This window comes from Canis lupus, chromosome 4 (assembly GCF_011100685.1).
Source record: "Canis lupus familiaris isolate Mischka breed German Shepherd chromosome 4, alternate assembly UU_Cfam_GSD_1.0, whole genome shotgun sequence".
Taxonomy (NCBI): Eukaryota; Metazoa; Chordata; class Mammalia; order Carnivora; family Canidae; genus Canis; species Canis lupus.
Window position 1 is genome coordinate 40,069,928 of NC_049225.1, and position 124,237 is coordinate 40,194,164.

The 124,237-nt window shown below is 46.0% G+C and overlaps 2 protein-coding genes and 1 long non-coding RNA gene across 6 annotated transcripts; 1 reads left to right on the top strand and 2 right to left on the bottom strand.

Moving 5' to 3' along the window:
* Positions 1-60,567: 60,567 nt before the first annotated feature.
* NKX2-5 (NK2 homeobox 5) lies at positions 60,568-63,882 on the top strand. The gene is given in 2 exon segments (NM_001010959.3): positions 60,568-61,075; positions 62,816-63,882. Coding segments are annotated over 2 exon segments (969 nt in total). The 5' UTR covers positions 60,568-60,744; the 3' UTR covers positions 63,454-63,882.
* LOC119871506 lies at positions 61,445-69,014 on the bottom strand. Of its 2 annotated transcripts, XR_005358169.1 has the most exons (5): positions 68,238-69,014; positions 66,515-66,581; positions 65,303-65,403; positions 63,861-64,013; positions 61,445-63,050 (listed from the first exon to the last, which is right to left on the bottom strand). It is a non-coding gene; the product is annotated as an uncharacterized LOC119871506 (long non-coding RNA). The 2 variants fall into 2 exon arrangements; XR_005358168.1 differs by having other exon boundaries at positions 66,515-69,014.
* A 2,898-nt stretch (positions 69,015-71,912) lies between these two features.
* Positions 71,913-120,084, bottom strand: BNIP1 (BCL2 interacting protein 1). Of its 3 annotated transcripts, XM_038534737.1 has the most exons (7): positions 119,932-120,084; positions 117,373-117,465; positions 113,892-113,983; positions 110,991-111,092; positions 110,090-110,208; positions 109,779-109,878; positions 106,809-106,948 (listed from the first exon to the last, which is right to left on the bottom strand). In XM_038534737.1, the coding sequence occupies exons 1-6, from the start codon at positions 120,013-120,015 to the stop codon at positions 109,808-109,810; spliced, it is 561 nt and encodes a 186-aa protein (XP_038390665.1). In that variant the 5' UTR covers positions 120,016-120,084; the 3' UTR covers positions 106,809-106,948; positions 109,779-109,807. The 3 variants fall into 3 exon arrangements, with proteins under 3 accessions (XP_038390664.1, XP_038390663.1, XP_038390665.1); XM_038534736.1 differs by lacking the exons at positions 106,809-106,948; positions 109,779-109,878 and adding an exon at positions 71,913-72,243; XM_038534735.1 differs by lacking the exon at positions 109,779-109,878 and having other exon boundaries at positions 103,645-106,948.
* Positions 120,085-124,237: the final 4,153 nt, after the last annotated feature.

Here is a 124,237-nt window from a genome sequence, read left to right on the forward strand (position 1 = left end):
GGGCTCCTGGTGCTTGGAGCCTGCTTCTCCCTCTGCCTGTGTCTCTGCCTCTCTCTCTCTCTCTCTCTCTCTCTCTCTGTGACTATCATAAATAATAAATAAAAGAAAAAAAATTAAAAAAAAAAAAGGTGACTGAGAGGCAGGGAGAGGGAAGAGGATGGAAGGAACAAAGAGGAGAGATGGGGAATACAATCCACCTAGTGTCCCCAACCATCCCAAATCCATGCCCCGTGTCCACAGCTGCAGATAGCATGCATGGCTTTATCAGGTCCTACAGAATGTGCCCATTAGGCTCTAGGGGGCCCCTAAATGCCATGATCTATGCAAGTAGCAGCCCCTTAGATTGTGCAGTGAACAGCCTAGGCAGCCTTACACCACGGCCCTGGGATGCATCCATCCCTGCTGGGTGCTCTCCTCCAACCTGTCTCTTTCACCCTGGCAGCCTCCACCCAATCTTTGCCCCTGACAATGAGACAAAGATATAGAGTGATCAGAAGAGCAAGTGGCAAAGCCCAAGGAAGGGTGAGCAGAGTCTGAAACACCAAGTTCAAGCCTGCTCTCTCCCCCATTAAAGGGGCTGTGGCCCCATATCCAAAAAAAAAAACCATAACTTTATTGAATCCACTGCAAGACAAAGGCCAATACACTGGCCCTCCCATCTGTGCTATCCTGCTGGCAGCCGAGTTAGGAGCCAGCCCGGCCTTCACTCATGAGTGGGCCCACCGTATTGAGGTCCTTGCCAGGCAGCCCTCTCCCCTTCCCAACCAGAACCCCCAAGTCCCACACAATCAAGGGAGACACTGTGGTCTCCTACCCAGCAAACATTCCTCTATATCACCCCCCAAACTGCCTGCCCCTTCCTCCTGGATAACAAAAATAGACATTGTTCAGACATCTTGCTAAGTAAAGCCACTCTCTCTCCCAGACCCTGCAGATAAATTCTGCTTTGTGTAAGCCAATGTTGGCCATCCTGCTCCTCTTTGCCAGTGAGAGTCCAGGAATGGTCATGTGACCCAGCTCTAGTCAGTGAGACTTAAAAAGTCTACCAAGATTTTCTGAGATTGCTGACCAAAAAAATGAGCACTGGGGGCAGTGCCCTCTTTGGCATCCTATTCTGTGTGAGGATGTGTGGCCTGGAGCAGCAGCAACCATCTAGTGACCTAGAGGACATGTGGAAGGCCCACATGCCAAAGATGGTGGAGTGAAAAGAAAGAGAGGGCCTTGATCTTCAAGGCCATGGTGGGGCTACTGAGCCAACTTGCAACTGCCTTCTCCAGACTCTTTATCCATGAGATAATTAAATTTTCTGTAACTCAAGCCACTGTTGGTGGGGTTTCCTGTCACCGCCAAAGGCAGCCTTAATGATACAACAGTAGGCAAGTTCCTTTCCCTTCACCGCAGGCCAGAATCCTGCCCTCAGTGTCTTCCAGGACCCAGGCTTGTGGTGCTCTTGCCTACCAGCCAGAGCATGCACACACCCTTCCTGAGAACTCCAGACCATGCCAGGCTTCCAGCGGGAGCAGGAACCGTGGCCTGCCCCTGCCGGTCATCATAGGATGGCCATTAACCAACCTGGGGTCCGTGGACTGGGGCTCATTCTCTTCCCTCTCACTAGCCAGCCGCCTCCTAGGCCAGCCACAACTTCCCTGTGCCTCTATTTCCTTATGTGTAAAACGGGGGTGATGATTTTTTTTTAAGTGCCTTATTTGCTCACAGCATATCATAGGATTAAAATGATTAATTTTAATCATTCCAGAGAGAGAATGAGCAAAAGCATTTGGTGCATTTTAAAGTGCTAGGTAAGTGTCAGAGCTGTTACTAAAATAACATCTAGATGGGGAAGCACTTTCGGAAGAACAATATTATGCAAATATAAATCGTCATGGAAGAGGGACTCCTGGGTGGCTCAGAGGTTTTAGCACCTGCCTTCAGCCCAGGACGTGATCCTGGGGTCCTGGGATCAAGTCCCACATAGGGCACCCTGTGAGGAGCCTGCTTCTCCCTCTGCCTGTGTCTCTGCCTCTCTCTGTGTGTGTCTCTCATGAATAAGTAAATAAAATCTTTTTTAAAAATTGTCATAGAAGAACTGTATACATTAAATGGCTGAATTATATGGTATATGAATTATATCTCAAAAAACGGTATTAGAAGATCACTGTGTGTGTGTGTGTGTGTGTGTGTGTGTGTGTGTTTACCAAAATCATTATTGTAATGATAGAAGAAGTCTTCAGAACAGGCAGGCCTGGGTCACTGCCACTTACTAGCTGTGTGATTTAAGGCAAGTCATTTTATCCTCCGAGCCCCATATCAGCAAAAAAATGAGGTGAATAATACCTAATTCACAAGGTTTGAAATGAGTTAAACAAGATAATGTATGTATTCCTGGCACAAAATAGGTACACACTAAATTTGCTTCCCCTTCTCAAGAGGTCCTACCAAGTCAATCACACATTTTCTTCCAAGTAAAGTCCACAGGCCACTTGCATCAGAAGCACTGAGGTCCTTAAAACAAAGCCCTGGATTTCACACATCCTCGGCCAGGGTCTGGGAGCTGCCTGTTAACAAGCACAAAGCACACATCTATCCTCTGGCTCATTCCTGGTCCCAGAGCTCTGCAGTTTACACAGGCCTATTTAGCACTCACCGGGTCTGGGCCCCTGGGCCTGATGTCTGTCTGGTCCTTGCCCCACACGCCACAAGGAGGAGGACTGTCTGTCATAGTCATTGCCATTTCCCCGGAAGCCATCCAATGGAAGAGAGTATGTCGGTCTACTCAGAACAGCCCCCTGACCTCTCCTCCCCGCTCCTTGCAGATGAGGGAGAGAAGGAAGCCTTGAACCTCAACTGGACATCCATGCCACCTGTCAGCACTGACACCCTTCAGAGCTGGTAGGTGCTTATACAGACAGCAGCCCCTGTAGGCCCTAAGCCTCTTGGCAAGGCAAGAGTATCTGGAACCAACACAGGCTTGATTTGGTGACTAGCCCAGAGACCTGGACCTGACTGTCCAATGGCCTGCCTGCACCTGCCAAGCCAAATCCAAGCACTTCACAGGTGGGCTCTTAGGGCTTCCACATGGCATCCCTCCATCCTAGCTGCTCCAGCTCCTCACTCTTCTCCCAGCACCAGCAAGGCAGCTTCCTCCTGCATTGCATCCATTCCCCCACTCCCACCTCAGGACCTTTGCTCATGCTGCCCCCCTAGCCGCAAATGCTGGGATTCTCATCTCCCTATTCAATCCATCCCTGTTTCTAAGCCTCACATGCTCCAGGAAACCTTTCTAGGCCCCTTTGTCTGATGATCGGGATCCACTATCCATCTCACAACTTGAAACCCACGGTCATGTACTGTAGCATACATTCACTGAACTGATTCAATATAATACACAAGGTGCTGGGCACTTTCTACGTGCAAGGCAGCAGGTCAGGCATTGTGCAAGAACGACAGCCTCCTAGCTCCAGTGGGCACACTGAAAACTGAGATGCCATGGCGAGCCTTGAGCTAATCCCACCTTCCCAACAGGCAATGGTAGCCATCCCGACAAGAGCCCCCTTCCACCTTTTCTCACCTGCCCTGTAGCCCAGAGGTAGGCTCACATACCTTTTACAGATGGAGAAACTCAGGCTCAGAAACAGTGACTTGCTACGATGATACCAGTAAGTGCCTGAAGGTGGATCCGCCCGCACCCAGTCTGCGGGACCCCACAACCCACAGGAATGCCCTGTCTACATCAGCTCCCCGTCATTCCAATGACATGTTCTCACTCCCGCTGTACCTTCCTTCCCCGGTGTGTCCCCACTGCTGTCTGGGACCTCACCTTCCCTCCTCACCCTGCCTGGTGCACCCTCGGTAGCTGGTAGCTGGACGCGGTCAGCCTGCTCCCTTCCTGGCTCCGAAGACCCCATCTGGCTCTGCCGGGTTCCCTCTCCCGTAGCGGGAGCCGCGAGGTCGTTCCCTATTCCATAGCGCCACCTGGCGGCCGCAGGGGCGCACAGCGCGTGTTCGATCGAGGGGGCAAAGGGGCGCCTGCAGGGCTCCGGGCGTCACACCCAGCCCGCGGCCCGCCGCGCCCCCGCGAGGGACGCCTGTCGGCTCTGACCCCGCAGCACCCCCTGCAGCACCCCCTGCCCGCGGAGGAAGCACAAACGGGAGCCTTCCCCTCCTCCGCCCTGGGGTCCCCCGCGGTGCTGGCAGCGGACGCGGCCCCTCAGTGCCCGCCCTCCGCACCCGACCCCCCCCCCGACACCCCCTCCCCCGACACCCCCTCCCGGGGGCCCAGACCGCGGGCTGGGAAGGGCCCCGCCGCCCCCGGGCGCAGAGGTGCCACGCAGGGCTCTACGCAGGCTCTACCCCAAAGCCGTAGCCCGCTGCCTCTTCCCTCTGACCCAGGAGGAAGCACGGAAAGCTGTCTTCAGTCTTACACGACATCATTTTTTTTTTTTTTTTTTTACTTTTTATTTATTTATGATAGTCACAGAGAGAGAGAGACAGGCAGAGGGAGAAGCAGGCTCCATGCACCGGGAGCCCGACGTGGGATTCGATCCCGGGTCTCCAGGATCGCGCCCTGGGCCAAAGGCAGGCCCCAAACCGCTGCGCCACCCAGGAACACTCTGGTTTCTCTTCAGATCGCATAAATCTTTCGCCTTTTATTAAATGATAAAGGCAGAATAGGAGATTGCACGTACCAGCTGATCTTTTATTCTTTCTCCATAATCTTTCATATTTTACAAAAGTGTGCTTTAAAAACCTGGACACATTATATACATTAAAATGTTCGTAAGGGTTATTTGTGTGTGGTAGAATTTTTCATATACTTTCTATATGCTCCAACTTTTCTACCACTTATCGTGGGGGCAGAAAATATGTTTAAGCTCTTTGAAAAATGACAAGTGTTTCCGGTGATGCACTGGGGAGCTGTGGTGTAGGAACGAGCTTCCAACATGAGGTTAAAAGCCCAGGTCACCCACTCACAGTCTGAATATCTCTGGGTAAGCCACCCCCCTAACCCTCCCATCCTGTCCTCCGTAGATGAGAAATAATTGCAGCTACCTACCTCACAGAGTTTCCACATACACGATCTCATGATATGGAATGAGCGCTCGATAAATGTTCTCTGAGTGAACAGTGTTTCATACACTTAGGATGGAGCAGTTCAATGCGAGTGCAAGAAACCTAGCTCAATCTAATTTAAGGGGGAAAAAAAGGGAGAGGCAAAATAGATCAAGTTGTAACCCTGAAAACTGAAACGATTAGGGTTTCAGGCACAGCTGTATCAGGGTGTTCAAATGTTACTGAGGATCTGCTTTCTCCATCTCTCAGTTCTTGTTTCCCTACGCTGGCTCAAGTCTCAGGCAGGCTTCTTCTATATGGTGCTGAGATATCCCTCGGCAGAACTCCACTCACATCTCACCATCTCAGGACCTTTACTTGGGAAAGAACTTCCCTTTTCCAGTAATCCAACAAAGGTCCCTTAGCCCTGATCCAAACACTATGACAAGAATCTGACTGTCAGGCTTAGGAGTTACAAGCACTCCCCTAACACGGGGGTGCTAAGGGCCTTCCCCACCAGAACCATGGGATTATTTGGGGGTGTTTCCCCAAAGCAAGCTTGCAGAACAGTTACCAGAGGAAGGTAGAAATGGCAGTTATCCCCAGCACACACATTCATCGAATAATGCGGCATAAAGGCTGTCACAAACATACGGTCACACCCCCCTTAAGATAGAGATTCTGACAATTAGCTTCAACACCTGTGGAAAGAGTCATGCAGTAGCAGGAGAGGTGTGGGGGCTGGGAGTTGGAAGGCCTGCGTTCTACGCGCAGCTCATCTCACATGACCTTGAGTAAGCAGCCTGGCCTGGCTGGGTCTTGGCTTCTTCACCTGTCCAGGCAGGGCATTGGACAGGCTCACACACTCACATGCCTCGAGGACCAGGCTGTGAGCAAATGAGTGAAGTGGCTGATTCCACACAACAGGGAGTGAGCACAAGTCACATCTCGAGGGCTGGGCTCCAGTCTTGTGCCATGACTGGGGGCCCAAAGTCACTACATGTTCTGATTTTCCTAGGCACTCTGTGAAACTCCTGATGATTCCATGTTAAACATTAACTTAAGGGGTGCCTGAGTGGCACAGATGGTTAAGTGTCTGCCTCTGGCTCAAGTCCTGATCCCAGGGTCCTGGGATCCAGTCCCACGTCAGGCTCTCTGCTCAGCAAGCAGTCGGCCTTTCCCTCTTCCTCTCCCTCTGCCTCTCCTCCTGCTCAAGCCCTCTCTCTATTCCTCTAATAAGTAAAATTTTGGGACGCCTGGGTGGCTCGGCGGTTGCATATCTGCCTTTGGCTCAGGTCGTGATCCCAGGTTCAGAGAGATTGAGTCCCACATCAGGCTCCCCACAGGGAGCCAGCTTCTCCCTCTGCCTATGTCTCTGCCTCTGTGTGTGTGTCTCTCATGAATAAATAAATGCAATCTTTAAAATAATAATAATTATAAATAAATTATTTTTTAAAAAGTTAATTTCATTGTGATGGCTGACACCTCTGCGAATTGTGCCCACTGTCTTGAAATGCATGGAGTTGTGTGCTTTGGTAGGTGACCTTCTCAATAAGGCTGTTATAAACTAATGCAAATCTCTCTAAAATTATTCAGCCTCAAAACGAATAAAGAACTGATACACACCACAGCACGGATTGACCTCAAAAACATGATGAAAAAAAAAAACATGATGCAAAGTGCAAGAAGCCAGCCTCAAAAGACCATCTATTATTTGGTCGCATTTATGTGAAATATCCAGAATAGCAGGTAAAAAGCGGGCAGGTAGGAAGGGGGGAATGGGGAGTGGCTGGGGTTTCCTTCTGGGGTCAGGAACATGGTTGGGAACCAGGTAGAGGCTGTACAACATTGTGAATGTACTAAATGCCACCGAATGGTACACTTCAAAATGGTTGATTTTATGTAATGTGAATGTTACCTCAATTTTTTAAGTTTTTGTTTGTTTCTTTGTTTTTAGTTTTTTAAACACTCTGCCAGGGATCCCTGGGTGGCGCAGCGGTTTGGCGCCTGCCTTTGGCCCAGGGCGCGATCCTGGAGACCCGGGATCGAATCCCACATCGGGCTCCCGGTGCATGGAGCCTGCTTCTCCCTCTGCCTATGTCTCTGCCTCTCTCTCTGTGACTATCATAAATAAATTTAAAAAAATAAATTTAAAAATAAAATAAAATAAAATAAACACTCTGCCAGCCAAATAAAACATATCCGTGGGCTGAACTGGGCCCGGTTCTCTCTGAATTTTGATCTTGCTCCTTCTCTGATGCCTTATTTCCTGGGACCAAATTGTCACCTCCTGTCAGAGGAGCAGTGACCGGATGACCACAGCTTATGACCGAGAGAAAGAGGCATCCTGTCTCCTCGAAGCAGAACCTCCCAGAGATAATTTGAGGCCAGAAAATAAAAGTCTGCTGGTGCTGGAACCAGGCCAGGGGCTGGGAGGGTTTTTTCTAACTGCCCTTTGCCCCAATGAAGGGCAACGAATTGCATCTGGGTGACAGCGGATGGACTTTGTTGACATGGCCCAACTTTAATTTTTATGAAGTGAATAATTAGGCTGTCATCCCTTAGCTCCAGAGCAATTAGTGGCCTGCAGGGGGATGAATGTGTCCTATTATCAAGGGGAATTATAAATAGAAGAAAGCACAGGGGCAGGAGACCTGCACAGCATCACCTGCCCTTCCGCGCCCGCCGCGTCTCTGCAGCCCGACTGTGTCGACTCGCCTCCGGATGACAGCTTGAATCCCAGCTGCCATCCAAAAAGGGCTCTAAATTCTGCCTCTGTCATCTGAGCCTGTCCAGAGCAGGGCCGAGCAGCCCAGCTGAGCAGCAGGAGAGCGGGGCCAGATAAACGCCTTTGGTGCAGTTGACTCCCCGACTCCAGGGTCTGAAGGTGTCTGGTGCTGAGCAGAAGGGGCTGGGCTCCGCCTGACAGGCCAGGGCGTCGGGGACGCTGAGTGACAGCCCGCTCAGCGGCTCCCGGGTCACAGCAGGTTCCTGGCCCGAGCGGAGCGGTGGCCCCCTGAAGGCACAGCCACGATGGGACCTTCACATTGGCACGCTCTCTCCCGCTGCCTGGTCCAGCCAACACCTCGGCCAAAGCCATAAGCCTCCCTGCAAACCATCCTATCAGATCGGATCGAGATGGTTTCACAGTTTAAGAAGGAAAAGATGTTTGTGTAAGGGGAAAGCCACAGTCCAGTGGCGCCTGGGTGGCTCAGTGGTTGAGTGTCAGTCTTTGGCTCAGGTTGTGGTCCCGGGGTCCTGGGATCAAGTCCCGCATCGGGCTCCCCGCAGGGAGCCCACTTCTCCCTCTGCCTGTGTCTCTGCTTCTCATGAATAAATAAACAAAATCTTAAAAGAAAGCCACAGTCCAAAAAATGCAAATACCAGAAAACAATTATAATGAAAGTCAACACATATAAAATGTCAAGGCACCAGGCACATTTTATATATTAACTCATTTAGGCCTCTCCAAACAGCTTTGTGAGATAGGTGCTATTCTTGTCCCTATTTCACAGGTTCACAGGGTATCCCTGTACCTTAATTTATAAACTAAGGCAGCAAACAGTTAGCTAACCGATCTAAGTTGCACAGCCAGTAAGCAAAATTCAAACCCAGACACCCTGGCTCAAGTCCATGCTATTAACTACTATTTCTATGGCTTTTACTTCAGTCAGTGAATGAGGCAGACCAGGTATAGGACACACAAAGGAGCGGTGGGGACCGCCATGTACTGGAGACAGCCCATCCAGACCAGAGGGGGCAGCCGCCAGCCAATGTGCCGCCTAACAGGGATGCAGGCTCCAATCTTTTTCAAAAGGAGCTGGAAATATGACTGTAACATGAAATCTGATTTTCAAATGTTGGCAACTAACTCAAAGCTTTTTAAAAACACTGTGCAAAACAAATTTTAAGACTTTAAAATAAATAAGTAAATAAAAACACTGTGCCAACCCCTCTCTGGGCCACCACTTTGGAGTCTCGATGCAGACTGACTCACTGGTCCCAGCTCTGGCTTCACTGCAGTTCAGTCTGAGTCGAAGTCCAGCCTCTTCTCTCTCTAAGGAAGCTTTCCACAGAAAGAAATTGAGGCACGCTGAAGACAGTCTTGCCACCATGTGGAAAGAGCCCACCTGAGGTCTGAGCCAGGGCAGGGAAAAGAGAAAGTGAGAGATGAAGATGGCAGATCTCTAGTAAAACCATCTTAGCACCCGAAGACAGCTGTACCTGAAACCCTAATCTCTGTAGTTTTCAGTGTCCATAACTCACTATATTCTGCACCTCTTTCTTTCCTAAAGTAGATCGGGCTGGGTTTCTGGCACTTGCACTGAACTGTTCAGTCCTAAATGTAGAAAACACTATTGACTCAAAGAAAATTTACTGAGATAGAGAGAGAGAGATTGGAGAGACAACCCCATGGTCCAAGGACCTGGACTCCTGTCTGGGCTCTACCAGCAGCCGTGTGACTTTCAACAAGTCACTTAAACACCTTGGGCCCTTGTTTTCTCATCTATTAGAGATGATAATAATTTCTGTGTTGCAGGGTTGTGCCTGGATGAAAAGGATGCAGGAACCAAGCCTGGTAGACGATAAGGCACCTCACAGACGTGGAAGCCACCTTGCGCAGGTGTTCCCAGCCTGCAGTCGGCCAGGATAGGTAGAAGAGAGGCGGCCCCAACACCATGCAGCCAGCAGCCCATCTCACAGCTTCTCCCTCCACCTTCCACCTTTCCATGCACACAGCCAGGGATGCCAAGACAAACACATGCCCTGGAACCAGTATACCCCAAGGCCCCACTCACTGCGTCTCCATACCTCCCAGGATGGATGGGAGTAGATGGCCAGTAGATGCTGCAGGCTGGCTTCTCACATGACACAGAGAAATATTTAAAATATAGAAGAGGAACACAATGCCCCACATGCCCGTAAATAATTTGGTGTATATCAACCAAGTAATTATTTCTACAAATAAAACCAGAAATTATGCAGAGCATATTGCTTATAAAACTGGAATCAGATGTATCTTACAGCTACCTTTTTTACTTTACCTTGGAGGTCCTTCCTTGTTAGCATATGCAACTGCATTCTTATTAATGTTGCCACAGAGTTTCGTTATATTTATTTTTTTTTAAGATTTTATTTATTTATTCATGAGAGGCACACACAGAGAGAGAGGCAGAGACACAGGCAGAGGGAGAAGCAGGCTCCATGCAGGGAGCCAGACGTGGGACTCGATCCCAGGTCTCTAGGACCAGGCCCTGGGCTGAAGGCGGCGCTAAACCGCTGAGCCACCAGGGCTGCCCTGAGTTTTGTTATATTTAAAGCAGTCCCTGGGTGGCTCAGCGGTTTGGCGCCTGCCTTCAGCCCAGGGTGTGATCCTGGAGACCCAGGATCAAGTCCCACGTTGGGCTCCCTTTGTGGAGCCTGCTTCTCCCTCTGCCTGTGTCTGTGCCTCTCTGTGTCTCTCTCATGAATAAATAAGGAAAATCTTTTTTATAAATAAATAAATAAATAAATAAATAAATAAATAAATAAATAAATAAAGCAGTCCCTTGTAGATAGATGTGGCTTCCAACTTGCTTTGCTAACACAAGCAGAGCCACCAGGAGTATCCCTGTACCTGTAATTCTGGTCACTGACCAGGGAGCAGGGCAGGGTCAGGGGATGTTTCTATATGGCTGGTTCTTAGAGTTGGAAGGACTGGTGAAATTATGAGTCTTTTAGTTTCCTTTGCTTTTTTTAATGTTATTTTAATTTTTTAAAATGTATTTACCTAAAAAAGTGAAGAAACCTAAGGCAAACATCACAAACTAATAAAAACATCGCTGCGACCCACAAAGGTATGACTTACCACAATACTGTGTGTGCAGTTATTTAAAAGACTCTAGGATTGAAATTCAGAGCTTAATGCTTAGAGTTACCGTTTCAAGACAGGGAAGCCCCTGGGTATTTCCTGAGTCCCATCCAATCATTCTGGATAGGGTGAGGCCATTTATGTCCTCCCCGGGGTGGGAGGGAGACTCAGGCCAACAACACAGAAGACCCAATTTGTACCTAGAGCTAAATTCCAGAAGAGAGTCTGGGAGGACAGGGGAAATAGAGGGGGAAACCAATGAGGCTTCTGTTAGAATCTTGACTCTACATTTAGTAGGTGTGTGGTTCTGGGCAAGTCATTTATCCTCTCTGACCCTCAGTCTCTTCCTCTGAAAATGAGTGTAATAGTTCTAACAAAGTCTGTCTGGATTCCCAGAGGGTGGGAGAGGGGGGCTACTGAGACAATGCTGCTGTTTGCATTTAGTGACCAACTGACTGATCTGGGTGATAAGAAACGGCTGTAACTGACCCTGAGCTTGGAATAGGGTGGCTGCTTCACTGCCCCCCAGGGAAACATGTTGTCCTGACAGGCCCACCATCGTTCTAGGGGCAGATGCTGTGGTTACTGGACTGGAGATGCAGTAAAACCATGGCAGGGCACTTCCGTGGAAGAAAGTAGTTTTGTTGGTGCGATCCCTTCTCCCTGGCACACACTCTCTAGCAACCTCCAGCCTTCAAAGCCTGACCAAAGAGTTGTCCAGGAAGCCCACCCCAGTCCACCCGCAGCTTTGCAGTGCTTCAGTCCACAGGCCTACCTACAGTTTGGACACACACACACACACACACACACACACCCATGCAATGCTCTTAACAGTATTTTGCACTTGCTACAAGTCCCTGACTGCTTTATGTACCGATACCAGGTCTCCCTGACTCAAGTGTAAGCTTCTGGAAGGTGAGGCATCTCCTAATCCTCAGATCCACTAAATATCAGTGACTGAGTCCATACTATACTCCAGGTGTGTCACCTACATTATGTCATTTAATCTTCCCAACATGATTTAAATGTCAGTATGCTCAAGTTCGTGCCTGGCTGGCTCCGTCAGAAAAGCATGAGACTCCTGATCTCGGGGTCATGAGTTGGAGCCCCACATTGAGGATAGAGATTGCTTAAAAATAAAACCTTTAGGGAAGGCTGGGTTGCTCAGCAGTTAGGCATCTGCCTTTGGCTCAGGGCATGATCCTGAGGTCCTGGGATCGAGTCCCACATTGGGCTCCCTGCAGGGGAGGGAGCCTGTGTCTCTGCCTCTCTCTCTCAGTGTCTCTCATGAATAAATAAATAAAATCTTTAAAAATCAATCAATAAATACAACTTTTAAAAGAAATACAAACCAAAAAAATGTGTCAGTATGTTCAATGTATAGATGTGGAAACTAAAGTTCAGAGAGGTGAAGTAACTGGTCTAAGGCCCTGGAGCTTAGCCCTCAAGACAGTGGCCTCCATAAATAATGAATGACTGAAAGGATGGATGGATGCATGCATGCATGCATGGAATAAACAGCAAGTCAGTCGCAGACCCAGGTTTACCTGATTCCAAGAAGACCCTTCCATTTGAGCATAAAGGAGATCCTGTTTTTTAGCACCCAAAGTAGGCACACTGCCGGCACCCAATCACTGTCAAATATTCCTGCCCATGCACAGTAGCAGCTGAGCATCCTTGTTCCAAGACAGGGTGCTAGATTCAGCCACACGTATGGGTGAGTCATGAGAGGTAAGGACCAAAGATTCTCCTCCTCCCTCCCTCACACGGAGAACCGAGAACCGGTTGATGGAATGAGGTTCCACGCAGAGGATTTAGGTGGGATTCGGTTTTACCGGGACGCATCCGGTTAGCAAGAGGCTCCCCCTTGCCGGGCCACAAGGGGGCAGCAGTTCAGCATCTCCTGGTCTCCACCCACCTCAGGCGGGCAGGGCCGGGTCAGGACCGGCTGCTGCTGGGGGAGCAGATTCCACCAGGTGCTCCCGCAACCCCGCCTGGCTCCTCCCAGCAGGTCATCCCAGCACCGGCTGATGAGGTGGGGTAACCATACTGGGCTTGCAGAAAGTCCCAAAAGAAGGCAAAGTGTTCAACACGTGCACAGTGTGACCTCACTTGTGTAAATTTTATATACACATAAATAAGCATGTGTATTATTTATCAGCTAGACCATACAGAAGAAAATTCTTAAAGGAAGTCCAAGTAGCTGTTTTAAGGCTACCTCTGGAAGAAGAAGCTTTACTTTTTTTTTTTTTTTTCTGCCTGTCGGTGCTGTATGAATTATTTTTTGGCCATTGGAATGTATTGATTTTTTTTTTTTTAATTAACAAGAGTGGTCTGGAAATTAGGATTTGTGGAAACTTATTTGCTTGCTTTTCCTTTTTCACCTGTTCTTATTTTTTTACCTAATCAGTACTGTTTATAAAGGAGGAGGAGAGCGCAGTGCGGGTCTTGCTGCTGGCCCTGCCTTCTTAGCCCCCAGGGTAGGGGTGAGCAGCCAGCAAAGGTGAGCTCCAGGATGCCCCTTCCTCTCCAGAGCAGGATGGCAAGCTGCACCCGGGAGCACAGGACCCAGGACACCCTGAGCTGCTGGGAAGCCGGCACCATTTGATTTTTGATAGCCACCTTTGATGAACCAGGACAGGGCCACTGGGTACTGAGGGCTTGGTGCTCGGTGTTACAGTCCTAACTAGGAAGGACCTCTGGCCTGCTGACAAAGAAAATGGGGCTTCCAGGGCACCTGGGTGGCTCAGCCGGTGAACATCTTCCTTCTGCTCAGGGCATGATTCCCAGACCAGGGATCGAGTCCCACATCAGGCTTCCTGTGGGGCGCCTGCTTCTCCCTTTGCCTGTGTCTCTGCCTCTCTCTCTCTGTCTCTCATGAATAAATAAATAAAATCTTAAAAAAAAAAGAAAGAAAGAAAGAAAGAAGAGAAAAAAAAAGAAAAGAAAAAAGGGAAGGAAGGGAAGGGAAGGGAAGGGAAGGGAAGGGAAGGGAAGGGAAGGGAAGGGAAGGGAAGGGAAGGGAAGGGAAGGGAAGGGAAGGGAAGGGAAGAAAATGGAGCCTCCCAGCAGGGCCTGTGAAACAGAACTGTGGGAGAATAACCAGACCATGGAGTTGTGAAGGCAACAGGTATGACCTTGGGATCTGCCAGTCCAACCTGGGCTTGGGTCAGTGTTGCCCTAACAGGCTCACCAGCAGATGGCCCGCTCTAATAAAATGGGCAGGGTTTTAGAATCCAACAGATTTGACTTTGAACCTGGCTTCTGCATCTGACAGCTCAGTGACTCTAGGTAAAAGACTTGAACTCTCTGAGCCTCAGTCTTCTCATTTGCAAAATAGCAGTTATAAGACCTTTGTTATGAAACTTAGCATTGGTGTACACAAACCACCTAACAAAAAGATTGGCATGTAATAGGCACTTAATTGTGACCATACTCATTACCATCATTATCTTCTTCTAGAAAGGAAATCAATCATAAAACTGAATGGAATGAAAACTGAATGCAGAAAGTCTCTAGTCTGGCAATTGTCATCTAATTGCCCCAGGCCCATCTTTGAACCAGATCAGTGTCTCCTCAAAATTGGAGAGGACACTCTGTTCCTCTCAACTCTGTATCTGAAACCAGAGCGTCCCCCATTCAAGGCGCGGACCCCGGCTCCCAAACCTGCAGTTCCGCATATGCTCGCTTGGAGGCAACATTGAGCTTCGGATTTCAACCTGCCGGGGCGCGCTCCCCAGTCTCTTCTCCAGCCTCACAGCCAAATCACAGACTCAAGCCCGAGCTACTCTTTGCTCTCTGAGAGCGATTCTAGAGGCAAAGTAGAAACATACTACTTGGGGTGCCTGAGTGGCTCAGTCAGTTAAGCGTCTTCCTTCAGCTCATGGTCATGACCCCGGGGTCGTAGGATCAAGCCTTGCATCAGGCTCCCTGCCTGGTGCAGAGCCTGCCTCTCCCTCTCCCCTGCTTGTGCAGTCTCTCTTTCTCTCTGTTTCTCTCTCCCTCTAATAAGTAAATAAGATTTTTTTTTTAAGGGAAAGAGAAAGAAAAGAAAGAAACATGCTACTTGCTACCTGTGAATAAAACTATGAAATGTCCTAACCCTAAAAGTAGTACCAGCTAGTGTCAGAAGATAAGGAGACAAAAAGTAAGGCCAGATCCCGGGGACCTATGTGCACCTTCACATACCTAGCAATGGATAATAAAGAAAATTGCAAGCAGTGCAAATAACTACGGTCACTAAGTCAATTACAGCACACCCATTTAAATGGACACGTTGAATCCTAATGATAAATATTATCCAGCAACTTGGGGCAATTACATAAACAGAGAGAAGATGCAAATTTTGGTCTATATATGGTAGCCATCTGAAAATTATATATGCTTGTAGGAAATAAGCAAAGGAAATGGAATTGCTGAGGTAACAGGACTAGAAGTTACTTTTTCATATATTCGGTTTGGCATTCATATTGTTCAGTCCCTTCTTGAATACTCGGGACTGTTAGTGGGTGTTGGCGCAGCACAGTGGGGCAGAACACAGGCAGATTCTGTGATGCCACAGTCCTGGCGCATCTGGCCACTGACGTCATTGGACGTCCACCGTGGAGGTTCTCCTGTGGGTTAAGATACAAATGGGCTCTAGAGAGTAGCTAAGAAAATGTTCAGCCAGGAGAAGGGGACAAGCACTGTTCCATGGCTCATTAGGCACGCCGGAAAAAAAGAACTGTGTGTTTCATAGGTTAGCTCTTTTTACTATGGAAAAGCAGAATTTCAACACAAGGGGAAGAGAATGGAAGACAACAGAAGGAGATAGTGTTCAGGAATAGTACCCCCTTATTTGAGCAGAGCCAGGTTATCTCCTGCTTGTGTCATCATCATAAGAATTTGCCATTTATGAAGCATTCCCACTTCCTAGGTGCCAAGCAGTACACCAGCACTTCATGTATGTTCTTCCGCTTAGTGCATTAAACAACTTCATGAGATAGTAGGTGTTACTTTCCTCCTATTATAGATGAAAAATAGAGGCTGAGAGAGACCATTTGCACCAACTCACATAGCCTATTGGTGTCCAGGATTTGAACCTGGATGTGTCACTTCCCAAAGCCCATGCTCCTTCTACCACACACACATAGCCAGAGGACACCCAGCAGGGCTCTATGGGGGGCAGGACCTGGGTTTGGCCTTAAACACCAAGCAAGGGGCAAAAAGTTCCACCAGAGACCCTTGTCTTCATCCCAATGGCAACATGAATGACATCTGGTTGCCAGCAGCTTCTGGGTACTTTTGCTGCTGGGATTAAAGCAAAGCATTTGGTTGGCAGGCGGCTGTGCAGGGGAGGGTCTTCAGAAGATGCTCGTGGATCCTGGTTTCCACTCGGCTTTTTCAGCTGCTCCTTCTGTCTGGGTTTCCTGCCTCTTAGCATCAACAGTTGAGAGTACACAGCCCACTGGCACCTAAAGCCAGAGTCCTGCCTGTATGTGAAAGTTCCAAGGTCAAACAGTTCAGTTCAAACCACATTTCCCTAGAACTCACCTGACCAGAGCCCATGAAGACAGTGTCAGCTGATCTGAAAATATGCCAAAAGAAAGGATTTCTCACAGGACATACTTTGGGCTGGGGTGGACTTGGTCTTAGCTAAGGTCTATATGTTAGATAGAGTCCTGGCAAGGGAAGCCCTATTTTCATACCTATTTCACAGGTGAGAAAAGCAAAGCTCAAAGACAGGAAGGAACTTTCCCAAGGCCACTTAGCTAGGAAAGTGTGACAGACTCCGGAGTCCAAGCCCATGGAGCCTAAGATCTCAACTACTATAGCATAGTGTCTTACACTGTGCCACACCACTTAGATGGTAAAGAGAACAAAGACAAAAACACAGCAATCTCTGTGAGCCTCTGTGAGCCTTACAGTCTTCATCTGTAAAATGGGCTAAAAATAATGAAACGTATGTCAAGTTGTTGTGAGAGTTAAATAAGTTGATGTATGGAAAGCGACACACGGTCTGCACTCAGATCCTAGTTCCACTGTTGAGACCACAGAGCCCAGACTTGGAAAGATCAGAGTGACCTGGTCCGACATCCTGTAATGACTCCCAATCTCTGCTTCAATTTTGAAGGAGCCATCTTTGCTCCATGAGACCGTTTGTTCTTTCATGAAGACATTAATGATCAGAAATGTCTTCCTAAGATATTTGGCTAAATCTGGCTCGCACAACATACATCCTCCCCCACGTCTATTTCTGCCCTGGAAGAGAGACAGAATGAAGCCGGTCCCTCTCTCCCCTGGCAGGGCCTCCAAGCTGAGCACCTGCGCCCTTGGAGCCCTCTGCCTGCCCCCCAGAGGCCCCCCCATGCTCAGCATCCAGTCCCTAGGAGCCCAGAACAGAGAGTCGGTGGCCAGCCGGGCCCCGCCACTTGCCTGACCTGGGCCAGTATTAATGCAAAAGGATTGCTTTTATAACACTGACGAAATGGGGGATAAGGAGGAAAGACAGGAAAGGTACCATATTGAAGAAAAGAAGGACAGCTGTGTTTGGAGTCCTTAGAAAAGTGGCAAATCCCAGTTTGAGATGCTTGTTGTTCATTTCTTAGCTTCTGACCCCCCGACTCATTCTCACTGACCGCGAAAGCCTTTCCACAGTGGGGCCTTTTGTCCTGGTGTCCGTTCCAGAGCCTCTACACCATCTTGTTCTGGCACACTCAGGCACTGAAAATAAATGGGGCAAATAGGGCTGGGTTCAAAACACATTTCTGTCTGCGTGTCCAGCATGTACCACGTGAGCCAGGCCTGCCTAGGAGCTCCGACACCCCTCTGCCAACAATCATCACTCTCACTGAGTCCTCATGGCATCCAGGGGAGGACCTGGCCCCGGGCCAACTTCCCACAGAAGCAGAGTTGGCGTTTTAAGTATCTTTATCTCCCCAGAGGCTGCAGGGAGCTGGAACCATAGGGAGCTCTCTCCACACCACAGGAAGATGCTATTGGATGGCAGCAGGACATAGGGTTGCTTTCTCATCTCTGAACTTAACTGGGATTCTTCTGAATGTGTGAAAATGTTCTGGAAAGTTAGAGCTTTATTCCAAGCTGGGGCTGGGTGCTTCCCCCGCGTGGTAAGGTCGTTCTCCGACCTTACCATCTGAGTACTTAGCACTGTGCGGCAATTGTCTATTTCCTTGTCTAGTATTCTTATTAACACGTGCTCTCACGGAGGATAAGGACACATCTCTCTTATTGTCCCCAGTTTCCCAGGACCTGGATCACTGCCCAAATGTAATAGGTGATCAATAAATATTTGTTGAAAGAATTGATTAAATGAATGACTCTTTAGCACTACAATCTGATCCACACTATACTTTAAATGAAGCTGCACCTTAAATGAAAGGTGCATCAATGGACTTCCAGTTTCAAAATGTTGAAACAAAAATTTCCCTCTTTAGAAACACAAGGAGGGGCGCCTGGGTGGCTCAGTTGGTTAAGCGTCTGCCTTCGGCTCAGGTCATTAATTCCGGGGTCCTGGGACCAAGTGCCATGTCAGGCTCCCTGCTTAGCCTGGAGTCTGCTTCTCTCTCTCCCTCTGACCCTCCCCCAGCTCATGCTGTAGTTCACACTCTTTCTCTAGCTCGATCTCATCTCCCTCTCTCTCTCTCTCTCTCTCTCTCAAATGAATAAATAAAAAATCTTTTTAAAAAATGCATAAGGGGCAGCCCCGGTGGTGCAGCTGTTTAGTGCCGCCTGCAGCCCAGGGCGTGATCCTGGAGACCCTGGATTGAGTCCCACATCGGGCTCCCTGCATGGAGCCTGCTTCTCCCTTTGCCTGTGTCTCTGCCTCTCTTGCTCTGTGTCTCTATGAATAAATAAATAAAATCTTTAAAAAATAAAAAAATAAAAATAAAGAATAAAAAATGCACAAGGATAAGAAGAAACGTGCTCAAACTGCATCTTCAATGAAACCAGAAAACATCTATAACCCTTAAGCCCAGTATATAAAACCACAGCTACCTAGAGAAATGTAAATGACCTAAGAGTGAAGAAACATGTCAGACTCAAGGGCTTGCAGGGTCTGGTGGAGGAACCCATAACTTTTCTATGGAACTGCCAAAAAGGCTTGGGAGTAGGAAGCATCAAGTTCTCACACAACATAGAGGTAGAAAAGAGAGTAAAAATAGAAATTGTTTGAAAAATATGTTTAAAGAGCACACAGAGCCCATCAACTGATGAATAAACAAAATGTGATATAGCCATGTGGTGGAATATTATGCAGCCATCAAAAAGAATGAAGTCCATATTCAAGCTGCAATATGTATAAAATTTGAAAATAATGTTAAGTGAAAGAAGCCAGACACAAGATATCACATATTGAATGATTCTATTTGTACAAAATTCCAGAATAGGCAAATCTATAGAGACAAAGCATACTAGTGGTTGCCCAAAGGCTGGAGGAGGGGAAAGTGGGGACAAGGTTTCTCTCCTTGGGGCGATGATAATATTCTGGAATTAGTGGTGCTGATTGTGCAGCCTTATAAATATACTAAAAGCAACTGAATTGTACTGTAAAGGGATAAATTTTGTGTATGTGAATTATATCTTTTTTTTTTTTTCAAAAAAAAAAGTACACAGGGCTTACACTCAGCTTCTGAGTTAAACATGAACTGAGGGGATCCCTGGTGGCTCAGCGGTTTGGCACCTGCCTTTGGCCCAGGGCACGATCCTGGAGTCCCGGGATCGAGTCCCGCATCGGGCTCCCAACATGGAGCCTGCTTCTCCCTCCTCCTGTATCTCTGCCTCTCTTTCTTATCTATCATAAATAAATAAATAAACCTTAAAAAATAAATAAATAAATAAATAAATAAATAAATAAATAAATAAATAATAAACAAACAAACATGAACTGAGAGGCAGGGATTACCAGAACCTTGAAGAACAACTTGACCATGAAAGACACAGACCAAGACATATGAAGGCAGTGAAGAAACTCAGAGCAAACAGAAATGATTCAAAGCCCAAGAAAACTTCAAAGATTGATAATTAGGGCAGCCCCAGTGGCTCAGCAGTTTGGTGCCGCCTGCAGCCCAGGGTGTGATCCTGGAGACTCTGGATCGAGTCCCACATCAGGCTCCTTGCATGGAGCCTGCTTCTCCCTCTGCCTGTGTCTCTGCCTCTCTCTCTCTCTCTCTGTGTCTCTCATGAATAAATAAATAAAATCTTTAAAAAAAATAAAAAAGATTGATAATTAATATCCTCTGCTCCCATGAAAGTGATGAAACAAGAGCAGCATACCATACAAAAGGAAAAGCCAAAGAACAAGAAATTTCTCAGAATAATTTTTTTTGTTTAGTTATTGCTGAAAAAACCTCTTCAGTAAAAGCATTGGAGAATCAAGTTAGGTGTACTCCTCTGAAGTATCCTCCCCCAGTAGAAAATCAAAGAATTGCAAAAAGGTGAGAAAAAACTAAAAAGAAATCAGAGAATCAACTCAGGAAAATCCAAATAATAAGAGTTCTGAAAGATGAGAGCAAATACAATGGCGAGGTGGAAATTATCACCAAAAAAATTACAAGAAAACTTCAGAAAACTGTAAGACATGAGTCTCTAGGTTTTAAAAGCCCCCAAAGTTCCCAGAACAATAAATGATAAAATAACTGTACCAAGGAACATCATTCTGGAATTTCAGAGCAGCCGAGCATAAAGAAAAGATACTACATGCATCCACAGAGAAAAAAAACCAAGTCACATACAAAGAAATCAAGAAATAAAATGGTAGTCAATTTCTCAACAGCTAGAGAGAAATGGAGAAATGACTTCAAATTTTTAAGAAAAATAAATTTCAGCCTCTAAATCCAACCAGACTATAAATCCAATGAAAAGATTAAAACTTCAAACATTTTAGGCCTGCAAGATCTCAAGAATTCACCTCTTAAACATTTTTTCTAAGAATATTGCTGAAGGACCTTCTCCAAGAAAACAAGGAAGACAGAGGATCAAGGGGAAAAGGAACCAACATGAGAGGCAAATGGATATCCAAGTAGCAGTGAAAGGAAATGCCAGGACAGCCAACAGCTGTGCAGAAGGAGGGAGGGCTTTGAGAAAACTACTGAATTGATGAACTACCTGATAGATATGACCACACAGAAAATTATATGGAGAAGTTTACAGAGCTATTCAAGAGCAGGGCATGGCTGGTCAGATACCGGAAGAAAACTAAGAAGACAAAAAAATTGTACAAGAAAGGAAATTTAATCACAGTAGACTATCAGATTCAACAGTAAGTAATGTTTACAATGTCATAATAATGTAAGTACTGAATAAAGCTTTTGTAAAAGTTTGAGATAAATTATATAGGGGGTAAGGGACAAGAAGATATAAGTAGACTAAAATCTTCCATAACTGGCAGTCAAGCAATAATAGTCAAATTGATGAATCAAGAGATACATATTATTTGGAAACAAATGCAATAATAAACAAGTTAAGTGGGTTGAAAAAATGTCATTTCTGGGAGAAAGTGGGTCAGCATCAGTTGGGCAGGCTGTGGGATATAGGGCAAGATAATTTTGACAAAACTTTTAAAATTGTTTTAAGTGCATTGGTTTTGAAATCAAGACATTGGTTTTACCTGGCTTTGCCATTACCTGGCTCTGCCATTTCCAAGCTTGAAGGGTGACCTTGGGTGAATTCTTTCTCCTCTTTGGCCTCAGTTTCTTCTGTGTTAATAAGCCCTACCTAGTACATAAGAAGGACATAATGTCTTTGTAGATAGTAAATAAACGGGAGGTCCCTTCTCATTCCCCCTATTTGGCATGAATGTCATCTTGGAAGCCAGGGAGGGGCAGAGGCTGGGTCCTTTGCTCCTTTTGTAACCCACCCAGCATCCAGCAAAGTATGTGAAAAAGATATCATTTTACAAAGCTACCAAACTGAATCATTGGTGGTTACAACTTCCATTATGGCTGCTCATGTGAAAGAAGGTATTTTACTGAGGGATCATTACAGGAAAATAGAGATAATACCATTGAATAATACCATTACTGTGACATCCTTTTCATTGCTTCCACAGTAATAGAGTTTTATGGGTTTGGTTAAAGTAAAAGACTGCAGAATCATCTTGTACAGCCAATAATTTCTAGTCATTCTTTTTAAATAAACCCCCCATGGGCTGAAGCCACTATTTATCTACCAATCTCATTTTCCCCTTCTTTAATCACAGAACCCCTGCCCTCACCTTGGCTCCCCAAGCAGAGGCCACATTTCCCAGCCTCCTTTGCAGCCCGGGGTGGCTGCTGACCAAGTGCTTACCAATGACAGTGAGAAGATATGATGTGTGCAATTTCCACATCACCACCCCAAAAGAAAACTGCCTGCCTCCTGCTTTCTTTCTCTTCCCCCCATCACACAAGCTGGGGCACGGACATGATGACCAACAAGACAGAAGGAACCCATGACCCCAGATGACCTAGTAGAGCTCAGCAGCCTCCCGTCCCATGGCCCAGCTACCGAGAGTCCCCAGCCCATAAAATCCAACTGTTGACTGTGAGCACGTGGCACAGAATGTGATAGGAAAACACGGGAGCAAGTTATAGAGGGACTCTGGCTTCAGTTCCACAATCAAGTAGCTATTAGGCTTCGTTCCTGATTAGTTTTTATGGGTAATGTGTATACATGCTTCAAAACTCAAGATATGCAAAAATGTATACCCTGAGAAGTCTTCCTTGATTCTAAGTTTACCAGGCCAGATCCCACCCCTCTCTCAGCCCCCAGCTTACTATTGTTACTCATTTATTATTGATAATGTCTCAATGTCTTCATGCACACAAAAATATAGACACTTAAATTTGCATCTTATTTACACAAAACATAGATTTCTACATTTTACATCCAGTGCTCCATATTAGTACCACTTCTGGGAATCTGTTCTTCAAAAGTACCTAGAGATTTTGCTGTACGGCCAAAGATATCAACTGCAGCATTATTTATAATAGTTTAAAAGGAGGAGGGGACCCTTGACACACAAAAAAACAGGAAACAGCTATCAAGACTATTTGTAAATAGAATTTGTCTTTGTAGATAGCATTCAACAGCATGGGAAAATGCTTATAATTTTATATTAAGTAGAAGAATCAGATCAGAAATAGCATACAGTAGTGTGTCTTTGGCCATGTAAAACATGTATAGGGCAGTCCGGGTGGCTCAGCGGTTTAGCGCCGCCTTTGGCCCAGGGCGTGATCCTGGAGACCCGGGATGGAGTCCCACGTCAGGCTCCCTGCATGGAGCCTGCTTCTCCTGCCTGTGTCTCTGCCTCTCTCTCTGTCTCTCATGAATAAATAAATAAAATCTTAAAAAAAAAAAAGTAAAACAGGTATAGAAAGTGAATGGAAAACACAACTAAATACTGGTAGTGTTTTTTGTCAACTGACAAAATTATTTTTTCTTCTTTTCTGCTTCTCGAAATGACAACAGTGAGCTAGTTTTGTTTGTTTTTTTTAAGTCTAGTTAGTTGACATACAGTTTTGTATCAGTTTCAGAAGTAGTTCAATGACTCATCATTTATATATGACACTCAGTGCTTTGGAAATAGGAAGCCCTCAGCTCCAGGCCCTGAGGCTGCTGTTTCTTTTCTTCTGTTCAGCTTGCTCCCCTGATGATCTTAGTCTAGTATAGCTGGCGCTGGGAAATCACCATTCAGGTTTAGGTAGCCGCATCAGAGCCTTTGTATCACTGGGTTGGAGCTTTCATTTTCTCCTTCCTTCCACCCTAAGGAATGGGTCAGTATTCCTCAAACAAGATACTCTTCTACCTTCTCTGGTTCATCAAGAAGTGTCTGCTTTGCCACCTCCACCTCTCCTTCCCCCCACAGCCCATGCCCACCAATAAGCCCCATCTAGATCTGTCCCTCTCCCCTTCCACCTCACACAAGATGTCCCAGAATTCTCCCCCATTTTTCCATTTTTCTTTTAGTCAGATGAGAATTTTCCAAAGCATGGTAGTACCTGGCTTTTTAAAAATTACTAAATACTGACTTTTACAAAATATATTAAGATAAAATACGAAATTGATTTTCTGGTGTCTCAAGATAAAATACAACTAGGGTTTCCAAACCCTGATTTATTGGATATTATTACTTGGGTCACAGCTAAAATAAATGTTCACATAAAAACCAAGTACATCGGGATCCCTGGGTGGCGCAGCGGTTTGGCGCCTGCCTTTGGCCCAGGGCGCGATCCTGGAGACCCGGGATCAAATCCCACATCGGGCTCCAGGTACATGGAGCCTGCTTCTCCCTCTGCCTGTGTCTCTGCCTCTCTCTCTCTCTCTTTCTGTGACTATAATAAATAAATAAAAATTAAAAAGAAACAAGTACATCTATTTCAAAAAATATTATTTCAATAAATATATTATGTACTTGATATGTTCATTTATCATTATTTGTATGTGTCTACACATTATGTATCTTACTAGCTATTGCAAACAACTGACATTTAGGAAACTCTACATCGGGGTATTAATTTTTTTGATGCTTTAGTACATATCTGGGAAAGATATTCATTGCCACCCTTGAGTGTCCTATCCTGACAGGTAGGCCTGAGCAGAGAAACACAGACAGAGGTGAGACACCACACGGGCTTATGGAAGACCAGCGGGCATCTAACCAGAAGACCACACTCAATGTACTGCTTTCCCCAGTGAATTCTGTGGGGGCAGAATTCCACCTGCCTCTAACCGAGACATCTTTCTGACCCTGGTTGGGAGCTCCCAAGGTTGAGGATTGGCATAGTCCACTCTTACCCAGAAAAGGGAATGAGTCCGCAACAATCTTCTCAGGCATGGTGAAAGAAGCCCCACTCACCATGCAGTAGGGCCGGGAGCAAACCCAATCACTAAATAACAGGTTGCACTTTTAAGTCACTTGCTGAGGTCATCTGGCCCAATCCTAGGGAGACATAACATATCTTCCAGAAACCTCTTCATTCCCTGAAAGAGGACCTGACAAGCTAGGACCTCCCCACCCCCTCCAAGGGGGAGAAAGAGAGAGAGGGAAAAGGGATTGAAACAAAGATGGACCAAGTTAAACAGAGCAGGGCCTTTTAATCCCCCTGCACTTAAGTTTGGGAGGCTTGGGCACTTGGTGCTTTTCTGGGCAGCCTAAAATGAGGGCCCTTCAGCACTCCTCACGTGCAAGCTGGAAAGCCACACATGGGGTGGGAGTGGAGCAGGGGTGGGGGCAGGCAAGAGGGCTCCTAGACTCCAAGACTTCAGGGGATTAGGGAAGTGACAGGCGTCTTGTGCAGAGACCGCTGCCAGCCCCCGCCCCCTCCCCCTCGCCCGGGTCCAGCCTTCCCTGCACTGTCCAGCCTGCCGAACCTAGCCTCTCCCTAGGTCTCAGTTCTCCACTGGGGACATTTGGGGAGGAGGCGGAGGCCTTGGCAGGTCTGGTCCCCACCAACTGCCACCTTGCCGGGTGTGAGCAGAACAGCAGGTGGGTCCAGAAGGAAGGCACAGTTTGCCTGTGTTGGCATCTGGCAGCATCACGCTGCAGCTTCCATGATATAAATACAGGGAGCGAAAATAGCTAATCCCAGATAACAGCGGTGTAATCACCCAGCGCCCGGCCTGGAATCCCGGAGAATTTGGAGGCAGCAGCTGCTGGGCTGCCCCCATCAGCAACCCACTGCCCCTGGGTGGCCTGGGCCCAGAGTGTAAGCCAGAACAAAGCTGGGGAGCACAGAGCAACTGGAGGAGAGAGACCTGATGAAAAACACCTCGAATCGCTGCCCTGCCTTGGAAGAAATGAGTTTTCTAGAAGCACCATGGAAATTCTGAGCTTGCAGCAATATGAAATTGGTTTCCCTGATTTCAGCTGAGATATGATGATATACATGGAATCATCTAGTTTGAGGGTTTGTTTTGTTTGACTTCCAGGCATTATGATCATTGTTGGTCTTATTACTATCCTACAGCCTGGGAGGACTGGGGCCTCTCCCACGCTTCTTCCACATTCTGGCTCCGAGCACCAAGGTGGTGGCCCTGTGGCCACTGGCTCCAGGCTCCTGACCTCAGTTGTGACATGCTTCCATGAGATGGCCTGCAGCCACCAGTCTTCCAGGAGAATCTGCTGGGCTTGCTGTCTTCAGCCATTTTGTTCAAACGAGACATTTAATTAGAGCTTGTTGAGATGGTGCAAAGAGCTCAGGCCTCCTCTGTCCTACTTAGTGGATTCCTTGATTCTCTAGCTGCCAGTTGACGGACAAGCAATCTCCAGCCTTCACTCGTGTCTTTCCTCACACTCTGCTTTGTCCTGGCTCCTCATTTGAGCCTCTGAAGGGTCCTGAACACTCCAATCCCTCCTGACGGGTCACGAGGCATGCTCTCTCTCACACAACTCAGACACAGGCTGGCAGCCATGAGGTCAGCTCAGGCTGGGCCACCTGTGGAAGGACAGTGATGGGACCAGGACACAGAGGGACTCAGAAGCAAGGGTGGGGGCTCAGAAATATGTCCTCAGTGAGCACCTGAGACAACTGATTCCCTACAGAGCTGCCATTACTGTTCTTTGTATACAGAGAAAAAGGGGAGAGGAACATTCCAGAGCAAACCAGAAAGAATGGGAGGTGGAATCATTTGTCATCTCCACACATTCTAGGAGTGGCAGTGAACAAGACTCCTCTGACTGGTTTCTGAGAGGCTGTTCTCTGATTCTCTAGATTGGAGAACCCAACTCATTATGAATGTTATTTTGTTTGGAGTTTCATGTCACTCTGTCACACAAGAGCTCCATATAGTCAACCACAGATGAAAGTCACAGTGTTCTCCACCCCTAACAAGGTCATAGGGATCAGCCACAAATATTTCAGTGAAAAGCAAACCATGAGCTGCATGAATCTCTGAGCCTCAAGCTGAAGGTGGCAAATGGAGTTAATGGAGGGTTTGCCCACCTCAGAGTCCCCTCAACCCACCATGTCAAAAGAGGAGCATGTGAGGTTGAAATGCCACCCTGGGCCACCACAGGAGCTTCAGCCACCAAGATCAAATCTGACAAGAGTATTCGATGACAGGGGGAAATGCTTTTAATGCTATATTAAGTACAAATCTGGACAGGAATTGCATACGATGTCATCTCAGTCATGTAAAGTATACATATAGAAAGATAATGGAAAGCCACACACCTCAACACAGTCTATGCTTTTCATTGCTTAGTAAGATTATAATTTTTCTTCTTTCTTATGAAAGAAAATTGGGTTTCTCCCCCAATTTCTTACTCTTCTAAAGAAGGGGCATGGGACCTGACAGTCACCTGTGCATTAGAGAAACCCATGACTTCTTAGATAAGATTGCTTAAGTCAAGGCTGAAAATAAGTTTTCAAGTTAAAAAGAAAAAAGTGAGTCAATTTAAATTAAAATGTTAAATAAAAAATAATAAATATTGAGTTTGCCTAAATATGACAAACACTGAAGCTTAGGAAACTCTAAATCAGTGTATTAATTTTTTTAAGTGAAAAATATGTGCACATGTCTGATCTGGTAGGGGAGAACCCATTTCCACTCTTAAGATTCCTAACACACAGGAGATCCACACAAAGAATCAGAGAGAAGGACAGACCTCACAACAAGCACATGGCAGCCCAGCAGGCCCCTTGCAGAGGGCAACTCTGAGGTCACTATTCATCCCCAGGTAAATCCATGGGTTCCATCTGGAGTCTCCTGATCCTGTGAACTTCAGCCCTGGTCCAGACACTGCTCATGCCCCTATCAATCCTTGGGAATGGTTCCCCGAATTGAGACCAAAGATAACAGTTGGCACAGTAATTATGATGCATCCTAACTATAGCCAAATCTCCTACTCCCCATCGAAAAGTTTTTCCTTATATATATTTAACAAAAAAATGAACCCAAAAACTGAAAGAATGAAAAAAGAAGGGAGACAGCATTCATTGAACACACACTGTGTGCCAAAAATTATATTAGAAATAGGATGGGGATGCCTGGGTGGCCCAGTGGTTGAGCATCTGCCTTTACCTCAGATCATGATCCTGGGCTCCCTGCAGGGAGCCTGCTTCTCCCTCTGCCTGTGTCTCTGCCTCTCTCTGTGGGTCTCTCATGAATAAGTAAGTAAAATCTTAAAAAAAGAAGAAAGAAAGAGAAAGAAAGGAAGAAAAGAAAGAAAGAAAGAAAGAAAGAAAGAAAGAAAGAAAGAAAGAAAGAAAGAACGAACATGTATTTCATGTAATGCCACCCCCACAACAACTGAAACATCATACTCTCCACTTCACAGATGGGAAAACTGAGATCCAGAGAGGTTAACTAACTCATAAAAGGTCACCCAGATAGAAGCAGCTGAGCGAAGATCCAAATCTGGTGAATCTGAAGCCAAAGCCCAAAGTCTTTGGATCAAACCACACTGCTCCCTGCCTCTGAAAGGGCGCTTGTGTATGCAAAGAAAGCCAGGAGGGGACAAGAAGATGAGCTGAGATTGACAAGATTTCAGGTAATTGACAATCTTTCTCACCAGACATTTTAGCAGTGGGGAGAAACACATCAGCTTAGATAAACAAAGCCAGATAAGGAAACGAAGTGCAGGATAAAAAGCAAATGTACAGGGCAGCACTGTGGAATTAGCTTCTTGGCTCTGTGCTTGTTGGGTTGGTGCCTCCTGCTCCAGAAATGAACCCCTCTGGCGAGTGTGTAAATACGGGTTCCACCGCATGCGGAATGAACAGGACCAGGTCTTCCATGTCTGCCAGACAGGCAACTCCAGCTGTAATCTAATCGCACCCCTTGAAGCCCCAGCCAGCAATCTCTTTCCCTCACCCTGTCACAAATGCCATCACGTTGCATCGCAGACTCCCCTCACACGCACAGCCCCGGCAGGGACACTGGGACCTGTCTCGGCCACACATCCACAGATCGGCAGGGTCAGCCCTGGCTCTGCACAGTTCACAAAGGCCAAAATAAAAAGTGAGACCCAGAGGGGCCCTAGGCGGTGGCTGGCCAAGGGAGGTCAAGGTTTGGGGCTCTCCATTAGCTGGGTCCAGGTCCCTGGCTGCTGCACACTGTGGGTCTGCTCAGGGAAACCTATGAGGAACAAAACAAGAGAAAGATGCTCCCTGAAAAGCAAGGAATTAGAAAAAAGAGTGAGAAAAGGTATAAAAATTTACCCAATAATCCAGATTTAAGGTTTCCCTGCTGTAATGAACAGTCAGTGTACCATTAACCGGCCTGAGGTTTAGAAAGCCACAGAGGGACTGCCTGATGCAAACTGCCTTGGGCACCACCCCCCAGGGCTGGGGGTCAGCAGGGCCCTCCTTCCCAAGGAGTTCAGATGCCTCTGGAAATCCTGGGATGAGGATCAAGGGGAAATGGTTGTTAACACTTTGCATTTGTACTGGGTCCCAGGTCTCCGTGTAGCTTATCTTGTTTGGTCCCACAGTAATCTGCAAGGCAAGTAAGCCCGGGGTTATTGTCCCCTTCTAACTAATGAGGAAGCCGAAGTACACAGGACTCACAGTCCTGCAAATAATTCATGACCAAGCGGAGACCAGAACCAAAACCTGGAAGAGTGAACTCCTGTCACCAGTAGTATAGCAGGCTAGGTAATAGTTATAGAACAGGCTGGGTAATTTGGACCGTACCCCATTCTGCTGAGGACAAATATAAAAGTTGCAGAAACAGCAAATCCTTAACTGCACAAATGGAAATTCACACGTTTTCTTGGAACATATAAAGAAGAGGGATGTTGCTAAGTCCTGTTACATTCCCCAGCACATTTTAAACCAGGAGATTATCAAGAGATTCACAGGCAGGAATGACATTACCAAGCCACTCTTCTAAGTAAATACAATAGTAAGTATTTAGTAGTAGTAGTAGTAGTAGTTGTAGTAGTAGTCCTAAATAGTGATCATTTTGCCTTAGAGGTGGAGATTTATCACTAAGGCATGCAAAGGTAAAATAAACAGAAAGAAAATCTATATGTGCTTTTTTGGGAAGTGGCTTCTTCGTGAGAATTTTGTTTGCCAGAATACCTTTTGAGGAAGAAAAGTGATAAATCCAGTGAAATATACTGTCATCTGACTTTGTTGTTTAGCAACATTTGTTTTATGCTTTTAATAGAACTAATGAAAAAAATAGAACTAATGATTATTCAGAGTAAAACAAAAACCTGCTTGAAGACAACAGAGAGCTAACAAAATAATGGAGAATTAGCAACCAGGATCCAAAGGAAGAAAGAGGCCCAGAAGAAGTTAGTCCATTCTTTGAGCTGCTTGAAGACATGGGGGAATTTGCTAATTCTACCAAGGGTGGCTGAGAGGCTGAGTGGCACTTTGGACAGCTTCACAGGGATAAAGGGGCAGAGATCGTATCTAAGGCCTACCAAGAGTTTGGGACTTGAAAGGATTGGAACTCCGAAAGGATGCTCTCTCTACAAGGAAGTGTGAACCAGAAGAAGACAGGCGCTTGCAGGGACTGCAGCTCTGCTTCAAGTATTCTAAAGCCCTAAAATTAGATGTAAGTAATCCTGGATCCTCAGTGCTCCCAGAGCCTGGTAGAGGCAAACACCTATCTTGGGAAGAAAATATCACCAGAGGCTTCAAATTAATCCTGCGTGCAACTTTCAAATACAATGCCCAAAACACAGGAAGAAATAATAAGGTACAAAGGATTTTTTAAAAAGGAAAAATAGAAAAATCAACAAAAAATAGAAACAGATCCACAGAGGCTCTGGATTTTAAAGTGATCAGATGCTTCCAAGAAACTATGCATATCACATTCTAGGAAATAAAAGATAAGACGGACAAGCTCCCCACCTCAGGAACTAATACAAGTCACCTAAGCCAGGTACTTAGTACTGACGTGTTAGCCTCAGGTCTTCTTCCTTTCTCCCTCCAAACCAATCTATCAGCACATCAGTGGGCTCTACTGCCAAAAAAATGATCTTATCTATCTATTTGAATCTGTTTGTTCATTTTCTTCCACTAGAATGTTATCTTTTTAAATGCAGGAACTCTGTTGTTCTTTTGGGGGTTTGTTTATTTTTACTGGTGCATCCCCAGCCTGTGGACCAGTGGCTATCACTTAACAGGCCTTCAAGAAATATGTGTCACTAGCTATGAATGTCAGGGAACGTGTCACAGGGGAGGTGATATTTGAGCTGGGTCTTGAAATATAAGTAAGTGTTCATCTGCTAAAGAGGGAGGAAGGGAACACCCAGAAGAGGAAACCAACTACATGAGCAAAGACAGAGAAGCAAAGACAAAAAGTATAGGGTGTCTGAGTAGCTCAGACCCTAAAGGCAGGCATGCTCAGTTCAAACTCTAGCTTAGCCCCTAGCTCTGTAATCTTTTGAAAAGTAGTTTCCTGAGCTGAGTAAACGGAAGTAATACTAGTATATCCTTCTTAGGGCTGTCCTCTGAGAGTTGAATGAGAACAGGCATAGCACACTGCAAGTATGCAACAAATGGTAGTTTTATTGATATTAATACACGTATAATTGGGGTGCCTGGGTAACTCAGTTGGTTAAGTATCCGACTCCTGATCTCAGCTCAGGTCTTGATCTCAGGGTCATGAGTTCAAGCCCCATGTTGGGCTCCAAGCTGGACATAGAGCCTACTTCAAATAAATATATATAATATATATAATTTTATATATACAAATTTTATAGTATTAGAATATTTTATATTATCTATAATTTTTATATTTTATTAATAATAAAAATTATATAAGTACATGTTTAAATATATAATTATATCTAAATATGTATTATTTATTTACATATTGTATAAATATATTTGTATATTTATATTGTATGAATGTATTTTATGTTTATTATATATGATATATAAATATATTTAAGTATAAATATATATTTAAATATGTACATATATTACATATGTTGTGTAATATATATGTAACTAATCTATTTATAGAATACTTTAAAAAATATATTTATATATAATCATATGTATAAAATATATATTTATATATAATTAACAACAGTTTTAATCAATTGGCTTGGCTACAATATGGGTTGCATGAGAAGTTTCTGGAAGATGGAACTAGATGGTCAGGTTGGAGTCAGATTGTGAGGTCAGAGGATCCTCAAAATTATAGCAGTAGTGGCCAAGTGATCACAGCTTTGCTAATTAGCCTGTCACTCAAAGCATTAGGTGATCAGCAAACTCTCACCTGAGAGCCAGCTTCTATTCTTACACAAGCTAAACAGCAATCAGCTAAAATAGGGCAACTTGTTACAGTTGGTATATTAGTTATCTATTGCGGCATTGCAAATTACCCCAAATCTTGTCAGCTTAAAAACCAATGAACATTTACTATCTCATACAGTTTTTGGGTCAGGAATACAGGAGCAGCTTAGCTGGGTTGTTCTGGCTTAGGGTATCTCCTGAGATTGAAGGCAGTTGCAGTTATCTGCAGGCTTAACTGAGGCTGGAAGATTCACTCTCAAGATTGCTCACATGGTCACCAAGTTCAAGCTAGCTGTTAACAAGAGGTCTCAATTACTTGCCACATAGACCACGGGGCTGAGTGTCCTCACAACAGGGTAGCTGGTTTCCCCCAAAACAAGTGCTCTCAAAAAAAAGGCAAGGAGAGAGTCACAATGTCTTTCAAGTCCAATCATCAGAGGTCATATACAGTCATTTCTACATTATCCTCTTGGCCACCAGATCAGCCCTAGCTATTGTGGGAGGGGAGGTGGGGCTCAAGTCTTCTCTGCACAGCCTCATATCCTTCCAGAATACCAGGAAGCAAGGATGCCTGGGGGCCAGCTTGGGAGCTGGCTACCACAGTTGGCCAGAATAGAACTGAATTTCTCCTCACATCCCAATAGATGGAACCAATTAACAATGCTGAAAGAGAAAGCACAAAAATGGAAAGCAGAAGAACAAGACTGCTGAAGAACAAAGTGATAATAAAGTACAAAAATAAATAATAAAAGGGAAGCCCATAGAATATAATAGTAATAATAGTCATCATCTATTTTTTTATTTTTTTTATTAAAAGATTTATTTATTTATTTATGATAGAGAGAGAAAGAGAGAGGCAGAGACACAGGAGGAGGGAGAAGCAGGCTCCATGCCGGGAGCCCGACGTGGGACCCAATCCCAGGACTCCAGGATCGTGCCCTGGGCCAAAGGCAGGCGCTAAACCGCTGAGCCACCCAGGGATCCCCAATAGTCATCATTTATTGAATGCTTTACTTATACTGGACAGAGGCTAAGATCTTTCCATGCTCTCTTTCAGTGGTCCATAAGCTAGGATCCATGGGCCCAACCTGGCCCACACCCTGACAGTAGGAATACAGTCTTCATGGAGCACAGCCATGCCCATTTAAATGTGTACCATCTATAGCTACTTTCACCTACAGCAGAAATTGAGGAGTTGTAGCAGAAACCATATGGTCTGCAAAGTTGAAAATATTAACTATCTGGTACTTTACAGAAAAGCTGTACCAACCTGCTACGTTCTATCTCATTAAGACCTCATAAAAACCACATGGTGGGGGCACCTGGGTGGCTCAGTAGTTGAGCATCTGCCTCTGGCTCAGGTTGTGATCTAGGGTACTGGGATCGAGTCCCACATTGGGCTCCTTGCGGGGAGCTTCCTTCTCCCTCTGCCTGTGTCTCTGCCTCTCTCTCAGTGTGTGTCTCCCATGAATAAAATCTTAAAAAGAAAAAACACAAGAGGGGAAAATAGAAAGTTTTCAATTAAAAAATTTTAAGAACCTGTGAGGTAAGTGATATTACTTACCTCGTTTTATAGGTGAAAAAAAAAAAAAAAAAAACAAGGATCAGATAAGTTGAGTGACTTGCCCAAGACTGTGTTTGTCTCAAGTAACAAAGTAAGGTTTGTACCAGCCTGACCTTGGGGGCTGGCTTATACTAGACCAAGAATCAGAAAGGCTGGCTTTTCCCAGGAGCTCTATGACCTTCAGTATTTACTACATAAGATCCTGCTTTTCATTTCATCCCTCTACTAGGGACAGATTTTTCAATGTCTGACAAACTACTTTCAATAAAGTCAAATGATAAATACAATAGCAGAGTGAAAAAGTAGCAAACACTTCAACAAAAAGAATTATTATTTTTAGGATATGGTGCCACAAGCTCTGGAAGAAATGACCAGAAAACAAGGATCTCAGTTATCCCTGCAAAATAGACCACCCAAAACTTACCAGTTTAAAGCAACAATTTATTATTTGTCATGATGTTGTGGGTTGGCTGGATGGTTCCTCTGTTGGTTCCCCCTAAACTCACTTAGGTGGCTGCGTTCAATTAGAACAAGGTTTTTCAACCAGGGGTGAACTTTCCCCAGAGAACATTTGGAATGTCTGGAGACATCACTGGTGGTACTCTTCATTTAATGGGTAGAGGACAGGGATGCTGCAAAAACATCCTATGGTATATAGGACAGCTCCCCCTCCCCAACAACAAAGAATTATCTGGAACCAAATGTCAATAGTGCCAAGGTTGAGAAACCCAAGCTAGAGGGTCAGCAGAGCTGGAAAAGTCAAGATGCCCTCACTCACACATCTGGCATTGGTGCTGGCCATTGACTAGGGGTGTCAGTTCTCCATGTGGCTTCTAGTCCTCCATCCAGCAGGCCAGACCAGCTTCCTTACATCATGGTCTCAGGACAGAGTCCCGAGGGAGTGAAGGTAGAAGCTGCAAGCCTCTTGAGATCTGGGCTCTGGAATTCACCCGAGGTGGCCTCCATCACATTCTATTGGCCAAAGCAAGTCAGAAGTTTAGCCCAGATACTGTAGGCAGTATGGAATAGACTCCACCTCTGCTGGGGAGGAGCGGCAAAGTCACATTCAAAGCGGTGTGGATACTAGAATGGGAGGAATCTGTGACTAGTAAATTATCTACTACAAGAAGTAAGATTAAATATGCTTCCACTGGAGCTCCATAACTCAGAGACAGCTCTAAGCCAGTGGTTCTCAGAGAATGGCCCCCGGACCTGGAGCACGAGCATCACCTGAGACCGTGTTAGAAATGCAAATTCTCAGGTCCTGCCCAATCCAGCTGAGTCAGAAATAGATAAGTGGCAATCAGCAATCTGTGTATTAACAAGTCTTCCAGGTGATTCAGGAACTCATTCAGGTTTAAGAACCATGGGCCTAAAAGTAAGCAATCTCATCAAATACCTACGCCTGCGGGATCCCTGGGTGGCGCAGCTGTTTGGCGCCTGCCTTTGGCCCAGGGCGTGATCCTGGAGACCCGGGATTGAATCCCACATCGGGCTCCCGGTGCATGGAGCCTGCTTCTTCCTCTGCCTGTGTCTCTGCCTCTCTCTCTCTCTCGGTGACTATCATAAATAAATAAAAAAATTTAAAAAAAAAAAAATACCTACGCCTGCCCAGGACATCAGCTTGATTGTTGGTGGAGGCCAAAACCTCTCTCCCTCTCTCTGTCCACCTCTCCCTGGGTTTCTGGTCATTCACCTGACGACAAAGCTCTGTCTGATGGAGTTTCATAGGAACAATCCTTACATTCCCAACAGAAACACAGCAGTGGTCAACAGGTGGACAGGAACCTGAGTGGCAGCTATTGACCAACATAGCAGGCAGGCAGGGCAGGAGACAGGGCGCGAGGGGAGATGGGAGGAGGGGCGGGAGGGGAAGCTTGGGGAAGCCTACACTGGTTAGGAACGCAGCAGCCCTCCCTCCTCAGGAGCTGGAAGGGAGGGACCAAGGGGCTTTTTTTGTTTGTTTGTTTCTGCTACTGAAAATACTAGCAGGGGAAAAAATGTTAATGTTAAAATAATGAGGTTTTTTTAAAGGCTAAAAAAATAAAATACTAGCAGAGCCCATTTAGAATTTTTTATCCTCAGACCAGAACTTAAATTTATATCATTGATCTGATCAAAATCAGACCAACCAGACCACTACTGGTGACTGCCAGCTATAAGTACACAGAGCACAATAAAATCCTTGTTTTTCAATATCATCTGCAGCTGCAAGGCAAAAGCAGAGGTAGGACAGTCAAGTTCCCAAGCTACTCTTAATGACTATGTGTCTGGTTTGTTGTTTTTTGTTTTTGTTTATTCTGGAAATGACCTGAATACCTCCAGCTGAGAGTGCTCCACCGGGAAACACTGAAGCCCAAGGCTGTCCCTGGGAACCAGAGAAGTTACTACAAGAAGGGGAGAGTAACAGGGCTCAGAGCCTCTCCCACCTTCCCCCTCCATCCCCCAACCCTCTACCCCAAGCCGGTCCTCAGGTTCTTTAAGGACGTGGATGTGTGACCTCCACTGGATCATTACAATGTCCATTCAATCTAAGACAAGATGAACATTACTAGATCCCTGACAAACCACATAGTCCAACAAAAAGATTCAGTCATTGTTCAAGTACAGAAATGGCTGAGCAGCCTGAGAGATTCATCATTTCCAGGGTGGACACCAAATGAGCTACTGGACCTCCTGGAGGCAGATTTGGGAGACAAAGAGGTAAGAAGACTTTATTGGTATTAAACTAAGTGTCTGCCCATTGGCCTGATCCTGGCATAGGAGAGGCAGCTTCCCCAGGCACCCAGCTCCTCTCGTCGGAGTTATGCCAGCCAGAGCCAGGACATTAAAAACCAACGGTTGGGGGCAGCCGGGGTGGCTCGGCAGTTTAGCACTGCCTTCGGCCCGGGGCCTGATCCTGGAGACCTGGGCTCCCTGCATGGAGCCTGCTTCTCCCTCTGCCTGTGTCTTTGCCTCTCTCTCTCTCTCTCTCTCTCTCTCTCTGTCTCTCATGAATAAAAATAAAAATCTTTTAAAAAACTTTAAAAAAAAAAAAAACAATGGTTGGGAGTGCTCTAGTTGGGACTGGGGACTGGGTAGAGAATTTCAACACTATGGCTTCCAAATAGGAGCATCATGAGAACAGAAGGACTCCCCTACACTCAGTCCTTCTGTCTTATGAATTGGATTCTGCATAAAAAATCATTTGCAGTACGGGTTCCATTGCTTTAAAGCAAAACTTTGAAAACAAGTAGCAGGATGACTGCTAATGTTCCTTCAAACTTTCAGATTCCAAGTTTCTTGTGAACTAAGCATCTGGGTGCCCAGAATATCCAGTAATACCTAAACCACAATCACCCTCATTGTCATCATCTCTAATGCGTGAATATAAACTATCACTATAGCATAAACAATCCAACATAACACTAACTTCCCATTCCACTGAAAAATTTAAGCTCATCTTCCTTGGTCTGAACAGGGGTGGCAGAGCTGTTTCGTTGCTGACCTTTCCTCTTCATCGCTATGAGAGAATGGTGATGACATCTTTTTGGCCAGATGGAACTGATGGGAGATTTATGGAGCAGCTGAGAACTGTCAGAGCCAGGCCAGGCAGATCCCACAAGACAATGACCATGGCCTTTTCATCAAGGAGCATGTTGCTTTCTGGAATCCACTAACACAAGAGGTTCATATCTACCCAGTCATCAGCAAGATTATCCCAACACCCCACCAGCTGCTGCCACCCAATCCGGAGGCCTCTGCTTCTGCTCTTGAGGGATGGCATGTGATGTACATAGGGGTCTTACCCCTCACCCACCATCACCACCCCCCGGCCCAGTCTGACACCCACAGCCCTCCCAGAGTGGGAAACCTCATCCAATGCCTTCTCAGTTACAGAGATTTCAGAAATTAGTCACAGAAAGAAGGGCAGGAAGACAATGGAGGTTTCCTGAAGGAACCAGTAACAAGATCTGGGGTGTTTCACCTCGAGGTCACCGCAGCTCAGATTGTCCCTGAGTTAGTGATGAGCGGTCAAGAATGAAATCAACCTCTTCAAACCCTCTGCTAACTTGTCCACCATCTTACTGTACAAAGAGTTTATGTGAGGCAGAGCCTCACATAAAATGGGTCTCCCCATTCACTGAGTTTTCTCTTTAGAGATTTTGATCCATTTCCTACCTCCAGCCTCAGACGATGACCCCAGTACCCACAGATTATCAGATAGAAAGATGGGGTGGAACTGGACACTAGAGTCTAGCATTTGTTTGAGACCAGGGTTTAGACTGGCTTCAGATCCTCTTGTAAAGTAATCCATGATTAAGACATATATTGGGACTCCTTCTATGGTGCTGATGACCGTATGTCCTGCTTTATACAGGACTGTCCCAGTTTGCACCTCCTGTTATCCCAGAATACTGATATCACTGCCTTTCCCTCTCAAAAGTCCCTGTTTGGACAATAGACTATATAGTCAGTCTATCTCTGGCCCAGTCACTGCCTATGCTTTTTGGTAATAATCTGGGAAACCGCTGGTAACCCTGCAAGCCAAGACATGCAGCAATTAAAAAGGCAAAGAGATCAAACATATTTCAATTTTTTAAAAAAGCCAATAAGCAATGATGTTCATTGGTTTGGGTTGTAACACAAAAAACTTGGAAACAAGCCAAATGTCCATCCACAGGAAATGGTTTAATAAATCAAGGCTTCTCAATATGGAATACTATGCACCGATTCAAAAGAAAAAGTGCATCTATATGGACTGCCATGGAAAGATCTCCGAGGCAGATTGGTAAGAGAAAAAGTAAACTGTTACAATGCAACATGAGTGATCCCAGTGATCTTTTCTTTGTAATTACAGGCAGACATGCAGATCCATGTATAAAAATGCATAGAGAAAGGTCTAGAACTACACTGTGTAATAGAAATAGCACGAGTCACATATGTAGTTTATTATTTTCTTAAATCCATATTTTTACAAAGTGAAATTTATTTTATGTAAACTGATGTATCCAAAATATATAAATCATCATAAAAGATTATTGAGATATTTCACACTTTTTAGTGCTAACTAAATTTTTATTAAATAAAAGCTAATTATTTAATATATTAAAATTTATTTAATTATTTAATAATTTAATAATTATTAATTAATTATTTAATTTTATTAAATAAAAATTAAATGTACTAACTACGTTTTTAGTTTAACTTAAAATTGTGCTTGCAGCAATCTCAATTCTTACTAGCCACATTTCAAGGGCTCAGTGGCCACATATGGCTTATAGCTACAGTATTAAGGAACAGGTGAATCAAGGCTAGAAGGATGCACACCAGATAACTAGACTTATCTCTGGAGAGGGAACTGGGATTAAGGAAACGAAGTGACTTGTGTAGAATTAGAAACTGTCATAGTGGGATCCCTGGGTGGCTCAGTGGTTTAGCGCCTGCCTTCAGCCCAGGGTATGACCCTGGAGACCCAGGATCGAGTCCCATGTTGGGCTCCCTGCATGAAGCCTGCTTCTCTCACTGCCTATATCTCTGCCTCTGTGCGTGTCTGTGTCTCTCATGAATAAATAGATTTTTAAAAATCTTAAAAAAAAGAAAGAAACTGTCGTAGTGAGAATATATTCACTTACACATGTAATTTTATAGAACAATAAAAATCTGAAATTTTAAGAATAAGGAACCAGAACATGAGATATGAAACCAAGAGTCTATAAATGAGCTATGAGGAAACACAGTATTCAAATCAATTCATCAGCAAAGAGTGCTTGCATTTTTAAAAATTTGATCCCCATCAGCCCCAGGGCCTGGCTGCCTGACCCTGGGACTGCACTAGCACAGCCAGAAGCCAACAGCAAGCTTCCTGAGGGTCACCTTGCTTGCTTCCCTATCTAGAAACAAGAAGCCATGGTGCTTTCATGAGAAGGCAGTGAGTGCTCTAGAATATTCAGAAAGAAGCTCTGACAAAGTACAGATGGGAAAACCAGTGTTTCAAAATAACCAGGGGCACTAGTCTTAAAATGCAGACTCCCTAAGCCCTACAAAATAAGAATTAGTGAGGTAGGGTACAAAACTCTGCAATACACAAAAACTCCAAGGAAATTCTAAACCCAACCAAGATACAAAGGGATGTCTTCTCTTCTAGCCGACTTTCCACTGCCAGATTCCTGGCTAGAATCTGACTCTACCCAGAATCATGCTGACAAAAAGTGGTGGAAGACAGGAAATCCAAACAGCCCTTCCCTGCCTCGCCCCAGAACCCAGAGGAAGGCTACTCTTCTTTCACAATACTTACTGAATGATGCTTCCAGACCCCACAACTAAGAAGCAGGCCACCCCTTGGTAAACACTGCCTTGTCTGAAATTAGCCCTGTGTCTACCCTCCAAATCAGAGAGAGCCCTGCCTCCTGGATGGGAGCCCTCCCTTAGCCCCTGTCCCTGTTTGGGAATACAAAAGGCATTTCTGTTTCCACCATCCAAGAGATGACATGGGGACATCTGGGGTAGAAGTTTCTCCCTCAGGGTGAGGTCTCGTGTCTATTTGATTTTGGTTTTGGTTATTGCATGCTTTTTCCTACTTCTTTTTAAATAATCCAACAGAAATTCAATGTTTAAAGTGGAGGGGGGCACAATTTCTTCAAAAACATATTGTCAATCGTGAAAAATTATTGCTTACGTGTATATAACACCTTTGTATGCAACTGAGCCTTCCAACCATCTCAACCACCAGTGAAGTTGACAGGTATGATTATGCCCGTTTTACAAAAATGACAAGAGGTTTTGAGGGTGAAGAGACCGGTAGTTGGAGGAGGAAACTAAGGGGTACCAAGCTCTTTCTCTGTGTTTGGTCTCCAGCCAGGGATGTAGCAGGGGTCACAGTTAATCTTCACAACACGCAGAGAAGGTGGTGTTGCTGTTCTTCCCAGGTCACACCTGAAGGCAGGAGCCAGCAGGCTGGAAGACCTGGTGAGAGTCCAGTTATCCCCTGGATCCCTCCGCTATGCTCCGTCCCTGCATCACACACACACACACACATGCACGCTCAGCCACATTTTGCTGGTTAAAGAAAGGCCTCACAATAAACAAGCAGATGAACATTTTCATCAAAGCTAAATGTCCTCTAATAATCTGATGCCCGCTCTCCTCTCCTGATACCTGGCGGCTGTCAGTCTCCTTGTGGCTGTGAGAGCTAACTGGTTTCCTTTTCCCCACCCCCCCACCACCCCCCCCGGCACCCCCACCCCCCCCACCCCCCCCACCCCCACCCCCGCCTTCCCAGGCCCCTTGGGCACATTCCCTGGGCCTGGAAACTTCCCTTTTCCTCGATGGCACCAGCTCTGTTTATCATATCTATCTATCATCTACTTATTTATCTATCATCTATCTCCTCTCAAACTCTCTTTTCTCTTCCAGTTTTTCTTTCTTTTTTTTTTTTTTTTAAGATTTTATTTATTTATTCAAGAGAGAGAGAGAGAGAAGCAGAGACACAGGCAGAGGCAGAAGCGGGCTCCATGCAGGGGGCCTGACGCTGGACTCCATCCCGGGTCTCCAGAATCAGGCCCTGGGCTGAAGGCAGCGCTAAACCGCTGAGCCACCCGGGCTGCCCTCTCTTCCAGTTTTTCAACCGCTCTCCCTCCCTCTTGGTTTCTCTAGGAAAAGCAACCAGTAGAGAAGGCAGCCAAGCAGAATGAGGAAGGGCAGGCCAGAGGGTCTGGGGCAGCCTCCCCAGGACAGAAGGCCAGGGTGAGACGCCAGAGAGGAGAGTGTGCGCATCAAGCGCAGGAGCCGGGGCATGGCCCGCAGTAACGGATCTGTACGGATGTTCTGGAACCTCTGCCGCTCTGCCTGCCGGTCTTCAGAGGGCGGAAAAGCCTCTTGGATCCCCGGAGTGCTGGGTGGTGCTCCAGGGAATTAAGATCTGGCACACAGTCCCAGGCCCACTTCTCCACGAATGCCCGAAACCCCAGAGGATGCTGCTGGGGCTAGGACAACACCTCCCAAGAGGAGTAAAAGGCCAGTTCTGCTGCCACTTAAAATTCTACCGTTTGCTACGTTCAGGGCTTCCTCTGCAGCAGGTTTAGACCCCAGATGCCATGTCCCTTCGATGTGACCCTGAGTCCCTGGGGAGGGAGAGGCAAGCAGGGGAACTTGAACAGGGTCCACGGAAAATCTGGATCACAGCCACAGAAAGAGCTCCTTCCTACTCAGGAGGCACTGCCCACCGCGCATGGATTTGCTATAAAGTCACTGCGCCTTGTATTTCCTATTATCGATCCACAAGCATCTGTTGTCCACCCAGCCCAGAAGTGGCCTAAGAAGGTATTCTCTGTCCTCAAATGCATGAAGACAAGGTGATGCACAGGAAGACAGGCACTTAAACTAAAAAGCAGCACACAGAGGTGAGGGGCTGCCATTATTCTTCATGATTATTATTATGACTACTATATTACTATGGTTGTATAGTTTAAGCAACAAAATAGCTTCTCACACCTGCTCTGCACCCCATTGGCACATTCCTCAAGCTCCAACTCCAGCCTACCTACAGCCCTAGCCAACAAGAAATTGTTCTTAAAAGGGATGGTTATACAAAAAGAGAAAATGCTAGGGCCCTCTGACTACCTCCTTTTGGGGCCATTTGCAGTTTCCAACTCTGCAGGTAGGAGGAAGGAGAGCTAAGATTAGAGCCAAAATAAAGACACAGTCCAAGTGGAAGACCTAAGATCATCTTGGATCAGCTTTCCTCTAGCAGGCCTCTCTGCTTTTTATCCCTTAAGCCATGTGTTCTCCACTCTTGGACAATTCTGTGGCCAATAATACTGCTAAGTGCCACTGTTTATTAAGCACTTGGTACCAAGCAAACAGTATGCAAGCCATTTTGCCTGAATAATGGTCTGGTATCTGCTGCTTCATAACAAGCCACCCCAAAACACAGTGGTATGAAAAAAATACCATTTTATTATGTTCACTGATTCTGTGGGTCAAGATTTTGGATGGGACACAGTAGGGATGGTTTATCTTTGCTCTATGAAGTCTGTGGCCTTAGCTATGAAAAGTGGACCGGCTATGTGCAGGATTCATCTGGAGGCTTCATCACTCACAGGTCTGGCATCTGAGCTGGAATGACTAGAAGGCTGGTTGAACTGGAACTGTCAACCACTGTGCTGGTACGTGGCTTCTTCACATGGCTGAAGCTTCTTCAAAGCATAGAGGCCTGATGGTAGGCAGACTTCTTAGGTGGTAGCTCATGGCTCCAAGAGCAAGTGCTCCAGCAAATAGAAAAGAAGTTAAATAGCTTTTTCTGACCTAGCTACAGAAGTCACATGGTGTCACTGTATGTATATTATTGTTTTATTGGTCAAAGCAGTGGCAAACCTGCCCATATACAAAGGGCAAAGATATAGACCCCACCTCTCAATGGGAAGAGCATCTAAGAATCTGGGGCTATGATTTATAACGCTATCTTGTTTCATTCCCACATGATAACTTTTTAAGTAGGAGTTACATCCCCATTTTACAGATGAGTACGTTGAGGTTCAAGCAGCCTCCTCCAGAGCCTGAGCTCCAAATCATTGCCCACATGACTCACTGCCTATCATTTCTAATGCCCTCCTTGTTCTGGACCTGCCCCACTCCCCCCAGTCCAAATCCTATGACCCTTCTTTCCTCACCTCTTTCTGTTGGTTTACCTGCTCTGAATCTCCTTCTGTCCCCTCTTCCATCCCATCTTCTTCACCAGCCTCAGGGTCTGGGATGGAAATTTCAAGAAAGGCAGCACTCTGAGTTCTGCCAATTTCTAATGTCAGTTACTTATGGGCTCTTCACGTTCTACTAGGCCAGAGTAGGAGTGACCTTTATCCTGTGGAATCCCCACTGCCCCAGGGCAGTTGCTATGGTGCTATGGTGCCCAGCCTTCACTCTGCCATTGACCCATGGCCAGTCCCAGTTGGGAACCAAAATTTCACCAGTGTTTGAGTATCCCCCCTATACATTATTCTCAGGTACCTAAAAATACAAATGAATGCTTTAGGAAGGCAAATGGGGAAATAGTAAAAATATCTGTGGCATAAAATAAAATAACAAAGGATTACTAACTAATATAAAGAGCTCATAGAAATCAACAAGACAAAACTAAGATCTCAGTAGATAGACAGCAGATGCAATCAGATGATAGGTTTAAAAAAATACAGGTGGAGGGATGCGTGGGTGGCTCAGCGGTTGAGCATCTGCCTTTGGCTCAGGGCATTATCCCAGGGTCCCAGGATCAAGTCCCACATCGGGCTCCCTACATGGAGCCTGCTTCCCCCTATGCCTGTGTCTCTGCCTCTCTCTCTGTGTCTCTCATGAATAAATAAATAAAATATTTTTTAAAAATACAGGTGGATTAGACATTTGAAAATAATAAAAATAATTTAAAATAATTATAATATGCCATTTCACTGCATATATTTGCAAAGGGTTTTTTTTCTTCTTTTTTTTATTTTTTTTTTCCATGCATGTTTTATTTTTTTTTTTTCTTTTTTTTTTTTTTTCATGTTTTATTTTTTTAATAATAAATTTATTTTTTATTGGTGTTCAATTTGCAAAGGTTTTAAAATGAGAATTCCTAGGTTGCTTTCCAGAAGGAATGTACAAAATGATATTCGTTCCTGTTTCACTGCCTTTCCAAGAGGACAATTGCTCTTCCTGAGCTGCAGCAGTCAGGAAAGACCCCCTGGGGGAGGCAGGGCTGGGCTGGGACTATAAAAGGGGTAGGAGCCAAAGATACAGATGCAGTGAAACGCGGGGACACCTGCACCCCGATGTTTATAGCAGCAATGTCCACAATAGCCAAACTGTGGAAGGAGCCTCGGTGTCCATCGAAAGATGAATGGATAAAGAAGATGTGGTTTATGTATACAATGGAATATTCCTCAGCCATTAGAAATGACAAATACCCACCATTTGCTTCGACATGGATGGAACTGGGGGGTATTATGCTGAGTAAAATAAGTCCATCGGAGACGGACAAACATTATATGGTCTCATTCATTTGGGGAATATAAAAAACAGTGAAAGGGAATAAAAGGGAAAGGAGAAAAAATGAGTGGGAAATATCAGAAAGGGAGACAGAACATGAGAGACTCCTAACTCTGGGAAATGAACAAGGTGTGGTGGAAAGGGAGGTGGGTGGGGGGTGGGGGTGACTGGGTGACGGGCACTGAGGGGGGCACTTGCTGGGATGAGCACTGGGTGTTATGCTAGATGTTTGCAAATTGAACTCCAATAAAAAAAATGGAAAAAAATAAAAATAAATAAAATTGTAAAAAGGGGTAGGAGGTCTCAGCTGCACTGCTGCATTTACACTATGTTTGAAAAACTCCTGGCATTTAAATTCTTCTGCTTAAACTGTTCTGTTGATATTTGACCTAGCACAATGTATGAGAAGGGATATATGATTACATATTCAGCTCCTCCTTCAGATCCAGAGTCCTTCCTATTGGAATTTCCCCTATTTAATGAGTGAAATATTCTCAGAAAAGACGTTTCTCTCACATATGTGAGGAAAGCAAGGAGAATCGGACCCAGCTTCTGTCTTCAAGGCATTTACCATGGACAGAAGGGCTCGTTGCTCAGAGCCCAAAAAGGTACCTCAGCCACAAATACCCCAGATATAAAAACTAGCTCTGCTACTACCTCGAGGTCAGAAACATGTCATTAGACCAGAGGCAACAACAGGTGCTTTGGCATTAAGAGAGAAAAATGCAAACCACAGACTAGGAGATGATACTCAAAATAAGCATATATCCAACAAGGGATTCATATCTCAATATACAAAGAATTCCCAAAAATCAGTAAGAAAAATGCAAAAAATTTAAATGGGTACTTCACCAGAGGATATTTAAAAAGCCAACGAATATTGGGAAAGGTGTTTATTTTCATTTGTCGGTAGGGAAAGGCAAAATAAAAACACACTGAGATAGCCCTACACTCCCACCAGAATGGCTTAAAATAAAAAGCTGACAATACTGAGTGTCAATAAAGGTGTGGAACAACTGTAATCCTTATACACTGCCAGTAAAAGTTGGTACAACAATTGTAAATCGGTAGACTGTTAAGTAGAATCTACTTTTGCATTTATGAATATCCTGTGGCTGAGCCACTCCTAGATATACACCCAATAAAAATATGTGCGCACGTTCACCAAAAGATACATAAGTGTTTGCAGTACCACTCACACTATTCACTACAACCAAAAGCTGGAAACCATTCAAATGTCCATCAGGAGAGAATGGGTCAGTAGTAGTATATTCATACAGTGAAACGTTACACAAAAGTTAAAAGGAGCTAACCACAACTATAAACAGTGTAGAAGAATCTCACAAACATTTACAGAGTAAAAACTGCCAGACATGAAGAATCTACATTCTGTATGATTCGATATGTATGAAGTTCAAAATCTGTTGTTAGGAGGCAGAAGAGCAGTTTAACAGGGGGAAAAGGAGGAGGCTTCTAGGTATCAGTAATGTTCCACTTCTTGAACTGGGTGCCAGTGACGCAGCTGTGTTCAGATTGTGAAAATTCACCAGGCCATTCATTTTTATTTTGTGCACTTCTGTGTTATGCTGGAATAAAACATTTCCAAAAACTAGGAAGGCTACAAAGCCACTCCTACTCAGTGAGGGTGAGTAAATGCACAGCTGGCCTGGGTCAGGAGCTTAAGTGACCCACAGGAACAAGCAGAGCTCACTTTCTCACTCCAAGTAAGGTCTCCTAGAATCACTGCCAGACTCAGGATCCTGTCACTCAGGTCCTGTCACTGACCAAGAACTGTTCCCAGTACCACCTGGTGCCACTTGTAATGAACAAGAAGTACAGATTTCCATTAGGAAAAGGGCGGAGAGCTTCCAGCAGTTGACTTGCCACATCTTGGCAAGTCAATACCCTTCTGTATTGAAGGGTAATGTACTGGGGTCCAGACCTGATTCCTCCCCCAGATGTTCTAACCACTCTGGATTCTTCTTCTTCTTCTTCTTCTTCTTCTTCTTCTTCTTCTTCTTCTTCTTCTTCTTCTTCTTCTTCTTCTTCTTCTTTTTTTTTTTTTTGAAGATCTTATTCATTCATGAGAGACACAGAGAGAGAGGGAGAGACATGGGCAGAGGGAGAAGCAGGCTCCCTGTGGAGAACCTGATGTGGGACTCGATCCCAGGACCCCTGGATCACTACCTGAGCCAAAGGCAGACTCTCAACCACTGAGCCACCCAGGTGCCCCATCTCGATTCTAAATGTCCCAAACCTCCTATCTCTCATCCCACATATTTGTTAGAAGAAAAGAAACAAAGCACCAAACTGTACATTCAGAAAAAGTCCTCTATGAGGTCCCCTGCCCTGGAAGAATGGAGGAGGCAGCCGTCCCCATGATGGAGGGCTATCTCCTGGTCTACCCAGGATGGAATAACCAGGTTAGCAGGGTAACTTCAATGGCCAGGAGATGAAGGACATCCAGCCATTGTTTCAAAGAGGGCATGGCAACATCCAGTCACATTCTGCTTGTTTCAACACAGCACATGGTACATGGGAACCACCCTGCAAGAAAACATGGCTAGAGTCTCCCCTTCACAGCCAGCAATCTTTTTTATCAATAATAATCAAATTCAGTATTTTTTTAATTAAGGCTGAGATCATATGGAAAGGCCCACAGAGAATAGGAAGGCCTGGGGCAGTCCCGGTGGCACAGCGGTTTGGCACCGCCTGCAGCCTGGGGTGTGATCCTGGAGACCCAGGATCGAGTCCCACGTTGGGCTTCGTATAGGGGGCCTGCTTCTCCCTCTGCCTGTGTCTCTGCCTCTCTCTCTCTCTCTGTGTGTCTCTATGAATAAATAAACAAAATCTTAAAAAAAAAAAAAAAGAGGGATCCCTGGGTGGCGCAGCGGTTTGGCGCCTGCCTTTGCCCCAGGGCGCGATCCTGGAGACCCGGGATCGAATCCCATGTCGGGCTCCCGGTGCATGGAGCCTGCTTCTCCCTCTGCCTGTGTCTCTGCCTCTCTCTCTCACTGTGTGCCTATCATAAATAAATAATAAAAAAAAAAAAAATTAAAAAAAAAAAAAAAAAAAGAATAGGAAGGCCTAGACCAAGGCCTTAATGGATGAGAAGATTCAGAAATGCCTTCTTGCTCTGAGGGAGAAGGGTGATGTTTTTCCCTACTTACTTTCCCCCACAGGAGTTCCTATTTGGGTAAATAAACCCTGATAAATGAGAACCCACATTTTCCCAAGGCAGTGTATTTCCCCTAGATGTGTTTTGGTGGGTGGTCCTCTCTCAGCAGTTGGAATAATCCAGATGATCCCGGGCGACTTGGAAGGGAGCAAGTCTGTATTGAAGCCAAGAAATCTTGTTCCCCCCTCCAGCTTCCCAGGAGAAAGGAAACCTGCGGGTAGTGGTGAGGCTGGAAATAAAGGGAGGCTGGATCCGCCTCATCCAGATGGTTGGTGGTTTTGCGCATCGTTATCCGGTGAGGAGGAGGAGGAGGAGGAGGATGAAAGCTTTTTGGTATTGTTTAGATTATTTTTATTTTTTTTAGATTATTTTTCTTTAAAAATACTTTTATAAGCTGGATGCAACCGACTTCAATTTTGAAAAAGAAAAACGAGGAGATGGGGGTTAACAGTGCTTAGATAAGGCAGGAGGCCCAGCGTGTATCCGCACCTAGGAACACCTCTGTGCACAGCCGGCTTGCAGAAGATCCCCGAGGACGGATCCTCCAAGGGGACGGTCCACTGAGGTCGGCAACCGAGGTTGCACCCTGCCCCCGGGGCCCCGCTGGCGTCCGCGCCCATCCCGCTTGCTGCAGCCCGAGGAGGTGAAGCCTCCAGAGGAGGCTCCCACGGTGGCCAGATCGGGTGGTCTCGCTGACCCTCAGGGCTCGGGAGTTCGCTCCCCGACCCGACACAAGTCTCCTGGAGGCCACCTACACCTGATATTTACACACACACACCCCGCACGGTCCAGGTCCCCAGAGTGCTGCCGCCACCAGCGCAGATCTGCACCCCAAGGCTTCCCCTAGACACGTCAGGTTCAGCTCGTTGTTTCCTCTCCGGCCGGGTTGGGAGTCTGGGGCCCCCACACCTTCACGCTGCCCCCCTGCCTCCCCCCCACCCCCCCACCCCCCAGGGGCCGCGGGGCCTGGCCAAGGGCGCGGCGCGTGACCCCGAGCGGAAGGGCCCCAGTCTGGGTCCTAATGCGGGTGGCGTCTCCCCTGACAGGCGGCGTTTGGGGACAACAGCGGGGACGGGAGATAAGGTGACATACCAGAGCAGATTTGGTGCGCGCGCTGATACTCCTCTCCCGACAGGAAACGCGGAGCTATTTAAAAGACCCTATCGATTACTTTATCTTTCCCAGAGGAAAGCCTCTTGCCGAGAGACAAAAGATGCTCCCTCCCTAAAGATACGGGACGCAGCCCTGCCCACACGGCGGAGGGCCCGCGGCAGCGCCTCCGGTCCCCGCGCAGGGAGGGCAAGGACCCGCGGGCCCCCGGGCGCACCAGCGCGTGCGCGCCCACAGCCGCTCGGCGGGGCAGCGGGAGCCCGGGGGAGCAGGGGCGTCGCACTCGGCCTTCCTCCGACCCCCTGAGACTTCTGGAGCGCGTGCACGTAACACACACAAAGAAAGTGACTGTGCATCTGAAGTACACGAATGTGTAGCGCGTCGTTTCGGCGTATTTCCAAGCGCACCAGTAAGCGCATTGAAAGCGGGTTCCTGGGTGCTGGGAATGTCCACACACCTGTCTACGTAAAGGCTCCACTGAGCTCCCTTGAAGGGCTTAAACGTCTATAACCGTCCTGTGTTCACTTAAAATACGGAGCTGTGTCAACACAACCCTTTACAGTGTGCGCATTTTGTGTCTGAATTCCCGCATTTCGCCAATTCGCTGGGGCCTTCCAGCGTCCTCGGCGGCGAAATCCCTCATGACCCTGAATTTGCTCCGGAATCCCGCAGCCTTTGAGCCGCGCCCCGGGGAGGCCCTCAGTAAAGGCCGGTTGAACCGAACGCGCGGGACCGAACGGCTTGGCCATCTGCGCTCTGGCAGGGCGCTCCGCGGCGAGGACTTCGCAGCGATCCGGAAGAGCAGGACGCCCGGGAAGGAGGGTGGCGCCCGTAGGAAGGTTCGATCGCTCTCTTAATTTCCGGCTGAAACTCAACACAGGCCGGGCCGCAGCTCCCGCGGCGGAGGCTGCGGGCGCGGCGGGGCCCGGGTGTGCGCCAGAGCCAGAGGCGCCCGCACAGATCCGGGCCCCGGGCCTCCCCGGCCCCCGGGCGCTCTGGACAAAACCCGGGGGCGTTCGCCCGGCTCGGCCTCTGCCAACCTTGCGCGCCCACGCCCAGGCTCCTTCCAAGGCCGCTCCCCGCGCTGCACCCACGCCAGGCTGGGGTGGGCCGTCCCTAGAAAATCCCCCCTCCTCGTGGTGGTGTTCCGAATCATCGTCCATCTGATGTCACCTGCTTTTTCCAGCTGTGACCTTCAGTGACTGGACCCTAAGGGACTGATTCGAGCCTCCGGGCTCTCTCCGCCTCGGCGCGCTGTTCCCGCTAAAGCGGTTTGCCTCGGTGGGGCGTGGGGGGAGGGTGGGGCGGGGGGGACCGGCAGGAACACGGAGGAGAAACGACCAAATTAACAAACGACGACGGAAGTTCCAAAACGACTCCCCGAGATCGAGCAAACCCTAACAAGAGTTTTAAAGCGGGTCATATCTACAGATGCAAGATAAATTCGGTTTTGGAAACACCCTCCTCCCTCCCCCGCCAAAGCAGGAGAAAGTGGCTTACACAGAGATTCCAACAAAAAACCTACCTCCCTTGCATGGTAAAAATGCAAGGGAGTTGCTCTTAGAAAATTGTAGGAAACAAACAAACAAACAGCAACGTAAATAATAATACGGAAATCTGCAGGAAATGTCTCTGGGACATGTTTTAAAAGCGGGTGACCACCTGAGTGGGGATAGGAATCCACCGAGAAGAGGCAAAAGGAAACCCTCTAGGGTGATGCCAATGTTTTTGTATCTTGAATGTGGCCCTCCTCAACAGGGGCTTGTCCGTGTGTCAAGACTCATCCAACTGTATGTACACTTAAACTGTGTTCATTTTGTTCTAGGTACATGCTACCTTAATAAAGTTGATTTAAAAAATAAATAAACCCTCTAACAACTTTGCCTTTCTTTAGGGAAGGAAACTGCGGGGCTGGGGGAGAGGCATGGGACACTTTACATCCTGCCTTTTTTACCTGTTTGTTTTGGGTTTTGTTGTGGTGTTTATGCTGGAATGCTTATTGATAATATATGATTAGGATATTCGGTGATGTATATATAAAACAATTGTTAAAGAAGCCAACAAAAGCAAAAACAGAGGTGCTTGTACACCCGTTGTAGGGATAAGAAAAAAACATGTTCTGTCCAAGCCCAGAAAATATTTTGGAAGGAGCGATATCTTTAATGTTCAGCTTTGCTTTCTTTGGTTTTTAATCATATGTTTAACACACCACCACCACCAACAACAACAACAAAAACGAACACCCTGAACTTTCCTGGTGCTTCTGTGTGGTATGAGTGGCTGTCATCTCCTTGAGGACTCTCAGGGCTGGAGGGGCACAGACACAAGCTATAGAAAGACACAGGAGCAGGAGGGAGCCTTTCCTGGACGATGTGCCCTGGCTCCTCCAGCAGCAGCAGCAGGCGATCCCGCTTAGAACAAAGAGGTGGAGGCGGCGGGTGGGAAAGCCAAGCCCCCAGCGCTGGAGACCTGTCCAGAGTGGAAGCAAAGCAGGTAGGGTCCCTGGTGGCCTGAGAGGTCTGGGGCCTGGCCACTTATGTGCCACCAAGTCCACAGTTTCACGGCTCTATCTGGCCCAACTCTCTGTAGGGTAGGCAGTCTGGGACCAGTAGCTGCAAGGGTCCCACCCCTGCATTTAATGCCCTAGAGTCACTTGGCCTTGTTAGGACAGATTTCAGATCTGGTTCAGATTCAAAGCAATTTCAGAAAGGTTTTTGAAGGCTGGCCCCAAGAGACAATCTAACAGTGGGTAAAAAAAACAGGGGCCAGTAAAACTAGCAACTGCCAGACTTTTCTGCTGGCCCAGGGACAGGGCCTGAGTGGGGTTACCAAGTCCACCCACCAACCTCATCTGCGGCCCTACTCAGCCACAGACCCACAGGACCTTCAACCAGCAAGTCAATGTGCAGGGTGATGGGAGGAAACTGCATTCCCAGTGACCTCAAGATGTGGGTCTGCTTCTGGGACTGGTTAGGGGGAAGTCATGAGGGCAAATTTGCTGAGCAGCTGTCAGGACCATTGAGGTTCTGTCCCTGGGTAGTGTGGGGCTAAGACCATCCCACTACCCACTGGCCTCTCTCTAGGGCTCTGCAGACCACCACATTCAGATTTCTTGCCACTGATGGCTTAGCTGCAGTCCCTTTCTGGGGATTTCACCAGATTGCCATTAGGACTGCTGCTCAAACTGTGCACATCTTTGATTAGTAAACTCCAAGTTGAGGAGTGAGACTCAGAAATGTGCACTTTTAACATGTGCCACAGGAGATTCTGACCTAGACATTTCCACAACCAGAGACTCTTCCCTTCTATAAAGGCATCACTTTATCTATTACTTTTGGGGCTTATCTTGATTGGGATTTTTTATATCTCTCTTTTTAAAAAGATTTTATTTATTTATTCATGAGAGAGAGAGAGAGGCAGAGACACAGGCAGAGGGAGAAGCAGGCTCCATGCAGGGAGCCTGACATGAGACTCAATCCCTGGTCTCCAGGATCAGGCCCTGGGCTGAAGGCGGCACCAAATCGCTGAGCCACCAGGGCTGCCCTTTAAATCTCTTTAAGGCAATACAAGCTAATGGTAAACAACAACAAAACAAAAAGCAAAAGAAGGAAATTATCTTAAAAGATGTAGTGTGGTGGGATGCCTGGGTAGCTCAGCAGTTGAGCATCTGCCTTCGGTAGATCGTGATCCTGGGGTCTGGGATCTGATTGAGTCCTACATCGGACTCCCCACAGGAAACTTGCTTCTCCCCCTGCCTGTGTCTCTGCCTCTCTCTGTGTGTCTCTCATGAATAAATAAATAAAATCTTTAAAAAAAAAAAAAAGATGTACTGTGGAAAATGTCATTTATTCCTTACCCCACTCCCCCAGAAGCTTTCATTACTATTTTGTTTATCCTTCCCCAAAAAATCCATATAATCATATATATGTACATATGCCCATGTATAAAATACAAATTCTGCAACCCAGTTTGATATTTAACGTACCTCAAAATGTATCCATAAGAATACATATAAATGTAACTAGGGGCACCTGGGTGGCTCAGTCAGTTAAGCACTGGCCTCCTGGTTTCCACTCATGTCATGATATCAGGGTTGTGAGATCGGACCCCACGGGAATGGGAGGAGGGATGGAGCTCTGTGCTCAGGGCAGAGTCTGCTTGAGATTCTTTTCCCCTCCCTCTCCTCTCTGCTGTCTGTCTTTTTCTCTCTCTAAAATAAATAATAACATCTTTAAAAAAAAGAATACATATAAATGTAACTAATTCTTTCTTGTGGCTGCTAGTATTGTATTCTACTGGTGAATATAACTTGATTCTAACTATTTTCCTAAGATAGATATATTGAAGTTTTTAAAAAGGTTTGATTATTTAAAAGATTAAAACTGCAACAAAAATACTTTTCTTGGGGCTCCTGGATGGTTCAATCAGTTAAGCATCTCACTTGATTTCACCTTAGGTCATGATCTAAGGGTCCTGGGTTTGAGCCCCACATTCTCCTCCTCTGCACTCAGTGAGGTGTCTGCTTGAGGATTCTCTCTTCCTCTCCCTCTCCCCCTCTCTCCACTCATGGTCTCTTTCTCTGTCTCTAAAATAAATGGATAAATAAACCTTTAAAAAATATATTGTTCTTGGATGTCTGGGTGGCTCAGCAGTTGAGCATCTGCCTTCAGCTCAGGTCATGATCCCAGGGTCCTGGGATCAAGTTCCTCATCTGGCTCCCTGCATGGAGCCTGCTTCTCCTTCTGCCTATGTCTTTGCCTCTCTGCGTCTGTCATGAATAAATAAATAAAATCTTCTTGTAAAATACTGCTTTTACATGTATTGCCTATAGAATAGAGTCTAGAAGTGGAAATGCTAGTTCAAAGGGCTTACGCATTTTTTATTTTGATAGTACCAAATTCCCTCAAAGAGATTTATCAGTTTGCATTTCCAATCAATGATGTAAAAGAGTAACTGAACAGAGTAATTATCAAACTTTTTGATTTTACCTTCCTTTCATCTTTTCTTTCTTTCTTTCATATTATCACCAAGGTTCTGCTACTCTTGGCCAATTTTTCAAATGTTTTCTTAAATCATTTTCTTTTTTTTAAGATTTTATTTATTTATTCATGAGAGACAGAGAGAGAGAGAGGCAGAGACACAGGCAGAGGGAGAAGCAGGCTCCATGGAGGGAGCCTGACAGGGGACTCGATCCCAGGTCTCCAGGATCAGGCCCCGGGCTGCAGGTGGCGCTAAACCGCTGCACCACCGGGGCTGCCCTCTTAAATCATTTTCTTATTGATTTACTGGAACTCTTTCCATATTGTAGAAATTAGTTTTTTATTGTCATTTTTTCTAGCAGTTAACCTATGTTTTTTTTCTTTGATTCTATTTTTGTTTTGTTTGTTTGTTTTTGCTGTGTACAAGTTTCTTTTTATGCCATTAGGTTAATATAATTTGTCTTTCATGGTTTCAAGGTCTTTAGTTCTCCTTAACCACCCTCCCAAATATACAAACTCCAAAATTATCATATTAATCATCTATAGCACTTTTGTGCTTTAATTCTTAGGTTTAAATTTTTAACCTGTCTGGAATTGAATGTATTTGGTGTAAGAACAATCCATTTCCAACACCACTTTCACTTTATTTTAAATGTGTACTACGCTTCCCAAAATAGTGTAACATCACAATTGTCAGGGACCTTATTTCCCATCTTGACCAGTTTCACTTTGTCACCAACGAACATGCCTCTTCACTGGACCCACTGCCCAGGTGAGTCCATTTAACAACCTGGGATGCTTCCCAGAATAGCATATTTGGGGAGGGACCTTAGGTACACCTAATACCACTAAAAGAAAAACATTAAACTGGGAACTAGAGGGAGAAAGGATGTGCTCAGAGAGGAGAAAAGGATGTGCTTGCTCAGAGTCAGCCAATTAGTGAGAGAGGCAAGACCAGAACCCAGTACTGGCTCAAAGTCCAGTGCTCTTTCTGGTACAAGTCTGCCTCCTTCAGGATCTGTGTGACTTGGGCTATGCAATCCCTGCTTCTGGTGCATAGTGAACACCAGGTCAGTGTGGGAGAAGAAACACAGGAAAACATGCCAGGGTCAGATAGTGACTGCCTACTGTGGAGTCACTTGAGGCTGAGGGACATTCTGGCCCACTCTTTTAGCTTTTCCCCTCACTGCCCTCCCCTCCCTCTCAAAGACAAACACTCATACATATACATACACAATATCCACCAGCCAGGTAAATCTGTTCCCTGCTTCCCTTTCTTCGGGCTTCAGGCCCTTCCTATGGCCAAGCAACTTTGGATAGACAACCCTTAAAACACTGCAGGGGACTTCCTGCCTGTCCTAGCTAACTCGAAGGGGCTGATCTTAGGGCAAAAGCCAGACAGATAACAAGGGAACATGAAGATAGTATTTCCAGAGCTCTGTTCAAACTGCCCAACGGACCAGATACATAATTTGTGGGGCTTGTGCAAAATGAAAACATGGCGCTTCTTGTTCAAAATTTATCAAGAATTTCAAGACAGTTAACAGCAGAGCACAGGAATTATCAAGGTTGGAGAGAGAAGAGTCTGTGATCCTTCTAAAGCTTTCCATTTTAGGGTAAAGTGGGCTGGGGGTTTTGCTATTCACAATATTTGTAATAGCAAAAAGGAGAAACAAATCAAATGTCCATCCACTCCTGAATGTAGAAACAAAATGTGGTGTATGCATACAATAGAATATTATTCTATCATAAAAAGGAACAAAGTATTGGTACATGCTACAACATGGGTGAACCCTGAAAACATGCTATGTGACAGAAGCCAGTCACAAAAGGCCACATTTTATATGATTCCATTTGTATGGAATGTCCAGAATAGGCAAATCTATGGAGACAGGAAGTAGACTGATTTGTGGTTGTCTAGAGCTGGGGAGGTAGGATATGGGGGAGAGGATCAGGAGTGATAGCTAAAGCCTACAGGTCTCTTTTGGGAGTGATGAATATGCCCTAAAATCAGTTGTGTGATGGTCTCACAACTCCGTGGTTTTACCACTGAATTGTATACTATAAAGGAATGAATTGTATAGTATGTGATTTACATCTATTAAATCTCAGTGAATTTGTTATCCAAAGAAGAGGAGGAGAAGGGATCTTAAAATTCTCCCTCTCAGGGGATCCCCGGGTGGCTCAGCGGTTTGCTGCCTGCCTTTGGCCCGGGGCGCGATCCTGGAGACCCGGGATGGAGTCGCATCGGGCTCCCTCCATGGAGCCCTCTGCCTGTGTCTCTGCCTCTGTGTGTGTGTGTGTGTGTCTATCATGAATAAATAAGGTAAATAAATCTCTTTTTTAAAGATTTTATTTATTCACGACAGAGAGAAAGGCAGAGGAGAAACAGGCTCCATGCAGGGAGTCCGATGTGGGACTTGATCCTGGGACTCCAGGATCACACCCCAGGCCTAAGGCGGTGCTAAACCGCTGAGCCACCGGGGCCGCCCGAAGATAAATAAATCTTTAAAAAAAATTCTCCCTCTCTTTCTCTGTCTCAGGGGATCTTATGCGGGAAGCCTCGGCCCTGGGTGATGAAGGTTTTCGGGCGCTCGGCCCCTTCTCTAGCTGCGGGAGTGAGTCTGTGTGAGCGGGTGCGGGGAGTGTGGGTCCTGCTTCCCCTCCGGTCGGCGTGGCTCTAGGAGGCAGCGGCGTGCAATAAAGCAAACATTCACGACTCCGTAGTGAGTCCTTTGTTTGAATCCTAGCACTGTCACTTTCCATCTTTGTGACCTTGAGCAAGTCATTTGGCCTCTCTGAACCTCTTTCTCCTCCGCGCAGCGCTCGAGAGCCGATCAGCGACGACACAGGTGAGAGCGCGTGGCTCGCCCGGCGACAGCTCCAGGAAGCGCGGCGGGAGGAGGGTGTGATGCCCGCGGCGCCACCCGAACGAGGAGCTTCCCGCTGCAGGAAAAGTCCGGGGCCGCGGAGGCCGCCTGGAGTCTTCCGGAGCCCGGGACCAGGGCGGCAGCCCTCAGGGTCGCCCCCACCCCCCCGCCGCCCCCACCGCCCCCACCGCGGGCCCGGAAGGAGGCCCGGGCGGCCAGACCCCGGAGCGGCTCGAGGGCCGGGAGCCGGGCCCGCAGCCGCCGCGGCTCATCCATCAGCCGGACGAAGAGCAGAGGCGCGCTCTCCGCCCTCTGTTTGCTTTCTCGCCAATTATTGCCGCGCCGCAGCCCCTTTGTTGATACAGTAGTCCGAAAAAGTGCTAATGTTCATTTATCAGGGGGCCCGCCGGGGACTCCCACGAGTTGCGATTCTTCCCAAAATATAAACACGGGGCGAGCGTCCCAGACAGAAACCCCCATCTGTTTCCCCGGCGCGGGCGGAGAGCGAGGCGTTGTTGAAGATAAAGCCGCGGATAACGCCGCCTGTCTCCGATGGACGTCTCCCCGGCGCATTAATGACATTCCCGGTGATAGTTCCAGCTTATCTTTCAATTAATCATATATACCTTTTGCGGCGGGCCGTGCTGATTGCAGGAAAGAGGGGCCGGCTCGAGCCGTGCCGATCGCTTTCTCAATTAATAATATTTTATGCGCGGAGAATGCGCTCAAGTCTTCTGGAATTTGGCTCATCTTAATGCCCCCAATTCTTTAAAAGGCAAGGAAATAGATGGACAGATTTTCGATCTCTGCTCTCTGCCTCCGTCTCTCTCTCTCTCTCTCTCTCTCTCTCTCTGCTTTTCTCTAGGCTGAAGGCTGTTTGTTTGTCCTGCTGGTTTGGCCAAAGTACGGCTTAGAGAGGCGGCCAGGTTGGGTCAGCCGCCCTTGGGAAGGAAGATGTGTCCCTGGTGAGGCTGGAGAATCAAGTTTCCTACCTCCCCACCCCCAAGCACTGCAACTTCTATTTAAAGAAAACAAAAAGTTTTACTCACTCAGAAAGTGAGGACTGCAAATAAGAGTTAGCAATTGCTCTTGGACATTTCTCTGTGGAGACCGGCGTCCCTAGCCCCAATTTCAATTTTGCCCGGATTTCCTCCCTCCCGCAATGCTTAGGCCTGTCTTAGAGTCAAGGGGAAATATTACCGGATTCACCGAAGGTATAGGGAGTGAAGAAGTCACTTCGTCCGAATAGGGAGGTTTTCTTTCCTCCCCTTTTCATGACACCTGACCCACAGGTCTGTCAGCCCTGGGAACCATAGCCGAAAATAAGTGATAAATCTTAACTGCCTTGTTTTGCAGAGGAAATGTCAATTTTTTTCCTTCTTCCTCTAGAGCCGTATCTCTTAAACACAAGAAAGAAAGAAAGAAAGAAAGAAAGAAAGAAAGAAAGAAAGAAAGAAAGAACCCTAAAAACAGTGATTCCGGATGCAGCCTCGATGTCCCCCCATTAAACGGTAATATTTCAGGCGTCCGCTCACACTAATCTTTCAAACTGTCATCGCAAGCCGCCCGACCAGCCCATTCACTTAACAGCGCTCCCAGGACCCTCGCTCGGAGCTCTTATGAATGAGACATTTAATTGAATCGGATGTGGCTCGTTTCCAGACGTCACCGCCTAGGCGATAGGCATTCTTTCCCACTCCCCCCAAAATCTTCAAAGGCGAGCTAGGCCCCCAAGCTAGGTTAGCCGAGGGCAATAACTAACATTGTCCAAAAGCGTGGCGAGGAAGCGCGGGAGAGGCCGCCGATCTGCAGGTCTGTCAAGGGGGAACCCGAGTTGGGGGGTTGGAGGCGGAGGGATGAGGAGGGTTCCTGGGGCTGGCGAGCTCCACCCCCCCACATCCCGCCACACTTACACACACATTTGAAAAAGCCCTCTCTCCGCAGACTCAGCTATCAATTCCAGAACCGCGCGTAGACTCTGGCTGGGGGAACCGATGCTGGGTTCCGCCGCGAAGGCCCAGGCCGGGCTCCCGGCAGTCCGGGCCCGAGTGCTCCGGGCCTCGCCGAGGGCGCGCGGTGGCCCACTGGCCTTCCCCGCGGTCCGGAGAGCGTGGGCGTGATGAGCGGCGTAAAGGTCCCAGTGTTAGGCCTGTGCTTACTCGGATCGCACCCTTCCCCGCGGCACTGCCCGAGGGCTCACCGTGCCGCTTGAGCACCCAAAGGTCCATGTTCAGGACAGACGCCACCTTGTCCCTTTGTGTGTTTCCTCGGCGCTCAGAGCAGTGGCCTTGGCTTGCCTTTGCCCCGCGCGCCTTTCTTCTACCCCAGCGCTTCTTCCCTACTCCCCAACTCGCCCTCAGAGCCGAGCCCTCCAAGTCTCCGTCCTTCGCAAGCCCCCGCGCCCCGCCGGCTCCTGGCCGACACAAGCCTGCGCCGCGGCCTGGGAAAATCGACGCTTCCCCCCACAAGCCTGCCGACCCCAGGGGTAGAGTAAGGCAGGGACTTTACCCAGGGGGGCATTCTGCCTGCTGGATCCTGAAACTACACAAAATAGAGCGCCCCTCCGCAGTGTCCTGGGGGAGGCCATGGCCCAAGCTTTCATCAGATCTCCCAAGGGATCCAGAGGGATGAGGTGGACCAGCACAGTCTCTGACCCAATAGCTTGTGCTCCTGAAACATTGGCAGATTTGTCTAATAGGAGGTCCCTCCTTTACTAATCATGGGGCTAAAAATTAACATTCCCTCTGCCTTGCCCTTCCACCTTGCACCTGGACCCACCGCTCACTGTGCAGCGGGATTCCCTACTCCCGGCTGGCCCAGAGACCTCTGAGAAATCCTGGCCCCTATGAGCTCTGGGGAGCCCCACCAGCCTGAGAGCTAAACCTGGGCAGGGCCTGAAGTTCTAGGGCCACAGACGTTTGGAGGCCTTGCTACTAGGCAAAAAGGGCAGGGGAAAGTGAGAGGCAGGAATGGTAGGTTCCAGAAAAGGAGAAACGAGGCGGCTGGAAGCTAGGATACTCTAGAAAACAGATCTCTTGTAAGAAGCTGAGCTTATTGGGTGGGATTCTGGATCTGTTTCATTATTAAGGGGAGGGTCACTTCTCTGAGAGGAGATTGATCGTCATTGACGCCCCCTGGAGTTGTGTGTATGTGTATATAACTTGTACTACTATAGAAGGTGGCCACCCACCACCCCATAACCACCCACCTTGTGGCCAGGGTCTGGGCTGCTGGTGAAGGGGGAACTACTGGGGCATGACTACCCCTGTAAGTCAAGCCAAACGGAACCCTCAAATTTTCCAGAATCTCCCCATCCTATCATCACCCCAGAGCAAACCTCCCGCAGGCTGCTCTTCTTTTACAAACTCTTTCCAAGCAGACACACTCTGCATAAAAAAAGCCTCTAAGATTTCTGTAAATGACTCCCCTCCCCCCGCACCCCCACCAAGTCTTCACTCTTCCATTCTGTTTTAGGTGATGGGGAACATTTCTTCAAATCCCAGATCCACCCAGCCCAGCCCAGAGGCCAGCCAGATCTGAAGAATCAGGTCCTTTCCCAGGTAAGTGCCTCGATGGGGTTTTCAGGCTAGTACTACGGAGAAATGTCAGGCTGCGGGAGCAACAGGAGAGCCTTCCAAATGCCTCGCGGCCCCTTTAAAAAGCTGAGCAGGATTTTTTTTTTTTTTTTTTTTTGAGCCGTATGACTATATTAGGTGACACGAAACTGCTCATCGCTCCTGTCATCGGGGCCCCTGGCCCAATGGCAAGCTGAGTCCCCCTCCTCTGGCCTGGTCCCGCCTCTGCTGCCCCTGGTGCTCCGCACTACCTGCCGCCGGGCCACAACCCGAGCTGGAAGGCGGGTGCTCGGGCGGGCGGCGGGCACCATGCGGGGAGGCTGCCAAAGGCCGTGGGCAGCGCTGCTCTCTGCCGCCCACCTGGCGCTGTGAGACGCGCACTGCCACCATGTTCCCCAGCCCTGCGCTCACGCCCACGCCGTTCTCGGTCAAAGACATCCTGAACCTGGAGCAGCAGCAGCGCAGCCTGGCTGCCGGGGAGCTCTCGGCGCGCCTGGAGGCCACGCTGGCGCCCGCCTCCTGCATGCTGGCCGCCTTCAAGCCCGAGGCCTACGCGGGGCCTGAGGCCGCTGCGCCCGCCCTCCCCGAGCTACGCGCCGAGCTGGGCCCCGCGCCCTCGCCTGCCAAGTGTGCGCCTGCATTTCCAGGCGCCCCTGCCTTCTATCCGCGGGCCTATGGCGACCCCGACACCGCCAAGGACCCTCGAGCTGATAAGAAAGGTGAGGAGCAAGCACAAGCCTTTTCTCCCTCCTGGGGTCGCTTTTGTGTCCCCAACCGCCGCCGAGAAATTGTGGCCTGGGCGGAGGAGACGCGAGTGCCTGGGCGGTGGGCAGAACACAGGGGGATGGGAGTGTGAGAAGCGAGGTCGTCGCCAGGGCTCCTGAGCCCCGCGTCCAATCGGAGGTTTAGAGGAAATGCTGGACTGAGATGATCAGAAACAAGAGACAAAAGAAATACAGATATATATAGATAGATAGATAGATAGATAGATAGATAGATAGATATTTGGCCTAACAAAGCCCCAGGAGGCAGCAGCCTTGCTGAAGTTAGCGATCTTGTGGTAGAAAGAGAGATTCTCCATATCAGGGTTTTGGGTTGTTTTGTTTTTGTTTTTGTTTTTGATTTAAGGGTCTTTTTCAGGATCTGCCGAAAGCGCCTAAACAGAAGTTAAAATGCCGCACACCGGACAGGGTTTTGCTTACAAAGGGAGAAGGGTCCAGGACCTTCTATGGCCCACCCGTAGCCCGGGTATCTGGGGCTTTTCCTCCTTGTACCAGGACAGTGGAATCTTTGGGCACAAAGGCCTTGATTCAAAAGTGAGATACTGCGGACTCTCAAGAATCTAGTTAGCAGCTTTGTTTTTCCGGCCCAGCTTCCCGACGCTACTGGGACTGAGGGGCTCTCTCCTGCTGGAAAAAAAGTTAGAAAATGCTGCGCGACTCAAGGCGAGAGGCAATGAAGAAGGAGACCGTGGAAGGTGGCGGGGTCGCCGCGCAGAGCAGCGGGAGTTTGGGGAGAGGGGAGAGGCGGGCGGGGCGGCAGGAAGGGGCGCGTGGCCGGGATCTGCGCGATTCCGAGGTGGCTGGGGGCGCCGAGCTAAGGGCCGCGGGGAACCCAGGAGGGCTCTTTCTGGCCTAGAGAGGTTTGTCCAGAAGACGGAAGGCCCCGGGACGGCCGCCGGAGGGTCAATTCCGCTGGCCGCTACCGATTCGAATCCAGCTGGAGCAGGCGGGCAGGGCGGGATCCCAGGCGGCCTCCTGGGAGCTGGACAGACCCCATGGCGGCTGCGCGGGCGTGTTCCATCAGCAAACCAACCGCTCTTCCCCTTCTGTTTCTTCTGGGTTCCATAATTTTGAGACAGTGTGACTGCCCCTGTGGTGAGGCCTTGGTCTCAAACCCGGGCGCCTCGGTGGCTCCGTCGCGTAAGCGTGTGCCTTGAGCTCAGGTCCTAATCCCAGGGTCCTCGCACTGAGCCCCACGTCAGGCTCCCCGCTCAGCGGAGAGTCTGGTGCTCCCTCTGTCTTTCGTTCGTTTTCTCTCAAATAAATAAAATCTTAAAAATTAATTAATTAATTCCCAAACCACTGCAGCCCTCATCTAATTCACCCCCGGGGCAGCATCTGGCTTTACCTTCTTTTCAGCCTGAAGTCTTAAGTCACCGTCCGTCTCCCTCACCAGAAGGTGAACTCCCGAGCGAGGGCAGGGACCCCTCCGGCTGACGCTCCCCAGTGCCCTGGGCCGCCTGGCACGTAGTAAGCTGCAGCAAACGCTCACGGGCCGCGGGTCGGTCCCAGCTGTCCGCGGCGCCCAGTGCCCTGGGTGGCGCGAGCCGCAGCCAAGCTGGGCGCTCCAGGCAGCACGCGGTGGCACCCACCAGGGCGGATTCCCCGGCAGGCGCCCCGCGGAGCGGGCCGCTCTGGCCTGACCCGGCGCCCCTCTGCCCCTCTGTTTCCCCGCAGAGCTGTGCTCACTGCAGAAGGCGGTGGAGCTGGAGAAGCCGGAGGCCGACGGCGCGGAGCGACCCAGGGCGCGACGGCGGAGGAAGCCGCGCGTGCTCTTCTCGCAGGCGCAGGTCTACGAGCTGGAGCGGCGCTTCAAGCAGCAGCGGTATCTGTCGGCCCCTGAGCGCGACCAGCTGGCCAGCGTGCTGAAGCTCACGTCCACGCAGGTCAAGATCTGGTTCCAGAACCGGCGCTACAAGTGCAAGCGGCAGCGGCAGGACCAGACTCTGGAGCTGGTGGGACTGCCCCCGCCGCCGCCGCCCGCCCGCAGGATCGCGGTACCGGTGCTGGTGCGCGACGGCAAGCCCTGCCTGGGGGACTCGGCGCCCTACGCGCCCGCCTACGGCGTGGGCCTCAACGCCTACGGCTATAACGCCTACCCCGCCTATCCGGGTTACGGGAGCGCGGCCTGCAGCCCTGGCTACAGCTGCGCCGCCGCTTACCCAGCCGGTCCGCCCCCGGCGCAGGCGGCTACGGCCGCCACCAACAACAACTTCGTGAACTTTGGCGTCGGGGACTTGAACGCGGTGCAGAGCCCCGGGATTCCGCAGGGCAACTCGGGAGTGTCCACGTTGCACGGTATCCGAGCCTGGTAGGAAAGGGCCCTAGGACCTGGGGCGCCCCGACCGATCCCAGCTCTAGAGAGGGACACTGAGTCTCGGGGGAGGGAGGACCCCGACGTGTCTCCACGTCCCTTGGATTTCACATTCACTCCCGCAGGGGCCTCAGAGCTCTTTTCGCCCCGTGCGCCTTTGTCCCCAAGCGCGGGAGAGTTTGTGGCCGCGTTTACAGAGCTTGCGGCGAATGATCCCGCAGCCTGGTGCCTTAGCCATCGCCCCCAGAGTGGCCTCCAAACGCCCACGGGCACCCCCAACCGGCTGAACCTGGGCCAGTTGGGACTGGGAGCCCGGGTGCACCTTTCCTCGAGCCTGGGCCCGGCGCCCGGGCCCTTGCCGCCTTGCCGCCGCCCACCCAGCCCACCCACCCGTATTTATGTTTTTACCTGTTGCTGTAAGAAATGGGAATTCCCTTCTCATTAAAGAGAGTGCGCTGATCCCGCATGTGTGCTTCTTTCAGCTTCCGGCGCTTCCAAATTGAATTTTAGAAAGTAGAGCCCGCCTGCCAGCTGATCTTGTGTTGAAGGTTCAGGCATTCACTGAGCAAATGGATAATAATAAACTTGTCCGGGGTCCTTTATTAGATACTTCCTGGCATTGTCTCTGGTAATCTTCAATCACTCCCAAAAAAAGATGTCCTGTTTTAAAATTTAGCAGACTGAGGCCTGGCGAGGTTTAATGACAACTTGTCTCTGAGCAAACAGCCAATAGTGGTGGATAAAAGGTTCGGCTTCAGGTCTTACCTCACAGACAGAGGACACTTGCCCAGAGCCACCAACTTTACTTCCTTGAAAACTACAGCCTGGCCTGTCAGGCACAGTTGAGGTGCTGGGCATTAAATGGAGAACAAAGGGACCTGAGTCCTCTGCAACTGGAACGCATCATAATTCATCCTGCTTCAAAGACCATCTTACTCCATATTACAGATGGAAAAACCTAGAACCAGAGCTCTTGTCAAACTTCCCTAAACTCCCCAGCCCAGCTAGGTTAGAGGGCCTGGGGTCCCATGGCCGCAGCCTCACCAGCTGGTGGACTCCGCCGAGAGGTGTCCTGCCAACTGTGCCTCCATCTGTGGCTTGGCCACAAGAATTCACATGGTCAGGGGACCTCCCGCCCAAACCCTACGGCTGTCCTCTCCTCTCCGCATTTAACAAATTTTGCCGTTGTCTTGATCAATGAATGCTACTGTTCAGGTTTTACAGATGAGAAAACAGGCTAGGGAAATTAAGCTAAAAACCGGCTTGCTGTGAGACTTGCTCTCTGCACACACACCCCACCCCCATCTGTAAAATGAGGATAACAAGAATAACTTGGTCTGACCCCAGGTCCCACCAGTACACGGCGGCTCAGACCTGACCTCCAGCTCCACTATCCCCAGTCTCCAGGGCCAGGAGGAATTAATTGTGCTTCTTTAAAAAGGGTGAAAGTGGGAGGGAGTCAGAACTTTAGGCTTGTGTGGAATATAGATTTTTCTGAGATTTTCCCCAGGAAGGGCTAGGCTGGCTCGTGGGGCTTAAGCCATTTGGCCTAGAGCTCCTGATCGTAGCCAAAACAATGCTTGTGGCTTTCAGAGACCAAAGGCGACTTAATGTGCTCTAATAGCTGGGAAGAGTCACCTAGCCAGGCCTGGTGCAACTAGGAGCCCTCCTGCTGCCACCCCTGGCCCAGGCAGCTCAGCCAGGGCTTGTCTTGTTTCTGGGTAAGTGCTGCCCCCAGGCTCGCCACAGGTTCTCATGAGGTTCCAAAAGCTACTGCTTGCCAGAACGGAGCAAGGTGCTGATTTGGTTGCCACCAGGAGGATGGGGTCGACCCTGGCAGGGCTACGTACTGGGCTCTGTGAAGGAGGGGAGAAGGCTGAGCTCAGGGCTTGGGTCTGGGCCGCAGGATTTATTTCCTCTGCTGCAAGGTCCAAGCTAGCTGGCCAGCGCCCTAGGGAGGAAGATGTGTTGAGTTCAGTCCCAGCATTCCTTGTTCCAGGCCTAGGTCCCTGAATCAAGCCTTTACCTCCAGCTCATTTGATGCTGTCTATCCCTCTCGGTGATGCACGCCTTGGTCCCATTCTCACAGAGGGGCACACTGAAGCTCCAGCAGGCAACCAGACGGCACTCTTGGCACATCCCTGGCTTGCACGTGGCCTAACTCACACACCCTTGGAAATTCTTCTACCTGGAGCTCACCCCTGTTCTCACTGTTAATCAGATCAGTGGATTAGCCCACGACCCCCTGGGGTCCTGCACATCCTTTGGACTTTTTCATCTTACACACGTCTGTGGTGACATTAAAAAAAAATATTTCTTTCACTTAACATTATATCGCAAGGATTTTTCTTTTAAAAAATTATTTATTTTAAGTAAACTCTACCCCAACATGGGGCTTTAATTCACAACCCAACATCAAGAGCCGCTCAGTGCAGACTGAGCCAGCCTGGCACTCCCTCTCCAGGATTTTTCTATAATGACTCTCTCTCTGTCATGTCCCTTCTGGGACCAGCTGAGTGACCCCAATGTCTTTCACAAATGGGTAAAAATGGCTGGCTGGCACAGGGCTTACCAAGTGTGGGGAGTCCAGGCGAAATGCTTTATAGGAGTTCTCTAATCCATCTTAATTTGCAAACCATGAAACAGAGGACCCCAGGTTATGGTAATGGTCAAGGTCATTCCCCTAGCGTGCAGCTGGGAAACCCTTCAGGCTTTCCTAAATGGCACAGCGGGTGGTGTGCCACACTGTGTTGCTCTCTCTGTCGGGAAGATGCAGTGGGGCCTGCTTCTGGGCATGGCACAGAGCCTACCCCACTCTCTCATCAGTAGGATGAGGTGTAAGGCTTCATATTTAGGCTTCATGATGGGGCAAATTACAGTGCGAGAGCTCTGGGAAGCAGCACGGACTGCTTTGGCTTGGCCGAGGGTGTCGATCCGGGAGCCAGTAGGTGGGGGGACTGCAGGGTCAGAAGTATCCTAAACTAACAACACCCTCATTTACACAGCGATCTATTCCCAGGTTAAATCGGTAGTGGTGGTTTTCCAATTGTTACATAACTCACCCGCTTAGTGAGAACAAGTGCGGCTTCCTCCGAGGTGTCAAAGTGTGCAGAGATGGGGTGGTGCAGGCTGGCTCCGCGTTCCCGGACCGCCAGGGGGAGTGCAGTTATATTTAATTAAAAAAAAAAATCAAACAACGACCCCATGGTTAAAAAACAATGAAAGATACACCGTGATACTAAGTAGAAAAAAAGGCCAGCTTCTCGGGCTGGGGTGGAGTGGTTCCCGCAGCCAGGCGCCCGCCCTGCGCAGGCTGGCAGAGGAGAGACCCGGCTGCGTGTCCCCCCATCGTCCCCCCCCAAACAGAGGCCAGGACACCTCATTCCTCCTGATCAGGCCCGACTCTGGCCCGGATGTGCTCTTGCCTCCTTGCATTATTCCCAGCCAGCAGATAAAGCTGTTGCCAAATCAGAATAGCTCCCATCTTCTTATTTTGTATAGATACACGGTAAATCTATTTACCTATTTATCTATTTATCTATTTGTATAGATAAACGCCATGTTGTGTATCTCAATACCTGTGTTTAAAAGAACTCACAGAGCACTCAGGGCTCGCTGCCAACTGACACCTTGTGCTCCTTGGCAAGCGCACCCTTCCTGGGCAGTGCCCCTGCCTCCTCTGGGACCCGGGCCTGCGCAGCTGTGCAGGAGGCTTAGTCCCCAGGTCTTGCCTACTTGCCCCTTACACTGGGCTCCTAGCAAGGGGGCCTATGGCTTGGATTTCATTTATTTAATACTACTAGAGTTTACCCTGTGCCAGGCACTGTTCTGAGCTCTTTACAGAGTGAACCCATCTAATCCTCTTTCACACCTCTGAATTCTACTGAGGAAATAGATGAAGAATCAGTCTTAGGTTCAAAACAGAGGAGTAAATCCCCCAAGATCACACAGCTGATCAATGCCAGAGCTTGGTTAAAATCCTAGGCAGGCTGGCTCTAAAGCCTGAGTGCTCAGCACCATCTCATCCCCAGTTCCAAGAGAAGGCACCAAGAAATGTTTGCCAATTGTTTAAAGAGTACAGTAATAATATTTGCTAACAATTCTTTGAAGGCTTTTATGTGCCAGGCACATAATTATTCTTCACTTTGGGTAGAAGAGGAAACAGGCACAGAGAGATATGACCCCACCCAAAATCTCACAGTGAGGGGAGGCATAGCAGCTGGGGTTCCAGGGGGACAATGTGCCCCCCTACACACACCCTGCTGCACTCTCCTGCATCTCAGGAGACTTTACGGCAGAACAGGGTGGAAAATGAGCACCCCTCACAGGCTGGTCACCCAGAACCACCACAGGCTCCCTATCCTGCTCCAACCCACAGCTGCACGGGATAACAACTTAGATTATTGCCTAACATCTGTTCGCGATTGCTTTGTGCCAAGCCTAGGGCTAAGTGCTAAACCTGCAAATCTCATTCTGTTGTTTCCCAAGGAGGAAATTGAAACCCAAAGAAGTTAAGGACATTGCCTATCTAAGGCCACTCTGGTAGCGCAGACTAGGGGAGCCTGTGCTTGAATCAGATGATGCCTGTAGAGCCCTGGCCTTGAACCATTCTCAGCAGTTCTCCAACTTGCCTAAAGGCACAAATTGCTGAAGGCTGGCCAAACCCAAATCCCTGCCTGCCTGAACTCCTCCATTGAATTGGACTCCCAGGGACTGGGCCTAGAAAACTGCATTTTATAACCAGGTGATTTTCATCATCCAGCAAGTTGCAGAACCACAACTCACAGAGGCCCCAGACCATTCAGACTCTGGCTCTTGAGGGTCTGGGAGAAACTGGAGTCAGGTTTCCTCTCTTTGGCCCCACTCTTCCATCTCAGGGTCTCGGTGTGTTTGCTGTGAGACAGTGGCTACCGCACAAGCCAGGCAGTTCTGGGGACCCTGGGAGCAGGGAAGAGGGCAGAAAGGGGTAAAACCAAGGCAGTAGAGGTTGAGAGAGGTACTTGGTCTTGGCACAGACCACAAAGCCATCCCTGTGGGGTACACAACCCAATGCCTGCCAGTACTGCAACAGGAGAGAAGAGAAACATGCGAGGACTATTCAGAAACAGTCCGTCTGTTCTGTCCAGATTCTAAGTTCCACACTGAGGTCCCAAAGGAAGGGGAATCAGGGGAAACCAGCCTCCATAGGGGTTTAGAGTGTGCCAGGCTTTCCGCCAACTCTCAGTCTGCATGAGGCCACTGAAGCCCCACAATTAATTGAGCATCATGGGCTCGATTTTACAGATGAAGAAAGTGAGAACTTTAAAGGGTTTTATGAGTTGCCCTGTTCCAATAGTGAGGAAGTAGCCGAGTTCTAACACCAAACCCTTTTCTTTTCAGTATACTCTCAACTATTTCCACCTCATCCAAACTCCAGCTTACAGAAATCTCAATTGCAGCATTGACAGGCAATAGCTCTACCCCACCCCAAACTGGTTTCCTCTGTCCTCAACTTTTTAGGGGAGGTCTTTTTTCTTTTTAAGATTTTATTTATTCGTGAGAGACACACACACAGAGAGAGAGAGAGAGAGGCAGAGACACAGGCAGAGGGAGAAGCAGAGAGAGAGAGAGAGAGAGAGAGAGGCAGAGACACAGGCAGAGGGAGAAGCAGGCTCCACACAGGGAGCCCTACATAAGGCTAGATCCCCGGTCTCCAAGATCAGGCCCTGGACTGAAGGCGGCGCTAAACCACTGAGCCACTGGGGCTGCCCCTAGGGGAGGTCTTTTTTAAAAACTTCTATGTGGAAAGGAATTAGGATAGTCAATGAATGCGACAGTTATCACTTATTATTGTTCCTCTGTGGCCCTTCATAAATCCTTGTGCATAAATAGGTAAGCCTATCTTGCTGATGACCTTAGTTTAGCTCTCTTCTTACAAATAAAAAAGAATAGTTCCCTCTTTTCTCCAACACCAGGCAAACTGTGATGCTCAGTGTCCTCACTGGTGGTTGATTTATTTCCATGATCCAGATTTCTTAGCCACCTAGCTAAGTATCTCAAGAGCCATTTGGAAAGATTTGAAGCTTAAAACATGTAAATAGAGAAATGACAGTTTAAAAGGTCCCTAAGTATTATATAGATTCAATGTAATCCCAATCAAAATGCTAGTGCTGTGTATGTGTACAGTATAGCTTGACAAACTGACTTGAAAACTCACATGGAACTGTAAAGAAAAGCCAAGATACTCTTCAATAAGGAAAACAAGATAGGGAGGTTCTTTCCCTGCAACAGGGCTTTTAAAGCTATGGTAGTTAACCCAGTGTGGTATTGGCACGAGGGCAGACAAATAAACTAATGAGACAGAACAGACCCCCTAGAATCAGATCTGTACATAGATGATCCATAACACAGTTATTTTTGAAGATCAGCGAGAAAAGGGTAGACTTTTCTATAAGATAGTGTTTCATTAGACAAAAAAAAAAAAAAAAAAACAAATGAAATTAGAGTCCTACCTTAGACCATTTACAAAAATTAAATCAGGGTTAATGTGAAAAGCAAACCTATATAACATTTAGAAGACAATGTAGGAAAATATTTTATACCTTATAGTAGGAAAAGGTTACTTAAATATAACACCAAAAAAACCCCATAAACTCAAAGGAAAAGATTGTCTACATTAGATATTTGCAAGCATGTAGCCAACAAAACATGAGTATGCAGAATATATAACGAAATCCTAAAATTCCTCCGCAATACTGTACTCCAGGCCTCTCTGGCTTCCTTGCTTTTTGTTACACACAAAAAGCTGGCACATGCTCTGGCCTCAGAGTCCTTACATTGGCTGTTCTCTTTGTGTGGAATGACATTCTCCCAGATATTTTCCTGGCTAATGCCTCACCTCTTTTAAGTCTTTACTCAAATGTCTGTATCATGTATATGATATATATCTGTATACTCTATCTAAAATTGTACCCCCATACACATAATTGTGGCAGTCCCTATTTTTCCTTTTAACCCTTGTCACTATTTATTTATAACAAATATATTATATATAATATTTATTATATTATTTAAAATATTTATTTATTTATTTATTTATTTATTTATTTATTTATTTTAGTTATTTGACGGAGAGAGAGTGCACATGTGCGCACACGAGCAGGGAGAGTGACAGGCAGACGGAGAGGAAGAAGCAGGCTTCCCACTGAGCAGTGAGCCTGACATGGGGCCTGATCACAAGATCCTGGGATCACAATCTGACCTGAAGGTAGATGCCTAACCAACTGAGCCGCCACCCAGGCGTCCCTCCTTATCACCTTTTAATGTACTGTTTTGTTCAGTGATGTATCCCAAACATGTAGAAGAGTGGCACTTGTAGATGATTAATAAAATGTGATAAATGAATGAATGAAGACAAATTATCCAAAAGGGAAGAGTAGACAAGAGAAATGAACAAGAATTTCATGGAGGAGGTAGTACAAATGGCCTCAAAATATATAAATACGATTGATCTATTCATTAATTAGAAAAACAAAAAGTCGTGATGAATAACTATAATTCACCCACCAGACTGGCAAAAATTAGCCACAAGTACCAGAAATTGGGAGAGTAAGCATCAACGAGAATTATTCCCGTGCAAGAGGTGTGACTTCCTCTAGAAAGCCATTAGGAGAGAGTTTGGCACAACTTAGTAAAGTTGACTATGAGCCCACCCTAGATCCAGTAATTCTATTTCTAGGCACATATCCCAGGGATAGTCTTATATATGTGCACCTGGAGACATACATAATTATGCAAAGAAGTTCAAAATAGCCTTGTGTGTAATAATATGGACTAGAAACAACCCAAATACTTATCAACAGTTGGATAGACAAATAAAATGTAGGAGATTGGCACAAGGGAATATTATACAACAGTGAAAATGAAAGTGTGAAAATATCATACTTATCAACATGAATCAATCTCAAAGATGAATCAATGCTCAAAGGTGAGCAAAAGAAGGAAGTCACTGAAGAATAGAGATAATGAGATCCATTTACATAATGGTGAAAATGGGTGAAACAAATGATGTATTAGTTAGGATATATACCTAGATGTCAAAACTATAAAGGAAAGCAAGTGTGAGGCATCTACAAAACTCAGTTGGCTGAGCCTCTGACTCTTAGTTCCAGCTCAAGTTGTGATCTCATGGATTGGGGGATAGAGCCTGTTCCAGCAGGGTCAAGCCTGCTGCATCAGGTTCTGCCCTCAGCAGGGAGTCTGCTTGAAGATTCTCTCCCTCCGCTTCTGCTGCCTGCTTGCATGCATACATGGGGCGCTCTCTCTTTCTCTCTCTCTCTCTCTCTCTCAAATAAATAAATAAATCTAAAAAAGAAAGAAAAGCAAGTGAATGACTAACTCAAAATTCAGATAGTGGTTGCCTCTGGGGGAGAGAAAGAGGAATGCAAATGGTGGGAGCTTTCAGTGGGGGCTTGTGAAGTATTCTTGGTCTGGGTGATTGTATTATTCTTTAATCTATACATATATATGCTCTTTATTTTTATTTTACTATTATTTAACTTTTCAGTTGAGATATGGCTTACAGGAAAACATAAATCTTAAATGGTAAACTAAATTTTGCAAATTATAATATCTTTTGTGTGTGTATGTAAATAACATAATATATTTGACAATTTTAAAGTGCACCCCCAAAATCAATCATGGTGTTCTTGAACTTCAGGACTTAGCCTTAGAATAAGGAGGCTCCACCCAAGATATACTTCCAAGAGAAAGAAAGCAAGATGAAAACTGTGCTTCCAGGAGGATCTTGAGTCTGTAAAAAAAACAACATATACTTATTACTTTACATGGTATACTGTTACATATATTATTTTATATTATCTAGTGATCATTGTTTTCCAGTTGTTGAATGTTATTTAGTCTGCTGTTCACTTAGCCCCTTAGAATTGTATGCCCATTCATGCCTCCAGACAATTCTGTGAAATGGATCCAGGTACTATTTCAACTGAGGAGACAGAGATGAAGTGAATCAAGCAAGTCACTCAGCTTATAGGCTGAAACCCTCCCCACTCCATTACAACAGATGGGGGTGTGCGGTGGGGGTAAGTGGGGAGGGAAGGGAACACACCACTATGTGCCTGGCCAGGGGTAACCTTAAATTTTATACCAGGAAGGCTTCCTGAGGACCTCAAATAATTCAAATCCGGTTTGCAATAGGATTAAATGGAAAGTACAATTCATGTATCAAGTCTTGCACTTAAGGGAAATGATTATTTTTGGTACTACTCCAAAAGCATGTGACTCAAATTTATATCCAATGTAAGATATAGACTCTGATTTTTCTATATTCCAAGTCTACTGCAGTGAGCATCAGAAACAAAATCAAAGTTGAAAAATGTAAATAGACACCAGTATGTGGAGGCCCTTTCACCAAAAGGACTGGAAACTGTGAAAGATCAAGACCAGACAGAAAAACCACAGCACCATCCCTCCCAGAAATGACGGTGCTTTGGCTCACTGTCTCCATTGTTACAGCAGAAGTTCCATGAGGGTAGGGAAGTTGGAATTCTCAGTGTCTGGAACAGCTTCTGGTATAACTGGACTACATATTGACCACTAAGTACTTTTACATTCATTCTCAGTTTCCTCAACTTGACCATCATGCTGAGCTGCCCAGATCCCTCTCCTTATAGGGATTCGGATTCAGCCCCATTTCCAAGATGAGGCCCGGGAAATCAGGCTGATCCCAGTATTCCAGCAGCACTGCTCATGGTCTGTGCTGAAACCTGAGGAAGATTTGGGGGTGCGAGTCCTACTTCCAAGGACTTCAGCCTTAATTCTCCTGGAGTCAGGAGATAGATGCTAAGCCTTGGGAAGAGGAAGTGAGAGGTATCTGTGTTTCAGAAGACTAGTTCAAACAATCAAAAAAATCCCACGACACTGTACCAGGGCCCTCTTCATTAAGTATTCATTATCCCAATCACTTTCATAAGAAATCATAAGTCCTCAGAAAATAAAAATAATGACTAATGAACAAACCACTTGAAAAAGTAGGCCTCATTTGAGGCATCTATCTGGTTGCCTTTGTTGGTAGAACATGTGATTCTTGATCTCAGGGCTCTGTGTTCAAGCCCCACACTGGGTGTAGAAACTAATTAAAAATAAAATCTTAAAAAAAAAAAAGTAGGCCTGATTTAAACAGCATTTCCACATCTAGGTACATACTCTAGAGAAACTCTTGTAAATGTGTAGTGTACCAGGAGAATCACAGCCATCCTGTCAAGGTCTTTGTCCCAAGCAGCTTTCAGAAGCAGTCCGTCAGCACTGGGCAACTTTTTAAGGCTATTCAATCATAAAAAGAAACAATAAATAACACAAAAGATGTAGGATTTCAATTTTAGAATGCTCAAAGGACTTGAATAGACATTCCTCCAAAGAAGGCATACAAATGGCCAAAAACCGTAAGAAAAGATGCTCAATTTCATCAGTCATTAGGGAAATGCAAATCAAAATCACAATGAGACACGATTTCACACCCATTAAAATGCCTACTATGAAAAGAACAGAAAATAACAAGTGTTGGTAAGGGTGTGGAGAAATATGGCAATGTAAAATGGCACAGCACGTATGGAAAACAGTAGGACAATTCTTCAAAACCTGAAACAGGAATATCTATTTGATGTATAATTCTACATCAGGATATACACCCAAAAGAAGTAAAAGCAAAGACTCAAACAGTTGTACACCAGTGTTCATAGCAGCATTATTCACAGTAGCTAAGAGAAGCAACCTCAGTGTCTATTGATAAAGGAATGAACAAAATGATCTATACATACAATGAAATATTATTAAGCATTAAAAAGGAAGGGAGTATTGGTGCATGCTACAATGTGAACGAACCTTGAAAACATTATGCTAAGTGAAATAAGCTGGACACAAAAGGACAGATATTGTATGGTTCCATGCATATGAGGACCTAGAGTCATCAGATTTATAGAGATAGAAAATAGAGTGGTGGTGGCCAAGGGCGGGGCAGGGGGGGAGGAATGGGGAGTTCGTGTTTAATGGAACAGAGTTTTAGTTTGGGAATATGAAAACTTCTGGAGATGGATAATAGTGATGGTTGCACAGCAATGTGAACATACTTGAAGACACTAAACTATACATTTAAAAATAGTTAAAATGGGGCACCTGGTAGCTCCATCAGAAGCGTCTGCTGCCTTCAGCTCAGGTCATGATCTCAGGGTCATGGGATCAAGCCCCATGTCAGGCTCCCTGCTCAGTGGGGAGTCTGCTTCTCCCTCTTCCTTTGCCGTTCCCCTTGCTCTTGCTCTCTCTCTCTCAATTAAATAAAAAAAGTCCCAAAAGTTAAAAAAAAAAAGAAAAGTTGCCAGCTTTCTGAAAGCTGAGGAAAGTATTGCAGTGTTGTTCCATTTCCACCCAAGAAAACAGGTAGATGAAGGCCTGGCAGGGTATGCCCAATTCATCACAGAGAGAGAAAATCAAGGAATGACTTGAGAAATAGTAAAAATTCACTATACCAGCAGTTCTCATTTTGGTCCCAGGAACACTTTACACTTCTTTTTTTTAAGATTTTATTTATTCATAAGTAAATATGAAAGAGGAAGGCAGGACATAGGCAGAGGGAGAAGCAGGCTCCATGCAGGGAGCCTGATGTGGGACTCGATCCCAGATCCCAGGATCACGCCCTGAGCCGAAGGCAGATGTGCCCAACCTCTGAGCCACCCAGGCGTCCCAACACTTTACACTTCTTAAAAATTATTGAAGACCCCAAAGAACTTTAGTTTGGGTTGGTTATATTTATTGATATTTATCATATTAGAAATTAAGAGTGATAATTTTTAAAAATACTTTTTAATTCATTTAATTATTGCAATAAGCTCATATGGAGTTTGAGATACAAGACAAGGAAAACCAAAGAAAGATGTAAATATGTGGGCAAATACAAGCAAACACTGAATGTAAGGTGTGGGGTTATGACAAAGGAGGGGATAGAATCACATACCAGACAACTGTAACTTTTCCATCAGGAGCAGTGAAATGGATTTAAGGAGTGTGAAGCCCCAGAAAAAGGGTGGAGTTTTGGACAATTGGAGAGTTTTCCAACAATGTTATATTTCTTGACCTGGGTGGCAGTTACATGGGTAGTGCTTTACTATGACAAGTAAAACTGCACATAAGTTATTTATGCCTCATTATGTCTGTTATAGCGACTCATTTTTTAAATATTTAGAAAAATTTCACAAATCATGAAAGGATAGATGGTAACAAACTACATCTTTGCAGAGAGACCTGATGTAAAAACAAGCAAATACATGGGATTCTTTTTTTGTTTTTTGTTTTTCCCTCTTTACATACATGGCAGATTTTGGACTCGCTGTTCTGCACCTTGCGTTTTTTACTGAATAATTTTTGGAGATTGCCCCTAATCAATAAAGACCTTATTCTTAGTATTATAACTACATATTGTCTCATTGCATGGATGTACCATTTATTTAGTTACTTATTGATGGATACTTAGATTGTTTCCAGCTTTTTGGTCTTGCAAATGATGCTACAGTGAATAACTTTATTAATATGCCATTTTGTATGATTATATCTATCAGAGATTTTTAATGATGACATTTGCCACCATGCCTCAAGATCTTTTCTTTTCTTTAAAAGATTTATTTGAAAAGAGAGAGAGAGAGTGCACGTGAGCGGGGCAAGGGGCAGAAGGAAAGGGAGAGAATCTCAGGCAGACTCCCGCCAAACACAGAGCTGGAAACTGGACTCCAGCTCACAACCCTGAGATCACGAGTCAGATGCTTAACCAACTGAGCCATCCAGGTGCCCCAAGATCTTTTCTTTTTTATTCTGGCAACTGCTATATTAACACAAAATGTTTCTTGATCGTGTGTTTTAATATGGTTTTTCAATTTACAACCACAGAAGGCATGTTTCATAATTACAGCTGCATTTGAAGGGTTTTTAATTTCTGTAATATCTTTTATCATTTAGCTGCAGTTACAAGAAATGAAATGGTATTGGCTTAAGGTTCTATGGTAGCAGATGACAGAAACCAGCTCTGGCTAAATAAACCCAAGGGAGGACTTCACTGAACAGATCTTAGAGCAGCTCATCAAATCTATGAAGGAGGATCCAAACAGCAAGGTCTAGGAGATGCAGAACCAGTGCAAACTGAAAGCCTGCCTGGAGGAATAGTCCATAGCACAGCCCTGCTCTATAGAGGGCATTATTAAAAAGCCACTTAGCCCCAGTGACCGCAGCCTGCAAAAGCTCCATCTGAGCTCTGGTGAGTACCTGGGAGAGCAGCTGACAGGCCTAGGTAGGTCTGATTTCTCTCCCTGGATCAATAACTGGACCAGGAGCAATTCAGGGACCACCCTGGGTACTACAGCTGTTCACAGAGAAGGGGGTAGCACGAGCCAGTCAGCCCCGTCAACCAGCGCCTATCACCAAGTGGAGCATGGAATCCTCAAAGGGCCACTGGGGTGGCCAAGGAGTGCCTGGCAAGGACGTTATTCTTTCTTAATAAAATGAAAGTGCCAACATCCAAAACACTGACAATACCGAATGTTGGTGAGGATGTGGAGCAAAAAGAACTCATTCATTGCTGGCAGGAATGCAAAATGGTGCAGCGACTTTGGAATAGTGTGGCAGTTTCTTACAAAATCAAGCATACTCATTATACTATCCGTGGCTTTGGTATTTACCCAAAGAACTGGAACATTTATGTCCACATAAAAACAGGCACACAGATATTTATAGCAGCTTTATTCTTTTTTTTTTTTTTTAGATTTTGTTTATTTATTCATGAGAGACACAGACAGAGAGACAGGCAGAGACACAGACAGAGGGAGAAGCAGGCTCCTCACAGGGAACCCGATGCGGGACTCAATCAGGATCCGGGATCACGACCTGAGCCTCGAGCGGGTGCCCAACCGCTGAGCCACCCAGGCATCCCAGCAGCTTTATTCCTAATTGCTAAAACTTGAAAGCAACCAAGATGTCCTTCAGTAGGTGAATGGATAAATAAACTGTAATCTCCCCAGACAATGGAATATGATTCATCCCTAAAAAGAAATAAGCCAACAAGCCAAATGTTATGCCTTTCCATAAAAAGACATGGAGGACCTTAAATGCATATTACTAAGCAAAAGAAGTCAATCAGAAAAGGCTACACACTATATGATTCCAACTCTATGACATTCTGGAAAAGGTAAAACTAGGGAGACATTAAAGATCAGTGGTTGCCAGGGGTTTAGGAAAGGGAGGGATGATTTGGTGGAGCACAGAGGATTTTTAGGGCAGTGAAACTCTTCTGTATGATACTATAATGCTGGAGACATGTCATCATACATTTGTCCAATCCCATAGAATGTACATCAAGATTGAACCCTAATATAAACTATGGTCTTTGAGTGATCGTGATATGTCAGTGTCAGTTCATCAGTTGTAACAAATGTCCCACTCTGGTGCCATATCTTGATAGTAGGAGAGGCTATACATGTGTGTAGGGACAGGGGATATTTGGGAACTTTCTGTACCTTCTACTCAATTTTGCTGTGAAACTAAAACTGCTCTAAAAAGCAAAATCGCTGTTTTTAAAAATGTTCACTATAAAATTAAAACATTTTTATCGCAGTAAATTTAGAAGATGCTAGAGAGATAAAAATGACCCATGATGCCACCCAGAGAGAACCAGGCAACATCATTTTTCCCCGGGCAGCCCTGGTGGCTCAGCGGTTTGGCGCCGCCTGCAGCCTGGGGTGTGATCCTGGAGACCCAGGATTGAGTCCCACATCGGACTCCCTGCATGGAGCCTGCTTCTCCCTCTGCCTATGTCTCTGCCTCTCTCTGTGTCTCTATGAATAAATAAATAAGATCTTAAAAAAAAAAAACCACATCATTTTTCCCTTCCAATGATTGTCCTACGCATGTTTCTGTCTTAACTTTAGGGTTTTTTGTTTTGTTTTGTTTTGTTTTTTAAGAAAAAAACAAAGCAAAACAGGCATGTCCCTTCCCCTAACAGTACACCAGGAATGTTTTTGCGAGTCTGGATCCAGCATTCCTGATTTCAAATCCCAGTTTCTGCCACTTACAGCCATATCACCTTGGGCAGCTTACTTAACTTCTCTGTGCCTTATTTTCCTCAAGAGTGCAACAGGATAATAATAGTGCCTATGTCTTCAGCTGTGGGGAGCATCAAATTGGTTGTTTACATAAAGCATATAGAGGGGCACCTGGGTGGCTCAGTGGTTGAGCATCTGCCTTGGGCTCAGGTCGTGATCCTGGGGTCCTGGGATCGAGTCCTGCATCAGGCTCCCCCCAAGGATCCTGCTTCTCCCTCTGCCTGTGTCTCTGTGTCTTTCATGAATGAATAAATAAATAAATAAAATCTTTTAAAAAGTAAGGCACATAGAACAGTATCTGGTGTGTAATATGTGTTCATATCACCATCTTTCCATAATATTCAATATTTTTGCACAACAGAAAGATACTGCTTTTATTGGCTGCAGTAAATAATTTTGGTGTTCAGATACAGCATAATTTAACTAGCCTCCTAATTTAAAGATATGTAGGGTCCTTTTGTTTCTCTCATAACTAACCCTGTGATGAACATCTTTATAGATATATTGAGGGAGAACCGCTAGACACAGTTTTAAGACTTGGGCCTGTGTGATGCCAAGTTGCCCTGGAGAGTGTGGCACCAGTTCAATGATGCTTCCCCAGGAATGGGGGAGACTCCTGGCCTCCACCAGGTGTTACTGCATGTGTATCCAGTTTCATCTCATCCACCTCCCAGGCAGCAAATGGCATCTCAGTGTTTTCAACTCACCTTTGCAGCCCGTAGAGGCATCCCTTGACCTGATGCTGGGGAGCACCTTCCCTCTGCTACAGGCAAGCTGGTCAAAGCCTAACCCTACTCTGCCTTTTAGATCCAGACCTGAGCCCCATTAAGTTTCTTCCAGAAGACAGATACCAAAGATAATCCTCTCTCACTCTCTACCCTACTGGTGTGCTCTTGCCACCATTCCCATTTTGATTACCCCGTCATCTGTTTTGATAACTAATGTGATCTTTATCATGAGTTCTGCCTCCATTGTTTCCTCTCTGCTCTGATGAAAGCTCCCAACAGGGCATCCTCACCTGCACTGGGCGCCCACGGTCTCCATGTGCTGGACGGGGAGGCCTCTCCTGATTCATCCCACCCTCACTGGGCTGTAGCAGGTGATGGGCTGGGGGCCTCTCTGACTTTTCACAAACTCCCTCCAGGTAGGTGTTGCTGTTTCTTTTTCTAATTAATTAATTAATTAATTAATTAGTTTTAGTAATCTCCACACCCAACGTGAGGCTCAAACTCAAGACCCTCAAGATCTCGAGATCGAGAGTTGCATGCTCTTTTGACTGAGCTAGCTAGGCACTCCATGGTTTGTTTAGTTTGTGTGTGTGTGTGTGTGTGTGTGTGTGTGTGTGTGATAAAATATACATAAGAATATGTATACCATTTTTAGGTGTATGATTCAATGGTGCTAAGCATACCTGCAATGTCATACAACCATCACCACAATGCATTTTAAGAGCCTTTCATCATCAAAAACAGGAACTCTGTACCCACTGAGCAATGACTCTCTATTCACACTTACCCTGGCCCCTGGTAGCCTCTATTCTACTTTTCTCTATGAATTTGCCCCCTCTACACACCTTAAATAAGTGAAATCAGACAGCATTTGTCTTTTTGTGTCTGGTTTATTTCACTTAGCATAAGGTTTGCAAAGTTCATCCATGTTGTAGCAGGTGTCAGAATGTTATGCCTTTCTGTGACTGAATAGGATCCCACTGAGTGTCTACATGACATTTTGTTTTCCCACTCATCTGTCAATGGACACTTGGGTTGTTTCCACCTTTCGGCTATTGTGAATAATACAGCCATGAACATGACTATACAGGTGTTTGTTTGAACCTCTGCTTTCAATACTTTTGGGTATATACCTAGGAGTGTAATTGCTGGATCATCTGGTAATTCTGTGTTGAGGATGTTGTTGCCATTTTACAGGTAAGAGAACCAAGTCTCAAAAAGGTAGAAGGACTGGCTCTATTCTGGAGTAAGTATAACCTAGGCCTATCTCACTCTGAAACCCATGCTGTTTCCGGCACACTCTGTTGCTTCAGAGGTGAGAGGAGGAGCGGAGCTGAGACGTGAACAGATTTGGGGGCACACATCAGAAGGTCCAGTTGGAAAAAAACAAAAACAAAACAAAAAAAACAAAACAAAACAAAACAAAAAAAAGAAGGTCCAGTTGGGTGACCCTCTAAACTGTATCTCACATCTGTTCACTTTTTTTTAATTTTTAAAGATTTTATTTATTTATTTATTTATTCATGAGAGACACACAGAGAGAAGCAGAGACATAGGCAGAGGGAGAAGCAGGCTCCCTGTGGGGAGCCCCATGTGGGACTTGATCCCAGGACCCCAGGATCACAACCTAAGCCAAAGGCAGATGCTCAATCACTGAGCCACCCAGGCATCCCCACTTTTTTCTTTTTTTAAAAAAGATTTTATTTCCTTATTTGAGAGAAAGAGAGATAGAAGACAAGCAGGAGGAGAACAGAGGCAGAGGGAAAAGCAGGCTCCCCGCTGAGCATGGAGCATGATCCCAGGACCCAGGGATCATGACCTGAGGTGAAGGCAGACTTTTAACTGAGCCAACCAGGCGCCCTTGCTCACTTTTTTCCATTTCTACTGACACTACCATGGGCTAAGTAACTGTCCGGTGCCACTGGGATTTTAGCCACAGGCTCCAGTCTCCCTGTTCCCTTCTGCCTCCCTCTAGTGAGTGGAATCCTGCAAAGACACAAATCACATCACTCCCCTAATTCAAAGCCTTCAATGACTTCTCTTTAAACTTAGGGCCAAATTCTTGTGCCTGCTACTCTAGCCCCTGTCTGTTTCTCCAGCTTTACCCTAGCCCATCCCTTTCTTGCATGAGGTGTACAGATCTGCAGTCTGTCTCTTGAGCCAGCAGAGCCCCTTCTTGCCTCAGGACCTTTGCCCATTCTATTCTCTCTGCCGGGAACTCCTTCCACATATCCATTGCCTGACTGGTCCCTTCTCAACCTTCTGGTCTCCTATTTAAGAAGTGCTCCTCAGAGAGGCTTCTCTGGCCATCCTATCCAAAATAATCCACCCCCACTCCAACTTCTCTGTATCTCTTACTCTGACGGTCCCTGATTCTACAAGAGCCCCTTCTCAGTGCACGGTGGGCATCTATCTGTCCTTCAGATCCAGCCATACAAAAGAGGGACCTGAGGCTGCATGAGGTCACCTGGGCCACCAGCCACCATGGGGGAGGGCAGCTCCTGCCTCAGTCTGGCTGGGGCTCCACATCCCTCCCTGCACCCTCCAAGCCAATTGGTTGTCTCAGAGGAGGAGGTTTCTATAGTCCAATCCGACCTGGTCTCACCCTGTTTATACTCTTCAGGGCTCCTGTTTCCCTCGGGGAAAAGCAGGCACATAAAGCCAGCAGGGCTCACCTCTCTCCATTCCCAGCCTCAGCCCGCGCCCTCTCATCCATGCCCTAAGCCCCAGACACAGCAACCACAGACAGTCTGCCCTGTAGGTCTACATCGAGGCACAGGGAAACAGATCAGGTATCAAATTCACCCTGATGCAAGTGCCCTACCTGCCTAGACCCATCCCCTGGTCCCCAGAAAGGCCACTGATAATCTTGCTAATCTTTTGAGTTGGCTGACAAGCATTCTGAGGAGGTCGTGCAAATCAAGAGTGAAATAAGATGACAAGTCTTGCAAAAGATGCAGGAGGTCAAGAAGTTGAGGACAGTGGCATCAGAGAGCCTCATGGATCCCAGCTCAGTCCTGGACAACTGGGGTCTGAAAGGGAAGGCGAGTGAACAACCATCCGCGAAGAGAAACATGAGAGGGAAAATGCTGAGACAGGAAGCTTCAAACAGGAACAATACAACACACCAGAGAGGAAAGACAGGCCCTGGGGAAACCACCCCCAGGGGCCCAGGCTCTGAAATCAAACGCAAAGTGAAGGATGTGGCCAACTTGGCCAGAAAAATCGCATCTTTCCCAAAATCAACATTTGATTCCATTTTGGTTTCTTGTAAGAATTAAAACAACTCCAATCTAACAATTTTTGTTGACTATTAGATGAATCTATTTTCCTAATTTTTCATTTCTTTAAGACAAAGTCCCAAACTAGTCTTTTTTTTTTTCTTTCAGAATTTGTTTTCACATCTTGGTCTCCATTTATTTTCATAAGTCTTCACTCCCCGGATGGTATTACATCTGTACATGAACTTCCCTGACTCTTACTTTGGGCTTGCCCAGGGGACTTGTTTTGGCGAAGGAGATGTTAGCAGATAGGACAGAGGCCAAGGTTTGCCATCCGCTTCCTTGGTGGGGCCTGCCGTCTTGGGCTTCTGCCAGCCCCCGGGCTCAAGGAGGATGAGAGACTCCTGGAGTGGACCTGGACCTAGCCTAGAGCCTGGGCCAAGCCCACCCAACCTCAGCCAAGCTCCAGCCAAACCAAAGATGAATGAAAGAAGAAAACACCTGATGATTTTAAGTCACTGGATTGGTGGAACAGGATTGTTTCACAGCATTATTTTGGATATAGTTAACTAATATGAAGACACTGTAGGAAGTTGGGATTTTATTTCAAGGGGCAAGAGAAGCCAGCTGGATGAATGCTGCCTTAGATGGTCCTTAGCTCCAGTGTCTCTACGACAGATGTAGCAGTCCTAAGGGTGGTTCACACACACTCTATTTGTCTTCCTTGGGGCACGTAACATAACTGCATTTTCTCACCACCTTAAAGTTAAGCATGGCCATGGCACTTGTGAGCAGAAGTGATATTAACATGCCAATTCCGGATGAAAGCTTTCAGAGCCAGAACACTACTCATTTTTCCTCTGCCAGGGCAACCAGTAAATCTAATTCCACTTGCTTCTCTCTGCTTCCACTACTCCCAACCTGGTCTAGGCTACTGTTCTCTCTCACCTGGACGATCACAGTGGCCTCCCAGCCAGTCTTCTCTTTTCCATGCTTTCTCCCTGTGTTAGACAAAATAACAGTCTCCCACAATGATGGCCATAATGTTTATGTCCTAAACTCCAGAACCCATGAAAATGTTACTTCATATGGCACAAAACACAAAAACAAAAAAAATTAAAACAGATGCAGAAACAAAAACAAACCCTTTACAGGTCTGATTAGGTTAAAGGTCTTAAAATGAACAGATTCTCCTGGATAATATCTGGATGGGCCCAGTGTCACCACCAGGGTCCTTATAAGAGACAGGAGGAGGTTTAGAGTCAGAGAAAGAAATGTGACAATGGTGGCAGAGGTTGCAGTGAATGCACCCGGCAGCAGATGAAGGCAGGCAGCCTCTAGAAACTAGGAAGAGCAAGGAATAGTTTCTCCCTGGAGCGTCCAGAAGGTATTCAGCCCTGATGACGCCTTGATTTTAGAACTTCCAACTCCCAGAACTCTAAGATAGTAAATTTGTATTGTTTTAAGCCACTGAATCTATCATAATAGAAAACGCACACACTTCCCTATGGTCTCATCTCCACATGGTGTCAGGGATCCAGAAGTTGGATGCTGTCACTTCCCTGTGCAAGACCCTACAGGTGATCCTCAACTCTTTGCCTGGCACCAAGGCCTGGCCACGTCTCCGGCTGCCTCACATGTTCCCCATTGCAGCTTCACTGAGCCTTCGTCTAAGATGGGTGTTTCCACGTCCACTATTTTAGTGCCCCTTCTTACCGTCTGTTCTGCACATATGCAAGTACATTGGTTTGTCATTGTTGCCCCTTCTACACTAAGCGCCATGGAGAATGGGGACTATGCAATCACTATCTGGACTCATTGAGCCATTACCAAGCATCAGGCTTCATTTGCAATGTCACGCTTAATCCTTATAACAACTCCATAGATAGACACCATCATTATCTTCCTGCTACAGATGAGGCCCAAAGTCTTAGCGCACAGGACATAGAGAGTAAGGGGCAGGGCCAGGACTCAACCCAGGACCCAGGCTGGCTTGGTCCAGAGCCCATTATTTTATCCTCTGGACTCCACTGCTCTGTTTGGTGCACACGGCCTGGCGCACAGTAGCTGCTGAATGAGTGAACGGCAAATGGATGGGTGTTCTCTGGAGGTGAGGTGCCAGGGCTGAGAACGGCGTGCCCTGATTGTAAGAACAGTAGTAAGGCCACAGAGAGCACAGCTGCATTGATTGAAACAAAATGCACACATGACGAGACCAAATTGTCTGGGGGCCATAGACAGCCCACTGCCCATCTGTTCCCTGTGCCACCCTGTTCCCATTAAATGTAAAAGTCAAGGAGCTGTCAGATCAGAAACCAAGCCCCTCCTTAACGGTGTTTACAGAGAAGTAGAGAGCCACCCGGCCTCACTGAAGAATGATGGCTTTTAAATCTGACAGTGTTTCCCTTCCAGGAAGTGAATTTTTTGGTCCTGCAGGAATCATCTTCAAAGCCAGAGAACCTGGTTTAAGCACAGCATTTAGAAGAAGCTAATTGTGCCCTTGACTCCCACCAACCAGATGGCTGGGCTGCCTTCCCTTTGCAGAGCCAGGGGCCTGCTTCACGCAGCTGTCCAAGCTGTGGGCTGAAATCAAGATGCTGGAATTCATCCTCTCTGCTCTTTCATCCGCAGCCTCTGGGACCTGCGGTCCAGAGTCAAGTGTGAGGTGAGCCGCAGGGCCTGCGGCAGGCAAGGCCTCCCGAGCAATTAGCTCCCGTGCCCAGACACTTGCTCCTTTTTATGTTCCTAATCTCTTTACCAGGAATGCTCTGTATTTTGTTCTGGGCTGTGCTAGTAGCATCGCCGTCCTCAAAGGGCACCAGAAAATCGGGTGTTTTCAATGCCAAAGCTGTCAAGTCAAGCTTTGTGGACTGCAGCATGGACAGATGGGGTTAGGACAGCCAGAAGAGAGGAGAGACAACAGGGCATGACAGTGTGGGAACACCAGAAATCGAGTAGAAACCAGAACATTCTATTAGATGAAGAAAAAGAAAAGTCTTTGGGCCTGTCAAATTTTGTTGATGTTTGGGAGCCACTGTGATGGAGAACCAGAAAAATAGGGCATATGGGGAGACATTTCTCTTATAGAGAAAAGATGCTTTCCCCTAGATTCTGAGATTATGAACCTGGATCAAATGTCTAGCTATCATTAACAGTGATCATCGCTGGTGGGATTATGTGTGTCTGTTTTCTTCCTTCTTTCTGAATTTTTGGAATGATCATATATTTCCTTGAAATACTGGGAAAACCCCACACTTTATGTTGAAAAGCAAAACAAAGTCTGGCTGTCCCCATAAGGGTCCTCAGAACAACCCTAGTATGTGCTCAACACAGCATTTGGTGAATGTTCTTCCCTGGAGGACCAAGGTCAGCCTCTGAGCCAGAGGAGCCCCCTCTCTAGCCCAGCCTTTTAGAGCTTTTGCAGAGAAATGGCCCCCTTGTCACACTGTCCCCAACAGCCAGACACTGATCTCAGAGTCAGTGTCCGGGCCAGTACTTGACATTTGGTCTTTCTTATCTCAGATGAGGATAAAAAAGACTGAGCAGGCAGGCTTGTGAGCAGTAAGTGACCCAATCTGCACACACACACTGAGCCTGTATCCGGTCTACGCAAAACAACCAAAGGCAAAAGACCGTTGTACCCTTCAAGCCTCGTTTTTACCATCTTTCCCAAGTCCACTCACCCTGTTGTTCAGGTGGTTATTCACATTTTCCCTGAGTTCACTTTCAGTAACTCATTACTTTTAGTTGTCTTATCCTCAACAATAATACCTGTGAAACTGCAGCTTTGATATGGCAGTCACGTTTCCTAAAGGTACGTGGAAATAAGTACAAAATACTAAACACAAAACATTTTCTGTACACCATGTAAAATAGTCTTTCACGCTCCCAGGGACCCAAGGCTCACACCATGGGAACTACACCATGGGAAATGCTGCCTTTCGCCTCCGAGCTCCTGTGTAGCTTCCAAACTGCGTTGCTGATGCTCTAGGTGGGCTGCAGCGCATCAGGGATGAGGCTCCTGAGAGGTAATTCTGCGGGGCCAGCATCCCCCCGAAACCTTCCTGAGCCTGCACCATGGAGCCAGCTCCTCCCAAAGCACGGCCAGATGCAAGCCAGGGAAGAGGCCAGTCCACTCCCCTCCCTGCCAGCGGCCTTGGGCTCTGGCCTGTCCTCTCTCAGCCCACAGTCGGCATCTTATCAGGCTCATTGCCTCCGACCAGCCTGGGACACTGACCCTCTCTCTCACTCTCCTATCGGTTCTCCACATAAATCTCTCCCCACAAGGGCCTCATTCAAAATTCTATCATGCTTTCCAGTCACTAGAGTTGAGGTTTGTAAACTGAATGTTTAGCCCACACAGGGTTCTCTCTTTTTAAATGAATGCCATGTATGTGATTTTCATGAATATTTATGTAACACCTGTCAAGATTATGCCAAGAGCCCGGAAAATAAATGCCCTGTAGTTCTTCCTTATCATAATGGCGAAGCTCAGGATGGTGCTGGTTCAGACTATCTTCTCTTTATCCCACACCATTTTGGTCCCAGGTGGTCTACTGTGCACTGGCCTCATGCTACTGTTTGGAGAAGCTGCAGGAATGTCCATTGGACCTGAGCTCTTACCACGAGAATGAAGCCTCTGAGTTTGGCTGCTTTCTCAGGAGGCTCTGTGCTCCTCCACTACACAGATGGTGCTAAGTTTAAAAATCCAGATTATTACACTTGAAAAATGGAGTTATCTGGTCACAGGGGTTCATGTTCCCACGTGGTGGCCCCTAGGAGAGGCTGAGCAGCAGCTTCTCCCTGACTGAGGCATTTGTCCTCCAATTCACCACAGTCCTCACCACTCCCTATTGTCTCCCGACAATGAGGGGTACCAGCTGTTCCTCTTAGAGCAGAGTTGAGAACGGAGAAGGATTTCTTTCTTTTTTTTTTTTTTTTCAGTTTTATACCTTTATTTAACAATCAGGGATCCCTGGGTGGTGCAGCGGTTTAGCGCCTGCCTTTGGCCCAGGGCGCGATCCTGGAGACCCGGGATCGAATCCCACGTCGGGCTCCCGGTGCATGGAGCCTGCTTCTCCCTCTGCCTGTGTCTCTGCCTCTCTCTCTCTCTGTGACTATCATAAATAAATAAAAATTAAAAAAAAAAAAAAAACAATCAGCGATTGTCCTCGTCCACATTAACAGTCTGTAGATTTTTGAAAGTGGTGACAGGTACGTAGGTAACCAGTGTGTAGAGCTTGTTTGGTGAATCTTCATCCTCGTTACGTTTTTCTGGACAACCGCACATGGATACGGTATGGAACATTCCTTATTCCTTTGGCCCAGACAGCTTTGTTGAGCCTGGTGTCGATGCGCACATCTGGAGTTCCCATCTCCTTCATGGCAAATTTCCGGATCTCTTTGAGTGCCCGAGGGGCACGCTTCTTGAAACCCACTCCATGGATACGTTTGTGAATGTTGATGGTGTATTCTCTGGTACTACCTCGCTGATGGCAGAACGGCCCTTCTTCTCGCCACCCTTCTTTGCGGGAGCCATTCTGCTGGGCCCTAGCTGGAAAGGCCGGAGAAGGATTTCTTATGTCCTTGTCTTGCAAACTCGGAAAAATTAAAGCTAGGTGAAGAGTGAAGAGGATCCTGTGTCTCAAACAGGAGAGAAGATATTTCTTGGTGAAAAGAAGCACCCAGTCTGCCTTACTCATGAGCATGGCTTGCCTGGTGCCTATAAGCCTTTGAGTTTGTAACCCCTGATCTGGGGATAGAACAAACTCCTCTGCAGGGTACCATGAAATTGCATGGTATGATAGTTAGGTTAAAACGTGGCTGTAACTAAGCACCCCCATACTAGAATGGCTTAACAAAGGGGAAGTTTATTTCTCTTTTGTGCAAAGTTTGTTCCAACTTATGATTTGATGGTATTGGGAATCTGGGCTCTTTCTATCTCGGTCTGCACTTTGTTCTCAATATGCAGCAACCACCTCCCATTCTGAGATGGTTCCACCATCCCATCTGCATTCTAGTCAGGAGGAGGAGGGAATAGTAGAGAGAGGCCCTTGTCTTCCTTTAAGAACACAATCTAGAAGTTTCACTTAGAACTTTAACTCTTGTCCCACTATCTGAAAGCAGTTAGTTTGCCATTCCTACCTAGCTGCAGAGAAGCCTAACACATGGAGGCAAGTAAGTTGGTATCTATGTTCATGCCCACCGAAAAACTGTTACAGTACAAAAAGGAGAGAATGAGCAATTTCTTCCATTTAATTAACCCTGCTCATCTCTCCAGCCTCATCTCCCACCTGTAGGCATCAGAAATATGCTCTCCCACAAACTATCACTGTCCTGCACCTTTGCATAATCCTTTCCCTGTGTCTGGAATGCCCTCCCCAGACTGACTCCCTGGTAAGTCTTCCTCATTCTTCAAATCTAGGGCAAAGTATGCCTCCTCCATCATGCCACTGCCACTTGCCCCAGCTAAGCTCAGCATTCTCTACCCTGGGCTCATTTAATGGTTTATAGGAGCTCAGACTCTATGCCAGGCTGCCTAGGCTGTGTTCTGACTCTCACACAGCCATGTGACCTGGGGCCACTTAGCTTCCTTGGACTTCAGTGCTCTCGTCTGTATAATGGGACTATGAGGAACTACATCACAATAGGACATTTAAATAAGAACATAGAAGTAGGACATTTAAATAAGAACATAGAAGTAAAGCTATTAGTACAGTGCCTGACACAGTAAGTCTTCTTATCTTACATTTAAGGTCTCTTAAATATTAGCTCTCGTTATTAGCATCTGTTGAGAACTTATTCTGTGTCCAGCCCCTATGACAGGGACTAGAAATCCAGCAAGCAATAAGCATCCCACTGGAACTCATGGTATGGAGGGGATATGTGGTGGATATGCTTATTATTTCCATATGTTTGCTCTCATCCGCCTACTCCCATGAGCAGAGCAGATACCCCTGGCCCCTCAGGCTGCACTTGGTCATATGACTTGCGTCGCCAATAGGATGTTAGCAAATGAAATAGTGGCAGAGGCTGGACGGGCACTTGCATGGTTGGTCTTGTCCTCCTGTGCTTCTGCCTTCACACTGAGAACATCAAGCCCAGGCTGGCCTTCTGGTTGTTGAAAGAGGAGAGAGAAACATACAGTGGGGCTAGTTGGCCTATATCAGTCTACCCTTCGCCAGATGCAGCAGGCTCGTAAGAGCCATAGAGTTAATTTAACACTTACTGTTGAGTGCTGCTAAGGTTCAGTGGTTTTGTTGTTGTTGTTATGCAGCATTATTGTGGCCATAGTCAACTGATACAGAAAGAATTGCAAGTAGCCAGTGTGAGAGGACATGGCAAATGTTGTGATGGCAGCATCACAATGAGAGCCAGAATGTGAGCCCAGGTGGTCTGACTTCAGAATCCAAGCATTCAGCCTCTGTACCTGCCCTCTCCTCCTTCTTCCCTTCCTCCCTTCCCCTCCCCTCTGCCCAGGCTTGGGTGAACATCTGGCGAACAAGGTAGGCCATTGGAGCTCAAGGGTTATCTCTTAGGCTATCTCATCCCAGGGCCTTGTCAGCCTTCATCAGTTATCTGCAAACTATCCTTATTCTGAATGTGTAAGAAAGGCTCCTGAGAGGGATGCCTGGGTGGCTCAGCGGTTGAGCATCTGCCTTAGACTCAGGCTGGGATCCCAGGGTCTGAGATCAAGTCCCACATTGGGCTCCCTGTAAGGAGCCTGCTTCTCCCTCTGCCTATGTCTCTGCCTCTCTCTCTCTCTCTCTCTCTCTCTCTCTCTCTCTCTCTCTGTGTGTCTTTCATGGATAAATGAATAAAATCTTAAAAAAAAAAAAAAAAAGGCTCCTGAGGGCTATGGTCACCTGGGGTCTCGCTCCAGCTGGGCCTTGGCCAGCATAAGGGCTGTTCCCATCCCTAAATGACACTCAGCCCAACCCGGCACTACAGTCCCTATCCTCTTCTCTCCACAGAATCGAGTCCTGAGGGAGGACCGGCCGTATCCTACAGCCTCAGGCAAGCAGGGCTTGTGGAATGGACAAGGATCTGTTGTCCGGGGGAGTACACAGGGATGTGTGAGGAGGTCTTCTTCTGGAAAGGATCATGGGGTAGTAGCAAAAGCACTGGTTTTAGCACCCACTGACCTAGCTCTAGCATCATGAAACCACCTGAGATTTTATTTCCCTGTTTGTTCAATGGGGCTATTAAAGCCCCCCCACACCACATTGTTAGGAGTATAAAATGGAATGATTACAGGTTCTCAACAAATGTCAGTTCCCTTCCCCACTTTCCATGGGTTGCTGCCTCAAGCAGGAGACTGGGCCTGAGGTAGTTTCAGTCTGAGGCCCCAAAGCTGAGATTCCTCATAGATGATCCCAAGTGGATCGAACTGGAGGTTGGGTTGCAGTGTGGGTAGAGGACAGGCTTTGGAAACAGACAGCCTGGGTGTCGCTTACCAGTTGTGTGACCTTGGTCAGGGCACTTCACTCTATTGCACTTCAGGTTCTTGTGCGTCGTTGGGGTAATGATGTCCTGCCTCACAGAGCTGCTGTGTGTGGACACTGGGACATGGAAGCACTCACTGGACGGGACTAGTTAAAGGGTTTGGAAATTGCTGAGTGGGGTTTGTATGAACAGAAAGATACTGTAGTCTGAACAGAAAGCTACTATAATGTTTCCTGTCTATTCATGGGCTAGCAGCTGGCTAGTATGACTTTCTTTTCTTTTCTTTTTTTTTTTTTGTTTAAATTCAATTAGCCAACATATAACACATCATTAGTTTCAGATGTGGTTTTCAATAATTCATCAGTTACATATAACACCAAGTGCTCATCACATCACATGCCCTCTTTAATGCCTGTCACCCAGTTACCCCCTCCTCTCTCACCTTCCCTCCAGCAGCCCTCAGTTTGTTTCCCAGAGTTAGGAATCTCTCATGGTTTGTCTCCCTCTCTGATTTTTTTTTCTTTTTTTTTTTAAGATTTTATTTATTTATTCATGAGAGGCAGAGAGAGAGAGAGAGAGAGAGAGAGAGAGAGAGAGAGGCAGAGACACAGGCAGAGGGAGAAGCAGGCTCCATGCAGGGAGCCCGACGTGGGACTTGATCCCAGGACCCTGGGATCACGACCTGAGCTGAAGGCAGGTGCTCAACCGCTGAGCCACCCAGGCATCCCCTCTGATTTTATTTTTTTCATTCAGTTTCCCCTCCTTCCATTATGGTCCCTTTCATTATTCCTTATATGATATGAGTGAAACCATATGATAATTTTCTTTCTCCGATTGACTTATTTTACTCAGCATAATACCCTCCAGTTTCATCCACGTCAATGTAAATGGTGGGTATTCATCCTTTCTGATGGCTGAGTAATATTCCATTGTATATATAGACCACATCTTCATTATCCATTCATCTATTGAAGGACATCTCAGCTCCTTCCACAGCTTGGCTACTGTGTACATTGCTGCTGTGAACATTGGGGTGCAGGTGTCCCGTTGTTTCACTCATCTGTATCTTTGAAGTAAATACCCAGTAGTGCAATAGCTGGGTCATACAGTAGCTCTATTTTTAACTGCTTGAGGAACCTCCATACTGTTTTCCAGAGTGGCTGCACCAGCTTGCGTTCTCACCAACAGTGTAAGAAAGTTCCCCTTTCTCCACATCCTCGCCAACATTTGTTGTTTCCTGTCTTGTTAATTTTAGCCATTGTCACCAGTGTAAAGTGGTATCTCATTGTGGTTTGGATTTGTATGCCTGTTTATTGCAAGAGGGTTTGCTAAGTACATTCATCTGCCCTGCTATCCCTGTCCCTGGTCACCTTGGCTGCAGACCAGAAAGGAAGGGTATAATGGGCAAGATAGGTCTGGGAAGGGGTGGGTTAACAAGCCTCACTGGGTCATATTTGATCATCACACCATTGAGAAGGAGGGAGCCAGGGGCAGACCACTGCCTGCTTTCATGCTGATCTATATTTCCCACCTACTGGTCTGTCCATGGCACTAGGCATGTGCTGACCACTACCTAGCACCATCCTGGCTCCCAGAGGCCATGACCACTGGATATGGGTACTTCATCTCCTGGAAGGACAGGCAGCAATTTTGCTTTCAGGTTGAAACCTCCACAAATCAATTTTCAAATGCTTTCTATGTTGCAGCCGATGGCCGCACCCACCTCCTTGGTTCCCTCAGTTCAGTCTCTGTCTCTCCACAGTGGTTCAAAGGGAGTCTTCTGAAACCCTTCTCCCCTCCAACAAGTCACTATTCATTTATTCATTCATGTATGTACTCAATATTTAATGAGACATTGTGCTGGGAACTAGGGATATAAGAGTTAATAAGATACATAAGGATCCTGCCCCTCTTCAAGCTTATAGTGAATAAAATAATTATATGTGATAATGAGTGCTGCCCTATGAAGAGATGTACTAAAAGGCAAAAAAAGGGGGTACCTTTATAAGGCATGAAAAGCTCATGGTATAGCTGATACACTAGGGTATCTCAGCACCCTGTGTGGATGCTCCATTGGTCACAGGGTGAACCCCTCAGACTGGGTTCTCATCCTCATCCTGCTGGCTCAGAAAGCTTTTTTTTTTTTTTTTTAAGATTTATATATTTATTTGAGAGGGAGTGAGTGAGAGAGAGCACAAGCAGGGGGAGAGGCAGAGGGAGAGGGAGAAGCAGATCCTCACTGAGCAGGGAGCACAACATGGGGCTAGATACCAGGACACTGGGATCAGGACCTGAGCCAAAGGCAGACCCTCAAATGACTGAGCCACTCAGGTGCCCCTCAGAAGGCTTTTGATCAGCATCCTGGGAGCAGATCCTTATCTCAGGGCTGGACTTATGTTATCCAAGCTGTTATAAGTTAAATTTTGCCCTCCACAAAGATACATGAAGTCCTGACACCTTATACCTCAGAGTGTGACCTTATTTGAAAACAGGGCCATTGCTCATGTAATTAATTAAGATGGGGTCATTCAAGGAACCCCTGGGTGGCTCAGCGGTTGAGCATCTGCCTTCCACCCAGGGTGTGATCCCAGAGTTCTGGAATCGAGTCCCACATCGGGCTCCCTACAAGGAGCCTGCTTCTCCCTCTGCCTATGTCTCTGCCTCTCTCTGTGTGTCTCTCATGAATAAATAAAATCTTTACAAAAAAAAAAAAAAAAGATGGGGTCATTTGAGTAGGCCCAAATCCAGTATGACTCTGCTCTCTTTATTGAAAGGGCAAATTGGACACAGAGATAGATGTGCACAGAGGAAAGACTGAAGACACAGAGGGAGCAGACAGCCATGTGGTGGTGTAGGCCAAGATTGAAGCGATGCATCTACAAGCCAAGGGATGTCAGAGATTGCTGGCAACTACCAGAAGCTAGAGGAAGCAAGGAAGGATTCTCCTGTCAAGCTCTCAGAGGGAGCAACAGCCCTGTCAATACTTTGATTTCAAACTTCTAGTCTCTAGAATTGTACAACAGTAATTTTATGTTGTTTTAAGGCATCTACTCATGTGCCAAATACTTAATGAGCAACTACTATGTGTAGATACTGTGCTAGGTCCTGGGGACACATGTGGAGGCCTGGAGGCCCAGAGGTGGTGGTAGTAAGGCAGGGTGGTGAAGAGTCTGGGTCAGAGGTGACAGGACAAGGGCACTACCATCATGAAGAGGCATTTGTGGGTGAGACTGGAACCAGAGGCAAGGGAGGTGAGGACCCACTCCTCCAAGATGGACAGAGCTGGCGGGTAGTGTGAGGCCTCGGGGGCAGCTCTTTACTATCCTCATGGCTGAAACAATCACATTCTTGTTTCTCTAGATGGGCACAACACAATAGAGGAGGCTTATGCACCACAAACTATAGTCCTATCCAATAGTTGGGCCTCTGAGATCACCCCAAATAGTTGGTTTGGGGTGTGCCTCAATTCTCTGTTCACATTTACCAAGGTGTTACTGGTTTAATCCAGATGTCACAAAGGCCTCACCCCAGGGCCATCAGGTGGGTGTTCCTTGCCAGGTACAGTGTTTTTGCTGGCCCCACCACTCACTCACTAGGTCCCATTCCCACAATCTTACTTCATGCCTTGACCAAGTGAAAGCATCTAAGGTTAAGATCTGGGGCTTACTCAGATTATTGGTAATGTTCCAGTTATCTATTGCTGTGTGACAAACCAAACTTAGTGTCATAAAATAACAACAATCATTTAACTCTTCTGTGGGCCAACAATCCAGATGACGCATGGTGTGAATGACTTGTCTCTATTATATCTAGAGCCCTAAGGGGAGACTGCAATATCCAGGGGGTGGAATCACCTGGAGCCTTCTTCATTCACTTGTCTGCTGCCTGGACTGGGATGACCCAAAGACTGGCCCCAAAGTAAACTGAGAGCCAGCATCTACACTGGCTTCTCCATGTGGATTGGGATCCTCATAGCATGGTGGCCTCAGGATAGTTGAACTTACATGGCAGCTCAGCTTTCCAAGGGCAAGGGTTCAGGAGAACCAGGTGGAAGCTGTACGGCCTTTCATCACCTAACCTTAGAAGTCATATAGAATCACCTCCACCATACTCCATTCATCAAAACAGTCCCAAGCCTTCAGAGTTTCAAGAGGAAGGACATGGAGCCTATGGACATAGATGGAGACAATGCCTCCAAAAGAGAAGTGTCAATGGACCCATGGCTGTGTTTCAAAACCACCACCGTCAATTACATCCACTGGGTAGAAAACAAGATTTCCTTCAGGTCTAGATTTTGGGGTATACCTCACTTGACTTACAAAACCTGGCTCTCTGCTCAAGCATGGAATGAGGTTCAGACCCCTTGGCATGAAAGTTAAAGTTCTTCACAGCCTGTCCCAGGCTGCCTTCCAGCCTTCTCCTCTGGCCATCTGTGCTTTCCCTAAACTGGCCGAGGACCTGTGACCCCCTCAGAGGGGCACACTTTTCAAACTCCCCAAAGGTGCCGTTGAGGCTGGCGACATCACTGGATTATTTCTCCAGAGGCTCAGAGCTTCCCAGAGGATGCTGAAACCCATCCGGAGCTCTGGATTCCTGGCCTGAGGATATTGTCCCCTGTCCTCCACTAATGACTCAGCCATCTGTTTTCCTTCCCTGAACTCTGCTCTGCTGGAAGCTGCACAGACACCCCAGCTGGGGCTTCAAAGCCAGGTGGTTTGAGTGGCCCTACGCATGGGAACCAGAACTGCTTGTGATTCTCTAGAATTCTCGCCCCAATTCATAACCATTCACAGGGCACGGACAGCTGAGCTGTCTGCTTCCTTGAAAGGGCCGCCTTTGAAGCCAGTGATGGGGGCACTGGATGGCCTCCTGAGTGAGCACCACACCCAGTGAGGAGGGGAAGACAGGGGCCACAGGAGGCCACACCCTGGAAGGGCCACTCTGTTAAAAAGAGCCATGGCCACTGCCAGGGGGGTGAAAAGTGAGACAAGAGGGAAGCACTTCCCCCATCAGTGACCTTTGGTCCCCAACCAAATGGATGACTGTGGGGCTGGAGAGGACCGAGAGTCTAGGAATTAAAGCCACATCTCATTTCACTTGATGAGCTGCAGCCTCATCTTTTCTAGAGGGGAAGAGACAAGTCAAATTCACAAGCACATAGGACACATGACACTCTGCACTTGGACTTGAGCTCCTGAACAGTACTTAGTGAGTCAAGCTCAAGTAAAATGAACCCCCGAGTCTAGCAAGAAGCCTTCTTTTCTGATTTATATTCATCTGCAGTATCCCTAATGTTTAGGGTTTTTAAAAACTTTGTATTTGGAAATCATTAGACTCCCAGAAAGTTGCAAAAATAGTACACAGGATCCCATCGACTCTTCACCCAGCCTCCCCCAATGGTAAGCAACATCTTTTGGAGCAGTAGTCTAAAATCAAAGGAGACTGCTGTGGATATACTATGGTTAACTAGACCACCGGCCTTAACTCTGCACCAGTTTTCACATGTTCATTTGTGTGTGTGTGTTTCTGTGTTATTTTATCCCATGAATAGACTGGTATAACCACCACTGCAATCAAGACAGACCCATTCCATGCCCACATAGGAAGTCCCTTATACTACCCCTTCACAGCCACAGCCCCCCACACCATCCTGTGGCAGTCTCTAATCTGTTCTCCATCTGCTTAGTTTTGTCATTTTGAGAATGTTATATAAATGGACTCATAGGCACATAGACCTTTGAGATCAGCTTTCTTCATGAAGAATCATTCCCATGACACCCTTCCAGGTTGCTGTACATATGGACAGTTTGAACCTTCTTATTGTGAGGAGTATTCTATTGTAAGGATGTACTAGAATTTGATTAGTTGTTCACCCACTGGACGACATTTGAGTTGTTTCTGGTTTGGGGCTATTAAAGCCACTCTGAACACTTGTCTACAGGTTTCTGTGAGGATGTAAACTTTCATTTCTCTGGGATAAATGCTCAACTGAACATGTGGTTTTATGCTTTTCTGTTAACTGGCAAACATCTCCCAAGGAGTTACAATCTGCAAAGACTTCAGATTTTGTGCTTTAACACACTGTGGACTCACTTTTCTAAAGAGACATCATCTTGTTCTCACATATGTTTTGGAGATGGGTCTTCTTCCATATAGAATTTGCATATGAGAGAATATCTACGTGTCAGTTTTATTCAAGAGATAATCATGCTATTCTCCTAACCAATTTGAAAAGTAGAGAAACGATAGGCATCACACCTCTATTCCGCACACAGTGATATTAAACTGGTTTTGTCTTTCACTCTACTAGTGGACTAGCTGCAGGCTTTCAGTAGGGTCCTGAGGTGAGTACAGAGGAGAAGATACAAGTGGGTGTTGGGTCTGGATTAGAAAGATGATGACAGTAAGGATGATCTAAGCTTCTGGATTCCTTGTTGTCAGACTTTTTAAAGATACATCAGAAAACCAAAGGGTAGAAAGTAGTTTTACCATGTTGCTATGGCAAGCTGCAGCAGACAAGGGGGTTTTAGACCTTTCTCTATGGGCTTAGGGAAAAAATTCACACTTTCATATTACATAATTCCGATTTTAAAATAAATTACAAAAAAGAGGAAACTTACTTAATAGGAAATTTGAATGAAATATTGTCAAAAATCTGAATGAGAATTTCCTTCCATGCATGTACCTTTCATGTCAGCCTGTAGTATGATGTCCACCTTCAATCTCTTCTTTAATGATGAGTGCTTCAGATTTTTAAAAAATATTTTATTTATTTATTCATGAGAGACACACAGAGAGAGACAGAGACAGAGACACAGGCAGAGGGAGAAGCAGGCTCCCCACGGGGAGCCCAAAGTGGGACTTGATCCCAGAACACCAGGATCATGCCCTGAGCCAAAGGTAAGCACTCAACCGCTGAGCCCCCCAGGCATCCTGAGTGCTTCAAATTCTTAATAGTCATCACTGCCAAGAAGTTTTGCTTTTATAACACAAGTAGTTTTAAAAAGATGGTTTGGAAAATTTTGTTTTGTCATCTCAAAAATTTTACAGTGGTCAAAACTAAATTTAAAGAACCTCCTTTTTCTTTCATTTGGCAATTATAATGTAGGAACCTCATGGGATTTTTGAATATGGTCACAATTTCTCCATTATCAAGTATTTATGTGGAAGTAGGGGCCTCACGACAAGTCAGAAGTAATAAAGACAAAGGAGATGGGAAGGACGTTGAGTTTCCAGCTTGGCCAGTGACAGGGTAGGGAAGCTGTGAGAAGGTAATGAGGTTGCAACCCAAATAGGGAACACCAGTGGAGCTGGAAAGCTTTTGACATCCAATTTCTTTATCCTTGGTCAGTGGTCATATTCAAGCAGGCATCCCACATTCATTCCCTGTGATAAGCCAAGGGTCAGGCTTAACGTCAAGGGCCAAATTCCAGACTTTGGGGCAATGTTAATCCCATTGGGGGCAATGTTAATCCCAGCAATGGGTTAAGACCAGTTCACAGTCAACTGAACAACTGGTGGTCAAAGTAAACCACAAGGCCAATGGGGCCAGGGGCCTTTATAGGGAAAGCTCTAGACAAAAACTGTTATGCTTTAGGCCATACTGATGTGGAGGGCCCCTGTCTGGAAGCCTTCTGGGGACAGGGATTTGCCTGCCAGTTCCCTTCCTCTTAATTTCTCTCTCCTCCAATACATAAGGGCTCTATGAGTAAGGACCTTTTGAGTTGCAAGTGACAGAACCCAAAGTAAATACGTTAATTTTGGGATGATCTAAATAGGAAGATCAGAGATACGGTTGATTTTAGGCATAGCTCGATCCTGGGACTTAAGTTATCTCAGGAGGATGCTGTCTGTCTCTTGGCTCTCTTCTAGACAGGCTCCTCTGAAGATAGTAGTTCCGGGATCCTTCCTAGGAGTTTGGCAATCCCAGCAAAAGAGAATGTTTCTTTCTGCAGAATTCCAGCAAATGTCCTAGGACTGATGCTTCATAGCCTAGCTTTGGTTATATGTTCACCCCCTCCCACCCTCGACTCTGTGGTTGGTTCAAGCAGGGCTGACTCAATGCCCATGCTGGGCATGTGACCAGGGCCTGACCAATCAGGACATCCTGGCTCCCTGGGCCACAGGGACTAGTGCAGGGACCCACTGAGGTATCTTCAGGAACTCTTAGGGGAAAGGCTTTTCAGGGACTCCAAGCTGAGTGGATATAAATCTGAAGTTGCCCATGGAGGAAGGGGGAAACCTGCTACCTGATCAGAGTCCACCTCAGAAGAAAGGTACGTGGAGGGAAACGGGAGAGATCAAAGGAGACCAGTTCCTGACATTTCTGTTAGAGCACCTAGATCCAGCTGTGTCTAAAGACCTTACCACTAGGTGACAGTGAATTCCTTCTTTTTGCTCCTGTGGCTGTGTAGTTCCTGAAGCCCCAGTGCTGACCAAGCTCAGCAGGCATCCTCACACAGGGATCTGCTAACCCTGCACCCTCAACTCCACCATCTCCACCCTCCCCTTTAGATCATTACAGTTGCTGGGTGGGGTCTGCATTGAGGAACCTCTGCCCCCAGAACTTTATTGGCCTCTTATTCCTACTGTTGGGAGAATCCAGAGACTCTTGAGCCTAGTGGTCTGGGTTTGAACCCTAGTTACTAGCTGTGTGGCTTTGTGTATATTTCTGGACCTTTCTGGGTCATAACTGCCTCAGCTGTAATAAAACTATTGGTAGAATTCATGAATGAATCTTACTCTTCTGTCCTTAGTGCCCAACACAGAGGGCAGCTGAAGCACCTATGCAGCATAATTCTGGAATGGATTGGGGGTGAAGTGGATTGAGGTCATGCATCAAGGCAGCTGGGAGCTTGCAGAGTCTAACAACACACCGCCCCTTGGTCCTTGAATCCACTGGTTCACAAATCTGTTCAGGTAATGGCAGAGAATGCAATGGCAGAGCCATCTCTTGCAAACTAAGACTCCTTTCTTAGAAACTATGACATTTCTATCAGGAGCCCTCCTGTTTTTCATACCAGTCAGTCAGATTAAAATTGATTCACCATTTCCTCATTTTCCAGTCCATACTCATTTGCTACTTTTTTTTTTTTTTTTTTAAAGATTTTATTCATTCATGAGAGACACACACAGAGAGAGGCAGAGACACAGGGAGAAGCAGGCTCCATGCAGGAAGCCTGACATAGGACTCAATCCTAGGTCTCCAGGATCAGGGGGTGCTAAACCGCAGACCCACCCGGGCTGCCCCTATTTGCTACTTTATTGATTCATTTTATCTAGGAGCATTTTTTGCCAGTGAGCCAGACTGCCTGGGGCGGGGAGCGGGGGGGGGGGGGGGGGGGGGCAGGAAGCAAAGATTTAATAATAGCAAAAAACATTTTATATTGAGCTAATTTTTCCCATTGACTTTTTTTCTTTTCCCCCTGGATGGTTTGGGAAAGATGACCAATTTGTCACCACCTGTTCTGCCCCACTCAGCTTTCTGCCATTTGAGAAACTTTACTCTATCCTTGGGCCTGATTCCGTGCCAATCCCAGCAACATCTTTACTTAACCACCATTTCCTCCAAAATAAAGCCCCAAAGAGAAAGAGGAATGAGGTCACTCCATGTTCTTCTGGGAATGAAGGCAGTGGTCATCAGGGTGACCTGTGAGCTCTTGGGTGAGTTTTTTAATTCCCAGCACACCTAAGAGGTCAATGCTGTTGAATGTCCCTGTGTTCCAGATGAGAAAACAAGAGGGGTGATCCCCACTCAGGGATATATGGCCAGGAAGACTGCAACTAGAACCCAGGCCTCTCTGCCACTGAAGGGCGGATCTGGGGCCCTGTGTATTGTAGCCCATTGAAAATGCAAGTTGACCAATACTTCAGGCCCTCAGGCTCTACTCTTGGGGACTGGGGTGGGTGGGAGTGGTGGGGGTTGGTAACACCCCACCTCTCCCTCACTCCAGCCTGCAGCCTTTCATTCCTGACAACTGCTGAGACTCCACGCTGGTATCTCTTAGATTAGCCCCCAGCTATTTTTATTCTGTTCTTGTTTAGGGAAGAAACACAGCTTGGGCAAGCCCTCAGTCAGGGCCCCAGGGAAGACCACCATTAGTCAATTAAGAAAAGCAAGCTTACTTTACATCTTTACATTTTACTATCTTTTTTTTTTTTTTTTTTTAACTATCGTTTTTCCTTAGAAAAATATCCAAATTGGGTCACCCTGCCAAATTGCCTCCAACAGAACCTTCTGGCTTCCTAAATTCACCAGCATAATGTATCTGCCTTCCTTCAGAACCATATTGAATGAAGTCTCATCTCCTGAGCTAGTGGCAAGAGGTATCCAAGCAGATGGGCTTGATGAAGGGAAAAGGGAGCTGGGAAGGGGAAATGAGAGGTGTGTCTGGGAAGACAGGAAAGCTGGAAAGAGTTCAGCCAGACCTGGGAGGGAGAGGTCCCTCCTGAAGAGTCTCAGAGACAGAAACACCTGAATGGAGATGATAAAAGGTGGAGATGATAGAGATCTGGAGCTCACCTGAGAGTCTTTAATGGAGACAGAATTTTGGAATTATTGCCAGTGATTGTCTAGATGATTGTTAAACTGTGGGGGATATAGATGACCTTGTCTGTGAGAGAATATATACAAAGAAAAGAGGGAAGAAGCTCTAATAAGCCAGCACTTAAGGCTGAAGATTAAAAAAGAAGAGTGAGCAAGACTTGCCAGAGAATAAGAGGAAAACTAAGAGTATGGTTTTACAGAAGCAGGTTTCTGGAAGGAATCAATGCCCACCATGGTCAACAACTGCTAAGGATGGGGTAGGGGTAGGGGTAGGGGGGCAAACAGCCTTCAGATGAGCAGCCTGGAGGTAAATGAGGCCCCCAGTGGTGCTTGTTTTGATGGGAGAGTGACTGTAGCAGAAATCAGGGTGCAGTGTACCGGGAAGTGGGAGGTGAGGAAACAGACCATGTCACAGAAGTTGAGCAGTAAAAAGAAGACAGAGCTGTGGTTCAAGGGGGAAGGCACACTCTTCCATGTCCTGTCCCAGGTGCTCCTTCCCTCCACAGGTCCCCTATGGCAGCCAGTGCACAGGCACAATTTTCATTCTGTGCTGTCCTTAAAGGCAAGGGGGGCAGGGGACTACATGTCTGTGTAGTCCTCAGTTATCTAACACACAGTGGGAACTTGACAAATAGTAGATGTTTTTGGTGATGATGACAGTGATGATGACGATGAAGACAACAATGAAAAACACAGATTCTTGTAGATCAAAAAGTCTCCTGTTTGGGGGATTAAAAGAACAGACTCCCTAAGAAGTCTGACCAGTAAGAGTGCCTCCTCTTGTCTCTGGGCATTCCTCCTCAGTCTCATTTGCAGGTTCCTCTTTTTTGTCATTATTTCTTCTTTATCTATACTCAGATCTCTGGGTGATCTCATCCAACTTCATGGCTTTAAATCCCATCTATGTGCCCTCTTCCAAATTTGCACTTCTAGCCCTGACTGCTCTCCAAACCCCAGACTCACACATAACCACATACATACCTGACATCTTGACCAGGGGGTCTAACAGACATCTCAACATGTCCAAAACCCAACTCTTGATCTCTTCCTCCTTTAGTTACTTAGGCCAAAAATTTCATAGTTTTGGAGCACCAGACTGTCTCACTGGAGAGCCAGTGAGACTAGATGGCTCTGACTAGATGGTAGAGCGTGCGACTCGATTTCAGGGTTGTGAGTTCAAGCCCCATTCTGGGTGTACAAATTACTCAAAAATAAATTTTTTAAAAAGGAATTTCATAGTTTTAACTCTCACTCCTTCAAGAATGATATTCATTGGGAACCCTGGGTGGCGCAGCGGTTTGACGCCTGCCTTTGGCCCAGGGCGTGATCCTGGAGACCTGGGATCGAATTCCACGTCGGGCTCCTGGTGCATGGAGCCTGCTTCTCCCTCTGCCTGTGTCTCTGCCTCTCTCTCTGTGTGCTCTGTGTGACTATCATAAATAAATAAAAATTTTTAAAAAAAGAATGATATTCATTCCTTCAAGAAACCTTATCCCTATTGGTTCTAGCTTCAAAATATATCTAGAATATGACTACTTCTCATCGTCTCTACAGCTCAGCCAGGTATAAGCCACTATCATCCGCAACCTCTGCCACTGTCCTCCCAACTGGCCACCCTGCTCTGCAGTTGTCTCATTCACTTTGTTATCAACACAGGTCATATCAACTCACTCCTCTGCTCCAATAGCTCCCATGTCCCTCAAAGAACAAGCTCAATCATTCCAATGACCTACAAGACTTTTTGTAATTTTGTCTGATCTCCCAGGCTACTTCTCTACCACTCCTCACACTCTGCTCTAGCACACTAGCTTCCTTGCTATTCCCCCATCTGTCATGCTCAAGTGCATGCATACATTTCTGATGTATGGGTTTATTCCCGACATCAACAAGCAATTCTAGCAATTCTGACACCGTCTACCTGGTCATCAGATCCCACAGGTTAAGAGCTCAGTCCCACAAAACTGTGGCCCCCCCCACACTTCAGCTACCCTTACAAGTCTAGGTTGTCACGGGTGCTTCTGACCAACAGGCCACAGATGGGGGAGGTCCCATGAGCACCTATTCCCTGGGTTTAATTAATTCACTAGAGAGGTTCACAGAAATGAAGGAAACACTGTATTTACTATATTATCAGTTTATTACAAAAGGATATAACTCAGAAAAAAAAAAAAAAAGGATATAACTCAGGAACAGCCAGATGGAAGAGATGTCAGGGCAAGGTATGAGGAAAGGACGCAGAACTTCCCTGCTCTCTCCAAGTGTGCCACCCTCCCTCAATCTCCACATGCTCTCCAACCTGGAAGATTTAGGGTTTTGGGAGGTTTTTGGGAGGCTTCATTACACAGGCATGACTGATTCAATCACCAGCCATTGGTGACTGAACTCAATCTCCAGCCCCTCTCCCCTCCTCTGAGATCCACTGGCAACCAGCCCCAATCTTGGTGCTTTCCAAAAGTTGCCTCAGGAATGTAACAAAAAAAAAAAACCTTTATCACTCTCATTGCAGGAAAGTCCAAAGGTCTTAGGAGCTCTGTGCCAGGACCGGGGACAAGAAATATATATTTCTGACTCTAAATCACAGTATCACAGATGCTCCCACTATAGGCCTTTGTACTAGCTCTAGCTGGCCCCTGCATGGAACCCTCCTCCCTCAGAAGTCCACATGGCTAAAGTATCTTTCTCCCCAACAAGACTTTGCTCAGACCTTACCTCCTCAATGAGGCCAACTCTGACTATCCTATTTAATATAGCAAACCTATCCCCACACCAACATTCTGGGTCTCTATTAGCCAGTTTCACTTTTCCCTAAAACACTTATGTTCTAACAGAATGAATGGCTTATTTAGTACGTTAATTGTTTATCATCTGCCCACCTCCCCCCACATATTGTAAGTTCCAGGATGACAGAGAATCGTTTTTGTTTTTTTTTTTTTTTCCACGGAGTGTACCCAATACAGTGCCTGGTACAAAGTAGGTGCTCAGTGAATACTTGAATGAATGATGTCTTGACAGCTGCTTTATACTTTTAACTCCTTGACTGTCATCTAAGCAAAATGTAGAATACAAGTTTGCCTTACTGTTAACAGTGAAAATTAAAATCATTTATGAAACATCTTACAGAGACTATATAGGTAAGCTTTGTACATTTGTTATGTTTGTTTGTTTAAGTCTGGTAACTGGGAAAAAAAAAATCCTTAAGAGCATTCCATACAGACTAACAGAGTCCTAAACATAGCAAGACCATAGAGCAAGTGTGAACACTGACCCCTCACGGTTGAACATGGAGATGGCTGCTTTCTGCCCAGTCAGCCCACTAGGGGATGACTGAATCCTGGTGGCAGATTGGGGTTGCAAGATACAACGCTATTGATGACATTTCAAATTCAACCTATTTGCAGAAGGAAGCAAGTTAAAGAATAGTCAAGGGAGATGTTTTAAGGAGTACAAAGCCCACACATTCCCATATTGTAAGGAGGATGTTGACAATTAGTGGGAAGTAGTAAAGAAAAATGTTAAGACAAGAAAATCCTAAATTGATAACATCCATCTGCTGCACTTACAGCTGGAATCTGAGTGGGAATTTCCCATCTGTGCTTTATTCTCAGCTTTAATTTGACTATAAATAAGACACATGCATGCACATTTTACATTGCCTTCTGAGGCCAGAAATTGTTTAAGGATGATATATATACATATATATAGAAGTGTGTATGTGTGTGCGCGCGCGCACACACACACACACACACACACACACACTTTAACTTATATTCTACTCATGAAACCAGTCAGTCTGAGGTATGCAGCCAATATCTTACAAACTTGGTCCCATGGCGATCTGGCACTTCATAACTAAAGTCTTAACTGTGGACACCCTCTGTTCAAACAGATCTAAACAGAACTGATGGCCCGGCCAGCTTTCACTGAAGCCTGTTTGCTGCAGGGAACCTCAGGGCCCAGAGTCCTGGAGGTGACCCCATTTGGGAAGCCCACTGTTCAGTCACACAGAAGCCGTACTTTTTCCTTTACATTCTTGTTTGATTCTCATGTTGACTCTACAAATATCTATATGGACTATCATCCCCACTTTACTAGTGGGGAAACTGAGGCTTAGTGACAAAAGGAAGTTGCCCATGGTCACATGGTCCCTTAGTAGTAGAGCCAAGACTCAAAATCAAGGTTCAAATTCCATGTTCTTTCTGCTTTCCCCTCTGCCTCCACATTATACCTCCCAGGGCCTTTGGGGCTATAAATAGTGGGGAGGCTGGGATTTCATGTGTGAGACCAGCCAGGCCTATAGCACAAGGAGACACTAACATCTCCCAGCCTGAGCCCTAGTATCCCACAGGCCTCAACAGAACTCAGGCCCAGACAGGCCTCAGCTTATCACTAGCCTCACTCTCATGGTTATATTTAGCTCTGGACCTAAAGAGAAAGACACGGGCCAGTCCCCAAGACATGGCACATCCCCAGGCCAGGCCCATCACTGTACATAGAATGAGAAGGATGTCTTCCTGAGCTTTCTCAGATGTGGTGTCAGCCACCTCCAGTGGGGGTTTTTTGTAATTTGCTTTTTTAGAGCCTATGAGATCTTGTTCTTCTTGTTCCCTGAGGGCGGAACCACAGCTGCTTTACCAAGTATTTGTAACAGTCAGCAGTGTCTATAATACATTGCATGTGGCTGTTGCTTAATAATCCTTTGTTGAATGAACAAATAAATGATCTGAGTTCATGTCCTAGATATCTGGACATCAAAAACAGGACACAAATTCCCAGGAGGATACCTTATAAATCCACATGCATTTCATTCTATTAAATATAGTCAAGTTTATTCAAGGAATGGACATGAGTTTTCCTTAACCGTCTCCCCACTTTCTTCTTCCACCAGATCTAGCATTAAGGCTACAGCAGAAGTAGAGAGGGATTAAATCCTGAAGGCTGGCCTCTGTGTGCCCCTTGTGACAGCCATATACACTATGATGGCTTCTGGAGTCCCTGTGTCCTGTAGGTGTCCCAATGACAGGCCTCCCTCCTCTTGTTCTATTTGCCCTTTACAGGCCAACCAGCTGCCTGGAGAAAGCTGGAGGGCTGCGTCTGCAATCAACCTGCCAAGCAACTGGAGCAGGCCACAGAGGTGTACACTAGTTTGGCAGCCTGGGGGAGAGCTCAGGAGCATGGACAGATCCTGACTCTGAAGTATAAAGGGCCAAAGCTGGTAAATTCAGATCTTACAAAAATGGAAAGAGCCGCTTTTTTACAATATAGAGGACCGTAGCAAGGAAAAGGGCCAGGGCAAGGAAAATGAGAAGCTTGTCCGTCAGCTCTCGGCGATTATATTTTGTGATAAGCTTCCGTCCCAACTGGATGGTCCCTGACATGGACTTAAACTCTTCATTTGCATCCAGGATAGTCCGGGAAGAATTGGCTGGAACAAAAGAGGGAGGGAGCCTGACTCAGAGACTGTAGAGCACCAAATCCAAAGACTTTGCTCTGCTGCCTGGGTTACCAGCAAAAAACACTGCAATTTGTAGCAAGTTCCCCTCAGCCATAAGCAAAGATGTAAAAAGAGATAATCCAGAGGAGCAAAGAACAAGCATATTATAAGGAAAGCACCTCCCTACATCCCATCCAGCTCAGAGTGATATGGTTTATATACAATGTCATAGGGCCACTACTACACATTCTCCAACATGAACATCACTAGGGAAAAAAGAACAGAGTTCCTTTCCTGACAATCAATCTCAGTTTTCTAAAGTAGGCAGGTGAGAAGAACCACCAGCCCCAAAATGAACCTGGGTGATTATTGTCAGGCACTATGAGGTTTTTTTGAAGGCAGAAGCTAGGAGTTACCAAGATTTTCCACCTGAGGTATACACTGCCAGGACACCTGAGAGCCAGATCTGCTCTACGTGGGATCATAACAAGTTGGGCTGGGCCCTGCCACAAGCCCTCACACATATCAGTGCTTCAGTCCTGGGATACTGTTGCAGTTTTAAAGATATCACATCTATGCTCTGGCCACTGTATGAAATCTAAGGGGAGGTACATGTGCTTTAAGGAGTCAAATTTACTTCTGAGTATGAGTATCTGAGCCTGACACTTGGGTAATAAATAGGTCTACCGGGCGAGATTCTCCCACAAAGCCTAATATCAGAACATCCACAGAATAAAACGTGCTGTTAAGTGGAAAAGTGGAAAAGTGAGGTGTGAAAACCCATATTGAAAATTCCATTTATGTAAGAAAGAGGGGGATAAACGATATTTAATTTGCTTTGTGCTATACATCTGTGGAGGATCCCAAAAGGACATAAAAGAAACTGATAACAGTGATTGCCCCTGGGGAATAGACCTGATGGCCAGGGGTTAAGGGGAGGTCTGAAGAGAGAGCTATCTTTTTATTTCTCTCTTGTACTGTCCAGGGCTGTACAGCCCCTAAACACACGTGGCACTTGAGCAAGAATATATGGCTAAACCAAACTGAGGTGTCTGTAAGTGTAAAATACACACATGATTTCAAAGACTTAGTATGAAAAAACGAAGGCAAAATATCTCAATAGTCTTTAATATTAATTGCATACTGAAAAGGTAATATATTGTATGTAATAGATTAAATAAATTCATAGGTTTCTTTTTACCTTTTTTAATGGGCCTACTAGAAAATTTAAAGTTAAGTATGAAAAAAAAAATAAAAAAATAAAGTTAAGTATGTAGCTCGCATTTTATTTCTACTGGAAAATGCAGGCCTGGAGGTTTTTTCCTTAACCATATAATATATATTACCTTTTCACAAAATTGAAAGTCAGTAAGTAAGTAAAAAGAAATTATCAGAGGAAACAGAGCATCTATAATATAAAGACAGATGAGGGGGAAAAATAAACACTCAGATAACAAAAATCTTTCTCGGCCCTTTCTCCATGCCTACTGCCATTCCAAAAACCTAAGAACCTGTTCAAAAAGATATAATAGGTCTTTCTTTTTAAACTTCCTATTATAGCGAATTTTAAAGCATCACCAAAGTAGACAGAATAGTATTGTGAAATGCCTTGTGCCCAACACCCACACCCAAGAACCACCAATTCCCTGGCACTCCTGTCCCCATACTAGTCCACCCAATTCCAGCAAATTCCAGATATCATATCCCTAATATGCTTTTTAAAAAAAAACTGTAGTCCTAGTAGGCTTTTAAATCAAGCTGAATTTGAGAGCTGTAAGGAAAGGGTTAACAACTGCATTCTTCTTTAACAGCTTTCTCTCCTACAAAATGGGCCTCAAGAACAGCCCTCAACACCCCAGAAGCCATCAGCATCTGTGCACCCTTCTCACCACTTAATTGTATCATCTATTTCTGATATGTATGTATATGTGGGGGGGGAGGTATCCTGTCACCAGCATCAAAGCAGAAAAGTCCTCAACTCAAAGGCTAGGTGGCCTCCTATTTTGCACATTCTCCAAGGCCTATCCCAAGGCTTGAGTTCTGCCCCCAGCACGTATGTAGAGGAGGTGACTGGCTGGTTTTGAGCCTAAATGCCCAGTTAAGTTTCACACACAGGGGCTGGCCTTAGGGACAAGCTGCCTGTTCTCCTTTTGCTTCCGCCTGTTTGAATAGTGCACTGAAAAAAAAAAGTGGCTCAAAATTACAGATTCTTTTTAGGGGTGATAATGGTATCGTGGTTTGGCTATGTTTGTTTTTTGTTTCAAGAGTCTCTTATCTTTTAAAGAGACATATTGAAATATTTATAGATGATGTCTGTGATTTGTTTCAAAGAAATCCAGATGGGGGCACAGGATGGGTGGAGCTGAAACAAGACTGGCCATGAACTGACAACTGCTGAAGTTGGGTGGTGGGTTCGTGCAATCTGCGTACCATGACACTTTTGTCCCTTTATAAATCTTCCAAAACTATTTCAGAGAGTAAACACTCTCTTCTGTTTTCTTATGCAGAGGACCCTGAAAAGGGCCAATTCTCTTCTGTATCACAAGGGAGACACCACGGGAAAGCTGCTGGAGAGAACCAGATGCTCAAGCACCTTCTTTTGTGGCCTCTGATTGCATCTTTTAAAAGGAGCTTACAGCAAAAATAACACTGGGGAGTATTAATTATAAGCTGAGGCCCTTGCAGACTAGCCAGCAGCCGATACACTAAAACATCTTCCCAAGCAATGATTCCCCAACCTGCCTGGCCACATGGGTCCACAGAACTCCAGAGGAAAAAAAACAGATGCCCAGGCCCTTCCCCGAGTCCTGCTAGCACCTACTCTCCAGAAGGCCTGGGGATCTCGGCTTTTCACATGAGACCTTGGGAATGCTTCTGCTGGGGAAACATTTTGACGGGGGTGTGCAGATCTTGTAGTACAACTATAAAAACCAAAAAGAGAAGTAAGAGCAACATATCCCACCCCGGGCAATACCACAGTGTTGAAGAAGTGAGAAGCCACACAAGTCAGTAAGCTTGGGGATGAGGGTGGGGATGGGGACAAAGGTGGGAGAGCATGGTGGCAGGTGCCAGGACAAGGACTCTGGAACTGAAGTCTCTGGGAGAAGTTTCTAACTCCTGATCTGGCTTTACCTAGCGTCTGCATGGCTTCCTCGCTCTGCTGGACCTGCTGGGACATCATTCTGCTGATCCCCATGAGGCTCTCCGTGATGGCACTGGATGTCTGGGCCAGGCTCTCTTTGGTGGTTTTCCTAAAAGTCCAGAGTGGGATAGGCATGTCAACAAAAGCTGGCTATAAGACAACGCCCGTCTTCAAATGCGATCCCATTTTTTTAATCTATCAAAATAGCATATATATTTAAGTATCAATAATCACAGTCAATGCCAGCAAGGGTATGCTGACACCACACTCCTAAAGACTGCTAGTAGAAATGCAAACTGGCAATCTGGAAATAGTATTAGGAGCCTTAGAAACATTCATGCCTTTGGCCCAATAATGTCATCCCTGGGAATCTCTACAAAGGAAATACCCAAAATGTGGACAAGGCCTTATGTCCTAAGGTGTGCCCTTGTGTATTATTTACAATACTGACAAACTAGAAATGCAAACACACACAAACGGGGGATCAGCCAATACAAGGGAATACTAAGTACTCTTGAACCTTTGTTTAAAGAGTTTTCTAAAACAAGCAAGTCTTTGTGCTATAATACTATGTGAAGAAGAGCAGGGCGCTAAGTTTTATATACGGTAGGACTCTGTAAAAAAAAAAAAATGGTGGGAGGACACAATATATATCAAAATGTGTACAACACAATCACAGTATAGTTCATTTTGTCATCGACACCTTTATTTTACCAATTTATTACAAATAAGCCAGTATTTCTTTCATACTTTAAAAAATATTACCTATATAATAAAATTAATTACCAGTTTTACACTGAAAACAAGAAGGGCTTCCCTACACAGGTTTTGCACCTTGCCAATTGCTATCTGTTCTATCATTAGGGCCCAGAAAGACAAAAAGACAGATACCTTTGCCTTAAGAGGTCTCCTCCCTGGAGAAGTTCTGCTTTCTCTAGATTGTCGATAGCAATTTTGCAAGTGAGATTAGCCTTCCTCCATGAGGTCTGATTGCTGGAATCAGAAGGGTCTTGCATGAGTTTCTGTCAGATCAAAGAACAGAAGTTCTTCCTTCTGGCAAGGGAGTGATGGGAAAGGCCTCCCAGAGTGGCCTACAGAGTCATCCATCTCTGCCTCCCACCATTTCCTCCTCTTGGTTGCCCCGGCAACTGCTCCAGCTTAGGCTACACCTCTGGTCTCACCCTGCCCAGCCGCCTGTAGCTGTCCCTTTCCCTCCAGGGCAGCCAGAGGGAGCAGTCTGGCCACAGTACTTACTTCTGTGCTTACAGCCGGGCAAGGGCTTCAGACTTCAAACTCACCTTGGGCACTTGAGGCCCTGTTCTGTCCAGTTACCACTAACATTTTACCATTTTACCATGTTCTACCTTGTGTACTAGTTGGTTCCATTTCTTGAGGACCATATCTCACTCATTTTTGGATCACTAATACCTAGAACAACAGTCTCTGGCCCATTAGCCAATCAATAGATATTATGAGAAGTAGAAAAATCATAGGAAGGCAGTTTTCCTCAATATTTAAGTTTTTATTTAAAAAAATTTTATTTATTTATTTATTTATTTATTTATTTATTTATTTATTTATTTATTTATTTATTTATTTAGGAGAGAGAGAGCAAGAGCATGGGGAGGGGCACAGGGAGAGAGAGAAAAAATCTCAAGCAGGCTCCATGCTCAGCACAGAGCCTAACACAGGGCTGGATCTCGGGACCCTGAGCTCATGACCTGAGCCAAAATCAAGGGTTGGATGTTCAGCCTACTGAGCCATCCAGGTGCCCCTAAGTTTTCATTTAAATTCCAGTTAGTGGGACTCCTGAGTGGCTCAGCGGTTAAAGCATCTGCCTTTGGGTCAGGGCGTGATCCTGGAGTGCTGGGACCGAGTCCCACATCAGGCTCCTGCGTGGAGCCTGCTTCTCCCTCTGCCTATGTCTCTGCCTCTCTCTCTCTCTCTCTCTGTCTCTCTCATGAATAAATAAATTAAAATCTAAAAAAAAAAACAAAAAACAAATTCCAGTTAGTTAACATACAGTGAGTGTAATATTACTTTCAGGTGTACAATATAGTAACTTAACACTTTGGTTTTGCTCCATATTTCTTTAAGATTTGCTGTTCTTTACATACTCAGACCAATCATGAGCGAGATAAACACACTGTATTAGCAGTTTGATGTGATTTATTTACATTCTTTACCTGATCTCCCTCATGAGAGATAACTCAAATTTGATGAACAGCTCCCTGGGGTTAGCAGTGCAGCCTTTGTCAATGAACTATAAAAATGTTAATTGGGCCCCTAGGAGAATCAAACTCAAGCACTAGAACTCTTAGGCAGCTGGTTCACATCAATTGTGCTAACCCCTGAGATGTTTACCAAAGTCAAACGTGAACTGATACGGTATTTTTCTAAGAGTACCTCTGTGCTTAAAATGTAAAACGAGCTCTCTGTCACCAGAACAGCATCTGCTATGCCATTTCACACCTGATATTTTAAAAGAATCAATTACATATTTTAATTGTTAGCAAGGAAGTTCTGCTGGGCCCTGTGACACAGAGATGAATGAGCCATAGTGGCTGCCCTCAAGGGGCTCACATTTACTGGGGAGAAAGACAAACAAATATTTGCTGAATGGTGTGATAAGCACGAGAATCCAGGCAGGCGCAACTACTGTTTTCACACACAACTGCCAAAGTATTCATCTACTGCTTTCTCTCTCCCCTGTAACCCTACATCATGAATGGCCATTCTCAACTCCTAGCCATGCTAACTAAGCCCATTTTATCTGGTGTAACTTACTCTACTTTATACAAGGGGTCCTCTTTACTCAGTGTTTGTAATGTGAGTATCCTTGGTGGCTGAGGGAAGCAAACGCCATCATGACACAAAGTACTCCGACTGAGCCAAGCACTTTAACACTGGTGACCATGCACACATCCCTCCCTACTTATACTAGCCTCTACCATGCCCACATGTTTGTCAGTCTCCTCCTAAGGGCTGGGGGTCATAAACACAGTAGCTGCCTGCCAAGGATGATGCTGGAGAATTACTCACATTGAAGGCAAAACGAGAGACATACAGATCCAACAGAGTTAGAGCAAATTAATAAGGAGAAAGAGCAACACCTAGGAGGATGATGACTAACAGGGGCTTCAAAAGAGAATGACCTGGCTACCAGACGATGGGGAAAGTTGATGGAGCCGTTAAATTTTTTTTTTTTTGAGCCTTAAATATTTTTGTCACAACAACACTCTTTATGATTATGATACAAGTCACATGTGAAGGGACAGGTGCTGTTTCATGCCATCAGATAATTTTGTTGGAAAAGCCCCCCCCAATATCCAGAAATAGTGCATACTTCAATTATATAACCAAAGGTTAGCCCACTGCTACAATGATAACCACCGCTTTGTTTAACATAGCATAATCTTATTTACATTTTTTGTTTCATTTTTTAAGATAAAGTCCCACTCAAAGCTTTCTAAATTTTGGTCCATCTTAAGTAGGAACTTTTTCTAGTAGCAATTTCCTTACAGAAAAAGATGTTGTATTACAAAAGCAATCATTTTTTGGTTTTGTCCTAAAAATATAAAATATAGTATAATGGTAAATACGCTTTTGTAAACTATATACAATTTGACCTACCAACAACCCCTGCTTGTCCCTGCTTTGAGAACTACTGATCTAGAGAGGACATTCAGTTTGTGTAGAAATGACACAATTAAATCATTAAGCCAGGTTTGTTAGGCAAACCTTTATACAAGCCGCCCAGGGAGCAGGTGACCCAGCGCAGGCCCCACCTACCTGAGCATCTGCTTTTTGTGATTCTCCACTTCCTGAAGCAAAACTTGCTTCTCTGACTCTTTGTCTTGCTCTTTAGCTGACTGCTCAAGCTCCTTTGGGGGAAAAGAGATCTATATTAAAATGATTTTAAAAGCAAAAAAAAAAAAAAAAAAAAAAAGCCAATATAAAAACCAAACTACTCCTCTTTCTAGGCAGGTTATACAATAGCACTTGAAAACCCTCCTAACAGAGAACACTCAGGAATGTCAGGTAAATATAACAAACATCCATAAGTATATAGCTGATGTGTAAGAAAGTAAGGATAATCTCCAGGGCCCCAAAGTGAGAAGTGAACTGAGAGCCAAAGCAGTCAGCCTGTGACTGATGCTCAACTGCTCTGCAATGGGAGATTCACTCCTGTCATCTAGGGGGTCCACCTGGAATGAAAAGGGAATAAAAATTACTAAATAGGAGCCCCTGGTTCTACTTTGAGACATCATGGAAATATCAAACTGCTACACATGTCTCAATGCTCACTCTCAATCTCTGTACCTATTTCATTATTGACTGGTAGCAAACAGTTGGAAGGTTTGAAAGCCCATATACGGGTGGCATATAAAGTGTTGAGCTATCTGAGGCTGGAAGCCACAAAGGGATGCACCTTCAGTGTCCATGCCTGTCATGTACATGCCTGTCAGCCAGCACAGACAGAATGGAAGCTTGTCCTTTTTTGTTGGCTAGTGGGATACAAAATATTTCCTGAGAATGTAATGTATATCCATGGAGCTACCCTCAAACTGGTCTGGAGTTATAATTCACTTCTCTCTGAAAGGTCTGAGAATCTCCATGAGGAGAAGTTAACATAAAATGTGCTCCCAGACTTATAATCCCACGAGATATGGCAAAAGCAAATCCAAAAACCTCTGAAGAGACTTGCTTTCAGTCCAGGTTGCACAAAAATCCCATACATAAGGTCTGCTAAAGAGGAGTGCTCACAGCCCCAAATAACCAAACACCAGGCAATGGACATAAGCTCAGCAGTGTGAGACCCCTGAGAACTTCAGATGATGCAAGTATCAGATTGACTCTAATTAAAGATGTCATTATACCTCAAGAATCAAGTCGTATTTTTTGTTTGCAGATTAAAACAATTTCCAGTTTCAATCAAGCTGCTGATGCTAAAACAATGTATTAGTTCACTTACATACTAATTTATTTATTTATATACTCATTTATATATTAATTTGCACATGCTGGTCAGGAACATGTGTCTGTATCCACCATTTCAGCAGCTCAGAGATGACTTCCAATTAATGGCCCCAGATATTCTGAGACAGAGAGAAAAAAAACATGAAGGAAAAATTTTGCAAATGTAGTCAGTTTATTACTTGCTTAAGTATTCATTTAAAATCTAGATTCCTTGCCAGATTGTGAACTCCAGGAAAGTAGGATTTTACACCTAATGTTCACTATACATATTCTTTGTGCCTAGAACATTATTAGGCACCAAACCTATTGAACAGAAGAATGGATGTATGGTTAGAAGGGAGGGAGGAAGGAAAGAAAGAAGAAAGGTATATAGTTTCCTCATAAAAGGTTGCCTAGAAATTCTGTCATAGAGACCCAGATAGTTCCAGAAGAAAAGAAAGGGGTAAAATAGTTCTCAAATTCCAGTTGGAGCACCACATACGCAAAGACATTTACACAGGTATTTATACATAGTCAATGCCCAACATTTACAATGCAGAGATTATATACTAAGGATATGAGGCCAAGTCTCTGAGTACCACACAATCTCGTTGCAAATACACAAAGAAGTCATTCACGTAAAGAGCTAAAAACATCAAAAAGAAATCTTGTATACATTTCCTAGTATAAATGTTAAGGAAATGCAGATTAAAACTGGGATGGGGTTATTCATTCACTAATCATGTGTTTTTAGGTCCTTAATTGGTGTCAGGGATATTCTGGTGCTCAAGGAGGTGATGATGGGAGAGAGGGACCTAATATGTAAATGTATCAGTGGAGTAATTTCAATTAGTGAAGGAAATAAACACCGAGTCAGCACCTAGATACTTAAACAAAAAGAACATGGAAATACTTAAGGTGGTGGGTGTGGTTGGAGAGTTGAAGTCATGTGAGTTGAAGAAAGACCTTTTAGGGAATACATTAGCTTCAAAAAGCAAAGCAAAAAAAAAAAAAAAAACAAATCAAAAAGCAGAGAAGCAATCCAAATAAAATGCCCTTTGACACAGAACTGGCTAAAAAATAAATTATGGCTATAAAAAAAGAATGAGGAAACTCTCTAATACTGAAATGGGAGCAGCCCAGGTGGCTCAGCAGTTTAGCACCACCTTCAGCCCAGGGCCTGATCCTGGAGTCCCGGGATCAAGTCCCACATCGGGCTCCCTGCATGGAGCCTGCTTCTCTCTCTGCCTGTGTCTCTACCTTTCTCCCTGTGTCTCTCATGAATAAATAAATAAAATCTTAAAAAGAAATACTGATATGGAAGCATTTCCAATAGATATTAAGTTTTAAAAAGTGGTGTTTTGTGTGCTACCTTTTAGATGAGAAATTGGAAATAGGAAAATATATTTATTTTTTCTATTATCTGAGTACATATACCACAGAAAGATACGTAAGTAACAAGTAACAAAGGTGGTTACTTGTGTGGAGGAGGGAAACAGAATAAGACTGGTACATGAGACTTTTCACCGTGCGCCCATATTTACACACATAGATATGATAAATACGTAATATATAAAAGTAACAGCCTTTCAAAAAAATTAAATGATTAAATCAGTGCTAGAGATGGAGGCAAAAAGATCAGCTAGGTTCAGTGATATTGCTAAAATTCTAAAGTGAACTTTTATGACAAGAACTGCTTATTTTCACAATTGTCCTTGAAAATCTCTTAGAAAGGCAACACATGGGACCCAGACATACTACTTCTCAGGGAGTCCAAATGGCCAGTTTTTCTTCCAGCTTTGAAACAGACCATCTTCTGTTAAGCAACAAAAAGGGCTGTTGGTTGGCATCTGGTCTTTAAATCCTAGTATCATAAGCAGTTGAGATGGGGTGCCCCAGGACCCACCCAGTGATGGGCAGATCCATGCACCCATCTCATTCTCACTAGGGCACAGCAGCAGAAACAGGCTATACAAATGGGTACTTCTCACTCCAGTGGTTTTTGAGATAGCACCTATACCATAGTTGGATTCAGGAGTGTTTATATGTGCATATGAAGTGACTAGAGACCTCAGAAACAGGTAGGAAGAGACTAGGCAAAGCATAACATGAAAAAAAAAAAAACCCAGGAGACACTGGTGATACATTCAAAAGTTCCTCACTTTTATCTTGAGAGCATGTTAGTACAGTTACCCTCACTGTCAAAACATTTACTAAAGAACCTGGACAGCTAGCTCTCAAGCAGAGGTTACTCCCAGGATAGAGCCTCCTCATTGTCACCCATTCTCCCCATCTCAGTTCTACAGCTACTCACCTGTATTCTGTGCCGCAACTGCTGAAACTTCTCTTTCACTTTAGTATTTAGTTCAGTAAGTGCACTTAATGGTCCTGAACAATCTCGAATATCCTAGGAGACAGTGAAGAGGTGAAGGGGCCTTTCTTGAGGCAAATGACATGAAATGAAACCACCTGTACAGGGGGAGTTGGCTTGAACCACCACTAGGCTGGCCTACTGTCTGTAATTCATCCTGATCTTTGCTGTTTACCTCTGCAACACGAGCAAAAACATTATCGTTTACATTTCTCTCATAACCTCTTTAATTTTGAGCAGGTACTATAATAGCATAAAAAGAAACACAACTGTCCTATTAGTTCCTAAAGTTTAACAAAATGCCACCTAGTCAGTATAAAAGGCTTAAAGCAGATCATATGTCCAACAAGAATGGACATCCAAAAGTGATACAACTTGAAAATCAGGATGCTCAATTCCTGGCATCATATGGCAAGGTTAACTTCGATCATCTATTACAAATCACAGTGTTTACAGACCTGTTCAAGGGTAGATTTAGAATTTGTTTCTGCGCCGGGACACCTGCACCCCGATGTTTATAGCAGCAATGGCCACGATAGCCAAACTGTGGAAGGAGCCTCGGTGTCCAACGAAAGATGAATGGATAAACAAGATGTGGTTTATGTATACAATGGAATATTACTCAGCTATTAGAAATGACAAATACCCACCATTTGCTTCAACGTGGATGGAACTGGAGGGTATCATGCTGAGTGAAGTAAGCCAGTCGGAGAAGGACAAACATTATATGTTCTCATTCATTTGGGGAATATAAATAATAGTGAAAGGGAATATAAGGGAAGGGGGAAGAAATGTGTGGGAAATATCAGAAAGGGAGACAGAACGTAAAGACTGCTAACTCTGGGAAACGAACTAGGGGTGTTGGAAGGGGAGGAGGGCGGGGGGTGGGAGTGAATGGGTGACGGGCACTGGGGGTTATTCTGTATGTTAGTAAATTGAACACCAATAAAAAATAAAAAAATAAAAAAATAAAAAGAATTTGTTTCTGGACATTCAAAATTACTGGGGTCAGATTTTAGAGCAGGCTCTAGAGCCAAAATATGTAGATGCAAACTCCAGCTGCAGCAATTTATTGGCTGGATAACAAAAAGTCACTCTGGTTCTCTGTGCCTCACTTTTCTCATCACATTACCTACCACATAGACCAGGTACGTATGCAAAGTATGTTGCAAAGGAGCTGGAACACAGTAAGAGCACAGTATATCTAGGTATATCATGAGAACCCCAATATCAGAGAGTACAGAAGGGCTTAAGCAATTTAGATTATGTGAAAAGGCAATCTTTTTATATGAATCCTAAATTTATTTTCTTAAAGTCAGCCCAGAAGTTTTGCAATATGTATGAATAAGTGTAGTTGAAGAAGTTTAACAGTTTGCATCAAGTTTTCTCATCTGTTTTCTGGCTTACTCATTAAATCACACTTCCTTGTACCACGATAAAGCACTACTTTGGTTTATTCTGCATCTGGTCTCCATGGAGAGTCCTACTTTCCTTCGCTTTTTGCCACAGCTAGTTGCAAAATCTGAGTCTACATCTAATGCTTAGCAACATTTTTGGAAACGGAGGAAATAACTTGCCTAAAGCCAAAGTTTAGGGGATCCCTGGGTGGCTCAGCGATTTAGCGCCTGCCTTGGGCCCAGGGAGACCCAGGCTCGAGTCCCGCGTCGGGCTCCCTGCATGGAGCCTGCTTCTCCCTCTGCCTGTGTCTCTGCCTCTCTCTCTCTCTGTCATGAATAAATAAATAAAACCTTAAAAAAAATAAAACTACTAATAAAGAGTTTAAAACTCTTGGTTTCTTTTTGCTAAATTCAAGGAACCATTTCTACTTTCCTCTTGCCTAGGCCAAGCAGTTATTGCTCTGCTGCCTTCTACCCTTAAGTGGCTCAAGGCAAGGAGTGTCCGGTACCCCATCTGTTAAACCGAGTTTCAGAGACCCCCTAAGTCCCTCGTCTAGGCCGACTTTCCCTGTCCGGTCGCAGTCTTGCCACCACCTGCCTTCTGATTCAGGCCTTGGCATTTTAGCCTTTTTCCTCATTTACAAAGTCGCAGCTACTATCTAGGTGGCCGGGGGCCTCCCGCACGACGGGGCCCTTGGTGCCCTGGGGCACCTCCGCCGGGGCGGCGGCCAGGGGAGGGCGGGGCTCGCGGCCCTCGGGGCGCCACCGAGCGCGGCGGAGGGAGGCGTGAGAAGGCGGGGCCCGTCGGGGCGACAGGTCGTCCCAGTCGACAAGTGTGCGGGGGCGACCCATGTGGCCACAGACCGGAAGCCTGGCCAGGGACGAGGGGACGCGGGAGCGTTCAGAGGAGGGCAAGACAACAGCGCGCGGAGGGAGGATCAACGCCAACGGCCCAGGAGACGGGACCAGAGGGGGCCGCCAGGGGGTAGCGGGCCGTGGGGCGGGACCAGCGACCTCCCAGACTTGAGACCGCCGAGCTCACAGGAGGCCGGTGGAGCCTGGGTTCAGGGCTACAGGGCCCGGCAGCCGTCCCGGGAATTAGTACCTGGATAAGCGCCTTCACCTCCAGGTCGAACTTGACGATCTCTTGGTTACAGATACGGACGTGGACATCTTGGGGAGCCGCCATGTTGAGGACGCCGGCTACGGGCCGCGGCGGGGCCCAAATTAAACTCGTTTTTGCGTCACCTTCGTTCCGCGTCGGGGCTTTCGGCAGCGCCCTCTAGGGACCAACCTGAGGCGAGCGAGGGTCGAGGCGAGGAGGCCGGAGGACTCGCCTCTGGTGTGGTGGTGGAAGGGAGGTGGGCGGGGGGGGACTGGGCAACACTGCTGGGGGGCACTGGATGGGATGAGCACTGGGTGGTACGCTAGATGTTGGCAAATTGAACTCCAATAAAAATAAATTAAAAAAAAAGAAAAGAAAAGAAGAAGAAGAGAGGGAGTATCGAGAGCGTTTTAACATTGGCCTCTCCCCATCTTTTACCTAAAAGGCATTCTAATGACTACATGTTTTTTGCAGAAGAGAGAGAGAGAGAAAAAAAAAAAGGAAAGTATCAATTGGGATGTCTCTGGAAGGTGGAATTAACAATTTTTTATATCTCTTTAAATTTCCTTATATTTTTCATATGTTGTACAGTGAATATAATTGTGGAGCAAATGAAAAGATGGTAAATGTTATTACTGCTTTTCACGTGTGGAATTCAAGACAGGCCTCTTCCAGCACATGGTCCAAGGGTTCTAAAATCACAACTGATCAAGTCACTTCCCCACCTCCACCTCTTTTGTAGCTCCTGGCACGTGCCTTTTGTGTACAGTTGGATTTATTAAAGCCTACCTTGCTGGAGTAGTTTTGATGGAAATAATTAAGAGCAGACCCTCAACGAACAGTGGCTCCTGCCTTTATTATCAAATAGTCCAAGGCCATCAGCCACCTCACTCCATCGCTCTCCTGGATTCCTCAAGCTGTTTTTGGATCTGTAGCTTTGGAATGTGCTGTTCCCTTTTCTTAGAATGCTTTCCCCCTCTTGCTCCCACCCCATGTGCTTCTGTTCACATCAGCAAGCATAAATTGTTAAGACCTGAATGCCTAGCTGTGTTTTTCTCTTAATCCTTCAACCAGACTTGAAATAGGTAATACCCCAGTTTTACAGATCAGTAGATGGACCAAGAGTAGATCAAAGCGAAATAAATCAAAACTGAACGTCCCTGCCCCAAAGTTACATAACTTGAAAGTGGCAGAGCCTTCACTAAAAGCCACGTCTTCCCTCAAAAACCAAATATGGCCCCTTGGGTATAGTGTCGTACACAGGGGGCTATGTGCTTGCCTATCTGTGTTTCTCCACTGCTCCACACACCATCCGTTAAGGCGTTCATCACCCCACTGCACCTAATAGGCAATGTATTGCAGGCCTTAGAGTCAACCCTGCTTGAATCCTGCTGGAGGACCCACTTCACAGCTCTGCCCCTCAGAATTCTGAGGCTAACTGGTAGAGTCACAGAGGTGGAGGATTAAATGAGGTAGTACATGAAAAGCACCAAGCACAGTGTAGTCATGTGGCATGTGTTTAAGAACTCAATGTGCATTAGCTGCTATGACATTACTGACATTTTTTGGAGCACTTCCTATGTGCCAGGCACTTTGTACTAAGTTCTTAATGTGTGTCATCTAATTTAACTCTCATAACAACCCTATGAGGTAGAATTATCCATTTTATACATGAAGAAATAGGCACAGGATGATTTGCGCAGTGCAAAATGGAAGTGCTAGTCAAAGGATATGTGCATTTTATTTTTTTTTAAAGATTTTATTTATTAATGAGAGACACAGGCAGAGGGAGAAGCAGGCTCCATGCAGGGAGCCCGACGTGGGACTCGATCCCGGGACTCCAGGATCATGCCCTGGGCCTGAAGGCAGGCACCAAACCGCTGAGCCACCCAGGGATTCCCGGATATGTGCATTTTATTATTATTATTTTTTGATTTGTGCATTTAAAATTTAGAATTACCAAATTGCACTTCAGAGAGTTTATATCAATTTACACTCCCACAACAATGTGCTACAAATGCCTGCTTTCCCACGGCCTTGCCAACATGGTGTGTTAAATACTAGGATTTTTGCCAATTTTTAAAAAACTTTTATTTTTGTGTGAGAGAGTGCACATGAGCAGGGGGAGGAGCAGAGGGAGAAGCCAACTCCCCGCTGAGCAGGGAGCCCTATCCTGGGCACAATCCCAGGACCCTAAGATCATGACCTGAGCCAATGCTTAACTGACTGAGCCACTCAGGTGCCCCTTTGCCAATTTGACTGAGTAAAAAATACCATTCTTTAATTCACTTTTCTCTTACATGAATGAAATTGAGTGCTATTTGTATTTACTTTGCTCATTTCTCTGTCAGGTGGTTGTTCTTTTTCATACCAGTTTCCAGGAGCTCTTTATATTTCAGGAGGATTAGCCTTTAGAGATGAGCTTTTTATGTAGTCTATAGAATTTGACTTGGCTTATGATGGTTTTGGCCTTAAATAAGTTTTTGAATTTTTTGTTTCACATAGAATTTATCAGTCTTCAATTATGACTCCTGGATTTAGGATCCAAGTTAGAAAGGCCTCCTCACCCCCACCCCACAGGTTTTAAATGAATTGCTCCCATTTCTGTCATTTGTTCATTTACACATTTTGAGATATATATATATTGGCTTATGGTATGAGATACAGAGCCAACGTTCCTTTCTCCAGAGAGTTTCCCAGTTGTTCCAACACTGTTTTCTGAAGAATCCATCTTTTTCTCACTGGTTCCGGATGCTACATTTACCATAATTCTTATGTTCGAATCCATTTCTAGACCTTCTGTTCTATTGTCCTATTTACACACCAAAATGACAATTTTATAGTTTTTTTATGTGTTTTAATGTGTTTCAATTAAATGCCCAATCTTTTTCTCCTCTGCTATTATATTTTTCCCCTAGAAACCTTAAGTATTTTGTTTTTTAACCTTATTGGTATGTTTTGAGATAGCATTAAATTTTTAATTTTGAGGGCTTACAGCATCATGTTGCTCACTGCTCAAGTTCAAGAACTTGGATCTTTCTTTCCAGTTGTTCAAGTCTTCTGTGTCCTTCATGTTAAAGTTTTCTTTATCTAGACCCTGTACATTTTTAAGTTCATTCCTGGTGATGTTTTAAGATTAAAATCTTTTAAGGAAACTGACATTTTTCAGGTCACTGAAAAGTTTTGGATCCTCAGCAGCTCTCTATTTAGGACACATGACCTCGGGCCCCTTTCACATCTGGCTTCTTGCTGGAAATTCCTATGCAACTGACAGTCTCCATGAGGCAATTAAGAAAACATAGCTCCCTTTTTTTTCTCCATCCTCCAACATGCTCCTTCTAACAGAGACCCAATTTTAAGCCCTTAAACTAGAGGCCATCTTTGAAGGATAGATGTACAATGTGGTGAACCACACTCTGAATCACTGACTCCTGCCAATGTTATTTTGCTTCTATCACCTTGACCCCACAGGTCCTGAGACTAGCTTTTCATAACTACATCTGGTAGGTTTCAGCTTTAGTTCTGGTTTTCAGATTCCAGTCCCATTACCTCCCTCCTATCAAATTCAAGTATTGCCTGTGACCTGGCCTGGTCCTTTAAAAGTATAAATTGTCTGAGTGCAAGAGCAGACTGGAGTTTGAATTGGGGCTATAAGTTGGGTCTGAGGTGAGTCCCTTATCTGAGTTTATTCTCTTTTGTAAAATGAACATGACCCCCCACTGCACTGTGCCATTGAGAGCAGAATTAACCTGACAGGAAAGCACCTAGCAGGGATCTAACAAATGCCAGCCACCCTAGCCTTCTAACAACCTTTTCTTATTCTAACCCTTTCAGCTGGGGTATTAAAGTATTTTCCAACTTTGTCTTTCTATCTAAAGAGCTCTTCTGGTTCTGCAATCACTATGAGTGAGGAGGGACAACTGACTTACCCATTTAACTAGGTGCTACCCACAAAATGTTGTTTCCTGAGGACTATACTGACCCGGCTCACTCAGCTCCTTAAAAGTTCCCAGACCACGACAGAGGCTCCTGTGAGGAGTGGTTGGGATGGAGGTCAAGTCCATGAGAGGCCATCTCCACTTTGCTATCTGACAGCCCCAATGTCACTCCAATAAAGCAAAAAGAACTCCTTCAAGAGTCCTGATGTCATGAACACAAGCCTGTCAATTCTTCTCTAGCATACCCTGTGGTATCTGTGTCCTTGAAGTATCTCAGCAATAAGGTACCCAGAATGCCTGGATGGGTCAGTCAGTTAAGCGTCTGCCTTCGGCTCAGGTCATGATCCCGGGGTCCTGGGATCCAGCCA

Coding starts and splice junctions, on each gene's coding strand:
- BNIP1 (XM_038534735.1), bottom strand. CDS start 120,015: ATGGCGGCTCCCCAAGATGTCCACGTCCGTATCTGTAACCAAGAGATC. Junction 117,466..119,931: donor AGGTGAAGGCGCTTATCCAG/GTACTAATTCCC, acceptor ACTGTCTCCTAG/GATATTCGAGATTGTTCAGG. Junction 110,209..110,990: donor GGAGACCTCTTAAGGCAAAG/GTATCTGTCTTT, acceptor CTGGACTTTTAG/GAAAACCACCAAAGAGAGCC.